Consider the following 139,437-nt stretch of genomic DNA (forward strand, 5'->3'; position numbering starts at 1 on the left):
AAGTGTGCACCACAATGCCTGGCTTATTTATTTATTTGTGGTACTGGAGATGGAATTCAGGGGCATTCTACCTCCCAGCTCCACCTCCATTCCTATTTTTTATTCTTTTTGTGTGTGTGTGTGGTAATAGGGATGGAACTCAGGAGCCTTCTACCTCTGGGCTACACCCCAGCCCTATTTTTTCTTCTTTATTTTGAAACAGGGTCTCACTAAGTTGTAAAGGGCCTCACTAAGTAGTAGCTGAGGCTGCCCTCGAACCACGATCCTCCCATCTTAGCCTCCCAAATGCTGGGATTACAAGTGTGCGCCACCACGCCCAGCTCTTATTCTTTATTTTGAAACAGGGTCTAAGTTTCGGAGGGCCTCACTAAGTAGCGGAGGCTGGCCACGAACCTCCAGTCCTCCTGTTTCAGCCTCCCAAGTATTTCAGCATCCCGAGTATTGGGATCACAGCGTGTACCGTGTACCACCAAGCCCAACTTTATTTATTTATTAGTATTTATTTATTTATATTAGGGATTGAACCCACTGGCATTCTACCTCCAGGCTACATCCTTTACCTTTTTTATTTTGAAACTGGGTCTCTGTAAGTTGTTGAGGTCTAAGTTATTGAGGCTGGCCTTAAACCTGGGATCCTCCTAACACAGCAGGTACTGGGATTCAGGAGTGTACCATCATGCCCAGCACACATTGTAATTTTTTTTTTTTTTTTGGCAGGCCTGGGAATGGAACCCAGGGGCTTTCGACCTCTAAGCTATACCCCCTGCCCTATTTTTTATTCTCTATTTTGAAACAGGGTCTCACTAAGTTGGAGAGGGCCTCACTATATAGCTGAGGTGTCCGTGAACTGCGAGCCTCTGGTCTCAGCCTTCTGAATGCTGGGATTAAAAGTGTGCACCACCATGTCCGGCTCACACATTATAATATTATTTATTTATTTATTTATTTATTTATTTATTGGTGATACTGGGGGTGCAACCCAGAGGCTTTCTATCTCCGGCTATACTCCCAGACCTATTTTATACTTTATTTGGAAACAGGGTCTCACTAAGTTGCTGAGAGCCTCCTGTCTCAGCCTCCCAAGCGCGGGGATTATAAGCATATGCCACCACGTCCGGCTCACACATTGTAATCTTATTTTATTTTATTGCAGGTCTGGAGACAGAACCCAGGGGCATTTGACCTCCGAACTACATCCCCTGCCCTATTTTAATTCTTTATTTTGAAACAGGGTCTCACTAAGTTGCAGAGGGCCTCACTTAGTAGCTAAGGTTGTCCGCAAACTGCGATCCTCCTATCTCAGCCTCCCAAATGCTGGGATTACAAGCGTGAGCCACCACGCCCAGCACACATTGTAATTTTAAAAGACCCTTCTAGACTAGATCTGGAGTTGAGAACCATCAGTTGTCAGTTCCTGGGCTGTGTGTGTGTGTGTGTGTGTGTGTGTGTGTGTGTGTGTGGTACTGGGGATGGAACCCAGAGGCTTTCTATCTCGGGCTACACTCCCAGACCTGTTTTCTATTTTATTTGGAAACAGGGTCTCACTAAGTTCCTGAGAGCCTCACTAAGTAGCTGAGGCTGGCTTCGAACCTGTGCGATCCTCCTGTCTCAGCCTCCCAAGCGCGGGGATTACAAGCATGTGCCACCATGCCCGGCTCCTGGGCTTTTCTTAGTCTGTTCTAAGAGCTCATGGGAGTCATGCTTCTCCTATCATCTTCAGTGTACACTCATGCTTTAAGGGAATCCTTGGGAACTGTCCAGCTGTGTCCTCCTTTCGCCATGCTCTGCATTCCAACCCTACTCTTCTCTTGCAGCCTGTCAGTTTTCTCCATCCAAGACAGTGTCTTTGGAGATAATCCCCTGGGTCAAAGCCACTATTGGCCACCCCCACGCCAGACCTGGCACACCAAGGTAAGGAGTCCCCACAGACCAGGAGGGTGTGGCCGAGGCAGGGAGGAAGGCTAGTGATGAGAGAGGGATGAGACAGTCCCTCCTCCCCTCCCCCAGGCTCTCTAGGTTGTCAACAGTGGTAACCATGTGGCACATGCTTCCTGCCCTCCAGACTGAGACTTCATGTGTGTCTTTGGTTCCTATAGGGAAGACCCTTCAGACTCACTTTTTCTTGTGTTCTCCTTCTGTGTAGACTCTGAGCTCATCCAGGTTCCAGAGATCCAGGCTTCAGCCAACTCCCCTGAGCTGTTGGAGGAGTCCTGGCCTTCCAGCTCAGAGACCCCTTCTCCACCCAGCACCACTGAGTTACAGATGGGAGTGTCCCCGCCACTTACCCTTATCGACAGTGGGGACTCTGTGGTAGCCAAGTAAGTACCAGAAGCCCAAGAGGAAAGGAGAGTTTGGGTTAGAGGGAGAGAAGAGGCATCCCATAATAAGCATCATAGAGCTGCTGATGTAGTACTATTTTAGGACCAGGCACTTCATGTGTGACATGAAGACCTCTGAAACTAGATTGCCTTGGGTCAAGGCCCAGGTCTGTCACTTGCTGTCTGTATGATCTCGGTCTCAGTTTCTTTTTATTCATTCGTTTATTTATGGAATTGGGGATCTACCTCCAAGCTATACTCCACGGATTTTTTTTTTTTTTCTGGTCCTGGAGATTGAACCCAGGAGCACTCTATGTCTGAGCTACAACCCCCAGCCCGATTTTTTATTTTGTAGATTCTTTTTTTGTGTGTGTGTGGGTCTGGGGATGAAACCCAGAGGCATTTGATCTCTGAACTACCCTCCCTCCCAATTTTTTATTCTTTATTTTGAAACAGGGTCTCACTGAGTTGCGGAGGGCCTCACTAAGTAGCTGAGGCTGTCTGCGAACCATGATCCTCCAGTCTCAGCCTCCCGGATGCTGGGATTACAAGCGTGTGCCACTACGCCTAACTTTTTTTTTTTTTTTTTTTGGTGGTACTGGGGTTCCTGGAAGCCCTTCTACCTCTGGGCTACACTCCCAGACCTATTTTATTTTTGGTGTGCCACCACACCCGGCTCCTATTTTTTATTCTTTATCTTTTTTTTTTTTTTTTTTTTTTGTGGTACTGGGGGTAGAACCCAGGGGCTTTTCTACCTCCAGGCTATACTCTCAGACCTATTTTATATTTTATTTGGAAACAGGGTCTCACTAAAAGTTGCTGAGAAGCCGGGCGTTGTGGCGCACGCTTGTAATCCCAGCATTCAGGAGGCTGAGACCAGAGGATAGCGGTTCGCGGACAGCCTCAGCTACTTAATGAGGCTCTCCGCAACTTAGTGAGACCCTGTTTCAAAATAAAAATTGAAGCCGGGCATGGTGGCACACGCTTGTAATCCTCGCGCTTGGAAGGTGGAGATAAGAGGATCATGCTGGTTCGAAGCCAACCTTGCTGGCTTAAGAGACCCTGTTTCCAAATAAAATATAAAACAGGTCTGGGAGTGTAACCCAGAGATAGAAGGGTTTCCAGGAACCCTAGTACCACCAAAAAATAAAAAATAAAAATAAAGAATGGAAAAATAGGGCAGGGGGTGTAGCTTGGAGGTTGAATGCCCCTGAGTTTCATCCCCAGACCCACACACACACGCAAAAAAAACACATAAATAAAAGTTGCTGAGAGCCTCACTAAGTAGCTGAGGCTGACTTCAAAACTATGTGATCCTCCTGTCTCAGCATCCCAAGCGCTGGGATTACAAGCATGTGCCACCACACCTGGCTTACTCTTTCTTTCTTTCTTTCTTTCTTTCTTTCTTTCTTTCTTTCTTTCTTTCTTTCTTTCATTTATTTTGGCGGTACTGGGGATGGAGCCCAGGGGCATTCTACCTCTGAGCTAAAATCCCAACCCTATTTTTTATTCTTTATTTTGAAGCAGGGTCTCACTGAGTTGTAAAGGGCCTCACTAATTAGCTGAAGCTTCCACCAACCGCAATCCACCTGTCTCAGCCTCCCAAATGCTGGGATTACAAGCGTGCGCCACTACGCCCGGCTCAGAAAGCAGTTTTTTTTTTGTCTGAGTTACCAAACATAGCTTTTCAGGGTGCTTGGTAAGCCTTGGCTGTTGTGACTAGTATTATTTGGCTCTCCTAATTTTCCCTACCTCTCATCCCCAATGAACACAGGTATATACACAGGTTCCGCCAAGCTCATCCAACGAGTCGAGAGGAACGCCAGCCTGCAGGCCCAACCTCAGCTGACTTTTGGTGGCTGCGGCCTGAGTCTGCAGAACCCAGCAGTAAATACACAGCAGGTACTCCTTTGGTCCCACCCTATTCTCAACCTAAAACCTTTCCTGATTAATGACCCCAGCAGTAACTACGCCTGGCCTCCCATTGAGGTTTCTTAGCAGGAGGCAATGAAACACAAAGAAGACCCAACATAGCGCTCTCAACGCCCTCCAAGGTGACCTATGCATCTCAGGTTGAGGCTCCTCTTCAAGAAATAAAGCAGGTGACATCTTTACCCTGCCCCTCTCCTCCTGTGACCTAGGACTAGCAGCACCACCCCTGCATAGAATTAAAGAATGAAAGCTAATTCTCAATTCAAGGAAGCTTAAAAAAGAAGAGGCTTTAAAGGATCCAAAAAGAGATACTTTGAGTAGCCAGATCCAGGTGTTTGGACAGTGTTGGGAGGAACCTGTCTTGTTTTTGTGTCCTCTTCGTTGGGCTCAATCTCAGGCAGGCTTTCCCCTCACTGTCATCAATATGGCCCCCAGTAGCTCTCGGCTTCTGTGGTAATAACTCAGCTACTCTAGTGGAAAGTGGGACCTTTTCCAACAGCTCCATCCCCAAACCCCAGGGCTTGCTCTCGTTTGCTCATCCTCAGGCCCATCACTGTGAAACTGAGCTAGAATGTTTATCTTAGTCAGCTGTGGTCAACCTGGAGGTGAAGGGTGTGGATCTGTAGAAGAAGCCTGGATCTGTGTACCCTGAGGGGAGGAGCAGACTAAGCTGCAGAGAGAGTACCAGGTTGGGCTAGAGACATGCACTTCAGGCCCTCTGTCCAGAGCCCCTTTCCAGGTGAACTTGGCGGTGGGGACTGGCCTCTGACCCCTCTGACCCCACAGAACCTCAACACGTGGAACTCATCCCTGCTGGACCTGGAGACACTAAGTCTACAAAGCAGAGCTGCCAGGCTGCTCAAGCGCAGGTGCTGCCCCCCCCCCCAATCCCGGCCTGCTTTCCACTCTTTTTTTTTTTTTTTGTGGTACTGGGGGTGGAACCCAGAGGCTTTCTACCTCCTGGCTATACTCCCAGACCAATTTTTACATTATACATTATCTGGAAGCAGGGTCTCACTAAGTTCCTGAGAGCCTCACTCGGTACCTGAGGCTGGTTTCAAACCTGTGCGATCCTCCTGTCTCAGCCTCCTAAGCACAGGGATTACAAGCGTTCGCGCCACCACGCCCGGGCTGCTTTCCACTCTTTTTTTTTTTTTTTTTTTTTTTAATGGTACTAGGGATAGAACCCAGGGGCTTTCTACCTCTGGGCTACACTCCTAGACCTATTTTATATTTTATATGGAAACAGGGTCTCACTAAGTTGCCGAGAGCCTCAGTAAGTAGCTGAGGCTGGCTTCGAACCTGTGCGATCCTCCTGTCTCAGTCTCCCAAGCTCGGGATTACAAACGTGGGCCACCACGCCCGGCTCTGCTTTCCACTCTTAAAGCTGCAGCTCAGCCACTCCCTCTGAGACTTCTATTGCTTCTCTTCTCTCTCTCTCTCCTACCCCCTCTCTCGCTCTCTCTTTCTCTCTCTCTTTTTTTTTTTCTGTACTGGGGATTGAACCCAGGGGCATTCTACCTCTGAGCTACACCCCCAGCCTTTTTTTTTTTTTTTTCTTTATTTTGAAACAGGATCTTACTGAGTTGTGAAGGACCTCACTAAGTAGCTGAGGCTGGCTGCAAACCTCAGTCCTGCTGTCTCAGCCTCCCAAATGTTGGGATTATAAGCGTGAGCCACCATACCCTGTACCTTTTACTTTTTTTTTTTTTTGCGGGCGGGTCTGGGGATGGAACCCAGAGGTATTTGACCTCTGAGCTACACCCCCTGCCCATTTTTTATTCTTAATTTTGAAACAGGGTCTCAGTTGCAGAGGGCCTCAGTAGCTGAGGCTGTCTGTGAACTGTGATCCTCCAATCTCAGCCTCCCAAATGCTGGGATTACAAACATGCGCCATCACACCTGGCTAACTTTTTTTTTTTTTTTTGAGACAGGGTCTTGCTAGGTTGCTGAGGCTGGCCTCCATCCTGTGATCCTCCTGCCTCACCCCCCCCTGAGTAGCTGGGGTAATAGGCCCACCCAACTGCTCCCTGCCTGAGGCCTCATTTCTGCCTTCTGCTTGCAGCAAGGCCTCCATCTCCTCCTCCTCCCTCAGTCCCAGCAATGCCAGCAGCTCCTCCTTCCCGGTCAGCTGTGAAGGCTTCTCTCCCCTCTCTGTGACCATCACCCCTGACTCTAGCAAGGACTCTGGCCCCAGAGCACCTGGTAAGTGGTGGAAGGCAAGGACTGAGGGCAGCCTGGGTTCAAATCTCATGTCGGCTGCTCACCAGCTGTGTGGCTTTGTCCTCTTTGGGCCGTGTTTCCTTGGCCTCAGAATAGGAATCATAATTAGATTCCTTTCCTACAGGTACCGTGAGGATGAAATGAATTTGCAAGTGTGTGGGAAGCACTTAGCACAACTCTATTACGAGTAGGCAGGCCTGGCACGCCCTCTGATTCTGAACTCACGCTCCAAAACAGAAAGCTTCTTGTGAATTTGGCACCTCTTTGATTGACAGCAGAATCTGACCTCTAAGGCTATTTGTCCTCTATATTGGTCTCATGTAGTGTGAATGGTCATACTTTGCTATGTATACGTCACACTGAACCATATGGAATTGGGGGGTGGGTACTGGGGATTGAGCCCACAAGGGCATTCTGCCTCTGAGCCATACCCCCAGCCCTATTTATTATTTTTATTTTGCAGTACTGGGGTTGAACTCAGGGGCTTTCTACCTCCAGGCTACACCCCCAACTCTTTTATTTTTTGTTGGGAAACAGGGTCTTCCTCGGTTGCTGACAGTCTCACTGCGTTGCTGAGGCTGATCTTGATCCTCCTGCCTCAGCCTCCCAAGCACTGGGATTACAGGCCTGCGTCACCATGCCCAGCTGCCCTAGCCCATCCTATTTTGTTTTTTACTTATTCATTTTATTCATCGTTTACATTTATTTATTTATTACAGTACTGGGGATTGAACCCAGGGGCATTCCACCTCTGAGCTACACCCAGCCCTATTTTTTATGCTTATTTTAGTTATCTTTTTTTTGTGTGTGTGGTACTGGGGATGGAACCCAGGGGCATTCTACCTCCGGGCTACACCCCCAGTCCTATTGTTTATTCTTTATTTTGAAACAGGGTCTCACTGAGTTGCAAAGGGCCTCACTAAGTAGCTGAGGCTGTCCATGAACTGTGATCCTCCATCTCAACCTCCCAAATGCTGGGATTACAAGCATGTGCCACCATGCCTGGCTCCTTATTTTTTATTCTTTATAAACAAGCTCTCACTAAGTTGCAGAGGGCCTTACAAATTACTGAGTCTGGCTGCAAACCTGCCATCTTCCAGTCTCAGCCTCCCAAGTTCTGGGATTACAAGCATGCGCCACTATGCCTGGTTCGTCTTTTATTTTGAAACAGGGTCTCACTAAATTGCTGAGGGTCTAACTAAGTTGCTGGCCTTGAACCTGCTATCCTCTTGTCTCAGCCTTCCAAGTAATAAGATTACAAGTGTGTATCACCACCCTGGGCTGAAGTGTGTGTGTGTGTGTGTGTGTGTGTGTGTGTGTGTGTGTGTGTGGTACTAGGGATTGAACTCAGTGGCATTCTGCCTCCAAGCTACATCCCAACCCTATCTTAATTTTTATTTAGAAACAGAGTCTCACTAGGTTGGTGAGAGTCTCACTACTTGCTGAGGCTGTCTTCAGACCTGCTGTCCTCCTGTCTCAGCCTCCCAAATACTGGGATTACAAACTGTTACCATCACGCCCAGCCTAGGCCTTGTTCTTGACAGAGGGCTTATAGTAGTGGACAGACAGACAAAAGTCACTGGCTGGCATTGCAGAGGGAGAGATGAACAATAAAAAGCCAAGAAGTATAATACTTAGTATGTTTGAAGACAGCAAATGCAAAGGAGACAAATAGAAGATGGGACGGTAAGGCTGTGAGTGCCACATTTTTGGGGGAGGGGAAACTAAAGATTGAACCCAGGAACATTTTACCTCTAAGCTCCAGCTCCAGCCCCCTTTATAAAATTGTCATTATTACTTGGTGTGTGTGTGTGTGTGTGTGTGTGTGTGTGTGTGTGTTTGTGTGTTGCTGGGAATTGAACCCAGGGTCATTCTACCTCCAAGCTACACCCGAGCCCTATTTTATTTTTATCTCAAAACAGTGTCTTGCTAAGTTGATGAGAGCCTCACTACTTGCTAAGGCTGTCCTCAAACTTGGGCTACTCCTGTCTCAGCCTCCAAAGGACCAGGATCACAGACATGTGCCACCATGCATGGCCTTTTTTTTTTTTTTTTTAGGTACTGGAGAAGGAACACAGGGGCATTGTACCTCCAAGCTACATCCCCAGCCCTATTTTTTATTCTTTTTATTCTTGGAACAGGATCTCACTGAGTTGTGAAGGGCCTCACTAAATAGCTGAGGCTGTCCACGATCCGCAATCCTCCAGTCTCCGCCTCCCGAATGTTACGATTACAAGCATGCACCACCACACCTGGCTCTTATTTTTTGTTTTAAAACAGGGTCTTGCTAGGTTTCTGAGTCTCACTAAGTTGCTAAGGCTGGCCTCAAATCTGTGATCTTCCTGTCTTGGCCTCCCAGGTACTGAGATTATAGGTATGCACCACCATACCGTACCATACCTGCCTTGCAATTTTGAATAGGGCAGTCAGGGAAGGCCTTAGTAAGAAGGTAATATTTGAGCAAGCACCTGCAGTAAGTTCAGGAATGGAGTGTATGATTCCTGAGAGAAGAGCAATCCAGATAGGGGGAACTGCAGTGAAAAAGCCTTTGCCCTCTATCAGGAGGGGAGGTGCAGCCAGGGGAGGGGTCTTAACTAGGAGAGCTCCAGTGCTCAGGTGGTCAGGGAACAGATGAGGACGATGGGCGAGTAGGAAGGCAGCTGATATGATAGTCCAGGTGGGGAAGAAGGGCTGGACCAGGGTGAGGGCAGTGCAGTTGGGGTGAGTAAGCAGATAGGTTCAGTAGATGTCCTCTTCACTGCTGTAACCCCTGTGTCCAGAATACATAGTTCCTGGCACATAGTAAGAGCTCGGTAAATACTCCTTGGAGCCAGGTGTGGTAGCGCACGCTTGTAATTCCAGCATTTGGGAGGCTGAGACAGGTTTGTGGACAGCCTCAGCTACTTAGGCCCTTTGCAACTCAGTGAGACCCTGTTTCCAAATAAAGAATAAAAAACAGGGCTGGGGGTGAAGTTTGGAGGTAGAATGCCCCTGGGTTCCAGACCCAGTACCGAAAACAAACAAACAAAAAACCTCGTTGAACTGAAGGGTTACAGGTTGCAAAGTGCAGGTGTGCGTGATCCTCTAACATGGCGTGTCCCCACCTCCCAATCCAGAGAGGAGTTGGGTATCACTGCACCACCCTTCTGAATGGCCATCCTGCACAGCCCAAGAGTTCCCTGCCCATACAGGCTCTGGTGGCTGATCACCCCGCCCCTACTGCCTTCATAGCCGCTCCTGAAGCAGCCCCCGCCCCCACCCCGGCTCCAGTCCTGGCCTCCTCGCGGGCACCCCTTCGGCCAGAGGATGACATTTTGTACCAGTGGCGGCAGCGGCGGAAGCTTGAGCAGGCTCGAGGAGGCGAGGGTGACGGAACCTGGGTGCCACCCCAGACCCCTACCCTTACCACTCTGGTGAGTTGGGGAGGAAAAAGCATGAGGGGAGCTGGAGGAGGAGGAGTCTGTGGGGGACTGGACCTCTGCCCTCTTCCTCCTGCTCTCATTCCTCTTCCTTCTGTCTACAGACCTCTGCTGCCCCTGCCATGAGCCTTGGTTCCCTAGGGACCCAGCCTAACTGTGTCCCACCATGGGGCAGTGTGACCCAGCCTGGCACCCCTGAGGCCTTCTATGTGGAGAGGCCTCTGGTTCCCCCAGGATCCTCTCCACAAATCTTCTGGGTTCCCAACTCCCACGGCTTCTTTTGGGCCCCACAGCCCAGTCCCTCTGTATCTTTTGGGACCCTTCCCCCTATGCTGCTGGCTCCTGCCCCCGCTCCCCTGGCCTCTACCCTGGCACCCTCAGCCTCCACCCCAGCGCCCCCATCCTCTACCCCTGAGCCCCCTGCTACCCTCCAGGGCCCATCTATCCCTGAGCCAAGCAGCTCCACCCAGCCAAAGAAGCTGGGCCCCAAAGCCCGCAGGGCCAGAGCTTCCAGCCGGAATGATGCTGGACGAGTCAAGGCAGCCAACGAAGAGGGGCCTGACTCACAGCTCAGGGGAGCCCTGGGCCAGGTAGTAACAGCTCGGCTGTTTCCGGACTGCCTGAACGATACGCCCCTTCACCTTAAGAGTCCACCTCTCTTTGAGGCTGAGTCTCCCACCCAAGCCACGGTTATGACCCCTCACCTTGAGGCCACAACCCCTCCACTTGAATCGCAGCTTAGTGATAGGCCTAGGGCCCTTTCCCGCCAAGCTATGGCCACACCAGCAGCTTCGGTGCTTTCGAAAGTTAAAGCCACTCCTTCAGCTGAGGTAGGGTATAAGCAGCCCAAGGCCCCAGCCCCTCCAGCTGAGGAGGCAACCGCACTCTGCAAGGGCCCTCAGCCAGCGGTCCAGGCTGGGTCTCTGGGGGCTGTAACCACGCCCTCGCCAGCGGCTGACCACGCCCCCTCTGAGGACCTGTTCTCCCAGGCCATGCGACTTCTGGAGGCTGCAGAAGGTGAGCTGGTTGCTTGCACCCTCTAGGGTTGGCCCAGTCTCCCAAGAGTAATCCCCTGGAGCTTATTTTTTTCCATACAGACTCCGATGGCAACGAGTTTCAGGATGACCCTGTGCTGCGGGTGCTAAGAGCTCAGAGAGCAGAACTGCAGCAGCAGAAAAGGTGACCATCAATCACCAGGAACTTAGATACTGGGTCCCTGGATCATCAGAGACGCCCTCTGGGTATCCCCCCACCCCTTTCCTAGAACCCTCCACAGCCCATGACCCTGATCCCCCCTCTACTACCTGGCTTTTCTCTAGGAAGGTGGACTCCCGATTATCCCTCCTGTTGGGTCACACCGAACACCCAGAATCTTGGCGCCCTCCGGCCAGTTCACCCCCCGGATCCCCAAAGAGGCAGCTGCGGAGGGAAGGAGCCTCTTTCGAAGCCAGACGATTCTGAAGTGTATAAATTCTGCTTTTGCTGGAGAACTAGTTTTTTTCAGGTTATTATTTATGTCTGAGAAATGAGTCGTGGAAAGGCTAGAAGTTGTGCTAATGTAAGGAAATGCTCCACATTCTCTTTCCTGACTACTGAAGCAGAATTTCTTTTCTGGTTTCACTTCCCTTGAGGAGGAGTCTAGCCAAGACTAGGACCCACCTTATCTCACTCTCAGGAGTGACTCTTTCCATCGCAGATGGGCACAAAGGAATGAGCTGCTAGGGTGGTCGGAGGTTTGGACAGCAGTCCATGTCCTGCATGTGCTGGCTGCCATATTGGTGCAGCGGATCCCTGACTCCTTAAAGCACTTTCTCTATTTCCAGAACTCCCTCTCTCTGTTCTTGTCTCTTCATCATCCAACGTGTCAACTTTGGTGTGTCCCACAGCCATGGCTTCGACTTCTCTATGTTCTCTCCCAGCCTCTCTCTTTCTTTTTTTGTGGTACTGGGAATGAACCCAGAGGCTTTCTACCTTCAAGCTACGCTCTCGGTTCTTTTTGTTTTTTGAAACAGGGTTTCCCTACAATGCTGAGGCTGGCCTTGAACCTGTGATCTTCTTATGTCAACCTCCCAAGTACTAAGATTATAGGCATTGCACCACTACGACCAACTACTCAGGCATTCTGGTCTAGGTTAATAGCCACAAACCCCACTTTTATTCTAATACTCCAGATTTCTACCTTTAGCCTAGACCTAGCCACTGAACTTTGGGCTTCTATATCTATTTCCACCCAAAGGTCTAAGAGACTTCTCAAACTCCATAGCTCTTTGAATTTCTGACTCCCAATCTTCTCCCTAAATTCGTTTCTCCCGCACATTCCCATCCTTCTGGCTATTCAGGCCAAAAGCCATATAGTTGTCTTGACCACTCTCCCTCCAATCCATAGTCAATCATCCAGCAAATTCTGTCATTTTCACCTTTAAAATCTACCCAAAAGTCAACCTCTCTCCCCCTTTGACTGCCCTCACCTCAGTCTAGTCTGTCATCAGCTAGCTCCAACTGGATGATCAAAAAGTTACTAGTGTAGCCGGGCGTGGTGGCGCACGCTTGTAATCCCACACTTGGGAGGCTGAGACAGGAGGATCACACAGGTTCAAAGCCAGCCTCAGCTACTTAGTGAGACCCTGTTTCCAAATAAAAGTATAAAATAGGTCTGGGAGTGTAGCCTGGAGGTGGAAAAGCCCCTGGGTTCCACCCCCAGTACCACACACACAAAAAAGTTACTACCATGTCTGTACACGTACACTATCTTCTTTTTTCTTTTTCTTTTTGTGGTGCTGAGAATGGAACCCTTCCACCTCTTGGCTCTATTCCTAGACCTATTTTATTTTATTTTATATGGAAGTAGGCTCTCACTAAGTTGCTGAGAGCCTTACTAAGTTACTACAGCTGGCTTCAAACCTGTAATCTCAACCTCCCAAGTACTGGGATTACAGGTTTGTGCCACCACTCCTGGCTCTGTACACTCTTGGATAACTTTTGTCAAGAGGTAGAAGTCTGTAGTCTGTGTCCCTCTTTGTGTGTATGGTATGCTAGGGACTAAACCCAGGGTCGTTCTACCTCCGAGCTACACCCCAGACCTATTTTATGTTTTATATTTTGAGACAAGAGTCTCACTAAGTTGTGGAAGGCCTCTCAAGTTTCTGAGGCTGTTCACAAACCTGCAATCCTCTTGTCTCTGCCTCTTAAGTACTACAATTACAGGTATTTGTTGCCTTGATTAGATGTACCTTGCCTTGATTAGAGGCAAGTTCATGTTTATGAGTATTTTGTCTTTTTTCCCCCTCCATGAAGCATATGCAAGTTCACTTACCTAGGAGGTGAGTCTTTATTCTTTAAGAAGAGGCACTTTCCGACTGGCGTGGTGGCGCACGCTTGTAATCCCTGTGCTTAGGTGGCTGAGACAGGAGGATCGTGTGGGTTCGAAGCCAGCCTCAGCTACTTAGACCCTTTTTCCAAATAAAATATAAAATAGGTCTGAGAGTATAGCCCGGAGGTAGAAAGCCCCTGGATTCCACCCTTAGTACCACCTTAAAAAAAAAAAAAAGAGGCGCTTTCCAATTGGAGATGACTGATAGAGGGAAATATTTATACGACATATCATCCATATATTTGGCTGCAGGTTACAAAATTTAAGAAAATAACGGTCGATCTCTAATATATTTGGAACTGATAGGAAAAATTATTAAAATTTTCTTTGAAAGGCGGGCCTGGTGGCGCACGCTTGTAATCCCAGCATTCGGGAGGCTGAAACCGAAGGATCGCAGCTCACGGACAGCCTCAGCTACTTAGGCCCCCACAACTTAGTGAGACCCTGTTTTAAAATAAAGAATAAAAATAGGGCAGGGGATGTGGCTTGGCGGTCACATGCCCCTGGGTTCTATCCCCAGACCCCCCCCTCACACAAAAATTATCTTTGAAAAAAACATGTATGCTGGAATATTTAGGGGACAGTAGACCAATATCTGTAATTTATTATGCAATACATCCAAAGATTAATGATGAGTGAATAAATGGGTAAATGTAAGATAAGGCAAATATAGTAAAATGTGTATATTTGGATGACCACGAAAACTTTTCAACTTACTGTATGTTATAAACTTTTCATAATAAAATAGTGGATAATATATATGATCAGTATTGTTTTGATATCTGTATTTATTTTTAAAAGGATAGGATGGATTTCTTTCTTTTTTTTTTTCGGTACTGGGGTGGAACCCAGGGGCATTCTACCTTTGAGTGACACCCCCAGCCCTATTTTTTATTCTTTATTTTGAAACAGGGTCTCACTGAGTTGCAAAGGGCCTCACTAAGTAGCTGAGGCTGTCCGTGAACCAAAGCACGGCTGCCTCCTCATAATCACACTTCTCACATGACACCTCATGGTTCTTTGTGTGCTCATCTATGTGTAACATTGGGGCCTGAGCCCATGACCTTATGCCTAAGCATGCTCTACCACTGAGCTATATCACCCATCCTTTTCAATCTTGAGACAGGTTTCACTAAGTTGCTGAGGCTGGCCTACAACTTGTAATCCTCTTGCCTCCATAATCCCCAGATACACACACATACACACACACACACACACACACACACACACAAGAGCTGAGTACTTTTTTTTTTTTTTTTTTTTTTTGCGGTACTGGGGATTGAACTCAGGTATGTTCTACCTCTGAGTTACATCCCCAGGACTATTTTTTTATTTTTTGTGGGTCTGGGGATGGAACCCAGGGGCATTCAACCTCTGAGCTACACCCCCCTACCCTAATCTTATTCTTTATTTTGAAACAGAGTCTCATAAGTTGCAGAGGGCCTAAGTAACTGAGGCTGTCCGCGAACCATGATCCTCTGGTCTCAGCCTTCTGAATGTTGAGATTACAAAGCGTGTGCCACCACACCCGGCCCCAGCACTATTTTTTATTCTTTATTTTGAAACAGGTCTCACTAACTTGTGGAGGGCCTCACTAAATAACTGAGGCTGGTCGTAAATCAAGATCCTCTTGTTTCAGCCTCCCAAGTACTGGGATTACAAACGTGTGCCACCATGCCCTGCCTTATATTTTTAATTATTCTAAAACAGGGTCACTAGGTTGCTGAGAGTCTTGCTATGTTGCTGGAACTCCTGTTTCAGCCTCCCAAGTACTGTGATTACAGGCCTGTGCCACTATGCCCAGCTGAGAGCATCTTCTTGGAAAGGGCGGTGTTAATGTTTTCCCTGCATGGCTCAACTCAATCAGATGGAGAAACAACGGGAGGGTGGCTTTATGGGAGGCACGACCATGTCCTGGTGTTTAAGGTGAAATGTTTTCCCAAGGAAAAGGAGGCAAGGCTAGAGCCCAGCCAGAAACAAGGAATATGAGAGGAACCAAGTAGGGTGTGGCCAGTGACTGAGAGCCTAGGATTATATCCCAGAAAGGATGGGAGATGCAATGAAAAATGAAAGCAGGTGTTTCCTGATTCTGTGGGCGGGGGCAGGGCCAGAGCCAGGACTGACAAGGTGGGACTGGAGGACTGGGACTTTGGAAATCTGCTTGAGGAGCAAAGCCCTGAGGCTGTGAGAGAATCCTGTTAATGTCAGAGGAAAGCAGGTGTGGTGGCACACACTTGTAATCCCAGTACTTGGGAGGCTGAGACTGGAGGATCGCAGGTTCAAGGCCAGCCTCAGCTACTTAGGCCCTCAGCAACTTAGTGAGACCCTGTTTCAAAATAAAGAATAAAAAATGGGCCGGGTGTGGTGGCACACCCGCGTGTAATCCCCGCACTTGGGAGGCGGAGACAGGAAGATCGCACAGGTTCCAAGCCAGCCTCGCCTATTTCCAAATAAAAATATAAAATAGGTCTCGGAATGTAGCCCGGAGGTAGAAGGGTTTCCAGGAACCCTAGTACCACCACCAAAAAATAAAAATAAAATAAACAAAAACAAAAAAAAAATGGGGCTGGGAGGAGTGTAGCTCAGAGGTAGAATGAGGTTCCATCCCCAGTGCCCCCCACACACACACAAAGTCAGAGGAGTGGTCACTGACAGCAGACTGAGAGGATGGTCTATTTCTTGAAGCGCTGGAAACAGGCAGGCGTGGTAGCCCACGCTTGTAATATCAGCACTTGGGAGGCTGAGACAAGAGGATCGCAGGTTTGAAAACAGCCTCAGCAAGTAGTGAGACTCATCAACCTAGCGGGACTGTTTCCAAATAAAAATAAAATTAGGGCTGTGAATGAGGTAGAATGCCCCTGGGTTCAATCCCTAGTGCCACACACACAAAAAAATAGGGGGTGTGCCTCGGGAGGGGGATGACAGCCAATGAGAAGCGGTCATGGGCGTGGCACTGTCAAACTTCGGGGGCGGGACTGAGGAGACAGAGCCAAGGGTGGAGCCCAAAACGCAGCCAATGAAAAACCTGCAGGTGGGCGGGGTGTCTCGCACGGCCAAGCGTGCGGCCAATGAGGAGCGCGCCCCGCCCCCTCGCCCTGGGGGGCGCGCAGGAGCGCGGCGGCCGTTAGGGGCGGGGCCTGCAGCCGCCCGCGCCGCCCGCGCCCACCCCTTTGTGTCGCCATGGCGGCGGCGGCGGCGAGGGCTGCGGACGAGCGGTCGAGCGCAACCGGGGCCTGAGGAGGCTGCACGACCATGGTGGTGAGGGCCCGCGCGGCCGGCGTGTGTCCCTCCGCGCGTCGGTCCGTCCGCGCCCCGCCCTGCGCGCCCCGCCCCCGGCCCCGCCCGAGCCCCCGGCCTGCCCGCCCTCCTCGCGCCCCGGGCCCGCGGGCCAGCCTCGACCCCGCCCTCGGCGCGCGGGGCTGGGGCAGTGGTCGGCGCCCGCGGCCCGCTGGGGCTCCCGGAGGCTGCCTCCCGCCACGCCCTCCGCGGCGCCCTGGGCCGGCCGGGACCCTCCTCCGCCCCACAGCCTCGATCCCACGCGCAGCCGGCCCTTTTCTTCTTTCTCCCTCGTGTTCACGCCGCCCGGTCCCTCTCAACCCCTCGCCCCACCCGTCCGGACCTTGACCCCTGACTTTCCAGCCTCTGTCCTCCCTGCTCCGCCCGACACACGCGCACTCTCGCTCTTCTCCATCGTTGAGTCCTCTCCATCTTCTTGTCCTCGGCGCCCCTCCTCCACCATCTCCCTCTCCCACCATACTGCTCCCGCTCATTCATTCTGCCGCTTCCCCCTCACGGACATTCACTGAGCCCTCCTCTGTGCAGGCCCCATGCTCCAGGCACAGAGAGAGTCAGAGCCCATCCTGCCTTGGGGAGCTCCGTGGGCTGGCGGGGGACGGACTCTGAGGGTGAGACCCAGGGATGAACTTCGGGTTGCAGGGCCATGGAGGAGGGAGAAGCTGGAGCCAGGCTGGTGATTCCCTGAATTCCCTCCTGGCTGGTTGATTCCTTCATCAGATTCCGGCACTGGGCTTTGGGGACACAGAGAGGAATACGGTATAATGCTCCTTGTGAAGAGTAGCAACTCTGTGCCCAACTCTGTGCTGGGCATGCTGGGGGCCTGAGGCCCCGCTTCAGGGGAGATAAAATTCCAGTGGGAGAGATGGGCTTGCCACCAGATAGTGATGTCTCAGAGTGCTCAAGGCTGCGATGGGGCAATTCAGGTTGGGTTGTGGAGCTTAAGATGGGGGAAACTCAGTGAATGCAGAGACTTCAGAAGAGATGCCTGACACAGCCTTCGGGGTTGAGAGGGCTTTCTGAGGAGCACACATGTGAGTTGAGACCTGAGGGATGAGGAGGAGGTAAACGTGACAAGTTGGGGACAAGAGTCCCAGGCTAAAGGAATAGCATTTGCAGAGGCATAGAAGGAAATGAGAAGATGGTACTTTTGCTGGACCCTAAGAAGTTCAAGAGCTCTGAGAATGGAGACAATGGGGAGAGGTAAACAGAAATCAGTTTAGGAAAGCTTAACTATCAGACCAGAGATTTCTGACGTCATCTTGAAGATAGCAGAGAGCATTGAAGGTCCAAGATCTATGGAGAGACAGGGCCAGATTTGTGTTTTGTGAAAATAATCCTGACACGAAGAAGCTGGCAGAGAGGGAGCGGTTGGAAGCAGAAGACTGGCATGATGTAAGCTGTGATTGTCCAGTGGCAGGAAGTGACTGTAGGAGCTACAGAAGAGTGTTAAGCAGGGAGAAATGAGACTAGCACACACACTCTCTCTCTCTCCTGTTGGCCTGCTTCACCCTTGGTCTCTGTTCTTTCAGTCCTGCCCTCCAGACCACACACAAAGAAGCAGGCCTGTCATCAGCTCAGTCCTCACCTCCTGCTGACCTGCCCTCTAGCCCACACTTAGGACTTGTGTCCTAAGGCCCAGAGTCGCCTGGGATGACAATGCTACCTTTGTCTCTTTACTCCCATCTCTGGCAGCCTCTGATTCTCCTTTCTGCTCTACAGGCCCGCAGCACTGACAGCTTGGATGGCCCAGGGGAAGGCTCAGTGCAGCCCCTACCCCCCACTGGGGGGGCCAGTGTGAAGGGGAAGCCTGGGAAGAGGTGAGGGGGGAGGGAGGGAAAGGCTTAGCTTAGGATAGAGGGAGGCTCAAGGAGGGAGCAACTGATGATGTGTCATCTATCTCCCAGGCTCTCTGCTCCTCGAGGTCCCTTTCCCCGGCTGGCTGATTGTGCCCATTTCCACTATGAGAATGTTGACTTTGGCCACATTCAGGTATGGGGGGCTTTGCACCTGGGATGGAAGGTGAGACCCTACCAAACTTTGAACCACTATTAGAAAGCTATCTCTGAGACTGGCTGTTCCACCTGTCTGAGCAGTCAGTAGCAGGGGTTGCAGGGGCTAGGGCAGATGGGGAGAGAGCTGCTCGTTTATTCATCCATTGGTTCTTTGACTTATTCATTCAACAAAATTGTTTCTTACATATTTGTTCTCTGTCAGGCCCATGTACTCTGACCAAAACATCCCTAGGTCCTATGCTTGGGAAAATCTAAGAGGGGAACATAGACCCATCCCTAGATAATGCCAGCCTAGAGAGGTCAGGACTGGGATGAAAGGGAAGCCCTCACTGGGCCTGTTTCCTCTGCAGCTCCTCCTGTCTCCAGAGCGTGAAGGCCCCAACCTCTCTGGAGAGAATGAGCTGGTGTTTGGGGTGCAGGTGACTTGTCAGGTGAGGCTACCCCTGCCGCTCGCTCAGCCTAAAGGACTGGCCACCATGCTCCTCCGCTCAGTGTGATGGGGACACTGTTCACTTCTGTCCCTTTTGCTCCTGCAGGGCCGTTCTTGGCCAGTTCTCCGTAGTTACGATGACTTCCGTTCCTTGGATGCCCATCTTCACCGGTGCATATTTGACCGGAGGTTTTCCTGTCTCCCAGAGCTCCCTCCACCCCCAGAGGGTGCCAGGGCTGCCCAGGTAATCTATGTTGTCTCAGCCCCTGCCTCAGCCATGAGTGTGTCCTCATCAGCCATGTACGAAACCATCAAGGCAAGGGGGACAGATAAATATTTAAAGATTTGTATGGTCTGAGCCGTAACCAATCAGAATGGAGAAGCTTTAGAAATATATCAGAGTTCTGGAGGCTCCCTTGAGTTTGGGGATCATAGGGTGGTCCAGGAGGTTCCATGGGATGGTCAGCATAGCTGCATCAGTTGCTGAGCTTGGCACAGCCTGTTTACCAAGTGATAGGATGATGTTTCAGTACCTACAGCTGAGCAACACCCATGCATCCAGGTTGAATGTTGGTGCTATCCAGAGATGAGCTAGAGCAGTGCGGGAAGGTAGTGGGCTCCTCATCACCTTCCCACAAGAGCCAATCTTGACAACCTGCCCCCAGATGCTGGTACCACTGCTGCTGCAGTACCTGGAGACCCTGTCAGGACTGGTGGACAGTAATCTCAACTGTGGGCCTGTGCTCACCTGGATGGAGGTGGGCCTGGGCAGGGGGGTGAGTGAGGGTAGTGGGTAGTCTGCAGTGCAAGAATCAGCCTGGAGTGTGTGTGGGCACAGAAAAGAAAGGACCCAGAGTGGAGGAAGCATTGGTATTTTAGTGCCTGTGTGGGCGTCTGCGTGTGTGTGTGTGTGTGTGTGTGTGTGTGTGTGTGTGTGTGAGAGAGAGAGAGAGAGAGAGAGAGAGAGAGAGAGAGAGAGAGAGAGTGAGTGTGAGAGAGTGAGTTATCAGATGTTTGCCTGGGGGGACCTGAAGATTTAAAGGTATACCAGCTAGAAATTAATTGGGCTGTAACTCAATACCCAATACCTAGCTAAGAATAACTTAAACTGGAGGGTTTTTAGATAGAAAATGTTCAGTGTCTGTGATGGAAGATGAATTTGCTGGGGAGGTCTTGGGAACAGAAGAGTCCTGGGTCATATTGAGGAGGTGAAGGGGGTTCATTTAGAGGGTTCAACTTAGATGATTGACTAATAGCTCTATGAAGCTCTTAGGTTGGAGATGGGCAGTGGCCTCACTGGGCATGGAGGAACCCTTGTCTGCCTGTATTAATGCCTTCTTCTGACTTTTCTTTGCCATGTCTCACTTCCATCTCAGCTGGACAATCATGGCCGGAGACTGCTCCTCAGTGAGGAAGCCTCGCTCAATATCCCTGCCGTGGCTGCCGCCCATGTGGTCAAACGGTATACAGCCCAGGCACCAGATGAGCTGTCCTTTGAGGTGAGGCTGTGGGGAGCAGACGGCAGTTGGGCTCCCCACTGCCCCTGCCTCTTCTGATCCCCTTCCTTACACCCCCATTCCCAGGTGGGAGACATTGTCTCTGTGATTGACATGCCACCCACGGAAGATCGGAGCTGGTGGCGGGGCAAGCGAGGCTTCCAGGTAAGCCTGGCTTGGGGTGGGCATGTGGGCCAGGGCACCATGTCAACTAAGGCAGTCCAGCCACTGACCCTGACCTTTCCTCAGGTCGGTTTCTTCCCCAGTGAGTGTGTAGAACTCTTCACAGAGCGGCCAGGCCCAGGCCTAAAGGCAGGTGAGTGCCATGGACAGAGTGGAAGGCCCTCCTGCACCCTGTGCCTACCATCCATCCTTTCTACCTGTTGTCTACTCTGCAGATGCTGATGGTCCCCTGTGTGGTATTCCAGCTCCCCAGGGTATCTCCTCTCTGACCTCAGGTAATGGCAGCAAGAGGTCAGTTCTCTTCCCCTGCCCCATCAGGCCCTTGGCTGTGCTGACCCTACGTGGTCTGCCTTTGCCCTTACAGCTGTACCCAGGCCTCGTGGGAAGCTGGCTGGTCTCCTCCGCACCTTCATGCGTTCCCGCCCTTCTCGGCAGCGGCTGCGACAGCGGGGGATCCTGCGGCAGAGGGTATTTGGCTGTGACCTTGGAGAGCACCTCAGCAACTCAGGCCAGGAAGGTGAGGCCTGGCCCCCTGCCCACTCCACCCCACCCCTCCTGTCTAGGATCCGACCCGCCCAGCCCTGACCCTGCTGCTGTCTCCCAGTGCCCCAGGTGCTGCGTTGCTGCTCCGAGTTTATTGAGGCCCATGGGGTGGTAGATGGAATCTATCGGCTCTCAGGCGTGTCCTCCAACATCCAGAGGCTGCGGTGAGGGTGCTCTGTCAACCCCTTCCTCTTACAAGCATTCACTGATCTCTCTATTCCAGTCTGTGCTTTGTGCTAGGTTCATACTCATTGGGATTATGAAGACATAGAGCAGGAGTGGGCCAAGGAAGCAGGGAGGGCTTCCTTGAGGAGATGACACCCTAGCAAAGGCCTGAAAACTGAGAGTAGAATTAGCATCCTAAGCAGAGGGATCCACCTTCACTGAGCACCTGCCAAATTCCAAGCACCATTCTAGCACTGAGGACACAGCAGTGAGACAACTGGAAACCCCTACCTTCATGGGGCTAACACGCTAGAGAGAAAGACGAACAAGAAAATGATAGCGTCCACTAGAAGGTGACAAGTGCTATGGAGAAAATCTATTAGGGTAAGGAAGATGATAGTCACAAGCCTGGAAGGAGCGCCGCAGTTCTAAGTAGCAGGGGCAGAGCAGTGTCATGGGGAAGAGCTGTGGGGCAGTGAGGAAGCCAACTGCAGATCTCCTGGGAAAGTGCTCACAGTGGGCGGCCAATGTGATGGCAAAAGCAGCAGGCAGTGATGCAGAGAGTCACTAGGGCAGCGTGTGTGGTGCCTTTTAATTGTTAGGATTTGGGTTTTTACTCAGAATGAGGGAGAACCACAGGAGGGTCTGGACCAAGGAGGGACAGCATATACCACAGTTTAGAGGTGAGAAGTAATGGGGCAAGAGAAAAGGACTGGCTGGGCACAGTGGCCACTCCTGTAATCCCAGCTACTCAGGAGGCTGAGGCAAGGGAAATGTAAGTTCAAGGCCAGCCTGGGCAACTTAGCAAGAACTATCAAAAAAAAAAAAAAAAAAAAAGAAGGGGGGACTGGAGTTGTAAGGGTAGATTAGCCCCAGGTTTTTGACCTCCACAAAACAAAACACAAGGGCTGACAGAGGTCTTGAGGCGAAAGCACAAGGCTGGAGGAGTGGAGGGATCAGGAATGAGGCTGTTGTGAGCAGTGGGGCCCCACCAGGGAGTTAGGAGCATGAGGGTACTGGGATCAAGTTTTCCAGTTACTGCTTAAAGCCAGAAGAATGACACAGCTCCATGGTAGGAGTGCGGTCATATTCTGGAGTCAGCCTTGGTAGCTACAGGCAGAGGCATCACCCACTGGAGCCTTCGTATCCTCTGTGAAGTGGGGTACCCTGGACTTTGCCAAACAGTACATTTGGGGTTTAATAAGTTTCTCCCTCTGGATAGCCCAGGATAAGGCCTGGAGAAGAAGGTTACATCCAAATGTGGGAATTTGGTGCCAGGGTAGGGGAATGTAGCCAGATGAGCCAGTCTGACCTTTCTCTTCCTTACCTGATGGTCTTAGGCATGAGTTTGACAGTGAGAGGATCCCTGAACTGTCCGGCCCCGCCTTCCTGCAGGACATTCACAGTGTATCTTCCCTCTGCAAGCTCTACTTCCGAGAACTGCCAAATCCCTTGCTCACATACCAGCTGTATGGGAAGTTCAGTGTGAGTAAGAGAACTGGCGAGGTTGGAGGGTGAGGGTGCTGGGATTCATCTGATCTGCCTCATCATGTCTGTCCACAATCTCAGGAGGCCATGTCAGTGCCTGGGGAGGAGGAGCGCCTGGTACGAGTCCATGATGTCATCCAGCAACTGCCCCCACCACACTACAGGTAATCCAGGAGGGGCAGGGAAGGGCAGCAGTGAGGTTCCAAGGGCACCAAGGCTTAGCACTCCCCCTCTCCTCCTGTCCCCAGGACCCTGGAGTACCTGCTAAGGCACTTGGCCCGCATGGCCCGACACAGTGCCAATACCAGCATGCATGCTCGCAACCTAGCCATTGTCTGGGCGCCCAACCTGCTACGGTAAGCTAGAGGCTCATCAGCTTGCCTGCTCATCTCACCTAACCACCTTGTATGCCCGCATATCCTCAATCCCTAGTATTGGGGATTGAACCCAGGGGCATTCTACTTTTGAGCTATACCCCCAGGTTTTTTTTTTTGTTTTTTTTGTTTTTTTTGCGGGTCTGGGGATGGAACTCAGGGGCATTCGACCTCCAAACTATACCCCCTCCCCTATTTTTTATTCTTTATTTTGAAACAGGGTCTCACTAAGTTGTGGAGGGCCTCATTAAAAAGCTGAGGCTACACATGAACCACGATACTCCAGTTTTAGCCTCCCAAATGCTGGGATTACAAACATGCGCCACCACGCTCAGCTACCCCTAGCCCTTTTTTAATTTTTATTTTGAAATAGCGTCTTCTAAGTTTCTGAGGCTGGCCTTGAACCTGTGATCTTCCTTTCTCAGCCTTCCAAGTACTAGGATTACAGGCATGCACCACCATACTCAGCCTTGTTCATTTTTTTAATACTTATTTTCAAGTACCTTCCATATACTAGTGCCTGAGCTCAGCACTGGAGACAGTAGTGAGCCAGGAAGGCCCTGTCCTCATTGAGGAAATGGACAAAGAACCATCAACAAGAAAAAGAGAGTAATATCTGATGCCAAGATGCCAAGAAGGAAAATATAAAGCAGGGAAATAGGTGTACTGGGTCATGACAGTTTTTAGAAAGAATGGTAGGGAAGGCCATCAGGTGGGTAAGCCATGGCAGACTTGATGCTGACCAAGAGAGGCAAGATTATCCTGGAGGAACTCATATTCTTCTGAGGAAACAACATAAATAAGTAAATTAGGGTACATCAGATGGTGCATATAAGTATGGGAAATGAAACAGACCAAAGGAACAGAGAAGGTCTCCAATTTTAAATGAGGTGGATGAGGAAGACTCCATTGAGAAGGTAACATCTAAGTCGACCTGCATGGGGTGAAGGAGGGGCCCATGTGGATATATGGGAGAGCACCCCAGGCAGGCAGAGTGAGTGCAGATAGGAGACTGAGGTGGTACCTGGTGTGATGGAGTAGCAAGGCCAGGGTGGCAATGAATGGTGAGTAGGTGAGGGAAGGCGATGACGAGGTCAGAGGGGTGATCTGATTTGAGTGTTCACAGGCTCCCTCTGACTCTAAGGACAGGAGCAGGAGGCCAGGGAGGAGGCTGCTGTGACATCACACGGAAGGAAATGGAGGCTGGCCATTAGTCTGTTAGTCAGCTTTCCATCACTTAATAAAATAACCGATATCGTTAACTTATTAAAGAAAAAGGCTTATTTTGGTCCCCAGTTTTAGAGGTTTTGGTTCATGATCAGTTGGCTCTGTTGTTTTGGGTCTCTGGCAAGAGCACAAGATGAAGTAAAACTGCTCTCCTCATGGCCAGGACACAAAAAAGAGAGGAGGGGGCCAGGGTTCTGCAGTTCCCTTTGAGGATACCCCCCCCATGACCTAAAGACCTCCCATTAGGTCCACCTCTTAAAGACTTCACCATCTCCCAATAGCACCAACCTAGCCAAGCCTTTCATATATGGGCTTTTGGGGGACATCTAAGATCCAAACTGTAGCAGCCAGGGTGGGGGCAGTAAAGGAGAAGAAAAGTTAGATTCTGGATAGATTTTAAAGTGCATGATTTACTGATGGACTGAATGTGGGTGTGGAGGAAAAGAGGTCAAGGACAACCCTGGTGTTTAGCTTGAGTCACTAGAACTACATTACTGAGATGGGGAAGGAGAGGTTTGGGGGAGACTGAGAATCCATTTTTAGATGTGATTCGTTCAGGGTCAAAGGTATTGAATTGAGACAGTGATTCCATTGGTACCCAGCATTGCCCACCCAGAACTTGCCAGCCCAGGCTCAAGGTACCTTGCCTCCTCCCTATCCATTCCAGGTCCATGGAGCTGGAGTCGGTGGGACTGGGAGGGGCAGCAGCCTTCCGGGAGGTTCGGGTGCAGTCGGTGGTGGTGGAATTCTTGCTTACCCACGTGGAGGTTCTGTTCAGTGACACCTTCACCTCTGCTGGCCTTGACCCCGCAGGTATGCCTGTCCCACTCCTTGATGTCCTGGCCACTGTCCCCTCACTATCATGTCGCAGTGGGAGGGCAGATGGGTGCCCCAGCACTATCCCTACCCCCTGAAGCCAGACCGACCTCCCAGCTCCTTGAGGACCCCGCCCCGGCCCATCCCTCCCCCGCCCCCTCCTTCTCATTTCAGCTCCTACGCTCAAGATCCCCACTTCTTGGCCAGGACGCCGTTCTTCCTTCACCCCTTATAGGTCCTGGGGGTGCTTGGGGCCATGGGGCCACCTGGGAGGAGGTGGGAGGTCCCCAGACTTGACCCCACCCTGGCCCTGCCCAGACTCCCTGCCCTGCCCCGGACCCCAGCCCAGTCAGGATTCAGCTCGTCGGAGGGCCCTCTGGCCCGAGGTAACTGACCAGAGCCGCTGCCCTCACTGGCTGCTGGGAGCTGCTTCCTCATCAGCTCGTTCTGCCTCACCCTTCCTTCTCACCTGCCTGCTGCCCGCCCATTCCCTCCTGATCTACCCTGGCCCCCTGCCTTGCCAGCCCGGGTGGGCACGCTGTGGGGCCGGGGCTTGGGCTGTGGCGCTTGGCTTTGCCTGTGGGCTCAAACAGCCCCAGAGCTGACAGCTGTTCCTTTTCCAAATTCCCCAGGCCGCTGCCTCCTCCCCAGGCCCAAGTCCCTTGCGGGCAGTGGCCCCTCCACACGCCTGCTGACGCTGGAGGAAGCCCAGGCTCGCACCCAGGGTCGGCTGGGAACACCCACTGAGCCCCCAGCTCCCAAGGCCCCAGCCTCACCTGTGGAGAGGTGAGTGGGATGCTGGGGGAGAAGGGGGAGCGAGGCAGCCTGGAGGCCCCGATTACTCAGACTGCCTCCTGTTTCTCACCCAAACCCCAGGAAGAAGAGGGAGAGAGGAGAGAAACAGCGGAAGCCAGGGGGTAGCAGCTGGAAGACATTCTTTGCTTTGGGCCGGGGCCCCAGCATCCCCCGAAAGAAGCCCCTGCCCTGGCTAGGGGGCACCCGAGCCCCACCACAGCCTTCAGGTCAGAAGCTGTGTGGTTGGCATGGTGGGGTATGGTCTCCGGTGGGCGCTCCAGTGGGCCTACGTCTCCTACCTCTTCTCACAGGCAGCCGACCTGACACGGTCACACTGAGATCTGCCAAAAGTGAGGAGTCTCTATCATCGCAGGCCAGCGGGGCTGGTGAGCACAGAGTGGGCCCTACATATGCCCAAAGCTGGGAGGAACTGGGGCGCTAGTTTTGCTTCCAAATGTATTTCAGATTTGGAGGGTCTGGGTGATTTAAAGTTTTGAAATCTGGACTGTAGTACAATGAAGTGGATAAAGTCCACTACACACTGTACTCACTGGTTCATACAGGGCCCTTTATAACAGTCAAGTTAATTCATTCCTTTTGAAGAAATTTAAGTAATACAAACACCCCCCTAGGCACAGCCAGAAGAGCACCAATATCTTACCCGAGGCATGTTCAAAATTTGATGATCATTATTTCCTTGCTTTATCATACACAGCATATGTGTTAATAACATGTTTCTCTAGTTGCTTCTGAAACTATGGAGCATGTTAAGAAGGGAGGTACAAGCTACCATCTGTGTCGCTGAGCGTAGCTGCTCTCTAGGCTTCTGTGTGGCTATCCTGTCCTAACCCTGCTGTACTGGGGGCTCTTATGAGCAATCCATAGACTGCCACATTCTCAGGAGCAGAGGTGCTGTCCTGTAGGGTGTGCCACATTCAGCTTACAGGACAAGGCTCATTGCTTTCCAAGAAGGGTTGGGCCATCTGGACCCCAGCAGCCATGCATGAGATCCTGCTGGTCTCATGCTTGCAGCCCATAGGCTTGTCAGACTTACCTTGCTTTGGGTCTAGAATGGTTCTTTTCATGGTCTTGCCTGAACAACTTCCTGGATTCACAGCCTTCATAGCCCTCTCCAGGGAAGTGCCTCTTCATGTTATTTTCCCACATTTCTATTGAGCTGTGTCCCATTCTCAATGATGTGTGAGTATGTAAAGTTCTGACCCCTGACCTCTAACTGCTCCCCATTCCCCCGACTCCCACTTCCAGGCCTCCAGAGGCTGCACAGGCTACGGAGACCTCACTCCAGCAGCGATGCTTTCCCTGTGGGCCCAGCACCTGCTGGCTCCTGTGAGAGCCTGTCCTCGTCCTCTTCTTCTTCCTCCTCTTCGTCTTCCTCCTCCTCCTCCTCTGAGTCCTCAGCAGCTGGCCTGGGGCCACTCTCTGGGTCTCCCTCACACCGCACCTCAGCCTGGCTAGATGATGGTGATGAACTAGACTTCAGCCCACCCCGCTGCCTGGAGGGACTCCGGGGGCTTGACTTTGATCCCCTTACATTTCGCTGCAGCAGCCCCACCCCAGGGGACCCAGCACCTCCTGCCAGCCCAGCACCCCCAGCCCCTGCCTCTGCCTTCCCACCTAGGGCAACCCCTCAGGCCCTCTCGCCACGTGGGCCCACAAGCCCTGCTTCGCCCACTGCTCTGGACATCTCAGAGCCCCTGGCCGTATCAGTGCCACCTGCTGTCCTAGAACTGCTGGGGGCTGGGGGAACCCCTGCCTCAGCCACCCCAAAACCAGCTCCCAGCCCTGCCCCAGGGCTGCGCCCCCATCTCGTCCCCCTGCTGTTGCGTGGAACTGAGGCCCAGCTGAGTGACACCTGCCAACAGGAGACCAGCAGCAAGCTGGTACCGCCTGGAACACAGGGCCAGCTTGGTGAGTGAATCCTGCTCAGCCCGCCCACCCTCTCAGACTGATGGGGTGTCCCAGGACTCAGCTGACCCCCTTTCCATTCCTTTCTATTATAATAGGTCCTGGTGTGGATTCGCCACTGCTGCCCCCACCCCTGTCCCTCCTGCGCCCTGGGGGTGCCCCACCCCCACCTCCCAAGAACCCAGCACGCCTCATGGCCCTGGCCCTGGCTGAGCGGGCTCAGCAGGTGGCCGAGCAACAGAGCCAGCAGGAGCAAGGGGGCACTCCACCTGCTCCCCACTCCCCTTTCCGCCGCTCAATGTCTCTGGAGGTGGGTGGGGAGCCTGTGGGGACCTCAGGGAGTGGGCCAGCCCCTCACTCCCTAGCCTGCCTGGGTGCCTGGGCCCCAGGACCCCCATCCTACCTACCAAGGCAACAAAGTGATGGGAGCCTGATGAGGAGCCAGCGGCCTGTGGGGACCTCAAGGAGGGGACTCAGAGGCCCTGCCCAGGTCGGTGCCCAGCTCAGGGCAAGTGGGACGTGTAGGGATGCTCCAGAGATGGCAGCACAGTCCCCATGTTCTGTCCCCTCGCAGGTTCCCACCCCTGGCTTTTTTTCCCCAGCCCCCCGGGAGTGCCTGCCACCCTTTCTTGGGGTCTCCAAACCTGGCTTATACCCTCTTGGTCCCCCATCCTTTCAGCCCAGCTCCCCAACTCCAGTCTGGAGGAACTCCCTGGGCCCCCCTGCACCACTCGACAGGGGAGAGAACCTGTACTATGAGATTGGGGCAGGTGAGGGGTCCCCCTACTCTGGCCCCACCCGGTCTTGGAGTCCCTTTCGCTCGATGCCCCCCGATAGGCTCAATGCCTCATATGGCATGCTTGGCCAATCGCCACCACTCCACAGGTCCCCTGATTTCATGGTCAGCTACCCACCACCCCCTTCCTGCCTTCCTCTTGACCATCTTGGCTACTCAGCCCCACAGCACTCTGCCCGACGCCCTACCCAGCCCGAGCCTCTCTATGTCAACCTAGCCCTAGGGCCCAGGGGTCCCTCGCCTGCCTCTTCTTGCTCCTCTTCCCCTCCTGCCCACCCCCGAAGCCAATCAGATCCTGGCCTCCCAGCCCCCCGTCTTCCCCAGAAGCAGCGGGCACCCTGGGGTCCCCGTACCCCTCATAGGGTACCTGGGCCCTGGGGCCCTCCTGAGCCTCTTCTGCTCTACAGGGCAGCCCCGCCAGCTTATGGGAGGGGGGGTGAGCACCACCGAGGGTCTCTGTATAGAAATGGGGGACAAAGAGGGGAGGGGGCTGGTCCCCCGCCCCCTTATCCCACTCCAAGCTGGTCCCTCCATTCTGAGGGCCAGACCCGAAGCTACTGCTGAGCTGGAGCCAAGAAGGAACTTCTTCCTTTCCCTTCCCCCTCACTGGCTCTAGGCCCAACCCAGTTCCTTGTTTTGTATTTTCTTGAGCTTCTGACCCCTACCCCAGGTTTCTAACTTTGTAACTTGCTTCTGATGTTGGTCTCTAACCTAAAACCATCGTGTCCCCACCCTGGGCTGAGATCCCCATCTCCCCATGATCCCCCCTCCTGGGGCCCTTGCACAAATCTGAGGGAGGACTAGGCTGACACCCTATCCTCACTCTCCCTCCGGGAGCCCCAGCCTGTCCTGACCTGTGCCCAGGGGTGGGGGGAAAGCTTCTGCCCCATCTTTCCCCATGTGCCCTACTAAACCATTTGACAAAATTAATGAATAAAAATGGTGAAAATGTGGCTGCTGGTGTCGGTGAATGAAGAAACAGACAAGTTGCTTTACCATTTTCTTTCCTTATGACGGGCACTGAGTGGGAAATCAGGCCCTCTTGGAAGGCTCCGAGGTGATCTCTGCAGGGAGGGCTCCATGGGCATCCTAGCAATCTGTGCCAGGAGTGGGGCTGAGGCTGGGCTTGTCTCCAAGTTGGCATCCACTTTGTAGCTCTGCCATGATCTCCTCCAGCAGATCCATCCTAGGGAGCAGTGGGACAGGGGTAGACCTAGGGTTACCTCAGGGATGAGGGAGGGGCCCAGGGTCCCCCCACACCATTTCTCACTTCTGCAGGCTGGAGAAGAGACCTCCAATCACCTCAGTGCTGGGTGCCTGCAAAAGAAGAAGGCTTAAACTGCCACTGGCTGGCTGTGGAGTTCCAGTGGGCTTGGGAGAATGGGAGAGGGTACGTATGGGCTCTGGGTCCTCAGCTTTGCTTGCCCTTCTGGCCTTCCCTGCCAGCAGCCTCCCAGGTTGTGGGAAGCCTCCCTGTGGGTCAGCAGGCAGGGTGGGCTCACAGGGCTGGGGGTCCAGCAGGGCAGCCCTTTGTGAGTGCTGCAGCAGCCCCTGCAGGGCTTGGATCTTGACTGAGAACTTCCTTTCAAACTGCTCCACAGAGCTCAGGGTCCCCAGCAGGGAGGCCGATTCCTGAAGGCTGGAGTGCAGGGCGGGGCCCTGGGGGAAGTAGGGTTGTTCAGGGGTCACAGGTCAGTGAGGGGGTAGTTGATGAGAGCCCCTGGGGGTCACTGGCAGAGGAGAGGGAGCCAGGAGACTGCAGTGTGGGGTGGGGGTATCCATACTGTTGAGCTAGGCTCCAGGCAGCAGTGCTGGCTGACCCTGGCTGTGGGGCTGTGGCTGTGGCCGGGACTGGGGCTGCTGCCTAGAGTCAAGCTGCTGCCTGAGTCCCAGGCTGCGCCCCTCTGGACCCTACTGTGGCCTGTGACCTCAGGAGTCTCCAGGGCCTGCAGAGAACAACAGTAAAGCTGGCATGGGTTGCCTGTGTGCCCCATACTTCCCCCACCCCATTCCTCCCCGGCTCCTACCTGGGATGGGGTGGGGTCTGGGGGCACAGGCCTGGGTGTGGTCTTGTCACTAGAAGCCAGCTCATAGCACAGCTTCTCTGGGGAGACAAAGCAGTTGGTAGGAATTGGGAAGCACAGCACAGCTATACCCAGCACTCACCGTCACCCTTCCTTACCCTCTAACCTGGTGGGGAACCTCGGAATATGGGGGACAGTGTGGTCCACTCCACTGGAGAACTGACCTGAGGAGCTGAGTCCTACAGAAAGGAGGTGGGGTGTGGGGACACAGGCCCTGCCTGGGGTTCCATGGCTACTCCCATCCCTGCTGTCCTTCCTGTACCTGGGCTATGGCCTCCCGCAGCAGGTATCGGGTACTCTGCAAGCTGTTCCAGCGGTCATCAGGCCTGAGGGCCAGCCCAGCCTGAACCAGGGCCTGGTAGGGGGCTGGCACCATGGGATCCAGGGCTGGGCTCTCACCTGCCTCCAGCTTAGCCTTCACCTCCGGCCCCTCTTTCCCAGCCCAGGGCAGCTTTCCTGTGAGGAAGCACAGTCAGGGGACCCAACGGGTAGGATGCCTCAGTGGAGCAGGGCACAGGGTCACTCACTGACCAGTGAAAACCTCCTGAGCCAGGATGCAGAAGCTATAGAGGTCTGAGGTGGTGGTGGGCATGTCACCGTGGATCAGCTCAAGTGGCAGCCATGGATACAGTTCAGGGGGTGGTGGCAGCTCTGGGCTTCTCGAGGGGTAGTTCTGCTGTGGCCTGTGGAGCCCAAGGCGCCTGGTGAGCCAGAGGCTGCTGGAAGAGACACGGGGCAGGCAGGTGGGGCAAGCACTCACCTGGGCCGCAGCCAGCACCGGGGCAGTGGGCGCCCGTGTTCCAGGTTGCCCACCTTAACCAGGCCTGGCCGCACCAGCTGCACGGCATGGGAGCTGAGGCCGCCATGGGCCTGCCAGCGGGCCTGCAGGAAGAGCAGGGCCTCCAATACCTGCAGCAGCAGGTGGCCAGGCAGCAGGCCTGGCACAGCTCGGGGCCCCTCTTCACTCAGTCTCGGTGGGTGCAGTACCACGTGCAGAGAGCCCAGCCACACGGGCTCAAAGAGGAGGCGTAGCCCCGACAGGTCCGCCGAGGGGCTCAGTGCCATCAGCAGCAGCAGGTTGGGGTGGTGCAGGGTGCTGGGTGGGAGGAGAGCAGGCCACTCACACATGGGCCCTAACTGCATGGGGTGGGGGCAACTCCTGAGCACAGATGCCCACCACGTGCCAGAGACAGACAATCTGCACCAGCCACCAAACAGAATGGAAAGCGGAGACCTGCTCACATAGGCCTACAGTGGCAGGGCCCGCACAGAGCCCAAACCCTGCCCATTGCACCCCTCCCTGCTCCACCTCCTCTGGGGCTCCAGGACGCAGCACACAGGACTGGGTTCCTACTTTTCAGTGGAAGGGGGACCACTCCAGCTGCAGGGGTGAAAACTAGTTACTGCCATGGCTACTGCCATACTCCCTGGCTCGGGGAGGACAGGCTGCGTGGGGAGGTGGGACAGGGCACCTGCAGTGCTGAAGGTCAGCCAACAACACATCTGGAGGAGCGCCAGGGGCCTTCAGCTGCCGCACGGTCACAGGGTGGCCCCTCCACAGGAGGCTGCAGCGTGGGGAATGGGAAAGGGCAGGTCTGAGATGTGGGAGCAGGGGGTAGGGGCCTCTGCAAGGGCATGGGGGGGGGTGTCTCACTTGGCCATGAGGGTGTGGGAGCTGTTCTCGTAGGTGCGGTCAGGTTCGCCCTGGGCTGGCAGCAGCTCCTTGGAGTCCACCAGGGGTATGCCTGTTACCAGCCCCAATGGCTTCATGCTGCTCAGCTGGGGATGGAGAACAAGCCCATGAGGCATGAAGAGGACAGGGGTGCTCCCTGTTCCCCCAGCCTCTCCCACCTACCTGGCCAAACCCCAAGGCTGGCATTTGGGGAGATCTGATCTGCTCTGGTCTCAGTGCCCTGCAGTAAAGGGCAGGCTGAGGGTAAGTCTAGGGTAGCTGGGCATGGTGGCTGGGTTGGCTCCAGGCTGTGAACCATTACCTGTCTGCCTGTACCAGCCGCAGAGAGGGCAGGGAGCCACACAGGCTCTGCCTAGAGCTGGCCTGTAACCAGCCCAGGGATGCAGTGGGTGCCAACTCACTGCCATGCACTAGTGCTGACATATGGGCACGGCACAGCTGTAACAGCTCCAGCACCTGGAGGGGGGTGAATGGGTGGGGCTGGTCATGGATACTGGCCCTGATGCCCCCACCCACACCCGGCCAGTGCTTACCTCCCTGCTCTGCTTGGCACCACCCTGCTCAGCCCAGTCTTGCGGTGTGCGACCCTGCTGGTCACGCAGACGTAGGTCACCCCCTGCCCGCAGCAGGTGCAGCATCACTAGGCTGCAGCCCGAAAAGGCTCCTGCGTGTACTGGTGTGCTGCCATCCAGAGAGCGGCTAGGGCAGAACAAGGGTGGGAATGGGATAGGAAAGGGATGCAACAGGGACCAGAAGTGGAGGGATGGAGGCATGGGGGTTGGGAGGAGTCACTGTGAACAAGGGAGGTGGGTAGGAGGATGGGGGCCCTTAAAGAGGCAATGGGCTCTTGAGAGTATGAGAGAATCACTCTGAGCACAGGAGGCACCGGGAGAATGGGAGTAATCACTGGGGAATGAGAAGGGGTTCCCCAGAGAACAAGAGAATCACTAAGGGATGGAATCCTGAAGGGGAGAGGACTCTGGCTCTCAGGCTCAGAGCCCTGGGAGTGCAGGGGCATCTCAGCCTGTCTACTCACTGGTTGGGGTTGGCACCAAAGGCCAGCAGGAGCCGCACAGCAGAGCTATGGCCCAGCAGCGCCGAGAGGAAGAGCCCCGTCTGCCCAGCAGAGTTCTCACCATCTACCTGGACAACTGAGGGGCAGCGAGGTTTAAGACTGGCCTGTCCCAGCCGGGCGTGGTGGCGTACGCTTGTAATCCCCGCCCTTGGGAGTCTGAGCCAGGAGGATCGCACAGGTTCGAAGCCAGCCTCAGCTACTTAGTGAGGCTCTCAGCAACTTAGTGAGACCCTGTTTCCAAATAAAGTATAAAAAAAGGTCTGGGAGTACAGCCCGGAGGTAGAAAGCCTCTGGGTTCCACCCCCAGTACCACCAAAATAAATAAATAAGTAAATAAATAAATAAATAAATAAATAAAAAGACTGGCCTGTCCCATCGGCCTGGGGGCTATGAGGCAAACACTTGCGATTCCGAGCCTCCACATTCCCCCCTTGACTGGGTGCCCCTTGACCCCAGGTTCCATCTCTGTGTCCTGGACCCCCTCTCTCCAGCTGCAGTGTGCCAGAGATCATCAAGAGTTAGAGTGAGTTGTGACATTGACATTTGCCTGCCATGCAAGTATCCTTCCCCCATCCAGAGGTGCCAAAGAAGATAGGAGCCAGAAGGAAGGGGACTTCATGGAGTCTCCTGCACTATCCACTGTCTGGGACAAGCAGCTACCACTAAGCTCTAACTCAGTGTTGTATGAACAGGTCCCACGTGGATTATTATTTAGTGGTACTGGGTATTGAGCTCAGGGGCATTCTACATCTGAGCCACACCCTTAGACTATTTTATTTTGAAACAGGATCTCATTAACTTGTGGAAAGCCTTGCTTAGTTGCTTAGGCAGACCCTAAACATGTGATCCTCCTGTCTCAGCCTTTCAAGTCCTGAGAGTACATGCGTGTACCATCACATCCAGCTTCTCACTTATTTTTGGACACTGCATCTAAGGACTAAATCCAGAGAGCAATCTCCTCTGCAACACCACTTCCATGCCTGTGCCAGCTCCCTGCTCCCCTCAACATCTGCCTAGCCCCTGTCCCCACCAATCATCCTCTGCTGAAGCCGCCCTGTATCTCTACTTCCATCAAGTTCTTCTTCCAGCCCCTATTCCAGGGAGGGCAAATGCATGGTATCCTTGCACTCTTAAGCTCTTGACAGACATTGTTAACCACCGATCATGCACTTGGTCAAATCCAGTTTGATCACTGCCACAGAATCCCTCCAAATGTAGACCTTCCAGGACCTCTCAATATCTCACTCACTGCACCACATTTCACTCTGCAGCTCACCATCTTTTTCTTTTTTTCTTTTTTTTTTTTTTTTTTTTTGGTGGTACTGGGAGTGGAACTCAGGGGCTTTCTACCTCTGGGCTATACTCCCAGACCTATTTTATACTTTATTTGGAAACAGGGCCTCACTAAGTTTCTGAGAGCCTCACTAAGTAACTGAGGCTGGCTTCGAACCTGTGCGATCCTCCTGTCTCAGCCTCCCCAGCACTGGGATTACAAGTGTGCGCCACCACGCCCGGCTCTGCTCATCGTCTTTTTCAATGGCAACTGGTTTACCACGCAAATCTTGTACACAAAGGCATCTTCCTAAAACACAAATCATTCAAGGACTACCTAATCCTATACAAGTTGTTCCAAAACAAGAAAAAAAGAAAAGGAGAGTGAGGCTAATTTTATGAGGTCACTCTGACCTTAATTCCAAAACAGGATGAGAGTTTCCAGAACGAAAAATAAAATTATATTAGTGAATCCATTTATGATCAAATATGTAAAAACTCTAAAGGAAGTAAAATTGATTTACCCCTAAAAAGCAATGATTATTCAACATAGGAAAATCAAGATAATAAATCACATTTATAGATTAAAGGACAAATATATGTTTAACTCAGTAGATATAGACAAAGCAGTTACAATGTTAACATTTACTTATAATTAGGGAAAGAAAAAATACCTCAGAAAACTTAGATAGGAACTCCCTTACTTGATAAAAATTGTAAGCCAAAACCCAACAGCAAACATGATACTTAATATGCCGGGCGTGGTGGCCCACTCTTGTTATCCCCGCGCTTGGGAGGCGGAGACAGGAGGATCGCGCTGGTTCAGAGCCAGCAGCGCTGGCTTAAGAGACCCTGTTTCCACATAAAAAAGTTAAAAAATAGGTCTGGGAGTGTAGACCGTGGGAGTGTATCCCGGAGGTAGAAGGGCTTCCAGGAACCCCAGTACCACCAAAAAACAAAACAAAACAAAACAAAAAACTTGATACTTAATGCAAAAACAAGGAAGATATACACCAACAACAGGGTAGGAAGTTCTGGCCAATACTTTAAAAGGAAAAAAAAAAAAGAAATTAGAGTCTAAATATGGAAGAGCTGAGACCAAATCATCATCTTCAGATAACAAAACTAAAAGAATCAACAATCAAGCTCAGAAAGTTAGCCAAATACAGAATTAACTTACAAAATATCACTGAAAATGGAAAATGTAAATGTCCATTGTAATGTCCTTCCTGCTTACAATTCTAATGTTTTCTCATCACATACAGAATGAACAAAATCCAGCAGAGTTCATTCACCTCTGAGGCCCTTTACAGCCTCAGTCCTCTCTGAGTCCTGCAGATGCACACACGCACAGTTCATTTTGACTTACGGGCCTTTGCTCCAAGAGGCTCCTCTCTTAGCTTTTTGCAAGACTGGCTCTTATTCTGCAGGACTTAAATATTATTCAACCAGAAAAGCTATCTTGCCCAGTATATCTCATCCATATTCCTTTTACACCTCTACATTTAATTCCCAGGTTAGATTGACCTGTGTGTGTGTGTGTGTGTGTGTGTGTGTGTGTGTGTGTGTGTTAGTGGGGATGGAGCCCAGGGGCAGTCTACCTCCAAACTATACTCCCAGTCCTATTTTATTTTTTAGTTTGAAACTGGGTCTCACTAAATTGCGGAGGGCTCACTACTTAGCTGAGGCTAGCCGCTGATCTATCATCCTCCAATCTCAGCCTCCCAAGTATTGATGCCACCACACTTGGCCTTATCTTTATTTTGAAACAGATCTAAGTTTGCTGAGGTTGACCCTGAACCTGATATCCTTTCTTCCTGCCTCAGCCTCCCACTTACTAGGATTACAGGCATGTGCCACCACGCCAGGTTTAGATTCACTCTTAAATCTCCAACTGGGGAGCCTGGAGTGGTGAGCATGCTTGTAATCCCAGCACTGGGGAGGCTGAGACCAGAGGATTGCAGTTCGCTGACAGCCTCAGTTACTTAGTAAGGCCCTCTGCAACTTAGTGAGACCCTGTATCAAAATAAAGAATAAAGCCGGGCAGGTGGCACACGCTTGTAATTCCCGAGTTTGGGAGGCAGAGACAGGAGGATCGTGCAGGTTCGAAGCCAGCCTCGCGTGCTTGGCTTAGGAGACCCTGTTTCCAAATAAAAATGTAAAAATAGGTCTGGGAGTGTAGCCCGGAGGTAGAAGGGCTTCCAGGAACCCCAGTACCACCAAATAAATAAATAAATAATAAACAAATAAATAATAAAAAATAGGGCAGGGGGTGTAGCTCAGAGGTTGAATGCCCCTAGGTTCCATCCCCAGACACCCCCCCCCCCACACACACACAGTCTCCATCTGGGGCCACTGCTTCTGGTGCAGAGGTAGCAGTGCACCATCGCAGACCTGCCAATGAAGCTGCGCCTTACACTGCCCCTCGGTCCTCCCCGCAGGCGTCCCAGAAGCCAGGCCCTCACCTCTCCGCAGGAGCCTACCCAGACTCCAGCTTGGGCCCCGGGCCACAGCCAGGCGATGCAGACGGCCCACCTGGGCATCTGGATCTCGCACGGAGCCCAGCTCCACCTGGACGCGTGAGGGTTGCGAGGGCATCGGCAGGCTGAGGGCTGAGGGCTGAGCTCCTGGGCGGGGGTCAGCTGGGGGGTCTCATGGGGGCAGGAGGAGGTGAAGGACCACACCTCTGGGGGCAATAAAGAAGAACGTCAGCGCTGGGAGGGGTAGACAGTCTAGGTGGGAAGGGGACTTCAGCCGGGCTGATAGGAAGGTGGGCGTATCATGAAAAAAAGAGGTGGGCGGGGCTCCATGCCAGAAGGCCTGGGGAACCTGAAGGGAACCTGGGGGAGCAGGCGGGGTTTAGCAAGGATAGGAACAGGGCTTCACCGGCAAATGGGAGCCTGGGGAGGCGCTGCGGGCTTAGGAGGCTCTGGAAGTTACTGTGCGGTCTGTGAGAGGGTCCTGAGCACGGTCAGCAGGCAGCTGGGGCCAGCGGGGTGGGGTCTGCGGGCTGGGGCGCCGCCCAGGGGTCAGAGATGGCTGCGGGGCAGGCTGTGGCTGTGGCTGTGGCTGTGGCTGTGGCTGGCTGAGCGCGGGTCTGCGGGCGGCAGACTCGGTGGGGAGGGGTCCACAGCTGGCAAAGGGCGTAGGGCCCGGGTGTGTAGGAGCAGTCCAAGCCGTGCGGAGTTCAGGTGGGGTTCCCAGGATGTGGGGTCCCAGGCTGCAGGAGCATGGGAAGCAGGGAGGAGAGGCCCGGGGCAGGGGAAGGGGTGTTGAGAGCCCAGCAAGCCGCCTGGAAGCTCTAAGAAGTTCTAGGCCCCGACCCCAACCCAGACGACTGCACCTACCGTTGGGCTCCCTAGAGGTCACCACGTGAGTCGCCCCGCCAGTGTTTGAGCGGGAACCTGGGCGCATGCGCACCAGCGGCCTCCTGCTTCTTGCACGGTAGCTTCGTTCTCCTGAGAGTTGCCATGGCCCTCGGGTGACCCGGCGAAGAGACCGTGATGTCTTCGCTTGTGCTCTGCACGGTCCTCCCTTCTTGCCTACATCGCAGGGCTTCTTTGGGGTGCAGGCCCCTCCAGACCTCTGTACAGCTGCCCCCCCAGCCTGAATCCTGTCACTGCCCAGCCCTTCCCCTGAGCTCTAGAATCTCACCCCAACGGCCCACATCTCAGGGCTGGCCCCATTGTCCTTTCCAAGCCAGGGCCCTGGGCCTCACCCCTCCCATTGCCCCCCCCCCCCAGCCTCCAGGCCCTACCCTCAGGCCTTTTCGGCCTTTTCTGAACTCCCAGCCTGTCTCCCTTCTCCGGCCCACCCTCCACATGGTGGCTGGGGGAGGGCATCTTCTTTTTTTGTTTTTGGTGGTACTGGGGATGGAACCCAGAGGCTTTCTACTTCCGGGCTACACTCCCAGACCTATTTTATACTTTATTTGGAAACAGGGTCTCACAAAGTTGCTGAGAGCCTCACTAAGTAGCTGAGGCTGGCTTCGAACCCGTGTGATCCTCCTGTCTCAGCCTCCCAAGCGCGGGGATTACAAGAGTGCGCCACTACGCCCAGCGGAGGGCATCTTCTAACACAAAACCTGACTATTCCTTCCCTGTTGGGACTCTGGAGATTCCCCAGTGTCTCTGGGGCAGAGACCAGCCCAGCAGCCTGTACCTGAGGCTGTATCATCCAACCTGTGAGTTCTCCACCCCCAGCTCCCCTGCCCCAGTCTGTGCCCCACTCCTCTGTTTGGCACGTGCCCTTGGGTTTGAATATTCCTCTCAATCTTCCCCATCTCAGGGACCATTCCCAGTGTGGCCAGGTGCCTCCTCTGGCCTCCCACAGCCCCCTCCGTTTTCTCAGCATAGCTCTGATCCCTCTGGACAGTCACTGTTTGAAGATGGGCCTGTCTGCATCCCTGCCCCCGACTCCGAGCCCTGTGTGTGAGGCAGGGCCCAGGGCTGTCTTTGTTGTTGTTGTGGCCCCTGGCCTCATTCACATTAGGAGAACTTTGCTCAGAGGAGGTCTTGTTTAATACTCATTAGCAGAGAGAATCGCTTGTCTTTTCCCTGTGTCCCTCCCTGGATATGTGGCCTTGACACAGCCTGTCTTCAGTGCCTCAGTGTCTGCTCTGAGTGCCCACTGAGATGAAATTCCTGCACCAGTCACTGCCCAGCCCCAGCCCCAGCCCCAGCCCCTGTGGGCTGCCTCAGGGTTGGGGAGGCTTTGTTAGTGTTCCTCAATGCCTTTGCTGTATGCTAAGGTTTTTTTTTTTTTTTTCTTGCAGGTCTGGGGATGGAACCCAGGGGCATTCTATCTCTGAGCTACACCCCCTACCCTATTTTTATTCTTTATTTTGAAACAGGGTCTCACTAACTTGCAGAGGGCCTCACTAAGTAGCTGAGGCTGCCCACGAACCGCGATCCTCTGATCTCAGCCTCCCAAATGCTGGGATTACAAACGTGCGCCACAACGCCGGGCTTACGCCAATGTATTTAAAGCTCTCTCTCTGCGGGGCGTGGTGGCGCACGCTTGTAATCCCCGCGCTTGGGAGGCAGAAACAGGAGGATCGCGCAGGTTCGAAGCCAGCCGCGTGCTGGCTTAGGAGACCCTGTTTCCAAATAAAAATGTAAAAATAGGTCTGGGAGTGTAGCCCGGAGATAGAAGGGCTTCCAGGAACCCCAGTACCACCAATAAAAAAAAAAAAAAAAAATAAAGCTCTCTCTCTAGCCACAGGGCCCCCTTCTTTGGGCTGGCTAAGGTCGAGATGAACCCTTGCCTAAGGAGAAATCAGTGCAGGACAGCAGCCTGGGCAGTAACTTGGAGCCTTTATTGACCACACGTCCCCTGGGGGTGCTAACCAGGCATCTTAGCCTTTCCCCAGAAGCCTTCTCCACAGTTCTTGGCTGAGCAGTGCCTGTTCCCTGCGAGCGCCCTGCAACACACTCCGGTTCTCCTGGGCCCTCCGGATCAGGTAGGGGATCACCTCCTCCAGGGAGCCATAGGGGATGGACTTATACACTGCATATCCAGCCTGCCCTGGAGAGGAGAGGGTTGGTGGGGTTTGAGCTCAGGTTTGGGGAGAGGCATATCCAGGTTCCATCTGCAACAGAGACTTCCATTTCTAAGAACATGGATGATTCAGTGAGCTGAAAAAATGAACAAACCTGGAGTGAACATTTAAAAGAAATCTTCTTAAAGTTACTAAAATGCTGCCAAGAGAACAGAGAATTTACTAATCCAAGAATTAAGAGGAAGTGACCGCCCAGAAGGAGAAAAGACACACAAGGAGCCCCTTCTACCCTGAAGGGAGAATGGAGCTGCCACCGAAGGCTTTACCGTGTTACCAGAGCACAGGATCCTGACTAGGGTGAGGGTTGTGACTGCCCCAAATTAAGCCGTAAACCAGAGAGGTCTCAGAATGAGAGGAAAAGCAAACTCTCTTCCCTTCCCCCCACTCCCAGGAAATGGCCTCGGCCACAGCAGAGCAGGGAAGAAAAGAGAAAAGCCTGTGTCTGAGAGGGTGTGGCCATGGGCCAGTCTCCTTATATATTTGCCGTGCAAATATATGTAAGTCACCTCACACATTTGTCTCACTGGATGTCTCAAGAAACCTCAGGCTGTGAATTTAGGGTAAAGTGGTTTTAGATCCCTTAATATCTGGCAGAAAAAAAACACATGAATTTTTTGGTCTCAGTTCCTGGGAGCAGCACAAAGCAGACAAGAAACATGATAACATGACTGAGAATCAGCAAAGATGGACAGCAGACACGGCTGCAAGGGCTCTCACATATTGACACAACACATCTGTCTGGAAAGGGCTGCAGGACGAGCCAGCTGCACACTCCGGGTGGAAACCTGGCCAGGAGCTGGCGGGAATTGAAGGGATTTGGCTGGGAGGGAATGGGGCTGGGACAAGGGGCGGGGGTTTCCATGGGGGGGGGGTTGGCCATTCACCTACCCAGTGCTAGAGAGACGTGATCACACATGCCCAGAAGTTGTCCAAAACAGACCGGCCCATCCAGAGGAATGCCCAGCTCCCACATGCTACAGAAAAGGCACATCATCAACGGGACCGTGGCTGCATCTAGAGCCACAAGTCAGCCATCACACATCCATACAGCTGATCCGTGGTATCTATGAGTTCCACGTTCACAGATTCAACCAATCAAGGACCAAAAATATTCTTTTAGAAATTTGTGTCTGTCATGCCGGGCGTGGTGGCGCACGCTTGTAATCCCCGCGCTTGGGAGGCTGAGACAGGAGGAGATCGCAAGGGTTTGAAGCCAGCCTCAACTGCTTAGTGAGGCTCTCAGCAACTTAGTGAGACCCTGTCCCAAATAAAATATAAAAAAGGTCTGGGAGGATAGCCCAGAGGTAGAAAGCTTCTGGGTGCCACCCCCAGTACCACCAAAAAAAAAAAAAAAAAAAAAAAAATTGTGTCTGTACTGAACATGCATATTTTTTCTTGTCATTATTCCCTAAACAGTACAGCATAACAACTACTTAAATAGCATTTATGTGGGTTTTTTTTTTTTGGCGGGTCTGGGGATGAAACCCAGGGGAATTCGATCTCTGACCTACACCCCCCTGCCTTATTTTTAAACTTTATTTTGAAACAGGGTCTCACTAAGTTGCAGAGGGCCTCACTAAGTAGCTGAGGCTGTCCGCGAACCGCGATCCTCTGGTCTCAGCCTCCTTGTAATGCTGGGATTACAAGCGTGCGCCACCACGCCCGGCTTTAAATAGCATGTACATTTTATACGGTATTATAAGTAATCTAGCGATATTTAAAGTATAGGGGAGGATGCACCTAGGGGTTATATATACCTAGGGGTAAGTTATATGCCTTATTTTTTTGGTGGTACTGGGGTTCCTGGAAACCCTTCTACCTCTGGGCTACACTCCCAGACCTATTTTTTTATATTTTTTTATTTGGAAACAGGGTGTCCTAAGCCAGCGAGGCTGGCTCCAAACCTGCGCGATCCTCCTGTCTTCACTTCCCAAGTGCTGGGATTACAAGCGTGCGCCACCACGCCCCACCTCTTTTTTTTTTTTTAGGTACTGAGGGTTGAACTCAGGGGCATTCGACCTCCAAGCTACATCCCCAGTCCTTTTCTCATATTTTACTTTAAAACAGGGTCTCACTAGGTTGCTGTGAGTCTTCGCTACTTGCTGAAGCTGTCCTCAAATTGTAATCCTACTGTCTCAACCTTCTAAATACTGGTGTGTGCCACCATGCCCAGCTATTATGCCATTTTATGTAATGAACTTGAGCATCCGAGGATTTGGGTATTCATTTATTTTTTAAGTACTGGGGATGGAACCCAGGGGCATTTTACTTTTGAGCTACACCCCCAGTCCTATTTTTTAGTCTTCTCAAAAAAAAATTTTTTTTTTTTTTGAAATTCTGGGGATGGAACTCAGAGGCATTCTACCTCTGAGCTACACCCCTAGCCCTATTTTTTCTTCTTTATTTTGAAATAGGGTCTCACTGAGTTGTAAAAAGCCTCACTAAGTAGTAGCTGAGGCTGTCCTTGAACTGTGATCCTCCCGTCTCAGCCTCCCAAATGCTGGGATTACAAGCGTGCCACCATGCCCAGCTAGTCTTTTCATTTTTTTTTTTTCTTGGTGGTACTGGGGGTGGAACCGAGAGGCTTTCTACCTCCAGGCTATACTCCCAGACCTATTTTATACTTTATTTGGAGACAGGGTCTCACTAAGTTGCTGAGAGCCTCACTAAGTACCTGAGGCTGGCTTCGAACCTGTGCGATCCTCCTGTCTCAGCCTCCCAAGCGTGGGGATTACAAGCGTGCGCCACCATGCCCGGCTAGTCTTTTCATTTTTGAAACAGGGTCTCACTGAGTTGTGAAGGGCCTCAGCTAAGTAGCTGAGGCTGTCCTCTAACTGCGAACCTCCAGTCTCTGCTTCCTAAATGTTGGGATTACAAGAGTGCACCACCCTACCCGGCTTATCCATGGGTTTTGGTCTTCATTGGGAAAGAGAATGTTTCCTGGAACCAATCTCCATAAATACTGAGGGATGACTGGATTTCCAAACTCTGTGATAAGTGAGCCCCTGAAGAATCTCCATGCGCTTTTCCCGTGTCCCACTAAATAAGGGTCAGTGCCTCGCCCAGCCAAGGCCTATAGTTATACAGGCATAGCAAGAGTTAATTTTGTTTATTTTTTCAGTAACTGGGGATGAAACCCAGGAGCATTCTACCTCTGAGCTGCACCTCCAGCCCTATTTTTTATTCTTTATTTTGAAACAGGATCTCACTGAGTTGCAAAGGACCTAAGTAGCTGAGGCTGTCCTCGAACTGTGATCCTCCTGTCTCAGCCTCCTGAATGCTGGGATTGCAAGCATGTGTCACCATGCTGGGCAGGAGTTAAATACTTTTTACTATCCTTCCAAAAACACCTCATGGAACTTAGTTTGGTTCTACGTCCATTCCTCTGCCCATCCCTGGAAGGGAACAAAGGGGAAGGCAAAAGGGGCCTTTGTGGATATCAGCCCACTGCCCCACCTCATACCGCTTAGTTGCCTGGCGAACAGATTCCTCATTGTGGGAAGCCACCATGACATGGCATGCGGGCCCACTGTGGGACACGTGGCTCAGCATCAGTTCCAGACAGCGGCTGTAACTGAAGGGAGATGCCGCTGTTCAGTCCACCTGCTGAATGAGGGCTGAGCCCCAGGGACTGGTGAAACCTGTCCTGGGGGAGATGCCCCCAAAGGTAGAGTCTCTGAAGTCACAAATACCTCATGCTCCTTTCTGCACTAGCTCCGAGGGACAGCCCTTCTCTGAGTCATTTTCCTTTTTTGTTGATTTTTTTTTTTTTTAGCATTCTACATCTGAGCTTAGACTCTCAGCTAGATGTTATTTTGAAACAGGGTCTAAGTTGCTGAGGGCCTAAGTTGCTAAGGTTGTCCTCGAACCCGCTCTCCTCTTGTCTCAGTCTTCCAAGTACTGGGATCACAGGCATGTGCCACCGTGCCTGGCTCATTTTTCTCTTTCGAAACCATGTGAGTTCACCAAATAGTGCTGCCGTGAGGATGGGGTGAGTTAATACAGTGGCAGTCTCATGACATTTACCCAAGGCCAGTCCCTGCAGCATTGTCTGCGGAACCCGGTCAGCCACGACCCATGCCCATAGGTGGGAAGCTGGCTCCTTGAGCTGTGGCACCCAGAGAAGCCTGGGGGAGGTGTTGGGACAAAAGGGGCCCAGGGAGCCCCAGGAGGAGGCTGCTGTTCATGTGGGAAGTGACGTCTCTTGGACCAGGAGAGGGAGCAATCTGTGGACAGGCACAGGGTGCTGAGCACAGACCTGGCGGCAAGCAGGGGCGCTAATGAGGAGGACTACACGGCCGGCCTTGCCAGTCCTACCTCCGACTGGTGGCCTCATAGTCGGTGTGAGTAGGATCCGCTGTGCCTTGCAGCCCGGCCACCGCTCTCTCCTTGTCCAGGTAAGCACCTCGGACCAACTTCACTCCAAAGGCCAGGCCTGCCCTGCGTGCGACCTCGGCGTCGCGCTTCAGCCGCTCGTGTGTGTCCTGCACGGTACGCAGGGCAGGTCTGGAGGGTCAGGGCATGGGGTTCCTGCCCACAGTCCTCCAGAGCACAGGACCCACCTTCAGATAGGCCTGGTAAGTGTTCCACACCCAGGGCCCGCCTTCCCTGGGGCTGTTCCAGCGCACGGCCAGGGCAGCCACCAGCAGAGAGAGCGCGGGGTTGATGAAGGTGTACTCGGCATCCACCAGCAGCCTCACGTGCTGGGCCCGAGCGTGCTGGGGCAGAAGGACGGTGGTGAGGGCCCAGGGGCGGCCCATGGGGCGGGTACCAACGGCAGCAGGTGTTACCTGTGCCACCCGGTGCAAGCGGCTCAGGGAAGCCTGAAGGTGCTGGTTCTGTTGGGCATTGAGGCAGGACACCTGGAGGTTCTGGGAAGATGAGAGGGATCAGAACTACTGGACCTTCCAGAGCCTCAGGCTCCTCTTCCCCACCACAAGGAAAGGGAAAAAGCTTAAAAATTGTTAGAATACAGAAAAATAACAATATCATATAGACACTGTTTTTAAGAATGGTATCATACAATAGTCAAGAGACCAGACTCTGGGTTTGAATCCTGAGTCCACCAATGGCTATGTGACCTTGACCAATGACTCTGTGACCTTGAGCAAGTCACACAACTCTGGGGCCTCAGTTTCCTCCCCTGTAAAATGAAGGCGACGAGCCGGGCGTGGTGGCGCACGCTTATAATCCCCGCTCTCAGGAGGCAGAGACAGAAGGATCATGCAGGTTCGTAGCCAGCTGCACTGGCTTAAGAGATCCTGTTTCCAAATAAAAATATAAAATAGGTCTGGGAGTGTAGCCTGGAGGTAGAGGGTTTCCAGGAACCCCAGTTCCTGGAAAAAAAGACAACAATCATATGAACCCCCTGGAGTTGCTGTGTGTGCATGACGTGGGTTCCTATGTTACTGGATATCATCAAGATGGTACAGTGCCAGTACATACTTGATGGTACTGGGGATGGAACCCAGGGGCATTCTACCTCTGAGCTACACCCCTGGCCTTATTTTTTTTCTTTATTTTGAAACAGGGTCTCACTGAGTTGCAAAGGCCTAAGTAGCTAAGGTTGTCCTCGAACCGCGATCCTCCTGTCTCAGCCTCCCAAATGTTGGGATTACAAGCGTGCACCACCATGCTCGGCCACAATATATATACATATACATATATGCATATATACATTATATATATATATATATATATATATATATATATATATATATATAGTATGTGTGTGAGGGAACCCAGGAGTGTTTATCTCCCAAGTACTGGGATTATAGATGTGCGCCACCATGTCCAGCAATCTTAATCTTCACTGTGATCCTAGTAGACAGGTATTATTCCAAGCTCCATCTTTTTTTTTTTTTTTTTTTTTTTTTCAGTACTGGGGATGGAACCCAGGGGCATTCTACCTCTGAGCTATACCTGAAGCCTATTTTTTATTCTTTATTTTGAAACAGGGGCTCACTGAGTTGCAAAGGGCCTTACCAAGTAGCTGAGGCTCATTGCAAACCCTGATCCTCGTGTCTCAGCCTCCCAAATGCTAGGATTACAAGTGTGCGCCACCACGCCCGGCTCCAAGCTCCATCTCGCAATGAGGAGACTGAAGCTTGGAGAGGTGCAGCCACTCAGAATGACATGGAACGTGCTTAGCACCATCGCTCGCTCGTAATAAGTGTCATCTCATATTAGTCTCTTGGGACCTGGCTCTCTCATCAGATGCTGAGGGCCTCCCTGAGGTGCCACCCGGTCCAGCCCTTCATGAATTCTCTGCTTCCTCCCTTCTCCTTGCTCTGCCCACTACACTGGCTTCCCTGCCAGGTACCTCTCCACCTCAGGAAGACACCGAGGCCAGAGCGGGGTCCGGGTTCAAGGGGATGTGTCCAGGAGGCTTGGGGGAAAGGCTGGGGCTGGGACAGAAATGTGGGCATCATTATGCACAGTAAGAAAACGGAGGCTGCAGCAGTGAGTGTGCACGCCTTCCAGGGGAGTAAGAGGAGGCGGCCAGGGCCTAGCCCTGGGGAACCTTCACGTATGGGGAAAAGAATGGTGCTGGGCATTGAACCGGGAGTACCTTCAAGCTACACTCCAGCCCTGTTCTTTAAAATTTGAAAACAGGGTCTCACAAAGTTTTTGAGAGCCTTGCTAAATTGCCAGTTGAACCTGGGCTGCTCCTGCCTCCGCCTCTCAAGTACTGGGATTACAGGTATATGCCACCATGCCAGCTGGGAACCTTCATCTTTAAGAAACAGGGAAGGATAGCCAGGTGTGGTGGTGGTGCACACCTGCACTCGGAAGGCTGGGACAGGAGAGTCAGGTTCAAGGCCAGCCTCGGCAGAGTCAGGTTCAAGGCCAGCCTCGGCAATTTGGCAAGACTGTTCCAAAAATAAAATATAAAATAAGGCTTGGGGGCCGGGTATGGTGCCACACGCTTGTAATCCCCGCGTTTGGGAGGTGGAGACAGGAGGATCGTGCAGGTTCAAAGCCAGCCTTTCTGGCTTAAGAGACCCTGCTTCCAAATAAAAATATAAAATAGGTCTGGGAGTGTAGCCCGGATGTAGAGGGGTTCCATCCCCAGTACCGCCACCACCAAAAAAAAAAAAAAAAAAAAAAAAAAAAAAAAAGGGTTTGGGATATAGCTTAGAGGTAGAATGACTCTGGTTTCCATCCTAATACCTCCACCTGGAAAAAGAGAGAGGGGGACAGGCAAAGAAAAACCTAACAAAGATAACAAAGGTTGGGAATGAGCAGGCAGAGATGAAAAAGAAACCCAGGTGATGCCATGTTGGGGAGCAAGTGGGCTCATGAGGGAGGTGCCTCTGTTCAGTGAGAAGTCACAGGTCACCTGCAGTGGCTTTACAGGCCCGGCTGCTTTGGTCCCCAAAACCACCCTGGGAAGAGGTTGCATCCTTTGTGTTTAGGAAAAGCTCATAAAGAGACTCATTGCATTCCAAAGCAGAGCCTCTGAAGCACTGCACCCTGCATCTATGAGTTCTGTGAAGATTACAAATTAAAACAGTAAAGATTAGCAAAAGGGCCAAACGTGGTAGTATATGTAATCCCGGTACTTGGGAAGCTGAGACAAGAGAATTGGAGGTTTGAGGACGGCTTCAGCAAGTAGTGAGACTCTCATCAACCCAGCAAGACCCTGTTTCAAAAAAATAATAATTTTGAAAAAGGGTTTCAAGCCAGGTGTGGTAATGCATGCTTGTAATCCCAGTATTTGGAAGGCTGAGACAGGAGGATTACAGATTCAAAGCCAGCTGTAGCAATTTAGTGAGGCTCTCTGCAACCTAGTGAGACTGTTTCCAAATAAGAAATAAAATCAGGCTAGGGTGCTGGGCGTGGTGGCACATGCTTGTAATCCCAGCATTCGGGAGGCTGAGACAGGAGGATCGCGGTTCGCTGACAGCCTCAGCTACTTAGTGAGGCCCTATGCAACTCAGTGAGACCCTGTTTCAAAATAGAGAATAAAAAATAGGGCAGGGCAAGCCGGGCGTGGTGGCGCACGCTTGTAATCCCCGCGCTTGGGAGGCTGAGACAGGAGGATCGAGCAAGTTCAAAGCCAGCCTCAGCTACTTAGTGAGGCTCTCAGCAACTTAGTGAGACCCTGTTTCCAAATAAAATATAAAATAGGTCTGGAAGTATAGCCCGGAGGTAGAAAGCCTCTGGGTTCCACCCCTAGTACCACCAAAAAAAAAAAAAAAAAAAAAAAAAAAGGACAGTGGGTGTAGCTCAGAGGTCAAATGCCTCTGGGTTTCATCCCCACAGCCGCAAAAAAAAAAAAAAAAAAAAAAAAAAAAAAAAATCAGCTGGGGCTGTAGCCTGGAGGTATAATGCCTCTGTATTCAATCCCCAGTACCACAAAAAGGTGGGGAGCTTCAGATGACTCTGCTGTGCTCATTTGTCAAAGTTCATCCAAGGGTACATTTGCAATTTGTTTGTTTCATTATATGTGAACTGTACCTCAAAAGAAAAAAGTACTGTAAATGATTATTGAACTTTTGACTAATGATTGACATCTTGAAGCATTTATGCGTGTGGAGGAAATTTGCTGACATATGTAGCTTTGAAATGCAATCACAAGACTATTGCAAGCCCGCCATGGTGGCGCATGCTCATAATCCCAGCATTGGGGAGGCTGAGACTGGAGGATCGCGGTTCTCAGACAGCCTCAGCTACTTAGTGAGGCCCTCTGCAACTCAGTGAGACCCTGTTTCAAAATAAAGAATAAAAAATTGGGCAGAGGGTGTAGCTCGGAGAACAAATGCCTCTGGGTTCCATGCCAGACCCGCAAAAAATAAAATTAAATAAAATTAAATAAAATAAAATGGGCTGGGGTGTAGCTTTGAGGTCGGAGGTAGAATTCCCTTGGGTTCAATATTCAGTAACACACACACACACACACACACACACACACACACACACACACTGTTCAAAATAAAGAGTTTAGGGTTGGAGGTGCAACTCAGAGGTAAACCGGATTCAATCCTCAATCCAAAAAAAAAAGAAAAAAGAAAAAAGAGCTGGGCATGGTGATGCACGCTTGTAATCCCAGTCCTTGGGAGGCTGAGACAGGAGGATCACAGGTCAAAACCAGCCTTAGCAATTTAGTGAGACTGTCAGCAACTTAGTGAGAGCCTACTTCCAAAAATAAATAAATAAATAAATAAGCCGGGCGTGGTGGCGCACGCTTGTAATCCCCGTGCTTGGGAGGCAGAGACAGGAGGATCACGCAGGTTCGAAACCAGCTGCGTGTGCTGGCTTAGGAGACCCTTTTTCCAAAAATAAAAATAAAAATAAAAATAGGTCTGGGAGTGTAGCCCGGAGGTAGAAGGGCTTCCAGGAGCCCCAGTACTACGAAAAATAAATAAATTAATAAATTAATTAATTCATGAAAAGGGCTGGAGATATAGTTTGGAAGTAGAATACCCCTGGGTTCAATCCCTAGTGCCACACACACACAAAATATACAATATAGAAAACACATAAACTGATAACATAGTTATTTGTTATCATTACCAATTAGATTCTGTATATAATTGCATGTGTTATGCTTTTATTTATTTACTGCAGTACTGGGGATAGAACCCAGGGCCTCACACATACCAGGCAAGTGCTTTACCACTGGGCTACATCCCAGCCCTTTTTTTTTTTTTTTTTTTTTTTTGAGGCAGGGTCTTGATAAATTACCCAGGCTGGCCTCAAATTTGAAGTCCTTCTGCCTCAGTCTCCTGCAGAGCTGGGGTTATAGGCATGCCTTAGCCTTAAACCCCTAGCCCTTTAATTTTTTTTTCTTCTTGGTACTGGAAATTGAACTCCGGGGCATTCTACCTTCAAGCTACACTTCCAGTCCCAGTTTTACTCTTTTTTTTTTTTTTTTTTCCAGATCTGGGGATGGAACCCAGTGGCATCTGACCTTCAAGCTACACCCCCCTGCCCTATATTTTATTATTTTGAAACTGGGTCTCACTGAGTTGCAGAGGGCCCCACTAAAGTAGCTGAGGCTATCTGTGAACTGCAATCCTCTGGTCTCAGCCTCCTGAATGCTGGGATTACAAGCGTGCGCCACCATGCCAGGCCCATTTTTTATTCTTTTATTTGAAACGGGGTCTCACTAAATTACAGAGGACCTCACAAATAGCTGAGGCTGGCCACAAACCTGCAATCCTCATATCTCAATCTCCCAAATACTGGGTACAAACATGCCCCATTATGCCTGGCTTAAAAAAAATTATATATATATATATATATATATATATATATATATATATATATATATATAAATTTTTTTTTCTTCGGATCTGGGGATGGAACCCAGGGGCATTCAACCTCTGGGCTACTCCCCCTGCCCTATTTTTTATTCTTTATTTTGAAACCGGGTCTCACTGAGTTGCAGAGGGCCTCACTAAGTAGCTGAGGCTGTCTGTGAACCATGATCCTCTAGTCTCAGCCTCCCGAATGCTGGGATTACAAGCGTGTACCACCATGCCTGGCTTAAAATTATTTTTTGAAACAGGGTACTGCTAAAATTGCTGAGGCTGGACTTCAACCTGAGATCCTCTTGTTTCAACCTCTCAAGTACTGGGATTACAGGTGTGCCACCACACCGGGCTGTGGTGTACTTTTATGTGGCCAGTGTGCAGGAGGTGTGTTTACACCAACAATATCACAAGTACACGAATAATGTGTTGCACTAGGCCTTCACGCCGTCTATGACTGCACTAGGTGGTCTAGGAAGTTTTCAGCTCTGTTATAATCTTTTGGGTCTGCCATCACCTACATGGTGTATCTCTGATGGGAACACTACCTGCAGCTCATGGCTGTACCCGAGCGCCAGTCGCGGGTGCCTGATACACCCGGGTCCAGGGCTCTCTACTTCCCGCCCTGGTCCTTACCTGCCCCGAGTCCATGGCTTCTGCCAGCCTCTCGGGGCTCAGCTCCAAGGAGGCTCCTGGCCTTCGGATCCACGAGGTGAGCTCCTTCTGGAACGCGGAGGTGGGCGCTGGTGAGGGAGCGTGCGGGCAGCGTGCGGCAGCGCCCCTCGCCCGGGTCGGCTGGTCTCTTACGCAGAGTGGAGTGCCGGTCAGCGCCGTCACCTTGAGCTGCATGAGGTGGTTCGCAGGCGAGTCGGGGGTCTCCGTGAGGTCTCGGGACAGGTCCACGCACTGCAGCATGGCGCTGAGGTTCCCCTCGTACCAGGCCTCGCTGCCCAGCTCATAGGTCAGGGCCCGGCCTGCACCCTCCTGCCCCACCTGGCTCCGGCCGGCCCGCTCACCTGGTCCTGCCCCACCCCCCCCACCCCCCCCACCCCCGCTGCCCGCTCACCTGGTCCTGCCCCCAACCCCACCGGCCCCGCTCACCTGGTCTTGGCCCCAGCCGGCCGCTCACCTGGTTCGTGCCCCAGCCGGCCCCACTCACCTGGTCCTGACCCCCCAAACCCAACCCGCCCGCTCACCTGGTCCTGCCCCCCCCCCCCGCGCTCACCTGGTCCTGCCCCCCCACCCCCGCCTGCTCCGCTCACCTGGTCCTGGTCCCCCCCTCACCTGGTCCTGCCCCCCCAACCCCAACCCGCCCGCTCACCTGGTCCTGCCCCCCCAACCCGCCCGCTCACCTGGTCCTGGCCCCCCACCCCACCGGCCCGCTCACCTGGTCCTGGCCCCCCCCTTACCTGGTCCTGCCCCACCCCCGCCGGCCCCGCTCACCTGGTCCTGGCCCCCCCCTCACCTGGTCCTGGCCCCCCACCCCGCCTGCTCCGCTCACCTGGTCCTGGCCCCCCACCCCCGTCGGCCCCGCTCACCTGGTCCTGGCCCCCCCCCTCACCTGGTCCTGCCCCCCCCCGCCGGCCCCGCTCACCTGGTCCTGCCCCCCCCCACCTGGTCCTGGCCCCCCACCCACGCCGGCCCCGCTCACCTGGTCCTGGCCCCCCCCTCACCTGGTCCTGGCCCCCCACCCCGCCTGCTCCGCTCACCTGGTCCTGGCCCCCCACCCCCGCCGGCCCCGCTCACCTGGTCCTGGCCCCCCCCTCACCTGGTCCTGCCCCCCCCCCGCCGGCCCCGCTCACCTGGTCCTGCCCCCCCTCACCTGGTCCTGTCCCCCCACCCCGCCGGCCCGCTCACCTGGTCCTGCCCCCCTCACCTGGTCCTGGCCGCCGAGTCCGGCTCCTCCTCCGTGGGCACGGCCAACAGGGGCCGGAGGCCGAGCGCCCGGAGCTGCCGCACGCAGCCCCTCACCTCCTCCGCGCTCTCGCCCGCCACGAACTGCCGGTAGATGGACGCCCGCAGCAGCGCGCCCGACAGCCGCGGGCCCAGGAGCCGCCGCGCCCAGCCCTGCAGCTGAGACACGGCGCTCAGAGCCGGCCCGCGCGCCCCGCCCGCCCCCGGGGCCGCCGCTCACCGCCAGCGCGTGCGTGGCCGCCGGGGCCCAGGCGCACAGCCGCAGCACCAGCCAGGCCCGCGCCAGCTCCGCGGGGCGCCGGCGGCGGAAGGCCTCGCCGTCGAAGCGCAGCGGCTGCCAGCCCGCGGGGGGCCCGGCGCGGGCGCGGAGCGCGCGGGCGCGGAGCATCGCGTCCTCCGGGGAAGGCCGCCTCGGGGGCCAGGGGCACCGCTGCCCCTTGCCCGGCCGGGGGCAGTGACCCGCTAACTGGGCAGATCTTTGGGGTCACGGGCTCCTCGGGGGTAGTTAATTATTACCTAGTGGGGACAGAGGTCAGCACCGGGAGAGGCACCCCCAGTAACAGCCCGCGACCTCCGCGGTGCCCGGGGCTGCTGAGTGAGCGCCCGGGTCAAGGCAGCTGAGTGTTTCATCTCCGAGAATCCGCCTCACCTCTCCTGTTGCAACCGCTTCATCTCGCTGTGAGCAAAACATACATAACCTGTAACCCAGCTCTTCCACGCTAAGTATGTATCCCAGAGAATGTGAACATGGGTTTCAGAAAAATACACAGGAAGCACGCGAATTTGTAATAGTCCCAATGGGAACCACTCAAACTTCACCAAGGAAGAATGGTTAATTACATTGCAGTGTATTCACACGGTGGTATACTACGCAGTAGCGAAGAGAATAAGCTCCTGACACACAATGCTGAGAGAAGCTAGACACCAAGCAAGCTGTGGTGTTTCCGCTCAATAGATAGGCGAGTAGGAAAAATGAAACTGTGATCAAGTTTTGGAGACTCATACAAGGTGGTCAAACTAAAAATATATATTAAAAAAACAAGAAAGCCAGTGTGATGGCACACACCTGTAATCCAGGTACGTGTGAGGCGGAAACAGGAAGGATGGATCACAGGTTCAAGGCCAGCCTTGTTGCAAGATCTTGTTTCAAAAAATTAAAAATAACAAGGACTGGGCTGTAGCTCAGAGGTAGGATGTCCCTGGATTCCAGAGAGAGAAAGAGACAGAGAGACAGAGGGAGAAGGAGGAGGAGGAGGAGGAGGAGGAGGAGGAGGAGGAGGAGGAGGAGGAAAGAAAGAAGAGAAATGAAGAAACAAAAGGAAAATGGTTGGCCCAGAAGTCAGAGAGGTGGCTACCTCTGTGGAATGGGAGGAGTTGTAATGGGGTGGAGACATGTAGGGGGTTCTATGTTCTATTTTCTTTTTGGGGGGTGGGGGTGGTACTGGGGATTGAACCCAGGGGCATTCTACCTCCAAGCTACACCCCCAGCCCTTTTTATGTGTTTATTTAATTTTTGTAGTACTGGGGATTGTACTCAGGGGAGTTCTACCTCTGAGCTGCACACACCCCCCCCCCCCCGCTTTGTAGTACTGGGGATTGAACCCAGGTGCTTTCTACCTTGATCCCAGCCCTATGTATGTACCTATGCATCTATCTATCTAGTTATCTATTTACCTACCTACCTCTGAGCTATACCCACAACCCTATTTTTATTTTTGAAATGGTCTCACTAAGTTGTGGAGGGCCTCACTAAGTAGCTGAGGTAGGCTGTGAACCTGTGATCCGCCTGTCTCAGCCTCCCAAGTACTGGGATTACAAGCCAGTAGAGTCACAGTTATGGTTTATTTCAGTGATGGGTTAAAATTAGCAAAGAGTTACAGAGAATTTAAGAGACATTAGAGCAAGCTTCTAGTTGTCCTCTCCCAGTGAAGTCAAGAGAACAACACACATGGAGTACTGCAACCAGGAAGGCACACCCAAGCCTGGGATCCAGGTGGTTTTTTTTTTTTTTTTTTTTTTTTTTTTTTTTTTTTTTTTGAGTACTGGGGATGGAACCCAAGGGGCTTTCTACCTCCAGGCTATACTCTCAGACCTATTTTATACTTTATTTGGAAACAGGGTCTCACTAAGTTGCTGAAAGCCTCACTAAGTAGCTGAGGCTGGCTTCGAACCCGTGCGATCCTCCTGTCTCAGCCTCCCAAGCGCGGGGATTACGAGCATGTGCCACCACACCACCACACTCAGCCAGGGTTTTTTTTTTGGAGGTCATCGCACAGACATGGTTGACCATCTGCATAATTGACCTCGGTCTCCAGCTGTTCCAGCGATCAAGCTGATACCCTGGGGTTCCAGGTCCCCAGTATCAAATACCAAGTAGGATGTTCTGAAGGCTTCAAGGTTACCACCCAGGAACTGAGCAAGGTTAATCCTTTATTGCACAACTACCAGTTCACAGATGTTAAAAGCAGAGGCCCAGAGAGATGGAAGTTTCTGCCAGAAGTCACACAGCCATTTGGTGGCCAAGTGCAGATTGAATATCCTTATTGTCTGGACTCCAGGCCGCAAAGCTTTAAGTACCACTTTCTGCTATCTTTATTCAGTACATAATACCCAGAGCTGATGACAAAAGCCAGATCAGAAATTCAGCAAAAAGGAAGGAAGGAAGGAAGGAAGGAAGGAACTATTATTGCCTTTATTTGTTATATAAGTGAGAGAATACTGCTTCTTCTTTTGTTTTTGTGGTACTGGGGATTGAATCTTGGGGCATTCTACCTCTGAACCACACTCCAACCCTATTTTTATTCTTAATTTTGGAACAGAGTCTCACTAAGCTGCAGAGGGCCTCACTAAGTAGCTGAGGCTGGCCAAGAACCTGTGATCCTCCTGTCTCATCCTCCCAAGTACTGAGATTACAGGTTTCAGTCTCCCAAGTACTAGGATTATATGTGTGTGCCACCTTGCCTGGTGAATGAGTGATTTAATAGATGTCTTTGGCATCTGCTGGACAAGTGTCTTGCAAGTTCCTTTTTGCTTCACTATAAGTAGATTCAGGAGAGGATTGATTTTTTGAGTCATAGCTGATCTTGCAAGAGGTAGAAGAGACCTCCAAGAAACATCCACTCAAAAATTCCTAAGCCGGGCGTGGTGGTGCACGCTTGTAAACCCAATATTCCGGAGACTGAGACCTGAGGATCCTGGTTCGCAGACAGCCTCAGCTACTTAGTGAGACCCTCTGCAACTTAGTGAGACCCTGTTTTAAAATAAAAATACAAAATAGGGCAGAGGGTGTAGCTCAGAGTTCAAATGCCCCTGGGTTCCACCCCCAGACACCCACATACACACACACAAAATTCCTGAGTGGACAGTGGACAGAGAAGAGAACAGCTGTGAGGGACAGTGCTGCACTAAGAGGTTGCAAACAGCAGCATTGTTACTAAGATACTAAAAATGGGAGCTCTTGGGGAGCCAGGGGATCTGATCTCATACTTCTGAGGTGAGCAAAAACCCTGAGAGGCTGAAGTAGACCCAGAACCAGAAGCAAGTTCTCTCTGCAGGAAGCCTTCTCCAACTTGAGTTTGAAACACTAAGACCAATAAGCTCACACTTGAAAATCACTAAGTACACAAGAGAGTAAGCCACTATGAGTGAGAGCCAGCAGAAGCAACTGCTCCAGTTATCTAGTGCTGCAAAATAAACTAGCCCAGAGCTGTGTGTGGTGGCACCCTCCTGTAATCCTAGTGCTTGGGAGGGTGAGACAGGAGGAATGCAGGTTTGAGGCTAATCTCGGCAATTTAGCCAACCTCTCAGCAACTTAGTGAGACCCTGTTTCAGCCTTCTAAGTACTGGGATTACACACATGCACCACCACATCCAGGGAGAGGCAATCTTTGAAGAAATGATGGATGAGAATTTTTTCCAGAACTGATTAAAAACACACACACAAATCTACGGTTCAAGAAGCAAGCATGCCTTAAAGGCTATGTAAAACAGGCATGGTGGTGCACGCTTGTAATCCCAGCATTTGGGAGGCTGAGACAGGAGGATCGCGGTTGGAGGACAGACTCAGCTACTTGGTGAGGTCCTTTGCAACTCAATGAGACCCTGTTTCAAAATAAAGAATAGGGCTATGAGTATAGCTTGGAGGTAGAATGCCCCTGGATTCCATCCCCAATACTGAAAAAAAAAATCCCTGCCTACACATGTCATACTGAAATTGCAGAACACCGAAGACAGCACAGGCACATTAAAGGAAAGGAGGTAGAAGCAAATGTGTGTGTGTGTGTGTGTGTGTGTGTGTGTGTGTGTGTGTGTGTGAGAGAGAGAGAGAGAGAGAGAGAGAGAGAGAGACAGCATTCTTCTCACCTACTGACCAGTCTTTTGACTTTTTTTTTTTTGGTGGTAGTGGGGATTGAACCCAGGGCATTCTACCTCAGAGCTACTCCCCCAGCCCTTTAAAAAAGGTTTTCTGCCGGGCGTGGTGACGCACGCTTGTAATCCCTGCGCTTGGGAGGCGGAGACAGGAGGATCGCGCAGGTTCGAAGCCAGCCGCGCTGGCGTAAGAGACCCTGTTTCAAAAAAATATATATAAAATTGGTCTGGGAGCGTAGCCCGGAGGTAGAAGGGCTTCCAGGAACCCCAGTACCACCAAAAAAAAAAAAAAAAAAAAAAAAAAGGTTTTCTTTTCAAACAGGGTCTTGCTGGATTGCCAAGCGTCTCACTACTTACTGATACTGGTCTCCAACCGTGACCCTCTTGTCTCAGCTTCCCAAGTACTGGGATTACAAGTGTGTGCCATCATACCCGGCTGGGAAGGGGTCTTAATAGTAGACAGAGACACCCAGCATGGTGGCACACACTTGTAATCCCAGCGTTTCGGAGGCTGGAGGCTGAGACAGGAGGATCATGGTTTGTAGACAGCCCCAGCTACTTAGTGAGGCCCTTTGCAATTCAGTGAGACCCTGTTTCAAAATAAAGAATAAAAGCCGGGCGTGGTGGCGCACGCTTGTAATCCCCGCGCTTGGGAGGCGGAGACAGGAGGATCGCGCAGGTTCGAAGCCAGCCACGCGGGCTGGCTTAGGAGACCCTGTTTCCAAATGAAAATGTAAAAATAGGTCTGGGAGTGTAGCCCGGAGGTAGAAGGGCTTCCAGGAACCCCAGTACCACACAAAAAAAAAACCCCAAAAAAACAAAATAAAGAATAAAAAATAGGGCTGGGGGTTGTAGCTTGAAGGTAGAATGCCCCTGGGTTCTACCCCCAGTACTGATATATATATATTAGACAGAGGCACCTAGTCTCCTAAGTGAGAGGCCTGGAATCACAGAGTCCTTTCTTCATTGCACAGGGATGGATCACATGACACCCGTTGTACCCATGAGCCTCTAAATCCAGTGAGAAGCCTACTCCTGGAGTTCGGGTAGAGTTTGCTCCCAACGTGCAGAGCTACCTGCAGCAGGGCTCCAAGGCAAGACCTCAGCGTCACAGCAAGAGGGGGGCAAAGGACACCGAATCACTGAGTGACAAAACCTCTGGACTCACGAGTGATTCTGATGGTTCCAGGAGGAAAAAAAAATTAAAAAATTAAAAAATATATATATACACACACATATATATGTATATATATAGAATATATGTGTATATATGTATATATGTATATATGTGTGTGTATATATATATATAGAATACGTGTATATAATCTTAGAATATGGTCAGGGTGGGGAGGAACAGACCATAAGTGCTGTTATTGTCACAAAATGGCTTCTAGGATAAAGCACAATCTCATAAGATAACTTTCATAATTTAGCTTCCCTCATCTCATCAGCCTCAATTCCTACCACTTCATGCCTCGATCCTTTATTTCTCAGCAATTTTAGGAAAATCTCTTTCTGCACAATGCTCCAGGAGTTCCCCTGCCTCGGCGCCGGCACAACTACTTGTTCTTTACTATTGGGGTTCAGTAACCACTTACATGCAGAAGACCCTTCTGTCTAATTTTAATCTCTGGTGCACATCTCCCACCTTGAGCTCCACAAACCTAATAGCAACGCCCACGCTGATTTCAGTCACCTGCTAAATAAGGTCTTCTTTAATGGGGCAGTATCGCCCCCTAGTGGCATCTTTAGAAATGTGCACAATTTTTTGTGGTTGCTACAGACTAAAGAATTCTCTGGGGAAGAAAGCAGGGCACTGAGTCCACATCTCAAACAACTTGAAAATGTCCTTAACCATTGGCATGGTTACTAATAATGCTGAAAGTTGGATGTGGCGCCACACACCTGTAATCCTAGTACTTGGGAGCCGAGACAGGAGGATCTTCCTCAGCCAGCTTCAGCAACTTAGTGAGACCCTGTTTCAAAATAAAAATAAAAGGGGGTAGTGGGGCGTAGGTGGCACACGCTTGTAATCCCAGTATTTGGGAGACTGAGACAGGACGATCCGGGTTCTCAGACAGCCTCAGCTACTTAGTTAGGCCCTCTGAAACTTAGTGAAACCCTGTTTCAAAATAAAGAATAAGCCAGGCGTGGTGGAGCACGCTTGTAATCCCAGCATTTGGGAGGCTGAGACTGGAGGATCACGGTTCGTGGACAGCCTCAGCTACTTAGTGAGGCCCTTTGCAACACAATGAGACCCTGTTTCAAAATAAAGAATAAAAAAAATAGGACTGGGGGTATCGTTCAGAGGTAGAATGCACCTGGGTTCCATTCCTAGTACTGAAAAAAAAAAAAAAGAAAAAGACAGGGTATATAGTTTGGAGGGAGAATGCCCTGGGGTCCAGGCTCCAGTACCACAAAAACAAAACAAAACAAAATGTTTTATCTTGCAAAAATGAACTCTATAAGCATTAGACAATACCTCCCTGTCGCTCTCTTCCCCCAGCCTCTGGCAGCCACCATTCTGCTGTCTTTATAACTTTGACTATGGTAAGTACCTGATATAAGTGTAACCTGCAGTATTTTTTCTTTTCTTGGTAGTTGGGATTGAGCCCAAGGGTATTCTATCTCCAAGCTACACCCCCAGCCCTTTTTCTTTTTAATTTTAAAACAGGTCTCACTCGCCGGGCGTGGTGGCGCACGCTTGTAATCCCCGCGCTTGGGAGGCAGAGACAGGAGGATCGTGCAGGTTCAAAGCCAGCTGCGCGCGCTGGCTTATGAGACCCTGTTTCCAAATAAAAAAGTATAAAAAATAGGTCTGGGAGTGTAGCCCGGAGGTAGAAGGGCTTCCAGGAACCCCAGTACCACCAAAAAAAAACAAAACAAAAACAAAACAAAAAAAAAACAGGTCTCACTAAGTTGCTGAGGGCCTACATTCCTGAAACTGTCCTTGAACCTGTGATCTTCTTGTCTCAATCTCTCAGGTACTGGACTATCAGGCATTTATATTTTTGTGATTGCCTTATTTCTTCTTTCTTTCTTTCTTTCTTTCTTTCTTTCTTTCTTTCTTTCTTTCTTTCTTTGGTGGTACTGGGGATGGAACCAAGGGGCATTCTACCTCCCAGCTTCACCCTCAGCCCTATTTTTTATTCTTTATCTTTTTGTGTGTGTGTGGTACTGGGGGTGGAACCCAGAGGCTTCCTACCTCCAGGCTATACTCCCAGACCTTTTTTATATTTTATTTGGAAACAGGGTCTCACTAAGTTGCTGAGAGCCTCACTAAGTAGCTGAGGCTGGCTTCGAACCCGTGTGATCCTCCTGTCTCAGCCTCCCAAGAGCGGGGATTACAAGCGTGCGCCACCACGCCTGGCTATTCTTTTGTTTTAAAGCAAGGTATTTCTTGTTTTTTGAGAGTCTCACTACATTGCCGAGGCTGTCCTTGAACCTGCAATTCTCCAGTCTCAGCCTCCCAAATACTGGGATTACAGACATATGCCCCCACGCCTAACTTTCACTTATTCTTATTAGCTGTTTCAGATGTAATCAAACTCAAAATGAACTGAAGTTTGTTTTTTGTTTTTGGTGATACTGGGGTTCCTGGAAACCCTTCTACCTCTGGGCTCCACTCCCAGACCTATTTTTATACTTTTTTATTTGGAAACAGGGTCTCTTACAACAGGCTTTGAACCTGCGCGATCCTCCTGTCTCCACCTCCCAAGTACGGGGATTACAAGCGTGCGCCACCACGCCCAGCTTGAAGTTTTGTTTGTTTGTTGCCTTTTGTGGTTCTGAGGATGGAACCCAGGTCCTCACATATGCTAGACAGGTGCTCTACCACTGAACTACACCCCTAGGCTGGAACTGAATTTGTGTGTGTGTGTGTGTGTGTGTGTGTGTGTGTGTGTGTGTGTGTGTGTTACTGGGGATTGAATTCAGAGGCATTCTTCCTCTAAGCTACACTACCAGCCTGATTTTATTTCTTATTTGGAAGCAAAATCTTGCTAGGTTGCTGAGAGCCTTGCTAAATTGCCAAAGCTGGCTTCAAACCTGTCATCCTCCTGTTTCCGTCTTCCAAGTACTGGGATTACAGGTGTGTGCCACCATGCTTGGCTATGAATTGAATTTTTAATGTGTCTTTCCCATCGCTGAAATTTTTACTTCAAAAAGCCTAACAACTCTTAGAATAGCTGTTTATTGTCGGGATGTCATTTGCAGATCATTTGATCTCATCAGAGAAGCTTAGTTTCTAAAGCCAACCCAGGGAGGAGCCTTACTCCTATTTTGACGCCAGGTGGAACCATCTGTCATTTGTACACACACCTATGTGTCCTGTCTTGAAAAAGCCCATGCCTTGGTGTGTAATGGAGCTCACTCTGCAACAAGCCCAGCCAGGCTGGCAGGAAAAGGACCACTGGAGCATGCTGCCTGTGGGTTAGGAGAGGGCCTTGGACACGGCCATCACACCAGATGTCCTCTCAGCTCAAAGGGTAGAGAATCCGAGTCCACAGCCTCCGAGTCTCCCGCCACCTGATCATAGATTCCTCTTGGGTCTTCATACTTGTCCTCTTGCCAGCGGAGGTCATAAGGGCCCTGACAAGCAAGAAGGGGAGTTAGAACTGTGGAGAGACGCCCTTGGGGGTCATCAGCACAGCTCTGGAAGATACATATCCCGACTCAACTCCCTGGGGTGGGGGAGGTCTCTGCAGGTTTTATTATTTTAGTATTGAAGGTTAAACCTAGATGTATTTTACTTCTGAGCTCTACCCCAACCCTGTTTTACTTTCTATTTTGAAACAGGGTCTTGCTAAGTTGCTGAAGAAGGCTGTGGTGTGTGTGTATGTGTGTGTGTGTGTGTGTGTGTGTGTGTGTGTGTGTGTGTGTGTGTGGTACTGGGGATGGAACCCAGGGGCCTTCTACCTCTGGGCTACACTCCCAGACCTATTTTATATTTTACTTGGAAACAGGGTCCCACTAAGTTGCTGAGAGCCTCACTAAGTTGCTGAGACTGGCTTCAAACTTGCACGATCCTCCTGTCTCAGCCTCCCAAGTCCTGGGATTACAAGTGTGCGCCACCACACCCGACCTGAAGCAGGCTTTGAATCTGTGTTCCTCCTGTCTTAGCCTCCCAAGCACTGGGATTACAGACATTTATCACCACACTCAACTAAGAATGGTTTGATATTTATAAATTGTTAGGAAATCAGCCAGGCGTGGTGGCACACATTTGTAATCCCAGCATTTGGGAGGCTGAGACAGGAGGATCGTGGTTCGCGGACAGCCTCAGCTACTTAATGAGGCCCTTGCAACTCAGTGAGACCCTGTTTAAGAATAAAGAATAAAAAATAGGTCTGGGAGTGTCACTCACAGGTAGAATGCCTCTGGGTTCCATCCCCAGTACAGCAAAAAAAAAAATTGTTGGGAAATCAAAAGAAGGATGATATTTATGGCATATAAAAATGATATGCGATTCCAATTTTAGGGTTCAAAAATAAACTCTTACATAGCTATACTCACTCAGTAATGTCTTAGCTATGACTGCTTTTATCCTACTATACTAGAGTGGAACAGTTTGGGGGGAAGACCACAAGTCCAAAATATTTACTCTCTGGCTGAACAGAAAGTTTGCAGACTTTCTCTGCTTTTGTAGGACTTAAGAGTCCAGCACCACGGACAGCGGTTTTTCTCGCGTTATTGTCTTGGTTAAGTGGAGATTCCATCTAAGAAGGTGCACTGGGTGGGACTGCGTTAGGGAGGGAATTCTTTGACCCAGATATGCTGGAGCATTAGCCAGGGCCACACAGAACCCAGTGGTCTGTTCACTTTCGTTCCTTTGGGTCAGTGGGTGGGTGGGCGGCCATGATGTCTGTCGTTTTTCATCTCCCAGACACCATCTTCACTTCCCGGAGTTCTCCACTCTCTCCCACTCTTCAGTGAATTGAGTACAGCTGGCTTCTGGATCGGTGTCCATATATGGGACATCCAGGCCTGTCCAATTGGTATAGTCCATCCCCTGCCTCTGTGATTGGTTCAGTGATGAGCATGTGACCCAAGCTAGACCAGGAAGTGTCAGTGTTGGGCACTGATGGAACCAGGGGCATTCTACCTTGAGTGACACTCCCAGACCTATTTTTTATTCTTTATTTTTAAACAGGGTCTCATTGAGTTGCAAGGGCCTCGTTAAGTGATTGGAAAATAGGCACTCTCTTTCTCTGAGTTCTAATCTAATAGGATACCAACCGGGATTACTAGGGAAAAAATTGTACTGGGATTGAACTCAGGGGCATTCTACCTCTGAGCTACGCCCTCAGCCGTATTTTATTTTTAATTTTGAGACAGAGTCTGACTAGATTACTGAGGGCCTTGCTAAATTTCTGAGGCTGGCCTCAAACCTGCAATCCTCCTGTCTCAGCCTCCCAAGTACTGGGATTACAAGTGTATGTTACCACACCCAGCCCTATTTTATGTTTTGTGATGCTGAACCTAGGGGCATTCTACCTATAAGCCACAACCCCAGACCTATTTTATTTTACTTTTTTGTGGTACTGGCTATTGAAACCAAGCTGAGGCTGGCCACGAACCCAGATCCTCCTGTCTCAGCCGCCTGAGTACTGGGATTACAAGAGTGGGTCACCATGCCCAGCTCCCCAGCATTATTTTTTTTTTACTCTGAAATTGGGTCTCACTAAGTTGTGGAGGACCTTGCTGAGATTGAGGCTGTCCATGAACCTGTGATCCTCCCATTTTAGCCTCCCAAGTACCAGGATTACAGTCATGCCCACTGTGCCTGGCTCCTATTTTATTTATTTATTTATTTTTTCAGTATTGGGGATGGAACCCAGGTGTATCTACCTATGAGCTACACCCCAGCCCTATTATTTATTTGGAAACAGGGTCTCACTGAGTTGCAAAGGACCTCACTAAGTAGCTGAGGCTGTCTGTGAACTGTGATTCTCCTGTCTCAGCCTCCCAAATACTGGGATTATAAGCATCCGCCATCACGCCCGACTTCTTATTTTTTTATTTTAAAAGAAGATCTAAGTTGCTGAGGCCTCAAGGCTGCAATCCTCTTGTCTCAGCCTCCCAAGTACTAAGATTACAAGCTGTGACACCATGCCTGTCTTGTTCCTCCCTCCCTCCCTTCCTTCCTTCCTTCCTTCCTCCCTTCCTTCCTCCTTCCTTCCTTCCTTCTTTCTCTCTTTTCTTCTGCAGAACCCACAGCCTTGCACATGCTAGGCAAATGCTCTCACTGAGCTACATCTTTAGTCCTAGACTATCTTTCTAAGGCCATTGAATTCAGTCCAGGCCTCTTTGTCAAAACAGCTAGCTCACCCTAACTAATACTTGCAGCAGGAGGCAGGCTTCCAGCCTAGACAGGCTGGTGACACAAATATCCTCACCGTCTGAACTTCATCGTAGAGGGGTCCCCAGGCCCTGGGTGGTGAGTACATTCTTTCCACCACATCATACAGGTGTCCAGGAAAGGCCACATCCTCATCTTCAAGACCTGTGAAGCCTGGGGTTGGAGTGGAAGGCAGAATGATCAGGGCAGCCAGTGTCAGGGTGCCATGGAATGGTGGGGGTTGATGTGCTCATGGCTCACCTTGGGGATAGGGTGCCTCCTCCAGGGTGGGGGACAGCCGAGGGCCGAAGTCCTTCATGGAGTGATAATAAGGCTCTGCTTCTGCTGTGCTAACCTGCAGCGCACACACACACACACACACACACACACACACACACACACACACAGAACAGATAAGGCCTTTCCACCCTCCACTCCTGAGTTCCAGGAAAGGGCAACAGGGACCCAGAGCTGAAGGTGGAGTGTGGCGCCCACTCACCATGGAACTTCCTGTGTCCCGGTCCCCAGTCCACTGGCTCTCTTCATACTCATTCCTGACTCGGTCTTCCTCAGACCTTCCGGGATGGAGGGTGAACGCACCTGCCACTTCCCAAACCTCCCCCCTCAAAGTGGTCGCCTCCTCCTCCTCCTTTCTTTTTTCTTTTCCTTTTTTAATTGTCCTTTTCCATACTAAGAATCGAATTCAGGGGAATTTTGCCACTGAGGTATACCCCTAACCCCTCTTTTTTGTCTTTTTTGGTACTGAGGATTAAACTCAAGGAATTGAACTTGCAAAATAAGCTCTTTATCACTGAGCTACATCCCAACCTCCCAGCCCTTAAAACAAAAACCCAAAACCTGAAACAGGGTCTTGCTAAGTTTCTGAGGCTGGCCTCAAACTTTGATCCTCCTATCTTAACCTCCCAAGTACTGGTATTATAGGATTACAGCATCATGCCCGGCCACCCCCAGGCACATATATATGGTACTGGGGATCTGGGGATTGAACACAGGGGCATTCTACCTCCAAGTTACACCCCAGCCCTACTATTTATTTACTTATTTATTTATTTATATTTCTTTCAGTACTGGGGATGAAACCCAGAGGCATTCTACCTACGAGTTACACCCCCTGCCCTAATTTTTATTCTTTATTTTGAAACAGGGTCTCACTAAGTTGCAGAGGCCTCACTGAGTAGCTGAGACTAGCTATGAACCTGCGATCCTCCTGTCTCAGCCTCCCAAGCACTGGTATTACAAGTGTGGACTACCATGCCCGGCTTAAATTTTTTATTTTGAAAAAGAGTCTTGCTAATTTGCTGAGAACCTTGCTAAGTTGCAGAGACTGGCCTCAGATCTGCAATCCACCTGTCTCAGCTTCCCAAGCAGCAAAGCCTTCTTAGGAGAAAAATGCCCCACTTACCCTGCCTCGGTCTTCTCTGAGATGCCTGAGGGGAGTGGGGAAAAAGGGGTCAGAGACTCCCACTCGAGTCCACCTGGTCCTGGGGAGATCTTCAATATGAGCCCCCCCGAGAGTCCCCGGGGGGTACTCACCCTCAGCAAGACGCCTCAGTCTCCACCACCAGAGGAGTCCCCCGACGCAAGAGGCAGTGGAGAGCAGCAGGAGACCCCCAGCTGCAAGCAGCAGTGGTGGCAGGGGCAGCCCCGAGGGTCCTGCAGCGGAAGATACGCCTCTGTGAGCCCCAAACAACTGGCTCTAGTCCAAAGCGGGACTCTGAGGAAGCCTGCCTGGACTAAGCCAATCAGCCATTAGCATCGGGCCTGCCACTGCCTGAGTCCTGACTGTGGACTGAGGAGGGACCCTGAGCTCCTCGGCTGGGCATTCAAGACCTCCTGTAATGTAGTCCAGCCTCCACACACACAAACCACCATCTGTGTCCAGAGTCACCGAAGCAAATTCACCACTCTGAGCCTTGGAGTAATTGAGTGCCTGTCCTCAATCAATGTCCTTCCTTCTCAAACAAATTTCTTTTCATTTCTTTTTCTTTTCTCTTTCTTTCTTTCTTTCTTTCTTTCTTTCTTTCTTCTTTCTTTCTTTTTTTTTGGGGGGTACTGGGGGTGGAACCCAGAGGCATTCTACCTTCAAGGCCATAGTCCCCTTCCTTCCTGCCTTCCTTCCTTCCTTCCTTCCTTCCTTTCTCCCTACCTTTCTTTTTTGCGGGTCTGGGGATGGAACCCAGGGGCATTCTACCTCCGAGCTACACCCCCTGCCCTATTTTTTATTCTTTATTTTGAAATAGGGTCTCACTTAGTTGCAGAGGGCCTAAGTAGCTGAGGTTGTCTGCGAACCGGGATCCTCTGGTCTCAGCCTCCTGAATGCTGGGATTACAATCAGGGGCCACCACGCAGGGATCTTATTATTTTGAAACAGGGTATCACTAAATTGTGGAAGGCCTTACTAAGTAACTGAAAGTAGTTGAGGCTGGCTGCGAAGCTGGATCCTCCTGTCTCAGCCTCCTAAATGCTGGATGGAACCCAGGGGCATTCGACCTCAGAGCTACACCCCCTGCCCTATTATTTTTTTTATTCTTTATTTTGAAACAGAATCTCACTAAGTTGCAGAGGGCCTCACTAAGTAGTAGCTGAGGCGGTCTGCGAACCGTGATCCTCCAGTCTCAGCCTCCCGAATGTTGGGATTACAAGCGTGCGCCACCACGCCCAGCTCTCAAACAAATTTCTAATTGCTCTGAAAATTCCATCACAAATGATTCCTTCCCACTAGTCTCCATCCCAGCCAGCATCAAGCTGCCACGGTCACGAGGACACAGCTTAGTCGCTCTGAGGAGATATCTGCGTGGCCTCCTTTCTCCAGCTGCTGCTAACTGCACTTGTTTCCCATGGGGAACAGCCATTCCCCGAGTCCCATCTGATGGCTGAGGCAGAATTCCATGGGCACATGAAATGGCCTGGTGGGTAAATCACCCATTTTACTTTCCACAGTGATGGGCTGGGAGACTGACATTTGACCCAACGTGACTGTGTGTGTGTGTGTGTGTGTGTGTGTGTGTGTTACTAGGAATTGAACCCAGCGGCACTCTGCCTCTGAGCTACACCCCAGCCCTTTTTATTGTTTATTTGGAAGCGGTCTCACTAGGTTGGTGAGAGTCTTGCTACATTGCTGAGGTTGTCCTTGAACCTGTGATCCTCCTCAGCCTCCCAAGTACTAGGGTTACACAGGCATGCTCCACCACACCTGGCTTTGAGCAATTCTTTTTAGTGCCTACGACAGCTGAATTTCTGCCTCGCAGCCTTCCTGCCAAGCTCTGAGGTCATACTGAATCTCCCTCCTCAAGTGCACACGCCTGAGCACCCCCATTCTGCACTGACTCTCTGTCGAGCCCACGTGGCTTGCTTCGGCTGATGGGATGGGAGCAAATGGGACAGAATCAGAAACTTGGAAAGTGCGAGTGAGTTTGAGCTCATCCTCTCTCGCTATGGCCTTTATGGCCACTGTCCCCCAGATGACCATCGGGCGCGTGGGGAGGAGTCCGTTGTGTTTTGGTATAGAGTGTCCTCCCAAGGTTCCCGTGCGGAGGCTTGGTCCCCAGTGCAGCAGTGTTCCTGGTGCAGACGGCGGGTTTGGAAGGTGATTGGGTCACATGGGTGAATCCTCCGAGGGGTTCAGAGCTGAGCAGATGGTGGCAGCTGTGCGTGGTGGTGCACGACTGCAATCCCAGTACATGGGGAGGCTGATACAGGAGGACTGAAGGTTTGAGGACAGCCTCAGCAAATAATGATACTCTCAGCAATCTAGTGAGACTCCATTTCCAAATAAAGAAATGAAATAATATTGGGCTGAGGGTGTAGCTCAGGTAGAACACCCGTGGGTTCAATCCTTAGCACACAAGAAGAAGAAGCGGAGAAGGAGGAGGAGGAGGGGGAGGAGGAGGAGGAGAGAGGAGGAACCTGTGAGAGGTGGGACCCAGTTGAGGTGGGCCATGGGGCGAGGCCTTGGACTGCGTCTGGTCCCAGGCCCCTTCCTTGCTCTCTCTGCTCCCAGCTGCCATGCCATGAAGCTTTGCCCCATCCCGCCCTTCCTCCATAATGCTTTGCCTCACCTCAGGCCCAAAGCAACGGAGCCAGCCAACCAGGGGCTGAAACAATGAGCCAAAGTAAATCTTTCCTCCTTTAAGTGGTTTTCTTCAGGTATCTTGTCACAACAATGAAAAACTAGCACAGAGGCACCCTAGACCACCCAGTCCCAGCCCAGCTGCCAGCTGAATACAGAGATGATTCAAACCAGCCAGATAGGAACTGTTCCACCAGATGCGTAGGTCATGAGAAAGAATATATGCTGCTATAAGTGCCATATATGGGGTGGTTTGTTATGCAGCTAGAGCTAACTGATACAGCCTCCTTATAAGGCATGGGATAGCCTAATTCTTTTAGGAATTAAAAAACTCAATTAGGAAGAGAGAGAATTTGTCACTCCAAGCAAGAGGAAGAGCTATGGATGCAAGTGGAAGCCTGCTAGGACAGAGCTAAATCATGAGCTAAATCCCCTGTGACCACAGGGAGAGGATGGGATCAGACATCTGCAGGTTCCAGTCTCAGGGCTGAGGACTTGCCTGTGGGCCGCTCTGTGGGCAGCTGGAGGTCGGGTTCTCCAGAAGGCTGGTCCAGGCCTGGGGGTGGATATAGAGATAACATATTAATACCAAGGAACTGAAATGAGCCTTAAGCATTCCTCAGCCTAAGCTTTTCATCTCACTTTGAAACCCATGGGAACTGGCATATGACTTCTGGGGGATATTTCAACAGTAGCTGGAAATTGCTTATGATAGTGGCAATACATTAATAGTAATTTCAATGCCAGTAATAATAACAAATTATTAATGAGTGCTGTATGATATGCAAGGTCCCTTAACATCAGGCATCAACTTGCTGAATTAACTGAAAAAGATATCGGGCTCTCTCCCTTCACAGAGGCACAAGTTCAAGACTGGAATGAGAAAATAAGACAAAGAAAAAAACAGGGAACTGTAGGAATGTGAAAGAGTTCTTACATCCCATGAAGAAGAAGACTTCTGTGTCAGGAGAACAGAGAAAGAGGAGGTTTTGAGGGAGATTTCATAGGCAAAGTGAACAGAGGGTGGGCAAAAGGGTGGGCAAAAGGCATTTCTTTTTTTTCTTCTTTTCTTTTTCTCTTTTCTTTTCTTTTTTTTTTTTTTTTTTTTTTTTTTTTTTTGCTGGTACTGGGGTTCCTGGAAACCCTGCTACCTCCAGGCTACACTCGCAGACCTATCTTATATTATTTTCTTTTTTGGAAACAGGGTCTCTTAAGCCAGCAAGGCTGACTTCGAACCTGCGCGATCCTCCTGCTCTGCCTCGCAAGTGTGGGGATTACAAGCGTGCGCCACCACGCCCGGCCAAAAGGCATTACTTTAGACTAATGTTTGGTCATTTAAGTTACTGGCCCCATTCTAAAAGCACTCTGGATTCATTAACTCATTTAATCTTTATAGCTGTCTGAGATGAACCTTGCTTTCAGAAACTGAGACTCTAGAGAAACCTTGTTTTTAGAAACTGAGGCCCTTGCCTCAGGTCACAAAACCAGAGATTGGCAGAGGAGGTGGGCTTTGAACCAGGCTTCTCTGGGCCGGGGTCTGTGGGACTGACCACCGCGCTCAGGCCCTGCGAGCCACAGTACATGCTTAGTCATTTTCAAGGAATTGGTTCATTTCATCAAAGTTGCTGAATGTATTGGCCTCTGGTTATTAATAATATTCCTTATATCTATTCATGTCTGCAAACATGAAGTAATAATGTAATAATTGAAGAATGTTGGCTCTTCTCTCCCTTTTGTCTTGGTCAGATTTTTTTTTTTTTTTGTGGTACTGGGGGTGGAACCCAGGGGCCTACTACCTCCCAGACCTATTTTCTATTTTATTTGGAAACAGGGTCTCACTAAGTTGCTGAGGCTGGCTTCGAACCTGTGTGATCCTCCTGTCTCAGCCTCCCAAGCACGGGGATTACAAGCGTGCGCCACCACGCCCGGATCCAGCACTTTTATTTTTATTATTTTTAATATTCTTTTATTGGTGCGTTATAGTCTCACATCATAACGTAAATCATGTTGGGAGTACATATGTGCACACGGCACTTGATGCAGCACTTTCATTTTGAAACTGGGTCTTGATGAGTTGCTGAGGCTGGTCTCAAACCTCCAATCCACCTGTCTCAGCCTCCCAAGTACTGAGATACAGGCGTATACCATCGTGCTTGGATTTTCTTCTTTCTCTTTCTCTCTTTCTTTCCTTCTTTCTTTCATTTTTTTTTTTTTTTTTTTTGCAGTACTGGGGATTGAACCCAAGGGCATTCTACCTCCAAATCACACCCCCAGCCCAGCCCTATTTTTTTTTCTTTATTTTGAAATAGAGTCTAAGTTGTGGAGGCTTCACTAAGTGGCTGAGGCTGGCCTCGAATGTGCAAACCTCCTGTCTCAGCCTACCAAATACTGGGATTATAAGCATGCGCCACCACACGTACCTCTTCTAATTTCTTAAAATGGAAACTTAGAATATCCATTTGAAACCTTAATTTTTTTCTTATCTAATGTAAATGGTTGATGCCATAATCCCTGTAAGCATTGCTTTAGCTGAACCTCAAAATTTTTATGTTTTCATTTTTATTCAATTCAAACTCTCTGTGTGTGTGTGTGTGCGTGCGTGCATGCGTGCGTGCATGTGTGTGTGTGTGAGAGACTGGGGATTGAACCTGGGGGCCTTCTCTGAAGTCCCTCTGCCTGAGTTTCAGTCTCATCTCCCCTCTTCAGAGATGTGTGACCTCGGTCACTTTGCTCAACTCTTCTGGGCCTTAGCTGCTTCATCTGTAAAGGGGAAATGCTGCGCGTATCCATTTCACCATACCACCCACAGGTCCTCTGAGGAAGCTTCCAACCTGCCTAAGACTGCCCCTTCCCACCTGGGGTAGTGAAGGAGAGCTGGATCCCCTTGTCGGTCAGTCCACTGTCCCCCAAGGCGTTGCTGGCCAGCAGCCAGACCCGGTATCTTGTGGAAGGTCTCAGCCCAGTCAGGGTGAAGGTGGTGGCCTGGGGTGGTAGGACATCCACGTAGAGAAACCCTGGCGCCTCCAGGGCCTCGTACCTGCGTGACAGGGGACAGCCAGTTCAGGGGAGCGCCCAGCCCCACTGGTGCTGCCCCTTCTTTGCCTTGGCAGGGACCCACCTGATGTGGAACTTCTGAGGCAAGCCCCCATCGAAGCCCGGCTTCCACTCCAGCCCCACTGAGTGCGGGGTCACGCTCACGACCTTCAACCCCAGGGGGGGGTCAGGGCGGCCTTCGGAGAGGATGGGAGAAGCAAGAGACAGGACTCTAAAAGACGCCTTTCAGGTTTTCCCCAAGAATGATTTTAAATAGTCCGTCCCATCATTCGTGGTTACTGTGTGCAATAGAGGCACCGTGAACATCAAATCCCAAACCCCTGCCGCCAGGGGCAAGTCGGCCGGCTTCCTTCAAACTTCTCGTCACAGCCTTTTTGCCAACCAAACAATACATAATCTTGTTTTATGTGTTTCTGTTACAGACGCCTTATTTAATACTTTGTTCTTGGTACTGGAGATTGAACCCAGGGCCATTCTACCTCCAAGCTAAACCCGCAGTCTCACTTTATATCTTATTTATTTATTTTTGTTTTAGTGTGTGTGTGTGTGTGTGTGTGTGTGTGTGTGTGTGTATGTGTGTGTGTGTGAATACACATGTGTGGCACCTGGGATTGAACCCAGGGGTATTCTACCTCTGAGCTACACCCCCAGCTTATTTTATTTTGAAACAGGTTCTTGTTAAGTTGCAAAGAGTCTTGCTAAATTGCTTAGGCTGGCCTAAAACCACCTGCAATCCTTCTGTCTTAGCCTCCCAAGAACTGAGATTATAGGGATGTGTCCCCATGCCTGGCTTAATGCATATGTTGATTGGCTAACATCAAACACATGGTTAACAGCACTGTAGCCCATGCCTGAGGGACACTTACCCTGCACAGGTATCTTTCCCATAGGGCACATCACAGCCTTCTTACACATGGGAACTCTAGACAGCTTTTTGCTTGGGGGGCATTTTAAGAGACAAGATAACCAACAAGAAAGCACAAAAATGCAAAAAACATGGTACTAAGTAAACCACCAAGCCAGGCACAATGGTGCTGCCTGTAATCCCAGCACTTGGGAGGCTGAAGGAGACAGAAGGATCATAGGTCTACAGCCAGCCTCAGCAACTCAGTGAGACCTTGTTTCAAAATAGAAAGTAAAAAGGGCTGGGGGTGTAGAATGTAGAATGCCCCTGGGTTCAATCCCCAGAACCAAAACAAAAGAAACCAACAAACTAACAACAACAACAACAACAACAACAAAAGGCCACTTATCTACAGTATGAGAGCTGGACAAGCAGCCTTTTCACCTGGTTCTGTCCCAGCTAGAAGCATGCACACAGGCGAATCAAGTGACCATTGTTTTGTAAGTGTCCTTGAGTGACCACAGAAGCACCATGAATACTGATTTGAGGATTACAAATACATTTTCCTGAGCAAGTTAGTTGCGTGAGGTAACATATGATATATAGAAACATAATATGTTCCTTTTGCTGGGCGTGGTGGCACACGCTCGTAATCCCAGCATTCGGGACTCTGAGACAGGAGGATCATGGTTCGAGGACAGGCTCAGCTACTTAGTGAGGCCCTTTGCAACTCAGTCAGACCCTGTTTCAAAATAAAGAATAAAATATAGGGCTGAGCCGGGCATGGAAGCGCACGCATGTAATCCCAGTACTTGGGAGGATGAGACAGGAGGATCACACAGGTTCGAAGCCAGCCTCAGCTACTTAGTGAGGCTCTCAACAACTTGGTGAGACCCTGTTTCCAAATAAAATATAAAATAGTTCTGGGAGTGTAGCCTGAAGGTAGAAAGCCTCCGGGTTCCATTCCCAGTACCATAAAAATAAATAAATAAATAAATAAATAAATAAATAAAATAGGGCTGAGGGTGTAGCTCAGAGGTAGAATGCCCCTGGGTTCCATCCCAAGTACTACAATAACAACAACAACAACAACAACATGTTCCTTTTGTGTGTGTGGGTGGAACCGGGGATTGAACTCATGGGCATCCTACCTCGGAGCTACACCCCCAGTCTTATTTATTTTTTAATTTTGAAATTGGGTCTCACTAAGTTGTGGAGAGTCTAAGTTGCTGAGGCTGGCCACGAACCCACAACCCTCCTGCCTCAGCCTCCTGACTCACATATGTTTCTTCTAGTGGATTTTGTGGTGCAGATCTCACATTCATTCTCCTCATTTCTTCTAGTGCATCTGGAGAACCACCCTCCCACATTATCAGGCCACATTCTTTAGGTGGAAGGGACTCCACCCCACCAGGGCAGGCACGTGACCAGGCCTGGCCAATTAGAGTGCTGCTTTCCCCTGACCACATGATTGGTTCAGGGATGAGCTGCAATCCAAGTGGAGCCAATGAAATTTAATTCTGGTATTTCCATATGACTGTTTTATTTTCCCTGGGAATTCTTTTTTTTTTTTTTTTTTTTTTTTGGTGGTACTGGGGTTCCTGGAAGCCCTTCTATCTCCGGACTACACTCCCAGACCTATTTTTACATTTTTATTTGGAAACAGGGTCTCTTAAGCCAGCCCGCGAGGCTGGCTTCGAACCTGCGCGATCCTCCTGTCTCTGCCTCCCAAGCGCGGGGATTACAAGCGTGCGCCACCACGCCCGGCTTTTCCCTGGGAATTCTAACACACCACTATGAGAAGCTTCAGAATAAAGCCAACACAGAGAAAAGCAGACATAAGAGACAGCAAGAAGTCCTGGATGACCGCTGAACTAGATCCAGCCACTCCTGAAAATCCACTTTTCAGTTATTTGAGCCAATAGGCTCCCCCCCACCAACACCTCCTTTTCTTTTTGTTTTTGTCTTTGTTGTGTTTCCCCGCAGTTTAGTCTCCCATTCTCCCATTAAAATTTCCAGGGCCAGTAAACACCTCACTCATAAACACCCCTCAGGTGTCAGAGACATCATCAGGCTGGGACCAACCAGGGGCTTGGAAGTTGACCCAAGGGGCACCCATCAGTACCCTCCCAGCCCCCTCTGGCCATACTGATGCTGACGAGTTGAATCTTGGTATGGTCTGAGCCGAGGGCATTGGTGGCAGTGCATGTGAACAGGGCGTAGTCCTGGGCAGCAGACACATTGGCGATGGTCAGGAGGCTGCTGTGCACCCCACCCTGGTGGTATGTGTGCTCCGTGTACCTGCAGGGAAGGTGGGGCAGGCACTCAGGGACCAGAGTTTGGGCTGGAGTGCCGCCTGGCTGGGCCTGGGCTCACCTGGGGTCCTGGAGATCTAGAGGGACTCCATTTTTGGACCAAGTGAAGACAATGTCGGGGACGCCTCGGGCCCGGCAGTGGAGGGTGGCCGAGCTGGTGCTGTCTCCAGCTGCAGCCACTTTAGTGAGGGGAGTAGGATGTTCCACCTGGGGGGCAACTAGGACAGGTTGGGGAGTCAACGTGAGGTACGTGGGAGGACATGAGGACCGTGAATGTAGGGACAGGCCCTTGAAGGCAAGGCTTTGGGTGTTACCCACATCTGACAACCAGACGAACCAGCCCTCTGGCTGGAGGTGCCACCCCATTGTCCACAATGCACTGATAAGCTCCGGCCTGTGACAGTTTGGCATGGTAAATCCGCAGTCGCCCGGTGGATCCCTTTGATATCTTTTCCATGTCATCCAAGCTCTGGTCCTCTTCTTCTTCCCCCTGGAGACCCAAGACTCAGGAGTTGGCCCCAGTCTGGCCCTAGATCGACCATCACCAAAACTGTGTTCCTTCTGTAGCCTCATCGTCTCACCCACACTCCCCTCCACAGAGGACAGAAGTGAAATTTCTAACATCTATCCAACCATCTATCCAATCCACTCACTCATCTTCCAATCCAGCTGGCCACTCATCTATCCACTTACCTGACTACTCATGCCTGCCAGCCTCTATCCATCCACCCACTGTCCGTCCATCCGTTCACTTAGCCATCTAACTATCCACTTATCTATTTATCTTTCTATCTGTTCATCGACTCATTCATCTAACCATCTGTCTTCCATCTATGTACCATCTATCCGCTCTTGCCCTTCTCTACCCACTCATCCTGTCTATACACACAGGCATGCACACACTCATAAACACATGCATCTGTTCATCCATTTATCCAGCTTTCTACCTATCCATCTCTCCATTGATCTATCCACCCATCAGTCCATCCACCATCGTTCCACTGACCTCTTTCCACTAATGCTATCTCCATCTGCTCATCTACCCTTGAATCTACCTACCCATCCCCATCTCTCACACTCAATCATCTATTCACCCATCCACACTTCCAACTATCCATCCTTTCACTTGTCCATCCATTCTTCCTTCCACTCATGCATCTGCCCAGCTATCCATCCAGCTGCCCACTCCCCTAGCTTTTTGTCTGTTTGTCTACCCATTCATTTACCATTCAACAGTGATCAGTTCCTGGAGCACGCCCTGACAAGTCCAGAATTATACACGGTCACACAGATGTGGCCTTCACTCTTAAGGGTATCCAAGTCAAGAACCCACATTCCTGTGGCCCCACCTCATTCACTAAAGCCTGGCTCCTCACCAGCCTCTCCCAGCTGAACATCTCCGGGAGGATGGGGTTGGCATCCACGGTGCAGACTATGTCCACAGAGCCCCCGACATTCACCTCAGTGGGGTCCTGGAGGACACGGATGGTGGGCGCATCTGGGGGAGACAGGGCTCATGGAGGCACCTGGGGGAGGGCTCTGGGTGGGAGGGTGTCTTAGAGGTGTCCGGGAAAGTTATAGGTATAAAGGCAGTTTGCCATCTCTGCGGTGCACTTGAGAGCATTCTCAGGGTGAGGTCGTCCCCACCCTCTCTGGTGCCTCTGATTAGAATAGTTGGGACTGCCTTCAAGGATGGTGTTGGGGAGAAGCCCCCTGGAACGGGTAGCTCCTGTGTAGGTGGCCGCCTTCCCTGGGCAGATTCCACACTGGGTCTCCTTAGTGGGCAGGAGGCCTTGAGGGTAGGGGCTTCCCAAATGGGTGGTTATTCCAGGGTGGGTGGGGCTTCCACAGGCTTCACTTGGGCAAGCTCCTTGGGTCGGCGAGCCTTGCAGGGGAGGCGGGGCTCCCAGAGACTCTCGTTTCCTCGAGGGAGGGGCTCACAGTGCACGTCCAGGCGCACGAGCGTCTCAGCGGTTCCCTCCGAGTTCTGGCAATGCAGCTGATAGAAGCCGTCGTCGGCTCGGGTCACATTCCAGAGCTGCAGCGCTCCCCCCGAGAGGATGCGATGCCGAGGGCCGCCAGCTGGGGAAGGCCAGAGAAAGGAGTCCGACAGGCCCTCCCATCCTCGGGGACCTGCACCCCTCTCCGTGTCCACTTCCCACACCTGGGCTGAGGCGGTAACCGCGGAAGGTCCAGTTGAAGGCCTCGGGGGCGGGGTTAGCAGAGACGGACACCGGCAGCAGCGCCTGACCCTGCTCCACCGCGGTCGCCACCAGCACCTGCTCCCCCAGGAACTCTGGGCGGTCTTCAGAGAGGGTGCGGCAGGGAGCCGAGCGTTAAGGGTGGGGCCAGAGAGAGAGCTGAGATCAGGCACAGGTTTTTTTTTTTTTTTTTTTTGGTGGTACTGGGGGTGGAACCCAGAGGCTTTCTACCTCCGGGCTATACTCCCAGACAGACCTATTTTCTATTTTATTTGGAAACAGGGTCTCACTAAGTAGCTGAGGCTGGCTTCGAACCTGTGCGATCCTCCTGTCTCAGCCTCCCAAGGGCAGGGATTACAAGCGCGCCCCATCACGCCCGGCTCGATCAGGCACAGGTTTAAAGAGGAAAGTTGAGGTCGAGACTAGGAGGAGGTTGTGGGATAAGGTGATAAGGCCCAGGATAGAAGTTAAGCAGTGTGGGAAAAGGGCAGACTTAAAGATGGGTCAGGCTTAAGGATGGAGAGAGGGTGAGGGTAGAGGTCAGGGGTCGGGCAGGGTAGGAGTTGGTGCAGGGCCAGGGGTCGGGATAAAGGTTAGGGAAGGCGCACGGTTCCTGATCGGGTTCAAGGGCGGTGTCAGGGTGAAGACAGGTGCAGTTTGGGGTCAGGGCCGCACACGTACAGAGCACGTTGAGGCGGTGGAAGGAGCTCACGGTTTCCCGGAGCCCCGCACTGTGGGCGCGGCAGGTCACGCGGTGGCCGTGATCGCGGGATGACACCCGAAGGAAAACGCTCCTGGAAGCAGCGGAGCCTTTGAACGGGGCGCTCTGCGGCGGGGCTGCCACGTCCTCCAGCCTGTGCACCGGCAGGTCGTAGGGTGAGGCGGGGGCGGGGGCGGGGGCGGGGCCAGAGCCTGCAGGGGCGGGGCCTCGCTCTCCCACCTCTCCCCCTCCTTGTCCCAGGACAAGTTGACGGGCGGGTTGCTGCTGATGCTGATGCAGGTCAAATTTAAGACGTCCCCTGGGCGCGCCGCCGACAAGTTGGCCAGGATCGTCAAGTTGGTTGGAGGAACTTAGCAGATGGAGGGGCGAGACTCAGAGGAGAGGAGGCGGCCTGGCCTATTTCCGCCGCATCCTGAGCCCAGGCCCGCCCGCCTCTGCTCAGCGGCCCCTGCCCGGGCTCCGGGCACCCACAGCACCCGGCCCCTGCCCGGGCTCCGGGCACCCACGGCACCTGGCCCCTGCCCGGGCTCCGGGCACCCACGGCACCTGGCCCCTGCCCGGGCTCCGGGCACCCACGGCACCTGGCCCCTGCCCGGGCTCCGGGCACCCACGGCACCTGGCCCCTGCCCGGGCTCCGGGCACCCACGGCACCTGGCCCCTGCCCGGGCTCCGGGCACCCACAGCACCCGGCCCAGGCCCGCGCCCTCCCGCGGCCCGCGCCCGCGGCATCCTCACACTGCACCTCGAGCTGCGTGGACGCTGCGAGCTGGCCCGCCTTGCAGGAGAACTTGGCCTGGTTGTCCGACGGACCTGCGACCAGCACCAGCTCGCGGGTGAAGATGCTTCCCGACTTCTCCAAATTTCCCAGCTGCACCCGCCGTGACTCCTGGGGCAGCCGCGGCTCGGTCACCGTGCGCGAGTTCTGAGGACCCCGACTGGCTGTGGCTGCGGTTAGCCCTGCCCTCCCTCCCCGCCCGCAGACGCCCCTGGAAGGCCTTTGCGGGATACCAAAGGGTAGGGGAGTGGGCCCTCCTCCAGGATCCAGCCTCCTCTGTCCACATCCCGGCCCTCCACCCCACCTCCAGTCCCACTCCTCAAAGTCCATTCCTGAGATACCTACCCCACTTCGTATCAGAAACTCCCTTAAAATTTCAAACCATATGCAGAATTCCTTTCTAGCCTCAGTGGGGTGTGTGTGTGTGTGTGTGTGTGTGTGTGTGTGTGTGTGTGTGTGTGTTTTGTTTTGAAACAGGGTTGCCAAGAGGCTCCTTAAATTCCTGAGGCTGTCCTTGAACCTATGATCCTCCTGTCTCAGCCTCCCAAGTAGAGATTACATGTGTGGGACACCACACTGAGCTTATCATCTTTTATTAGAATCCTTTGTATTATACAAATTCTTGTCAATTCTCTAGAATTGCATCCAATTAAAACAGAATAATATTGTGATTCCTACAATTCCTAGTCTTTTCAACCCGAATTTCCAGTGGCTCCCTAACTTCCTAAGATCCTCCCAGAATTTCCTTTAATTTTTGTGAAATTTCATTTTCTTACCTAGAAATCTCAAGAATATAATTTAATGTTAATGGAGTTTCAATGTTATGTAGAAAAAAGCTAGTCCTTCCCCCAGATATCTGGCCTCTGCCCAAAATGTCACCCCCTACCCTGGGATTTCTAGTATTTCCTTAAAACTCCTGACAGTTCCTCAGAAATTTGAGATCTTCACCAGAATGCCTTTAATTTTAATGAAATTGCCTCATCTCTAGAATCCTCAATCTTGGTCCAGAATTCCCTCTTTTATCCTGAAATTGTTTCCCTAGAATTTTCTAGGACTCCACTTAATTTTCATGGCCTTTGTGTCTCTTCCAATTTCCTGCCAAAATTCAGAATCTCCAGTATTTTTCTGTTTTCTTTTTTGCGTATGTGCGTGTGTGTATGTGTGTGTGTGTGTGTGTGTGTGTGTGTGTGTGTGTGATTGCGTATTTGTATGTGAGTGGTACTGGGGTTTAAACCCAAGGGCTCCAGCGGGGCATGGTGGCACACACCTGTAATCCCAGTACTTGGGATCAAGGATGGCCTCAGCAAGTAGTGAGACTCAGCAACCTAGCAAGATCATATTTCAAAAAAATAAAAATAAGCCAGGCATGGTGACGCACACTTGTAATCCCAGCATTTGGGAGGCTGAGACAGGGGGATCCAGGTTCATGAACAGCCTCAGGTACTTAGTGAGGCCCTTTGCAACTCAGTGAGACCCTGTTTCAAAATAAAGAATAAAGCTGGGCATGGTGGCACATGCTTGTAATCCCAGCATTTGGGAGGCTGAGACAGGAGGATCACAGTTCCCGTACAGCCTCAGCTACTTAGTGAGGTCCTTTGCAACTCAGTGAGACCCTGTTTTAAAATAAAGAATAAGCCTGGTGTGGTGGCGCATGCTTGTAATCCCCGTGCTTGGGAGACAGAGACAGGAGGATCACTCAGGTTCGAAGCCAGCCTCGCTGGTTTAAGAGACCCTGTTTCCAAATAAAAAAATATAAAATAGGTCTGGGAGTGTAGCCTGGAGGCAGAAGGGTTCCATCCCCAGTACCACCAAAATAAATAAATAATATAATAGCCGGGCGTGGTGGCGCACGCTTGTAATCCCCGCGCTTGGGAGGCGGAGACAGGAGGATCGCGCAGGTTCGAAGCCAGCCGTGTGCGCTGGCTTAGGAGACCCTGTTTCTAAATAAAAAATATAAAAATAGGTCTGGGAGTGTAGCCCAGAGGTAGAAGGGCTTCCAGGAACCCCAGTACCACCAAATAATAATAATAATAATAATAATAATAATAATAATAATAATATAATAATAAAGAATAAAAAAGTAGGGCTGGGAGTGTAGCTTAGAGGTAGAATGCTCCTGGGTTCCATCCCCAGTACTGCAATAAATAAATAAATAGAATAAAGAATAAAAAAAATAGAGTTGGGGTGTAACTTGGAGGTAGAATGCCCCTGGGTTCCATCCCCAGTACCACTAAATAAATAAATACATAAATAATAAAATAAATAAAAAATAGGAGCTGGGAGTGGTGGTGCAGGCTTGTAATCCCAGCATTTGGGAGGCTAAAACAGGAGGATTGTGGTTCACAGACAGCCTCAGCTACTTAGCAAGGCCCTTTGCAACTCAGTGAGACCCTGTTTCAAAATAAAGAATAGAATATAGGGCTGAGGGTGTCACTTGGAGGTAGAATACCCCTGGATTCCATCCTCAGTACTGCCAAAAAAACAAACAAATAGGGATGGGTGTGTATTTCAGAGGTAGAATGCCCCTACTTCAATCCCCAGTACCATAAAGGGGAAAAAATCCAAGGGCATTTTACCTCCAAGTTTCATTCCCAGCTCTTTTTATATTTTGCTTTGAAATTGGGTCTTGCTAGGTTTCTGAGAGACTTGCTTAGGCCAAGGCTGGCCTCTGAACCTGTGATCCTACTTCTACCCTCGGCCTTGGCCGCCCCACAGCCCTCTCTTGGCACCAACCTTATACCAGGTGAGGGCGGGGTCTGGGTTCCCCCCGATGGCCAAGCACACCAGCCTCACCCGGGTCCCAGTCCGGAGGTGCTGCCCCTCCGGGGGTCCCTCGATCCATAGCTTCTGGGCAGGATCTGTGGGGATAGGGAGAGCTGGTAGCAAGGTGACTTTTTCTGTGGGCTGGGGCCTGAGGGTGGGGTCTGTGAGGCCTGGGGCATTCCTGGGTCAGGGTGGGGGCTCACATTTCACGTTCAGGACCAGTGACTTCTTGAAGGTCTCCTTTGTGAAGGCCTCGCTGAAGGCCTCGCAGGTGAGGGTCAGGCCGTTGTCTTCCCGACGCACCAGTAACGTGAGGTTGGACATGGAGATACGGCCACCGTGCAGGCCCTAGCAGCGAGTGAGCTTCGCTGGGGACCCAGGCACCCCACCCCTGGTACCAGAGGCCTGGGTCAGCCCCAGCAGGGACATGGGAGGCATCTCCACCCCTCCTCTGTCAGACTCAGGATTCAGGGCCCCAGGTCTCGCTCCTCAAGTACCAGTGCCTCCATGCTGCCAGACCCCTCCTCTCCCAGCTCCAGGAGCTGTGCCCTCAGCCCCCTTCCAGCTCAGAGCTGGGCCCCTCCTCACATCCATGACTGTCTCCTCTGTAGGCGGTAGCTGCCGCCCACCCAGCCACCATCGCAGCAGGACCCTAGGACGACTGGACTTGGTGACACAGCACAGCGTCACATTCTTGTTCTCAGACTGCGATGCAGATCCCAGGATGGTGATGGCACTGGGGGGAACTGCAGGACAGATGGACAGAGGAGGGACACTAGGCTGGGTGGGCTCCTCACTGGCAGCCCGACAGACAGGGGACAGGAGACAGGTGATGAGGTCTTTCGATCATATAGGTGGATTTGGGGATACAACCAAATGGTTCTTTGGGGCCTGGGTTGACTGGGGCCGTGGGCACCAGACTCACAGATGACCTGCAGCGTGATGCTCCTTCCCTGGATCCCCGTAGATACACTGTTGTAGGCCTCACAGCTGAGCTGCGCCCCGTGGTCTTCTGGCCGCACGGTCATCACCAGCACGCTGCGGGCCACCACCTGGGCATGCTCTGTGCCCCATGCCGTGGACACAGGCTGGCCGTTCTGGAGACAGGTTCAAGCCTAGGCCAGCTCAGAGCCAGCTCCTGCTCCCCCCCCAACCCAACCCACTGGCTCTGCCCTCACCTTCAGCCACTGTAGTGTGGCGGGTGGATTTCCTCCTCGGGACACGCATGGCAGCTCCAAACTCTGCCCTGCCCGCACGTGCCCCTCATCCAGGCCTGGCCACTCAATGACAGGTGGGCCTGGGGGGACTGGGGCAAAGTGGGCACTCAGTGGATCTCGAGATCCCATCCATCATCCATCCATCCATCCATCCATCCACCCATCCATCATCCATTCATCCATCCATCATCCATCCATCCATCCATCCTTTCTCTTTTCTTTCTTTCTTTCTCTTTCTTTCTTTTCTTTCTTTCTTTCTTTCTTCCTTCCTTTTTTTCTTCTTTCTCTTTTTGTGGTACTGAGGAGTGAACACTGAGACATTCTGTTTCCGACCTACACGCCCAGCTCTGTTTTTATTCTTGTGTGTGTGTGTGTGTGTGTGTGTGTGTGTGTGTGTGTGTTACTGGAGATGGAACCCAGAGGCATTTAGGTTTTTTGTTTTTGTTTTGTTTTGTTTTTGCAGCACTGGGGATGGAACCCAGGGACATTCTACCTCCAAGCTACACCTCAGCCCTATTTTTTATTCTTTATTTCTGAAACAGGGTCTCATTGAGTTGCAAAGGGCCTAAGTAGCTGAGGCTGTCTGCGAACCGTGCTCCTCCTGTCTCAGTGACCCGAATGCTGAGATAACAAGCGTGCGCCACCACGCCAGGCTTATCTTAGTGTTATACCTCCACCCCGATTTTATTTCTTATTTGGAAACAAAGTCTCACTAGTTTGATGAGGGTCTCACTACTTACTGAGGCTGTCCTCAAACCTGCAGTCCTCCTGTCTCAGCCTCCCAAGTACTGGGATTACAGGCCCGCACGGCTACACTGGCTTTTATTCTTTATTTTGAAACAGAGTCTCACTAAGTAGCTGAGGCTGGCTATGAACCTGTGATCCTCCTGTCTCAGCCTCCCAAGTACTGGGATTACAAGCATGTGTCACCATGCCTGGTTCTCCATCTGTTCTTTCTAGGCCCCATAAGATCTCTCTGAATTCCCATGCTTCTCTCTCTTTTCTTCTCCTCCTCCTCCTCCTCCTCCTCCTCCTCCTCCTCCTCCTCCTCCTCCTCCTCCTCCTCCTCCTTTGTGCTAGGGATTGAACCCAAGGGCACTCTACCTCTGAACTACTATCCTCCCCAGACCCTTTTATTTTCTTTCTTTTTTTTGGGGGGGTGTGGTACTGGGGATGGAACCCTTCTACCTCCGTGCTATACTCCCAGACCTATTTTTTATATTTTATTTGGAAACAGGGTCTCTTAAGCCAGCGAGGCTGGATCGAACCTGTCTCCGCCTCCCAAGTGCGGGGATTACAAGCGTGCGCCACCACGCCCGGCTTTTTTTTTTTTTCTTTTTTCATTTTGAAACAGGGTCTTGCTAGCTTCCTGAGAGTCTCTCTAAACTGCTGAGGCTGGTCTCAAACCTGAGATCCTCCTGCTTCAGCCTCCCAAGTACTGAGATCACAGGCATCCACCACACCTAGCTTATGTCTGTCTGTCTGTCTGTCTCCATATATATATATATATATATATTGCACATACATACATACATACATACATACACACACATACTGGGGATGGAACCCAGGGGCAGTCTACCTCGAGCTATACCCCCAGCCCTTTTTATTTTTTGTTTTGAAACAGGACCTCACTACTTGCTAAGGCTGGCTTTGAACCTGCCAACCTCTCCTGTCTCATCAAGTATTTCAAGTACTGGAATCAAAGGTGTGCACCACTATGCTCAATTATGCTTCTGTTTTGAGTTCCTGGGTTTCTCTCAATCCTGCGATCCCCAGGGGATCCACCTCAATCCTGCTTCCCATCCTCAGTGCCCACGGTAGTTTCAGTTCTCCACTTACACAGAACATTCATGGTGATTGAGGCCTTGATGGGGGTGTCCAAAGCTGGGCTGGATCCTTCACACACCAGTAACTGTCCATTATCTGAACTTTGGGGTGTCACCCTGGGATGGGAAGTTGGGGTTCCAGACTCAGAATCATCATTTTAAAATTTAGGGAGTCAGGGAGAGGAGGTGAGGATCCCAGGTTCTCCCACTTGGCCTAAACCTCTACACCAATTTCCTCTAAGACCTGGAGGTCTAGGGGGAAAATTGGGGGCTTCAGCTGTAAGACTTGGGGCCTCAGAGGGCCGTATCTGGCCAAAATCTTTGTGACTGATACTCTGGAACTGGGGTTCCCATGAAGAAGTTTTGAGGATCTGGGTGAAAAATTGAGTGTCAGATGTTCATAACCAAATCAAGTTTCTGTATTTGAATCCCTATGATACGAGCCTCTCATGGGGAGATCCGGGTGGGGATCCAGAGAGGAGGGAGGACTCCCCAACTTGCATACCTGGCTGTGGCCTCTGTGATGAAGAGTTTCTCTTGGGACCCCTCGTTCACGTTAGCAGAGACATCAGATACTGTTTGTCCACCTTAGGGCAACAAGAGGGATGGAGAGGTGCCAGGCACTCCCCAAAGAACATTTTGGGGAGCTTGGCTTGGAAGTTCTCACAGTGAACATGATGCCCCCTTCCTCTTGGTTCTGGAGGAGAAGAACATGGGGTACCAGCTCCATCCCCTCCATACATCTGGGACTCCCGAAATACTGGGGTTCTCGGGGCTAAGGTCTGGGCCTGTCCCTTCTATCTGCTTGATGGGTTGTATCCCATACCCCCATCACCACAGTTTCTCATTTATTTTCTGTTATTTTCTTCTTATACTTTTGATACTGAAGATTGAACCCAGGAACAGTCTACCTCTGAGCTACATCCCAGCCCTTTTAAATTAATTCATTCATTTTGGTAGTACTAGGGATTGAACCCAGGCGCATTCTGCTTCCAAGCTACATCCCCAGCCATTTACATTTTATGCTTTGAAACAGGTCTCACTAGGTTGCTGACAGCCCCTGGACATTACTGACACTGTCTTTGGACCTGTAATCCTCCTGTCTTGGCCTCCAGAGAACTGGGATTACAGGCGTGCGCTACTGCAGCCAGTGTCAGCCTCTCATTTTTTTGCACAGCCATCGCTACTCAGATCTTTCTCTTTTTTTGGTGGTGGTGTTGTTCCTGGGAGATGAACGCAGAGGCGTTCTACCTCTGAGCCACTCCCCTAGCCTTATTTATTTATTTATTTATTTATTTACTTATTGCAGTACTGGGATGGAACCCAGGTGCATTCTACCTCTGAGCTACACCCCCAGCCCTAGGTGGGTTTTTTTTTTTTTTTTTTGGTGGTACTGGGGTTCCTGAAAACCCTTCTACCTCCGGGCTACACTCCCAGACCCATTTTTATACTTTTTTTATTTGGAGACAAGGGTCTCTTAAACCAGTGCGGCTGGCTTCGAACCTGCGCGAGATCCTCCTATCTCTGCCTCCCAAGCACGGGGATTACAAGCCTGCGCCACCACGCCCGGCTCCAGCCCTAGTTTTTATTCTTTGTTTTGAAACAGGGTCTCACTGAGTTGCAAAGGGCCTTACTAACTAGCCGAGGCTGTCTGGAAACAATGATCCTCTTGTCTCATCTTCCTGAATGCTGGGATTACAACCATGCACCACCATGCCCGGCTCTATTTTTAATTTTTAATTTTGAAACAGGGTCTAAGCTGCTGAGAATCTCACTAAGTTGCCAAGGCTGTCTTTGAATCTGGGGTTCTCCCATCTCAGCCTCCCAAGTACTAGGATTGCAGCCAAGGGCTACCACGACTGGCTGCCACTCCTACCTTGTCTAAGCCTCAGACTTTTCCTGGCACTAGACCAGTAGTCCTGCAGCCTCCTGGATTCCTCCCCCTGTGTGTCCCCTCCCACCTCACAGTCCTGTTTCCCCACACCTGCTCCTGCATCCTAGCTCAGAGATGACATATTTTCTGGGCCCCTAAAAGGGCACTGGGCAGGAAGCACCCCCTCCCCACTGCAGAGGCATCATAATGGTCCCCACCAGTTCATCCATACTCACTCTGGAGGAAGGTGATATCCGGCGCTGGCTTTGCGTCCCCAGACACACAGCTGACCACGTACTCCTGCCCAGCTACCCAGGTGACTGTGCTCCCTGCCTCAGGGGTCAGCTGAAGCAGCTTCGGGGGGACTGGTGAGAAAGGGGCGAGCCTCCACCACTGAGGACCGGAGGATTGGGCCCAAGTCTTTTTGCTCACGAAACGAGTCCTGTTTCCAGGCTCCGAGGGAGGAGAGGCAGGGAGTTTGGACTCTTGAGTCCTGGGGGAGGAGTGGGTTGGAAGCCCAGACCTGTGGGTCCTGGGGGTCGCTCACCCATACCGAGGATGGAGAGGATTACTCTGGGAGACACAAGCTCAGGGCCGGTTTCCGAGCGGCCGACCTGGCACTCATACTCGGCGTCGTCGCTGAGGTCGCAGGCTTCAATGTGCAGGTGGAATTCCCCTGTGGGTGGGGTCCGCAAGGTCAGGGCTGCAGCCTCTGCTGGCGGCTCAGGAGCCCAGGCTCTGACTCCTCACCTCGAGCGGGATCTCCTCCCAGGCGGTACCTCGGGAAGCCTGGGATTGCAGGGTTGGGGCCAAGGAGCAGCCCGTCCTTGGCCCACTGTACAGCACTGCCCGGGGCTCTGACCCCACAGCGCAGTTCCACCGTGGTCCCCTCCACGGCTGTCAGGTTTTCAGGAAGAGCCCAGAAGCCACGAGGGGCTGAGGCAGGGATTGGCAACTGTGCCAGGCCTGGGATACAGAGGGCAGCAGGAAAGAACGGGCAGGTTCAGCCTTGGAATAAAGGAGGGAAATGAGGGCCGCTGGGCGCAGGATCAGGGTCCCACTCACCTGTGGTCAGCAGCCCCATGAGCAGCAGGGCAGCCCTGATGGGGGTCCTCTGGGCTGTCCCAGGCCTTCTGACTATGGCTCCCACAGTACCCATAGCCCACCACCCGTGTCAGCCACAACCTTTCTCTGGGCCCTTCTCTCTGTGTCTCTGTCCCCGGCTTTTCACTTGTCCTTTTCCAACTCTTTCTCTGTTATCCTCTCTCTCCAGAAATGTCTCTTTGTCTCTGTCTCACTCTCCTCCTGTTTCTCCCGGTATCTGAGTGCCCCCTGATGCCTCCTCTCTCCTTTTCTCCTATAGCTCTTTCTGTCGCAGCATCCCTCTGAGTCACCCACCTGCCTCTTGCTCTGCCTCTCAGTCTCCCCTACCTCGACAGTCTCTGTCTCCCTTTCTTCTCTCCTGCCCCCCTTGCTGCTGATCTCCTTCTGCACCACTCACAGCCTCCCAAAGAGGACTTGTTGCTCAGAATCCAGCAGGTCCTATGGGCCCAGAACAGCAGAGAGGCTGACACGGTCAGTGGCAGAGCAGACCCAGTTTGAGCTCACCCTCGCACCACACTGCCTCCCCCAGGCCCCTCCCCAGAGTCTCCAACTCCAGCTTCTGCCCAGAAGGTGCCTCCAGGCCCCACTGAGCATGAACTCCCCTGTCAGCACATGCCAGACATATTCCACGGTACCTCCCCAGGCCCCATGACCCCAAGAGCCTGGGAGAGTAGTCCAGATGTGGACAGCTCCTGTCCCCAGAGCCTGAGGCAGAGGCAGACAGCTGGGCATGCAGGGGCGGAAAGGACTTCCCAGCTTTCCCCTGCATGGGTGCGTGACCTCGGCAAGTCCCTTCCTTCCCAGAAGTGATGTCAGGGTTCTCTGCTGGGGAGTGTACAAGTGTGGGAGGCAGGAAGGGGGTGGGAGAGAGTGAAGCCAGCGTGTGTGTGTGTGTGTGTGTGTGTGTGTGTGTGTGCGCGCGCTCACGCGCGGGTGTGCCCAGGTATGTGAACATGCATGTGAGGGGGGAGATAAGCATGAATAGTGATTCATGAAAGCATGTGGACAGCATATGAGTGTGTAAGTGTCTGGTGTGAGTGTGCATAGCACTGGGAATGAAAGACAGACTTCAAGACAGACAGCCCTCTATGGGCATCATTTGACAAGAGCCCTGTGAGATTCCTGGATCTCTTTTTTCTCCTTTTTTTTTTTTTTTGGTATGGGGGATTGAATTCAGGGACACTATCAGTGACTACACCCCTAGCTCTTTTTAATTTTTAAAATTTTTTTATTTTTGTGGTCCTGAGGATGGGACCCAGGGGCCTCTACCTCCGGGCTACATCGTGACCTATCTTATATTTTATTTTGAAACAGGGTCTCACTAAATTGCTGAGAACCTCACTATGTAGCTGAGGCTGGCTTTGAACCTGTGTGATCCTCCTGTCTCAGCCTCCCAAGTACTGGGATTACAAGTGTGCACCACCACGCCTGGCTAGCCCTTTTTATTTTGAGATGTACTTACTAAGTTGCCCAGGCTGGCCTCATATGCTCAGTCCTCCTGCCTCAGCACCCCAAGTAGCTGGGATTACAGAAATGCACAGCCCGTTCTATTTCTCACCGTCTCTGCCATCTCCTTCTCCCTTCTCTGGTCTCCTCTTTATCCATCCTGATTTATCTTCTTTTTCCATCTCTTTGAGACTCTTCTCTCTTTCTCTCTCACTCTCTGCATTACATGGTTAAATCTCAGTCACCCTTTAACTGTTTCACTCTAAGCCTCTGCATGCATCTGTTTTCCGCCTGTCTCTGCTCTTCTCTCCATCGCGGCTGCTGTTCCATGCTCTCTCTCATATACCGGGAGCCCAGTAAGTATTTGTTCTCAGTCAGCCTCTGCTGTACCTCTTTCCTTTATTAGTTTCTCTAGCTCTAAGTCCTGATCCTCACATCCCTGAGTTTTATAACCATATGCTGCTGACTGGCCTACCCTCTCCACCCCAGAGTGTGGGCGCTCTCTCCCTCTCACAGGATAAGCTCCTTGGTCTGCTGATCTCCTGCAGGAATTGCAACTGTCTGCCCCCCCCCTTCCTATTTGATTCTCCTCCAGAAACAAGACAAGGCATCTGGCCTGAGCCCTGGAAGTGCCACCCTTGGTGGGCCCTGTGGTCTCCACCCTGCCCCCCCTATCCACTCCTTGTCCTCCCCTCACATTCTCTTTCCCTGGCTGCTCTCCACACCTCCTGGAAAATAAGCTGTAAACAGACCTAGGAGGGTCTATCCTGGGCCTCTGCCAGATGGTGAGGGAGTAGGGCTGTTGGTTGCTTGGACCTTTAATTAGACAGCCTACCCTCCACCTACCTCGGCTGTTTTCCTTTTCTGCATGCTCCTGGGACCTCAGCCTCTCCATTTTTCCATGCCCATGGTCCCAGAGAGCCAGGAAGGGGAAGTGATGGCAGGTGTCTGGAAAAACAGCTTCATCCCCTGACTTCCTCCCAAGACTCAGGAGTCCAGGATCCTCAACTCTGAAGCTGGGGGTTCAGGACCCCAGAACTAGGAATCTGGGCCTACAGGACCCTCCTCTATGAGACCCAGCTGTCCAGACTCCCAGCGCTTTTCTCTAGGGACCCAGGGGTTCATGTCCCCAGCTTCTCCCCTTCCCCCCAGGACTTAGGACAGATGTTCACTGTTGATTTTCAAATCCTCCTGGGCCTGTGTGGGGGTGGGAGAGAGATTGGTGGTTAAATCCACTGACTCTAAGACTTAAGACCAGACATTCTGACTCTTGTCCAACTGCACCACGCTGCAGGCCTCAAGGCACCCAGAGTTCAGGCCATCAAGCTGCTCAGCCCGCAGACGTCTGAAGCACCACAAGTCCCGTAAAATCTCGGAAGTCAAGCCTCCTGCCACTTAGAGACACAGGAGTCTGAGTCCAGGCACGCCTGAGAATGTGAAAGTGGACCCTCAATTCCTGCAGGTCCACAAATGGCAAGCCTGGGGCCCCAGCCCCTGCAGTGAGCTCAGGGTCCCACCCACCTGCCCCGCCAGCTGCGCGGCGTGGGAACGCCCCAGCTGGGCTGCTGGAGCCGTCAGGACAAGCTGCTCTGTTCCCAGCCCTGCTGCCCGCCCCCGCCTCCCAGCCGTCGCCTGGCAACCGCTGCCTCCGCCGCGGGGTCGCGCGGCCGAGGGGGAGAGGGGCTGGGCGGGGACTGCGGGGTCCTGGGAAAGGAGGACCGCAGGACCTGGATTCCCGGGTCTTAGGTTGTGCTCTGGATTGCAGCGATCACAAGGTAGCAGAGGCAAACCGGGCGTGGTGGCGCACGCTTGTAATCCCAGAATTCGGGAGGCTGAAACCGAGAATCGTGGTTCGCGGACAGCCTCAGCTACTTAGTGAGGCCCTCTGCAACTCAGTGAGACCCTGTTTCAAATTAAAGAATAAAAAATAGGGCAGAGGGTGTAGCTCGGAGGTCGAATGCCCCTGGGTCCCATCCTCAGACCCGCAAAAAAAAAAAAAAAAAAAAAGAAAGAAAAGAAAAGAAAGAAAAAACAAGGTAGCAGAGGGATATTTTGAGGAGTTGTGAGATGCAGGAAGCTGAGCTCCCCTTTCTCTGGCGTCCTAACCCGCCCTATGACACCCCGTCGCCCTCTCCTCGACCCGCAGACCCACGGGAGCTTGGGCCCCGCCTCCCCAGGGCGCGGAAACTGGCGAGGCCCCAGGGGCTCCCATTTATAGCTCGGTTTCCACTCAGCGCAGTCCCTCCAGGACCCGGGCTGAGCGACTTTCTTCCACTCATCCCTCTCCCTCCTCCTCCCCTTGCCCCCAGGCCTCTCTCCCAAACCCGGCAGGGCGCAGGTGGCCACCCAGACGGGGGGCCCCTCCTTGGACCCAGGTGCTCCGGCTCCCAGAGCCGGGTTGGGCTGGGGCTCCCGCCCGCCGCGCGCCCGGCCCGGCCCGAGCGCTCCCATTCATCCGCGCTCGGCCGCGGGAGTTTCTTAATGGGAAGAGGGCGGGTCTCCCAGGGGCGGGGCGAGCGCGATCCTGCACCCCCGGGGCTCTCCGACACCCAGCCCCGAACTGGCCGGTGTTTCAGAGCACTGGAGGCTGCGGAGGAGCAGACTTGGGGGGCTCCAGGCCAGAAACAGGGGTCTCCATCCCGGGACGAAAAGTGGGATGCCAGGGGGCTCAGGTCCGGGGTGGTGAGAGGTGAGCGGCTGAGGAAGAAGTTGGGGAGAAGCCCGTGCAGCCGAGTGCCGCGGACCCAGCATGCTGGCCCCCGCCCTCCTCGTCCTCGTCTTCTGCTTCCGAGGGCGTGCAGGTACTCGGGCGGCGAGCGGACCCAGATGGGGAGGATTTTTGCCGTTTGCAATTTTTTTAGGGAAAAGCCGGCTGGGAGGCTCGGACTCCTGGGTCTGAGGGAGGAGAGCAAGCGAGGGTCTGGATTTCTGAGTACGAGAAAGAGGGAGTTCGGGGCTGGGCTCCGGGTCCCGAGTGCGGGAGCTCTTCGCTGTGCTGAGTTCAGCTCTGCTGCCCCTCCCCATTCTCCTAGGTGCGTCGCCCCATTTCCTGCAACAGCCGGAGGACCTGGTTGTGCTGCTGGGAGAGGAAGCTCGGCTGCCCTGTGTTCTGGGCGCGTACAAGGGGCTCGTTCAATGGACTAAGGATGGGCTGGCTCTAGGGGGCGAAAGAGACCTGCCCGGTGAGGGACTTGATACTATAGTTCTTGGGGAGGGACTTGGTACTATACTGGGGCTGCTGGGCTTCGGCTCTTTCTGAAGTTTCTATTGTGACACTTTCAATTTGAGGAATTGATGGGTTTAGGTAAACATTGGGAGTCTTGGTTTTTGAGTCCTGGTTTTTCTTTGGGGAGGGGATGACCCATAGAGTTCTGAGGTTGTTATATAGAGTTCTGAGGTTGTTATTTTTATTGTAAAATATATGTGCAGAAAAGTGCAGTAAATATAAGTGAACAAATTGCCAAATAATTATAGATAGCCAGGTAACCAATACTTGAATCATTGTCAGCGCTCTAGAAGTCCCCATATTTCTTTCCCCTATCATAGCCCTGAGGCAATATCTGATGTAATGTTAATGGCAATTATTTTCTTGTTTTGCTCTGACTTTATTCCCCATCCCATCCCCAAGTTTTTAGCGGCTTTACATTGGGGAGGGGGGTAGACTCTCTCTGGGCTTAGTTAGCACACACTGGTTTTTCTGTTTTTGTTTTGGTGTGTGTGTGTGTGTGTGTGTGTGTGTGTGTGTGTGTGTGTGTTGGATTAAACCCAGGGACATGACATTCTCCATTTGAGTTACACCCATAGCCCTGTTTTATCTTTTATTTTGAAAAGGGAGCTCGCTAAATTGTGGAGGGCTTTGCTAAGTGGCTGAGGCTGGCCATGAACCAGCAACCCTCCTTTCTCAGCCTCTCAAGTACTGGGATTACAGGCATGTGCATCAGGACTAAGTCCAGCATACATTTTTTGTGTGTGCATATGTGGTACCAGGGATGGAACCCAGGGACATTCTACCTCTGAGCTACATCTCAGCCCTATTTTTTTTTTTTTTTTTTTTTTTTTTTGCGGGTCTGGGGATGGAACCCAGGGGCATTTGACCTCCGAGCTACACGCCCTGCCCTGTTTTTTATTCTTTATTTTGAAACCGGGTCTCACTGAGTTGCAGAGGGCCTCACTAAGTAGCTGAGGCTGTCTGCGAACCATGATCCTCCAGGTCTCAGCCTCCCAAATGCTGCGATTACAAGCGTGCGCCACCACGCCCGGCTTTCAGCCTTATTTTTTATTTTGAAAAAGGGTCTCACTAAGTTGCAGAGGGCCTCACTAAGTAGCTGAGGCTGGCTGTGAACTTGGAATCCTCCTGTCTCAGCCTCCCAAGTACTAGGATTACAAGTGTGCACCACCATGCTCAGCTCCAGAACATGCTTTTTTAATTAATTAATTAAGCAATTAATTTTTTGTGGTATTGGGCTTGAAACCCAGGGGCATTCTACCTCCAAGCTATACCCGCAGCCCTATTTTTTATTCTTTATTTTGAAACAGGGGCTCTCTGAGTTGCAAAGGGCCTCGCTAAGTAGCCGAGGCTGTCTGTGAACCGTGATCCTCCTGTCTCAGCCTCCCGAATGCTGCGATCACAAACGTGGGCCACCACACCTGGCTCCAGCACACACTTTTTAATAATGTCTTGCCATGGAATGTGTGGCCAGTGTTCTGTTTGGGATGTCTGGGGATGGAGGCCTGAGGCCGGGAGCTCAGAACCATGGTGTGGCTGCCCCTCCCTGGTTCCAGGGTGGTCCCGGTACTGGATATCAGGGAATGCAGCCAGTGGCCAGCATGACCTGCACATTAGGCCGGTGGAGCTGGAGGATGAAGCATCATATGAATGCCAGGCTACTCAAGCTGGCCTCCGATCGCGACCAGCCCAACTGCACATTCTGGGTGAGGATCCAGCCCACTTCTCCCTTGGGAGCCTTGGGGTGGGAGGCAGTCAGTACTAGCTGGGAGTATCAGAGTCCAGGAAGCCCAGGGGAGTGGTTGGAGCCGAGAGGATGAGGGTCTCTGGGCCCAGGATCCAGTTCTGACCCAAGATCTACCATGCAGTACCCCCCGAGGCCCCCCATGTGCTGGGTGGCCCCTCCGTGTCTCTGGTTGCTGGAGTTCCTGCAAATCTGACCTGTCGGAGCCGTGGGGATGCCCGCCCCATCCCTGAGTTGCTGTGGTTCCGAGATGGTGTCCGACTGGATGGGACCACCTTCCACCAGGTTGGGTCCAAATACTTTTGCGCTTGCCCATTCCGTGAAATTTGGGGTCCACTCTGAGCATAGACTTATTCAAAAAAGAGGGCAGAGTTAAAGGGTTGGGACCCTTGGAGTGTAATTCAGCATAAGAACTCTAGGGCTGGACTATCCTGACTCAGTCACTTGGTAATTTATTGGTTTTGAGTATGTTGTTGAACGTTTCTGTCTCTCCATTTCCTTATCTGTAACAGTAGCCTGTCCCACATAGGGTAATTGTGAATGCCTGTAGATGCATAGAAGAGTGTTTGACACATCGTAAGTACTACCATATATAAAAGGTAGATGAAATTATCATTATACAAAACCCTCCAGACCCTGTTGAAGGGAGGGACCACTGGGCCAGTGGAGAGCACCATATTCCTGACCCCATCCAGCCATGACGATGGAGCCACCTTGGTGTGCAGAGCCTGGAGCCCAGCCCTGCCGGCCGGAAGGGACACAGCTATCACGCTGAGCCTGCAGTGTGAGTGCAGTGACCCTGGGGAGCAGGGCGTGGGTGGGCCTGGACTCCTGGGCCTAACAGAGCTGGCGATAGAAGATGGTGCACTAAGGGGCGGGGGACTGGCAGCCCCGGCCGCTGGTTCAAAGGGAGGAGGAAACTAGAGATCCAGATTAGGACTGGACTCCTAGGCCAGCCATGCAGGTGTCCCAGGTCCTTGACCACACTGACCATTGCCCCCACCCAGACCCCCCCGTGGTGACTCTGTCTGCTGAGCCACAGACTGTGCAGGAGGGAGAGAAGGTCACTTTCCTGTGTCAGGCCACAGCCCAGCCTCCCATCACCGGCTACAGGTGAGGACCAAGACTACATCTCTCCAGCTGGGTGCTGGCCTTGGGGAGGGGGAGACTTTCACAGTACTGCCGTCCTGCAGGTGGGCAAAGGGTGGCTCTCCTGTGCTTGGGGCCCGTGGGCCAAAGTTGGAGGTCGTGGCGGATGCCTCGTTCCTGACCGAGCCAGTGTCCTGTGAGGTCAGCAACGCTGTGGGTAGCGCCAACCGCAGCACCGCCCTGGACGTACTATGTGAGCAGGGTGGGGCAGTGGGTGTGGGCAATGCGGGCGTGGCTGTGGCTGGTGGTGCGGAGGCTTGGGTCAGGGTTGGGCTGTGCCAAGGTGGGGCAGGGAGGCGCGTAAACATGGGCAAGTAATGGGCATGGGGTGTGGACTGAGCACCTATACTTGGGCCCTTTGTATAGTCCCGCCCGCCATGTGACCACTTTTCTTCCTCCTTCAGTTGGGCCAGTTCTGCAGGCACAGCCAGAGCCCCTGGCCGTGGACGTGGGGGAAGATGCCTCTTTCAGCTGTGCCTGGCGCGGGAACCCGCTCCCACGGATAACGTGGACCCGCCACGGTAGCACGCAGGTGAGGTTTGACCCGGGGCGGGCGGAGACAGCTGGCGGGGGACCGGTGTCTCCTAAGTATTGCCCCTGATTCCCCTTCCCTGTCCCAGGTGTTGAGCTCCGGGCCCACACTGCGACTTCCATCTGTGGGGCCAGAGGACGCAGGCGACTATGTATGCAGGGCTGAGCCAGGGCTCTCTGGCCTGGGGGGCGGTGCAGCAGAGGCTAAGTTGACCGTGAACGGTGAGAAAGCGGGACTTTCTAGAAGACAGGAGGAGGGTCCGGAATAAGGAGTGGGCAAAGGTGGTGAGGGCTAATGGGGTGGGCATGGCCCTGAAAGAGCTTTATAAATGGTGGGGCCTGGTGATTGGAGCCAAACCAATCACCAATCAAACCAATCAAAGTGAGACTGGGGGGGGGGGCAGAGTTGGTTGAGGGCTGCACGGTTGGTTGAGGTTAGCTAAGCGTGCTCAAGGCTGAGTGGCTTTATTCTTTGGAAGCCCGGCATAGGGACACAGGTCTGTAATCCCAGTACTTGGAAGGCTGAGACAGGAGGAGTCCAGGTTGGAGGACAGGCCCAGCAACCTAGCAAGACCCTGTTTTAAAAACAATTGGGCTGGGGATGTAGCTTGAAGGGAGAATACCCCTACGTTCAATCCCCAGTAACCAGTAAAACACACACACACACACACACACACACACACACACACACCTTTGGAAGGTAGGCATGGTGGCACACACCTCCTAGTACTTGAGAGACAGAGACAGGAAGATCGTAGGTTTGTGGCCAGCCTCAGCAAGCCAACGAGGCCCTCTGCAACTTGGTAAGACCACCCTGTTTCAAAGTAGGCCTGGGAGTGTAGCTTGGAGGTAAAACACCTTTTGGTTCAGTCCCTAGTAACACACACACACACACACACACACACACACACACACACACACAAGCACATGTCTTTGGGGAAAATGTACCCTCTCCTGAGTAATCCACAATCTCCATTTCAGCACCCCCAGTAGTGACGGCCCTGCACTCTGCACCCGCCTTCCTGAGGGGCCCCGCTCGCCTCCAGTGCCTAGTGTTTGCCTCCCCTGCCCCAGAAGCTGTGGTAAGTACCTCAGCCCTACTATGACCCACCCAGCCATGATCCCTGTGACTTTCTCTGACTTTCCAGGCACTCCACTGGCTTTTTCCTCCCTCCTCCCCTCCTCACACTCCTCAGTGACCTCCTTCTTCCCTTCCAGGTCTGGTCGTGGGATGAGGGCTTCCTCGAGGCAGGGTCAAGAGGCAGGTTCTTGGTAGAGACGTTCCCAGCCCCAGAGGGCCATGGAATACTGGGTCCAGGCCTGATCTCTGTGCTACACATCTCGGGGACCCAGGAGTCTGACTTTAGCAGGAGCTTCAACTGCAGCGCCCGGAACCGGCTGGGTGAGGGAAGTACCCGGATCCACCTGGGCCGGAGAGGTGAGACACTGGTCCAAGGACCCCAAATCTGATTATTTCAAATCTTATGATGGCAGGGACCCTCAGTTGAGACTGCCAAACTATGAGGTCTTCAAAGGCAGAAATCCAAACCTTGAAACTATGGTTCCTCAAATCCCAAGACCCTAAAACAATAAATTCCCTCAAATACAGCATCCTAAACTAAATGACCCCTTGTACTTAGGAACCCCAAAGATAGGAACCTACAAATATGGGAAACTGTAAAATAAAAGATCCCTCAATTTCTAAGACTGCCTAAAGCCACAGATGTTTAAACTTACATACTCTTAAATGTGTGGAACCCCACATTTGTGGGCCCTTAAAACCCAAATCAGCAGGCATGGTGGTACACACCTGTAATCCCAGCACTTGGAAGCTGAGACAGGAGGACAGCAGGTTCGAGAACAGCCTTAATAAGTAGGGAGACTCTCGGCAACCTAGTGAGACCCTGTTTCAAAACAAAAAATAAGAAAAGGAGCCGGGCATGGTGGTGCACGCTTGTAATCCCAGCATTTGGGAGGCTGAGGCAGGAGGATCACGGTTCACGGTTCAACTGCTTAGTGAGGCCTTTTGCAACTCAGTGAGACCCTGTTTCAAAACAAAGAATAAAAGATCGGGCTGGGACATAGCTTGGAGGTAGAATGCCCCTGGGTTCCATCTCCGTACCATAAAAAACAAAACAAAACCAGGGGACTGTAAAACCTTGGGAATCTCCAATCTTGGTGCCTTTCTGAATCCAGGAATCTCAAACCCAAGCCCTGAGGCCTGGTTTTCCAGTGTTCTGCTGAGCCTTCTCAGGACATCCCTTTCCTTCCTGCAGACTTGCTGCCGACTGTGCGGATTGTGGCTGGAGTAGCTGCCGCGGCAACAACTCTTCTCACGGTCATCATTGGGCTGGCCCTGTGCTGCTGCCACCATGGCAAGGGTCAGTGCCTGAACCCTGCTGCGTTTCCCCAAGCCCCCAACCCCAGCCTCACGCACGCCCAGCCCACTGATTTGGGGGCCTTGGAATCTAGCCCCAGTCATGGTCTCTACCTGCACTGGGCTTGGGACTCGTGTTCTCAACCTCCCCACCAGTCAGCCCAGTCCTCTCTTCCACCCCACAAACCTTGACCCCACTGATCCCTTACCTTGGCCTCTCATTGTTCCAGCTTCAGCCTCTTTCTCCAAGCAAAAGAACCTGGTGCGAATCCCAGGAAGCAGCGATGGCTCTAGTTCACGGGGCCCTGAGGAGGAGGAGACTGGCAGTGGTGAGGACCGGGTAAGTTGCCAGGGTCCCCAGACCCAGCTGTGCTTCCGGACCCAAATAATAACCTAGTCCAAGCCAGGCGTGGTGGCACACACCTGTAATCTCAGTATTTGAGAGGCTGAGACAGGAGGATCACAGGTTCAAAGCCAACCTCAGCAACTAGGGCTGAAAGTGTAACTCAGAGATAGAACACCCCTGGGTTCAATCCCCAGAACCAAATACAAACCTGAGCCCCCCAAATCAAGTGACCCCAGTCCTAACAGTGACCCCAGATCCAATGTCCCCGAAGCACACATGTGCCCCTGACCAAATCATACCCTAGGCCCAGTTTGTCCACTTGGTTCTCCTGTCTTGAGTCAGGGCCCTGCTCCCAGGGGGCCTCCCGCCTGGCCTCTCCACAGGTCGGCTGCAGGAGGATCCTCTGACTATTCCTCTCTTTGCCCTACCCCAGTGTCCCGCCATGCACACCGACCACAGTGACCTGGTTCTGGAAGAGGAAGGGACTTTGGAGACCAAGGTAAGTGTTGGGCAGATCTCTCTCACTGTGTCTCCAACTCCGTCCCTGCTTATCTCCCCCACTTACGTCGCTTCCCCTACTGGTGAGACCTACTCCCCATACACACACACACCCTGGGTCATCTCCATCAGCCCCGTGGCCTCAGCTGGCCTCAGCTGTCAGTTATACCCACAGATTGGCCCCAGCCTCTGTCTCCAGCTTAAACCCTGACCAGGTGTTCTTTCCCCATCACAGTCACTTCAGGTCCCCAGTGCCCTGCTTGCCCCAGGTTCCTTCTACCCACTAGCGCCCACACTGCATTCACATCTCCCCAAACCTTTCTCTCATTTGTGGTCTCATCAGGGGACAACCCTGTTGGTTCTAGCCCCAGTCCCTGCTGTCCCCATCTAGAATCCTTCTTCCTCTGCACTTTAGCACATGCTATTCTCTTGGCTGGAAAGCCTCTCGCCTTCCTATAGCTAATTCTTTCTTTTATTTTTCCCAGTCTCAACCCAGACATTGTTTATGCTAAGACAGTGGGGATCCCCTCACCACAGCCTGATTATTCTGCCTATGTGGGTTTGTTTGTTTGTTTGTTTGTTTGGCACAAGGCATTGAACCTAGGGGCTTTCTACCTCCCAGCCACACCCCAGCCCTTTTTGTATTTTATGCTGAAACAGGATCTTGCTAGGTTGCTGAGGCTGGTCTCAAATCTGCAATCCTCCTGTCTCCGCCTCCTAAGTACTGGGATGGCAGGTGTGCACCACCACACCTGGCTCTGCCTGGGTTTTGTCCGTCACAACCATAACCACTCTGGCCTGGCTTAACCATCACAGCACGGCCACTGTGCTGAAGCCGCCCTGTCACAGCCCCAGTCACTGCCTGTGCATTCCCCAGCCATAGCCCTGACCCCTCTCGGCTCTGTCTGGGAATATGTCATATCCTTCTTGCCTGGGATCTCCATGAAGATGGGGTCCACGTCTGGCCAGGGACCTGTCTCCAGCAGTAGCACAGGCTGTGACATGGAATCGAAGCCTGGGGGCCACTAGGAGGATGACTGGCCCTCTGTTTCCCTCTGCATCTGCCTGTACCTGCTTCCACACATCACCCTCCCCTCAAGCAGACCTGTATTCCTCTGTCTCTGTCTCTGCCTCATTCTCTGTCCTTGTGTCTTTTTGTTTGTTTTATTCTTGGCACAGGAGTTTGAATTCAGGGATATTTTACCTCTGAGCTACACCCCAGCCCTATTTTAGTTTTTATTTTGAAACGGTCTAAGTTGCTGAGGCTGGCCTCAAACCTGCACTCCTCCTGTCTCAGCCCCCCACGTACTGGGATTACAGGTGTGCACCACCGTGTCCAGCTCTGTGTCTCTTGTTGCCGTTTTTCTAGACAGATAACGTTGTCTCTCTGCTAGTCCATGTGTCTCTGCCTGCTCCTGTTTTTGTCTTTTTTCTTTTCTTTTCTTTCTCTAGGTCTGGCTCTATCTCGGGGTATCTGTCCATTCCTGATCCTCACCTCCCTGTCCCCTCACATGGCTTACCAAGCCAAATATCATTTCCCCCCTCAGGACCCAACCAACGGTTACTACAAGGTGCGAGGGGTCAGTGTGAGCCTGAGCCTTGGAGAAGCTCCAGGAGGAGGCCTTTTCCTACCGCCTCCCTCCCCGCTTGGACTTCCAGGAACCCCGACCCTCTATGACTTCAACCCACATCTGGACATGGTCCCGCCCTGCAGACTGTACAGAGCCCGGGCAGGTTACCTCACCACACCACACCCTCGAGCCTTCACTAACTACATCAAACCCACAGCCTTTGGCCCCCCAGATCTGGCCTCTGGGACTCCCCCTTTTCCATACGCTGCCTTCCCCACACCCAGCCACCAACGTCTCCAGACTCATGTGTGACATCTCTGCAAACGAAGAGTCCTGGGGTCTTCAGCTTGCCATAATGGGTTGTCCCGATTTCTAAGGAACTAGAAAAAGTTGACAACCTTATCCCTCCAAAATCAAAATTGAGGGAGGGAAGAATCATTACCATTGCCAGGATCATTGATATATGGTCGACTCAGCCAAAGGGGATGCCCAAGTGAGAGTAATATGGCCACTATGCACATCTATTCTCCTGTATAAAAGACATTCAGAGGGCTGGGGATGGAGCTCGTTGGTAGAGCACCTGCCTAGCATGTATAAGACCTGGGTTCAATCCACAGTATCATTTAAAAATAAAAATAGGCAGGTGTGGTTGTGCACACTTGTAATCCCAGTACTTGGGCAGCTGAGACAAGAGGATCACAGGTTCACGGCTAGCCTCAGCTACTTAGTGAGGCCCTCCACAACTTAGTGAGATCCTGTTTTAAAATAAAAAATAAAACAGGGCTGGGGATGTATCTTGGAGGTAGAATGCCCCTGGGTTCAATCCTCAGTACTGCAAAAAATAAAAAGAATGGGGGAGCCTGAGAATGGTGGTGCACACCTGTAATCCCAGTACTTGGTAGGCTGAGACAGGAGGATTGCAGGTTCAAAGCCAGCCTGAGCAATTTAGTGAGGTTCCCAACAACCTAGCAAGACTGTGTTTCTAAGTAAGGAATAAAATTGGGCTGGGAATGCCGGGCGTGATGGCGCACGCTTGTAATCCCTGCGCTTGGGAGGCAGAGACAGGAGGATCGCACAGGTTCAAAGCCAGCCCCGCGCGCTGGTTTAGGAGACCCTGTTTCCAAATAAAAATGTAAAAATAGGTCTGGGAGTGTAACCCAGAGGTAGAAGGGCTTCCAGGAACCCCAGTACCACAAAAAAAAAAAAAAAAAAAAAAAAAGGGCTGGGAGCATAGTTTGGAAGTAGAGTGCTTCTGGGTTCAGTCCCCATTAAAAAAATATTCAAGATGCAAGAACCTTGTAGAAGGATGAGGACAGGGGTCGTTAGGGGCAGGGATGAAAGTCATTTCTAGCAACTGAGAGAAAATATTTCAAGATGACTGCATTGAGAAGAAAGGTATCATAAAGCAATCGACATGGGGGGGCTTAATCCAGGCACAGTGGTGCACACCTGTAATCCCAGCAATTCGGGAGGTTGAGGAACTTGAGGAACCCAAGTTGGAGGCCAACTCTAGAAATTCTAGAAAATAGAAAGAGCTGGGAGTATAGCTCGGTGGTAGCACATCCCTAGGTTTGATCCCTACTACCACAAGGGAAAAGAAAAGAAAAACAGAGCCATCCTGTTCTGGCTCTCCCTGAGAATACTTTGTTTAGTCAGTGGAAATACAGGCATCTTGATTCCTTCCGCCTTTGAGACTCAAAGAAATGGACCTAAGGTGTGGAGATGGGGTGAGAACTGTTATTGTGGGGGTGAGAGGAAATCTGGGGAGAAGAATATTTATGTTTAATTAAAAAAAGCCAAAGAAGCAAATGTGTCTTGGGAGCTCTAATATTATTACTTTTCATCAAGGAAAATGTCCTTCCTCTACTCTAGCTTATGAAGTAGCTGTAATAGCAAAACCCTGAACCATTTCTCAGCCCCTTGCTACTTATTTAGCACCCTAGACTTTTAAAAATATTCAGCTATGGCCTGGCGAGGTGGTGCACGCTTGTAATCCCCGCGCTTGGGAGGCGGAAACAGGAGGATCACGCAGGTTCGAAGCCAGTCTTGTTGGCTTAAGAGACCCTGTTTTCAAATAAAATATAAAATAGGTCTGGGAGTGTAGCCTGAGAAGGGTTCCATCCCCAGTATCACACAAAAAATCAGCTACGCCCCGTGGTGGCACATGCTTGTAATCCCAGCATTTGGGAGGCTGAGACAGGAGGATCTCAGGTTCACAGCCAGCCTCGCTATTTAGTGAGATCCTGTTTCAGAATAAGAATAAAATATAGCTCAGGGTATATATAGCTCAAAGGTAGAATGCCCCTGGGTTCAGTCTCCCCACCCCAATTTAGCTGCAAAAAAATACATACACACACACACACACACACACACACACACACACACAGTTGCAGAGACAGACATAGACACACATATACCCACAAAACACATACACAGAAGTCCACACAGATTGCACCCACATGAAAACAACTCTAAGCTCTTCTTTGAGTGGACAAAGCAGTGCGCCTTGAAAAGGAGGTGGGGAAAAGACTAGGGGTGGCAAAATGGCAATCCCTTGGTCTTTACAGGGAAGCCTTTAGAGTGAGAGGTCCAGACCTTTGTTCCCAGAGGCGGAGCCCTTGATGGGTGTCTGACTTGGTCATCCTCAAAGAAAGGTCCCCGGGGTCTTTGGTTCATGAGTCCTTGTTCTAGGAATGAAAAGCGCAGACGCCAGGGACCCTTAGGGAGCCGGACAGGAAGCCTGCGCTGCTGGGTCTGAAGGCGCGAAGGCGCCTGGACACTGAGCCCGAACCCGGCACTTCTGGAGGCCGCATTCCCGGGCTTTGTGGCAGGGCGTCGCTGGAGCAGCACGCCGCGGGCGGGCGCCGTCCCGAGGCGCGGGCCGCCATTGTCCGGGCGGGGGCGGGGCGGCGGCGCGGGGCGGGGCGGCGCGGGGCGGGCGGGGCGGCGGCCGCGCCGGGAGCTCCTGTCACCGCCGGGCGGGCGGGCGCGCGGGCGAGGGCCGCCGGGCGGACATGGGGCCGCCGCCGCTGTGGCTGCCGCTGGGGCTGCTGCTTCTGCGCGCGCAGCTCGCCGTCGGGAGCCCGGCCGGGGCCGAGGTGAGGCGGGCCGGGCCGGGGCGGGCGGCGGGCCGGGCGGGCGGCGGCCCCACGCCCCCTCGCAGCGCCGGGCCCGCGTGCCCTCTTCCGCGGCCCCTGGTGGGGGCCAGGAAGCCACCCCACCGCCTCAGCCGCTCGGCCCGACCCCTCCCCACCCGAGCCAGCGCCCCTCGAACCCTCTGGGCCCCCAGGAGGGCCCCGCAGGCGCCCAGCACCCACGAGCCCAGGCCTCGGGTCACCACCCCAGCCAGGATGCAGCTCCCGGGTCCTCACGGACCTGAGGTCCAGCCTGCGGGAACGCCGGGCCTTGTCGTCTTTGCACCCCCGCCATGGGAGCCTGAACTAGGGATGGAGGGAGGAGGGGCGAGAACGCCTGGGTTCTGGCCTCCTCCCCCACGATTTAGGTTTAACCCCTTCGGGCTCCAGCGCGGCGGCTCTGGGGTGGGGGCGGAGCCTGTTTCCGCAGCAACAAGGCTGCAAGAACCCCGGGGGGACTTGGGTCGCCATAGCAACGGGAGAGCTGGGGAGACCCCGCCCTGTGGGAGCTGTTTCCCCAGAAACTGTACCTCCGCCTAAGCGGGTGCGCAGTGCCGGGGGAGGGGGCTGGGGCTGGGGATTTGAATGTCTTAGGGCATCCCCTATGCCAACGCCCCCTATACCGTCAAAGCCCCCTCTGTCTCCACCCCTAGGCTCCGGGGTCAGCCCAGGTGGCCGGACTATGTGGGCGCCTGACCCTTCACCGGGACCTGCGTACAGGCCGCTGGGAGCCAGACCCACAGCGCTCGCGGCGCTGTCTCCGGGACCCGCAGCGCGTACTGGAGTACTGCAGACAGGTGGGCGGGACCGGCGGGAGGGGCGTGGTCAGCGGGAACGGGGGGTCCAAGATGGGGCTAGACTTGCAGAAGACCGGATCCAGTGAGATGCGGGATCTAAGAAGGCAAGGGAAGCGAGGAAGAGGAAGCGTGGCCAACGAGGAGGTGAGGCTAGGCTAGGGCAGGGCCTGTTTTGAGAAACAAAATCTGTGAGTGGGAAGATGCCGGCTAACGAAGATAGACAGTGAATAGACGAGGTTTAGAAACCTGTAGTGGGCTTTGCAATGAGTATAGGTATAGGTAGGAGTACCCAGCAAGACGGTGCAGGGCGGTGGAGCCCAATAGGAGAGAAGGGAGCTAGGAGGCGTGGCTCCGAAAGAAAAAGTGGGACTAACATTAGTGGTACTTACAGAGAGGCTAGAGAAAGAGGCGGGGTTTAACGAGGGTGAGAGCGATCTAAAAAGAATCCTGACTTTGGAGGTATGACCAGAGAAATGGGCTTAGAGAGGCTGAGTTTATAGGCAGGTAGAAGGACAGTCATAAAGTCAAGAAAAGCCAGGAGTGGTGGCGCACCTTGTAATCCCAGTACTTGGGAGGCCGAGACAGGAGGGTCCGGATTTGCAGCCAGTCTCAGTTACTTAGTGAGGCCCTCCGCAACTTAGTGAGATCCTGTTTCAAAATAAAGAAAAAAAAAAGGTGGGGGGGCGGGGGTGTAGCTCAGAGGTAGAATATCCCTGGGTTCCATCCCCAGTACCGCAAAAAAAAAAAAAAAAGAAAAAGAAAAAGAAAAAGCCAGGAATGTTGCCTAAGGACGGCACTAGGGAGGGTCCTGGGGGTGTGGCCAGTGGGTACGAAGGACTTAGCTAGCCAAGGCCTGTCCTGTTGAGGAGAGGGACTAGGGAGGAGATGCCCTTACGAATACTAGAGCCTTGAGAAGGGACTTGGCCAGTGGAGAGGGTTGGATGGCAGGGGTGGAGCAGCAGGTTTATCACCCTTCTTGGTGTCCCCAGATGTATCCGGAGCTGCACATTGCCCGTGTGGAGCAGGCTGCACAGGCCATCCCCATGGAGCGGTGGTGTGGGGGTGCCCAGGGTGGCCGCTGTGCCCACCCCCACCATCAGGTCGTGCCCTTCCACTGCCTGCGTGAGTCACAGGCGAGGGGAGGGGACTGAGGTGGGGATCTCCCAGAGGCCAGGCTCCAAGTCCCTGTCTCTGGACCACATTAGGGAACCCGGTGCTTGGGTCCCAAGCGGGGCAGAGAAGCCCCCGAGGGTAAGATATGTGGGTTCTGATGGGGGGGCTGTGGGAGCGGCTCACCCTTGTGGTCCCTTTCCCCAGCTGGTGAATTTGTGAGCGAGGCCCTGCTCGTGCCAGAAGGCTGCCGGTTTTTGCACCAGGAGCGCATGGACCAGTGTGAGAGTTCAACCCGGAGGCATCAGGAGGCTCAAGAGGTCAGGACCCTGGCACACCCATCCCCAAGAACCCAGAAGTCCAAGCCCCTAATCACCTGAACCCAGGAGTCTGGGCTGACAGCCTCATTTTCCCACTGGGATCTAGAGGCTCTATCTCCCAACCCTTCCTCCAGAACCAGAATTCCAGGCTCCCAGCCTCATCAGCCCCTAAGACCCAGCGATTCCCCTCTACATCCCCCATTCAACAATCCTGGCATCCGGGCCCTCTCCCCACAGGCCTGCAGCTCCCAGGGCTTCCTCTTGCACGGCTCGGGCATGCTTTTGCCCTGTGGTGCGGATCGGTTCCGAGGTGTGGAATACGTGTGCTGCCCCCCTCCCGTGACCCCTGACCCATCTGGGACAGCAGTTGGGTGAGTGGAAGGGCGTCTTTAATGCCCATCCCAAGGCTCCTGAGGTAGGAGATGGAGACCTGGAGGCCTAGACCCAGAATCTGACTGCCTGAGTCTTCTGCTTCCTCAGTGACCCCTCCACCCGGTCCTGGCCCCTCCGGGACAGAGCAGATGGGGGTGAGGATGAGGAAGAGGAGGAATCCTTCCTACAGCCAGTAGACGATTACTTCGTGGAGCCTCCTCGGGCTGAAGAAGAAGAAGAGGAGGAAAGAGCCGTGCTCCCAAGCTCCCATACCCCTGCAGTGGTCAGCAAAGGTGAAACAATCCCCCTGCCCTCTCCACCATTGGGAAAGGGTGATTTTTTGGGGGGCGGAGCTTTGGGAGGGCGGTGTAAGAGAGAGGCCCAATAAGATGGTAGAGAAGGAAATAGCTTTGGATCAAGTAGAGGGAGAAGGGCTAGCCTGTGAAGAATGCAAAGGGTTTACTTGGAAATGAAGGGGCCATTTGGTCCTAAGGGTCATTTTGCATAAGGTCAGAAGATGGTATAATAGGTTACCAAACTTCGCAAAAATAGGCCCAGTCCAGAATTACATCACTTATGGTGCCAGGCGGCAGCTATGGCTAAGCTGGATGCCTGATGGTTTCCAGTACCTTCTGGGAAATGTAGTTCTTCAGGAAGGAAAGGTGGCCTGGAGGTGGGCTGCAGGCTGACCTCCTGATCCTCGGTCTTGCAGTCACTCCGACCCCAAGGCCCACCGATGGTGTGGATGTTTACTTTGGCATGCCTGGAGAAATCAGCGAGCATGAAGGGTTCCTGAGGGCCAAGATGGACCTGGAGGAGCGTAGGATGCGCCAGATTAATGAGGTGATGATAGTGGAGACCCCAGGACTCCACCACCACAAAGCTCCCTAAACGCCAGGAAACTCCTTAGAAACACATTGATACTGATACTAACCCTGAAGGCTGCCCATGCCCCCCTCAACTCTGAGCCCTCAACACCACCCCCTACGATGACCAGGAGCACCCCTAGAATCCCACTGAGATACCACCAGATTCCATGAAAACTGGTTCATGGCACCACTTCTGCTTTAAACTCCTTCTGGGTCTTTGCTCTCATGATCCCAAGAGCCAGTGGGACTTAAGGGATCTGGATCCTCTAAAGTCTGGAGGAGGGTTTGGGAGGCTCACCAGGTGAGTCAGAGTGGTCTTTGTGATCCTGAAGCTCTTCCCCCTCCAGGTGATGCGTGAATGGGCCATGGCAGACAACCAGTCCAAGAACCTGCCTAAAGCTGACAGACAGGCCCTGAATGAGGTAGGACAACCTGAGCATCCTGCTCAGGCCTGACTACGGCCAGGGCATGTCCTGCTCCATCCATTTCAACCCCTTCTACTTACCCTGGCCTCTCTCTGCCCACCCTGACATTGGTGCTGCCCCTCTCAACCAGACATCGCTCTTGTCCCTCGGAGGGCCAGCTCTGGAGTCCTCTCCCAAGCCCAGCCCCTGAAGTTATAGCAGCCTCTCAGCCTCTCCTGGAAGGATTCCTGTCCCTGTGAAGCCCTGAGCCTTAACTGGCCTTGCCCCTCACTTCTCAGTTTTACTCAGTCCCTCCCCAGTAAGCCCTGCCTCCTAACTCTGGACCCCACCTCCCTCAACCCCATCTTGCTCATACAGCCCTGCCCCTGCAGACCCCACTCAGGTTAGCCCCCATTCCAACTCTTGGTCCCACCCCTGTCAACTTCATGGAGGTGCAGCAACTGCAGCTCAGTGTTGCCTGGGCCTGGAGCCCTGTCTTCCCTACAAGACCCTTGTCCCTCAACACTGACCAGTTCTATTCCTAGATGGTTCCTACCTGATCTTACAATTTATGCCCTCAGGCTGGCCCCCACTCCACCTGGCCCTGCCCTCTCAGTTCATCTCTTTTGGCCTAAATGCCAGGAAAAGGCCCGCCCTCAGTTGTGTCTGTCCAGGCTGAGACCCACCCATCCCCACACTGCTTGCCCCCATAGTCCCATGTTTCCAGACTTCCTTCAACCCAGGCTTCCAGCCATCTTCATCTCTGCTGACCCTGTGTCCACACCCTCACCAGCACTTCCAGTCCATTCTACAGACCCTGGAGGAGCAGGTGTCTGGTGAGCGACAGCGCCTGGTGGAGACCCACGCCACCCGAGTCATCGCCTTAATCAACGACCAGCGCCGGGCTGCCCTGGAGGGCTTCCTGGCAGCACTGCAGGGGGACCCGCCTCAGGTATGGAGGTCCTGGGGACGGAGGGCAGACGTTGAGAAGTGTTCGGGCGGGCCTGGGCAGCTTTCCTCCTCCCCACAGGCAGAGCGGGTCCTGCTGGCTCTGCGGCGCTACCTGCGTGCAGAGCAGAAGGAGCGAAGACACACGCTGCGACACTACCAGCACGTGGCTGCGGTGGACCCTGAGAAGGCCCAGCAGATGCGCTTCCAGGTGCTCGCATTCTTATAGCTCCCAAAGGCCTTGCTGGCCCTCAGGCCCATCCTGCTTGTCCCTCACCCCTTGTTCTGCCCCTTCGTATGCCTGGAGCCCTCTGCCCCTTCCGTGCCTCAGGACCCACTCCAGGCTCTCAACTGCACTTCCTGTACCTTGGGCCCCTACTTCTAACTCTGGAACACTGCCCCCTCACTCTGGACCTTTGACCCCCTTCTTTTTTGTGTGGTAGTAGGGATTAAACGCAGGGCATCCTATTTTTTATTTTATCTTATTTTATTTATTTATTTATTTGTCTGTTTGGGGATGGAACCCAGGGGCATTTGACCTCCGAGATACACCCCCTGCCCTATTTTTTTATTATTTATTTTTTTTTATTCTTTATTTTGAAACCGGGTCTCACTGAGTTGCAGAGGGCCTCACTAAGTAGCTGAGGCTGTCCGTGAACCGCGATCCTCCGGTCTCAGCCTCCCGAATGCTGGGATTACAAGCGGGCGCCACCACACTCGGCTTTATTTTTTATTTTTGAAATAGGGTCTCACTAGGTTGCAGAGAGCCTCACTAAGTAGCTGAGGCTGTCCGTGAACCGCGATCCTCCGGTCTCAGCCTCACGAATGCTGGGATTACAAGCGGGCGCCACCACACTCGGCTTTATTTTTTATTTTTGAAATAGGGTCTCACTAAGTTGCAGAGGGCCTCACTAAATTGCTGCAGCTGGCCACAAACCTGCACTCCTCCTGTCTCAGCCTCCCAAGTACTGGGATAATAAGCATGTGCCACCACGCCCGGCTCACCTCCTTCTTGACTATTGAATTCCTACTTCCTGTCCATTGATCCTACCTCCTGTCCTTGACATTTCTACTTCTTTTCCCAGATCCTCTTCCTGTGCCTTGAACCCTGTTTCTATCCCGCACCCCACCTCCCTAGCCCCACTTGTTTTCCCTGGGACCCCTGTCCTGTGCCCTTAGATTCTAATTCCTGTTTCTTGAAGATTCTCTTCCTGTCCATGAATACTCTGTTCTCTGCTCTTGAACTTCAAGTATTGACTTTGAACCATTGTCATTTCTGTATAATTCCCCAATCTCGCTTCAGTGTCTGGAACCCCCCTCAAGCCTTGATCTCTGTTGTTCAGACCCAGTTCTGCCCCTGCCCCACTTACCTCACTTCTGGTCTTCCCACGCCGTGTTCCTCGTATCCTCCACTTTGTCTTCCGTGCCTCCCTGCTCTGGGGACCGCTTCTTTCTCTTGTGCCTTACTTCCTTTCCCAAGCATCTCACTTACTATCTTCTGTACATCTCTTCCTTCTCTTTTGTATCCTGCTTCTCCTCCTTCAATGTCCTTCCTGTGACCGAATTCCTGACCCTCTTGTATGTGCTACTATTCCATGGATCCTTTTGAAATCCTCCTTTGTCCTGCCTTAATTTCCTCTTCTCCAGGCTGCATTTCCAGTTCATTCCTCATACCCACTCCCCACAGGTGCAGACCCACCTGCAGGTGATCGAGGAAAGGATGAATCAGAGCCTGGGGCTGCTTGACCAGAACCCCCACCTGGCACAGGAGCTGCGCCCCCAGATCCGTGAGTGTCCGTTACCTCTGGCCCTCATTCCAGATCTCCAAGAGCAGACTTTGATCCTCAGTCTCCCCTCATTTCAGTTATCTATGCTTGTGTAACACACCTCCCCAAAATTTAGTGGTTCAAGTCAACAACCCTTTTCCTTTGTTCATGATTCTGCCATCTGATCTGGGCTCAGCTGGGTGGTGGTTGCGGTGGTTTTGCCAGCTGTCAGGTGTGCAGCTGTACTGAGCTAGCAGACCATTTGGGGCCTGGCTGCTACCCTGTAAACAAGCCTCTTCCTGAGGAGCCACGCCTGCGTTCTCTCCAGCAGGGCAGCTGGACATCCTACACAATGGCTCAGGCCTTGAAAAGCACAAAAATGGAAGCTCCCAGATTTTTTATTTATTTTCTTCTTGGGCAGTGCTGAGGATCAAATGCAGGGTCTCGTGCATGTTGGACAAGCGCCGTACCACTGAGCTATACCCCAGCCCTCATCATTGTCGTCATCATCGTCCTCCTCCTCCACTTCCTCCTCCTTTCTTCATTCTTCTTCTTTGTACTGAGGATAAAACCAGGAGCATTCTACCTCTGAGCTAGAGCTCCAGCACTATTTTATTTTTCATTTTGAATCATGGGTCTCATTAAGTTGTAAAGGCTGCCCTCAAACCTGCAATCCTCCTGTTGCAGCCACCTAAGTAATGGGATTATAGGTGTGCACCACCACACCTGACTCCTCCTGGTTTGAAGACTTGGACCTGCATTCCATTGGCTAGAACAAGTTAAAAACCAAGTCGAGGTTCAAGGGGAGGGGCTGCATAAGAGCACGAATACCTGAAAGCATGACTTCACACAGCTTCCAGATTTAATAATAAATATATTTATTTATTCCTCCTGGTTGTCCCATGTGTAGACCTAAACATCATGATATTTAAGGACGCCACACTTTCTGGGAATAGTGGTACATGTCTATAATTTTAGTACCTGGGGGGCTGAGACAGGAGGATGGCATGTTCGAAACTAGCCTCAGCAATTTAAGAACACCAGACTCTTAAAATCTCAGCCTCCTTCCTCCCTTCCAGGAGTGCCTCCAGCCAGCTCCCCACTTTGCCAGATCACACATAGTGCTAGCCCACACAGGGGGCTGCCTCTGCTGTCTGCATGAGCTCCCAGCCGCTCTACTACGGGGGTGTCTTCACCCGCCTGGTTTTGTTTGTTGAGTCCCTGCGGTCACCAGTGCAGTCATCTTTCTCTTCCTCCCAGAGGAACTCCTCCGCTCAGAACACCTGGGTCCCAATGACTTGCAAGTCCCTGCTCCTGGGAGCAGCAGTGAGGACAAAGGTGGGCTGCAGTCACCCGATTCCAAAGACGGTGAGTGAGCCCGAATATTGATAACCCCAGATTTGGGAGTAACGAGACTCCAACCTTATTTCTAATCTCCTAAAGTCTGGGGGTGTTGGCGGCACCGCAGTAAGTGCGAAAGGAATGTCCATGCTGCAGAGGCCTCTGCTGGGTCCTTGGCCTCTTTCTGTCCTTGGGAGGGTGTCTCTCTGCTTTCTTTGATTATGTCCTTCTCTCTTCACTGTTTTCCCCGCCTTGCCCCCTGTGGTGATCAGAAGACACCTCCGTGACCCTCCCAAAAGGTAAGCACCACAGAGTAGACCCAAGCCAGCAAGTCCCATTGAATCTTAATCTCAAGTGGAAAAGCGCCCATCCTCTGGGAATCTCAGACTTCCCGGGGTGGAATTTGTTACCATTTCTGAACCTCCTCATCAGGCAGGGGCAGCACCCCTGGACCTTCAAGAATGAGATGGGCCAGAGCTGGGTATAGTGGTACTTGGGAGGCCAAGACAGGAGGATTACAGATTTGAAGCTAACCTCAGCAATTTCGTGAGGCTCTCAAGAACTTAGTGAGATTCTGTTTCCAAATAAAAAAATAAAAAGGGCTGGGGGTGTAGCTCAGAGGCAGAATGCCTCTGAGTTCAAACCCAGGTACCAAAAAAGGAATGAGATGGGACTTGGGGGATAGGGCCCACAGGACAAGATGTGGCATCATCTGGGAAAGAGAAGCCGTCCCCTCCAGAGCAGCATGAGCAAAAGGTGAGTGTTGGGGCCTGTGCCTCCTGAGGGAGGATGAGAGAGGGGACCTGGCTCCTTGGCCTGAAGGAAGAAGGGGCTGAGGACATGGGCTTTGAGGTCTGGGGAGTGAAGAGGGTTGGGAGATGCCCTCATGGGCCCCTGGGGAGGAAGACGCGGGGGTCCATGACACCTTCTGCTCCCCCAGGTGAATGCTTCTGTTCCAAGGGGTTTTCCTTTCCACTCATCAGAGATTCAGAGAGATGAGCTGGTAAGAAGAGGCATATCCCCAGTCACTAGAGGGAGAAGAGGTCAGAGATGGTGGCTTCTAAAGCCACCTGGGACCCTGGTGAGCCTCAGAGATGCCCTCCACCCCATCTGCTCTCCCCGCAGGCACCAGCTGGGGCAGGCGTGTCCCGCAAAGCCGTGTCTGGTCTGCTGATCCTGGGAGCAGGTGGGGGCTCCCTGATCATCCTCTCCATGCTGCTCCTGCGCAGGAAGAAGCCCTATGGGGCCATCAGCCATGGAGTAGTGGAGGTGAGGGCACTGAGGCCTGGTGTGGAGCTGGAGGGACCATTTCCTGTGACCAGGTCTCTAGCCCCACCCGCCCCGTTGCAGGTGGACCCCACACTGACCCTGGAGGAGCAGCAGCTCCGTGAACTGCAGCGGCATGGCTATGAGAACCCCACCTACCGCTTCCTGGAGGACCGTCCCTGAACCCGCCCCGCGATGCCTTCAGCTGAGCCCAGACCTCCTCTCTTCCTGGAGCCCCAGAACCCCAAATTCCAGCCTTGGGTTGGGGAGGGAGGTCTTGACAAGTTCTTTCTATCTCCTCATTCCCAAAGCAAATTCCACCCCTAAGAAATCCCCACGTACTCCCAACTGTTGCCCCCACTTAGGACCTCCTCACCTTAATTTATTTTATAAGTTAATTTATTGCTCCTTAAGGTGACCACCACCTTGGTCCCAGTGTATGTTGTTCCCTGGAATTCACCTGCTTACATTTCCCCACTAACATCCCAATAAAGTCCTCTTCCTGTGGACTCTGTGGCTGTCCTGTGTCTCTGTGGAAGATTCATCAGTGTGTAAACAAACCCGGAGGAAGGTGTCCTCCTGTCTGGGCCTCCTTCACACCTATCAACTGGAGGAGGGAGCTTTAAACCCCGGCAGGGCCTGCGGGAAGGGCTGGCCGACTAGGGGAAGGAGCAGAGACCTAGGTTGGGCTTTCTGCGCCTGCCTGGGAGCTTTCCGTGGTGCTGAATGGTCCTCCATGTCTAGACCTCTATTTCCTGGTGGTCAAGGAGATCCCAAGGATGGTGAGCTCCAGCAGGTTTCTCTAGCCTCCTCTTTACCCACACACAGGATCATACACAGCAGCCACAGTAACCTCCTGTCCCTATAAGGCCTGGGAATCTTGGACCACCCTTCCCATTCCTAAAAGCCTTCATCATTTCTTGATAAATTGATAGGAATCCTCTCTACATGGGAATCACAGTCACGTGTCCCCCTCAAGGTACAGGTGATATCTGCGAGCATCTATTGGAATGGATACCTTCTTGTGTCCCATTGAGTGACATGTTGGGGTTAACCCACCACATGTGCTTTTACCTGTCCCAAGACAGTTATGATAAGATTGATATTTGTGGATATTAAATTGGTGCCTGCCACTTCACAAGTGTTAAATTTTAGAACATTATGGAGGTAAATGCTCACATGGTGCTCACCCTGTGCCAGGCATTGCCCTGAGGGCTTTACATTCATTGGTGCAGTTAATCACTACTTCCATTCTATGGGAATGAAACTAACCTAGCTCCATATATAGATTAGGAAATGCAGGCAGAGAAAGGTTACATTGTGCATCAAGGTAAACATCTAGGAAGAGTCAGAGTGAGGAATTCAATCCAGGCAGCCTGACTCTATTCCAGCACATATACTCTGGATCACTTTGCTAACCTAATTCAAAACTGTCCTGTGCGGTGTTCAAATTGATACCTTTCGTTTATACCTAGGCTTTGTAGATTTGCCATTTTACCACAAGGCCCAGCAGATGGCAGTAATGCACCGTGCTTGCATGTCAGCATTTCACAGGATTACCTGACAGATGGCTGGGGCAGGGAGCACCAGTTCTAACTGTCCCAAAGGGCTCATGAGCTAGCAGTGGCTCTTCATAACATCCATGTAAATACAGGTCGTATATGTTAACTGGTAGGTGGAAGGAGGAAAATGCGTTTAAGATTTAAGATGCAAGTTGGATAACATGCCACAACTTCATTAGAGAATTCAGCTTGCTGTCAGCATTCTGACAGTGGTATACCTTGAGTCTAAACCTATCACCAACACTGCAGGCAGGGGGAAGCTACCTTGGTGTTTTCACAACCGTGAGCGATCAACAGCTAACAACAGGTAAGGAGCTTCAAGCACATGAGACTGGAAATAAAAGGCTTTTTTTTTTTTAACTGGGAATTGAACCCAGGAGCATTCTACCTCCAAACTACAACCCCAGCTGTTTTATTTGTATTAGCCATTGAACTGGGGCCATTCTACCTCTGAGTTACACTCTCAGCCCTGTTTAATTTAATTTAATTTACTGTGATAATAGGGGTTGAACCAGAGGATTCTACCTCCAAGCTACACCTCCAGCCCTATTTTGTTTTTATTTTGTGGGCACTGTGAGGTCTTTGAGGCCTGGACAGAGAAGGCCAAGAACAAAGGAATGTTGGGAATGCCTATAACCACCCCCTGCCCCTGGCCCCATGAACTCACCTGTCCTAGCCCAGTGTCAAGTCCACCAATCAGAAATGCACAACTGCTTTGCTCTCCTTCCCTCCTAACACCCCATAAAAAGGCCCCGGTCTGTAAGGAAGGAGGCTTCTGACTCTCGTGGACTATCTTTCCAGATCAGTCCTCCCTCCCAGGACTTATTCCAATTAAAGAGCCTATTCTGGTCTGTTGAGATGTGTTTTTATTCTCATCTTTCCTGGAAGTCTTGTTAGGTTTCACTACTTGATGAGGCTGTCCTCAAGCCTGCGATCCTCCTGTTTCAGCCTCCCAAGTACTGGGATTACAGATGTGTGCCACCACGCCTGGCTTATTTTTTATTTTGAAACATGGTCTAAGTTGTTGAGGGTCTCACTAAGTTGCTAAGACTGGCCTTGAACCTACAATCTTCCTGTCTCAGCCTCTCAAGTACTAGGATTACAGGTGTGCACCACAGCCTAGCTTGTGAAAATGTTATTTTTGTTTGTTTGTTTGTTTTTGGTGGTACTGGGGTTCCTGGAAGCCCGTCTACCTCCGGGCTACACTCCCAGACCTATTTTTTATACTTTTTTTATTTGGAAACAGGGTCTCTTAAGCCAGCGTGGCTGGCTTCAAACCTGAGCGATCCTTCTGTCTCTGCGCTGGCTTAGGAGACCCTGTTTCCAAATAAAAATGTAAAAATAGGTCTGGGAGTGTAGCCCGGAGGTAGAAGGGCTTCCAGGAACCCCAGTACCACCAAAAAAAAAACAAAAAAAAAAAACAAAAAAAAAAAACCAGGATCTCTCGAGCCAGGTGTGGTGGCGCACGCTTGTAATCCCTGCGCTTGGGAGGCTGAGACAGGAGGATCGTGCCATTCGAAGCCAGCCTCTGCTGACTTAAGAGACCCTGTTTTCAAATACAAAATATAAAATAGGTCTGGGAGTGTAGCTGGAGGTAGAAGACCCCTGGGTTCCATCCCCAGTATCACCAATAAATAAATAAATAATAAATAAATAAATAAAACAGGATCTCTCTAGGTTGATGAAAATCTCACTAAGTTGCCGAGGCTGGCCACAAACCTGCAATCCTCTTGTCTCAGCCTCCCAAGAATTACGAATGTACACCACCATGCCTGGCAGGTGTGTGTGTGTGTGTGTGTGTGTGTGTGTGTGTGTGCGTGTGTGTGTGTAGTTCAGGCTGTTAAAATGAATACCACTGACTGTGTGACTTAGACAATAAACATTTCTTTCTCACAGTTCTAAAGGGCTGAAAAGGGCAAGATCAAGGCGTCAGCAGATGCAGTGCCTGATGGCGCTCTTCCCAGGTTGCAGATGGTCATTCTCTTGCGGTGTCCTCACATGGTAGAGAGCAGACAGAGGGAAAGCAAGCTTTCTCCTGTCTCCTTATAAAGGCACTGATCTCACTGCTTCCCAATGGCTCCACTTGCAAAGACTATTCCACTGGGATTTATTGTTTCAGTACATGAAGGGGGGCAGGTAAACATCCAGTCTATAATAATACAAAGCGAGGTATAGATCTTACCTGTTAACCAACCTCAGATGTTAACAAGGATAAGAAATAGTATCACTGGGCTGGAGATGCAGCTCAGTGGTAAAGCGCTTGCCTGGCATACATGATGCTCTAGTACCAAAGTACCAAAAAAAGAAGCCGGGTGTGGTGCCACACACCTGTGATTCCATTACTTAGGAGGATCGCAAACTTGACACCAGCCTCAGCAGCTTAGTGAGACCTTGTTTCAAAATAAATAAGCCGGGAGTGGTGGTGCAAACTTGTAATCCCAGCATTTGGGAGGCTGAGACAGGAGGGTGGATCATGGTTCGTGGCCAGCCTCAGCTACTTAGTGAGGCCCTCTGCAACTCAGTGAGACCCTGTTTCAAAATAAATAATAGGGCTGGGGATATAGCTCGGAGGTAGAATGCCTCTGGGTTCCATTCCCAGTACCTCAAAAAAAATAGGACTGGGGGAGTAGCTGAGCGGTAGAATGCCTCTGGGTTTAATCCTCGGTATCAGAGAAGGAAGAGAAGGAGGAGGAGGAGAAGGAGGAGAAAGAGGAGGAAAAAAGGAGGAAGAAGAGGGTGTCTTTTATATACAAAAAAAGAAAGAAAAAGAAAAAGAAAAAAAGAGCAAGGATTAAATTATTTAACTAAGTTACACAATTGACCATAAGATGAATTCCAATTCCAGTGGAGTACTCAGAATCAACAAAATACAGAATATTCATATGAATTATTTTATTATTTTATTTATTTTTTTGTGGTACCAGGGGTGGAACCCAGAGGTTTTTCTACCTCCAGGCTATACTCCCAGACCTATTTTATACTTTATTTGGAAACAGGGTCTCACTAAGTTGCTGAGAGCCTCACTCTGAGGCTGGCTTCGAACCTGTGCGATCCTCCTGTCTCAGCCTCCCAAGCACAGGGATTATAAGCGTGCGCCACCACGGTGGTTTGGTTTTTTTTTTTTTTTTTTTTTTTGGTGGTTCTGGGGTTCCTGGAATCCCTTCTACCTCCGGGATACACTCCCATGGGCTACACTCCCAGACCTATATTTACTTTTTATGTGGAAACAGGGTCTCTTAAGCCAGCGCAGCTGGCTTCGGACCTGCGCGATCCTCCTGTCTCCGCCTCCCAAGCGCAGGGATTACAAGCGTGCACCACCACGCCTGGCTGGTCTGGCTATTTTTTAAATTTTTTAAATTTTTACATGGATCATATTGAAATTGGCGTACATTCAGACTGTGCCCAGGTTAACTATGCTACATTCATACTTTTACACATATTCAGATGTAGCTCCTCCATTAATGAACCTCAGCCTTCTTCCTCTCCTACACTTCCATTCTAGCTTTGCTGAGGTTTTGTTTTTTGTTTTTTGTTTTTCTGGCACTGGGGATGGAACCCAGGGACATTCGACCTCCAAGCTACACCCCCTAGCCCTATTTTTTCTTCTTTATTTTGAAACAGGGTCTCACTGAGTTGCAAAAGGCCACACTAAGTAGCTGAGGCTGTCCTCGAACTGTGATCCTCCTGTCTCAGCCTCCTGAGTGCTGAGATTACAAGTGTGCGCTGCCATGCCTGGCTTAGTCTATTTATTTATTTACTTTTTTTGGTGGTACTGAGGGTGGAACCCAGAGGCTTTCTACCTCCGGGCTATACTCCCAGACCTTTTTTTTTTTTTAAATATATTTTATCTGGAAACAGAGTCTCACTAAGTTGCTGAGAGCCGCACTAAGTAGCTGAGGCTGGCTTCGAACCTGCACAATCCTCCTGTCTCAGCCTCCCAAGTGCGGGGATTACAAGCATGCACCACCACGCCCGGCCTAGTCTATTTATTTATTTTTAATTTTTTTAGTGGTACTGGGGTTCCTGGAAGCCCTTCTACCTCCGGGCTACACTCCCAGACCTATTTTTACATTTTATATTTGGAAACAGGGTCTCCTAAGCCAGCGCACGTGGCTAGCTTCGAACCTGTGCGATCCTCCTGTCTCTGCCTCCCAAGCGCGGGGATTACAAGCGTGCGCCACCACACCCGGCTAGTCTATTTATTTTTGAAACAGGGTCTTACTGAATTGCGAAGGGCCTAAGTAGCTGAGGCTGTCCGTGAACTGCGATCCTACAGTCTCTGCCTCCCAAATGCTGGGATTAAAGCATGCGCCACCACGTCCAACTCTTCATTTGAATTCTTCATGAGCCAGCTGCTGCTATGTTGGTACGTGCAAGAGCACTCGTGTGCCGGCCCAGGGCAGCTGATGGAGATTTAACCAATGGTCCTTCATAACTCTGCCTCCCACTTTTCATGCCTTAGAACAATGCCCCCATATGCTGATTCTGGGTGTGGCCACTTGGCTGATTTTGGCCAATGGGGTACCAGCCAGCACTGGCCAGTCCTTCACCAGGTGAAGGGTCCACCTGCCCTCCTGGACCGCGTGATTCTTGGTCCACTTCCAGCTTCTCACAGAGCTCTCACATGAGAGTGAAGTTGTCTAGATTTCAGCCCAGTGGAGATATGACAAAAGCAAGATGGCTGAAGTACCAACTAAACCCCACCTAGACTGCAGAATCATGGGCAACCAGGAACCTGGTACAGTGGCGCGGGCCTATAACCCCAGGACTTAGGTTGAAACAGGAGGATTGCAGACTTGAGGCCAGCCTCAACAGCTTAGCAAGAACCTCAGCAACTTAGACTCTGTTTCAAAATAAAAACCAAAATAGGGCTGGGAATGTAGTTTGGAAGTAGAACACCCCTGGGTTCAATCCCTAGGACAACATACACACGCAAAGAAGTGTTTCAAGTTTTAAGTGTTGGGTATTATGTGGGGTGGGGGGGCACTGGGAATGAAACCTAGGGGCTTTCTACCTCCAGGCTACACTCCCAGCCCCATTTTATATTTTATTTGGAAACAGGGTCTCACTAAGTTGCTGAGAGCCTCACTAAGTAGCTGAGGCTGGTTTCAAACCTGTGTGATCCTCGTCTCAGCCTCCCAAGCGCGGGGATTACAAGCGTGCGCCACCACGCCCAGCAGGTGTTGGGTTTTAGACACTGGCACCTGCTTGACATGTGCTCATATATCCTTGGTTTATTGCCCATAAGAGGCTCTGAGCTAGGGAACTCTGGAGGGCCGGGGGCTTCTTGGGGTGGGGCTCTAACTGTCAGGGCCAGCGCAGAGGCTGTGGGGCAAGTCTGAGAAGCAAGCCTGGTAGAAGCCTCTTTCTTAGTCTGGGTTTCTCTGTAAGCAGACACTGAGGCAAGTACTTAAGACCACGGTTATTAGAAAGGGATGGAGAAGAGTGCATAGGAGGCAGGAAGAAACACAGAGAAGGAAAAACAGCCAAGCAAGATCTTATCAAACCCTGAGCACTGTGGGACCTGGAGCTTGCATTGTGCAGGGGAACTCCGGAAGCCAGAGAAGCAAATGTACTTCCGAGTTACTCACTAGGGAGGCAAGGGCCCTGGAGCAGGTGCTTTTAAGATTTGCCAGGTGTAGCCAGGTATGATAGTGGATGCTTGTGATCCCAGCACTTGGGAGGCTGAGACAAGAGGATTGCAGGTTCAAGGCCAGCCTCAGCTACTTAGTGAGGCTCTTCACAACGTAGTGAGACCCCGTTTCAAAATAAAGAATAAAAAATCGGGCTGGGAGTATAGCTCAGAGGCAGAATGCCCCTGGGTTCAATCCCCAGTACCACCAAAAAAAATATTTGCCAGGTGTTTTTCAGGGCAGATTGGGCACCAGTGGTCTGACAATGCCTACAGTATAAAAATGCTATCTGCAGACCAGAAAAAGTGCTCTCATCAGCCCTCACACTTGCTGGCACCTTGATCTTGGACTTTTCCACTTCTAAATGGTACGAACTAATGACCCTCAGGTGCTAAAACTGGTGTTTGGGCAGCTGTGTCTGGACTGCGTGAGGGTGATGGTGCTTAGTTACAGGCCCCACCCAGGCACATTCATTCAAGTGCGACCCCTCAGTGGGCATCACGGCCTCTTCCTCACCTCAGTGCCCCAGAGATAACAGCGACAGTGCTAGTCCAAATTAGGTTTAATAGGGAGCGTCAAGGACACGCAGATCAGGGAAGGGCTCACCGGAAATGCTGAGGTCTGGGACAGGGACTCCACTGAGTGCTATCAAAAGCAGCAGGACCCAGGGAACAGGAATCCCAGAGGGCCCTGTCTATGCTGGAGGGCTCGGGGCCATTGGAGCCCTGTGGGATGGCAGGGATACTCCAAGTCTCATGAAGGGGCTAACGGATGGGCTTCTGGATGTGCAGGGCTGAGGTAGGGGAGAGGATTCTAAAAGACCCTGGTAGAAGACTAGAGGGACTCAGGGAGTTTCACAGAAACAATCAAGGGGCCTTGATTTCACAGAAATCACCTAGAAGGCCCCTTGAGGTGGGGGAGGGGCGTCACACCACCCCAAATATTGGGGACTGTTCACCCCCCTCCACAGCCATTTTGGGGTTTTAACATAAGACCCCAATGGCGGGACATCCCACATACATTATCATCGATTTGCAACATTCGCATACGCTGGTTGTCCCACAGGACGGCGGGGACTGGAAAATCAGTCCAGGTTCTGGGTTTGAGTCCTAAGAGGACAAGCCTGGGGGTGCCACACGGCTCCTCTTCAACAGCTGCCGGAGCTGTGGACAGAACAAGACACAGTGTGGGAGCTTGAAGGAGAGTGGGGAGTCGTGTGCACTGCGTGTAGCTAGGGACTAGAGAAGAGAAACGGAATGGGGCCAGTCAGGGTCGAGGGTCAGACCAGGAGCCAGAGCACAGAATGGGCGTCCCACCTTCCCGTTAGCACTGAATGGAAGTCAAAGGTCAGAAGTCATGTTTGAAATCAGGACCCAGCATTAGGGACAGGAGTTTAGAGGTCCCACTGGTGGACGAAGGTCACATCTAGAGGTCAAGATTCAGGGTTGGGAGGTCAGGGCTAGGGTCAAGCTCAGGAGCTGTCAATGTGTTGAGGGAAAAGACCAGATGTTGAGGTCAGAGGTCACGTGTTGAACTCAGGGTTGGATAAAGATCAAAGTCACCTCCTGAGACCAGAAGTTGCCCTCAAAAGCCAGGACTGGGGGTACGGGGTCCTCCGCCCCCAGCTCTGCAGTCAGGCTCACCCCCTCGGGGCCCGGCCCGGGCCGCAGCAGGTGGACCGGCTGCTCATTCTCCAGGTTGCGCAGCGTTGGGTCAGCCCCGGCCGCCAACAGGTGCCGCACAATCTCCTCTTGAGGTGGTCCAGGGGGCAGGGCAGCCGCCATGTGGAGGGCTGTGTTCCCGTGGGCCTGACAGTGAAGGAGGGCTGATGAGGAGCCAGGCTCGGCCCCGGGGCCCTCTATCCATACTCCTTGTTCGGCCACACTGGCATCCCAGAGGCCCTGTACATGCCCCTCCATGCCTACGTCCCACCTGTTTCCCCTCACACCCCACACATCCCTTCTGGCGTCCACAGCTCATAAGATTCCCAGGCCCCAGTGCCCTTCTTGATCCTGTCTCATGCAATCTCTGTAGCCCAGCCTAGGCCCCCACCTTCATGTTGACAAAGGCTCGCAGGTCTCCCCGCGGCAGCTCCAGCAGCAACTGAACCAGGGCGAGGTTGGCAGCCTGCACGGCCAAGTGCAGAACTGTCTTGTTACTCTTGATCTCCTGTGTGGGACGAACGGCAGAGGTCATGCTGTTCCCTCCCACGAAACCCAGGAGCCTTAGGAGATTCTGGCCCTCCTTTGTAAGCACCACCCAGGGGTGCCTTAAACAGTTGTACGTGTTGTATACTACGCAAGTGTACCACATCTAAGGAGGGGTACAATACAAACCAAATGCATCATAGAACTGTACATTTGTTATGTTCTTTTCTGCTCAGGTGTCTTTGAGAAACAGGCTCCTTTTCCATGGTCTCGTTCTCGGGGCCTGCAGTTATACTGGCCCTCTGCATTCTAAATAACACATTAAAATGCACCCCATCCCATAAGGACTCTATCTATAAGGACAGGAGTAGGGCAGCACTGATCAGTTGACTAAGCCTGTATTCACTGCAATATTGAGCTGTTCTGCTCATATTTTGGAAAAAATAAGACACAGAATTTCCTAAAAAGAAACTTTTTTGCAAGCCTGGAATGGTAGTGCTTGCCTGGCGGCTCATGCTTGTAAACCCAGTAATCCCAGTACTTGGGAGGCTGAGACAGGAGGCTTGCAGGTTTGAGAACAGCCTGAACAAGTAGGGAGACTCTCGGCAACCTAGTAAGACCCTGTTTCAAAATAAAAATAAAATAGGGCTAGGGGTGTAGCTCTGAGGTTAAATACCCGGGTTCAATCCCAAGTACCACAGGAAAAAAAACACAAAACTTTATATTATATGTGTTACATGCCTTTCAGGAATTGTTGTTGTTGTTGTTGTTTGTGGTGCTGAGGATTGACCCAGGGCCAAGTGACCCAGGGGCTACTTAGTGAGGCCCTCTGCAACTCAGTGAGACCCTGTTCCAAAATAAAGAATAAAAAATAGAACTGGAGGTATAACTTGGAGTTACAATGCCCCTGGGTCCCATCCCCAGTACTACCAAAACAAACAAATAAACAAACAAACAAAAAAAACCTTTATATGCTTGTGCAGGAAACACAACCTAGTGTTTCAAACAAATTATGAAGAGAAAGAAAACAAAGAGAGGGAAGGGGGAATTCTAGATTAAAAGTAGCTCAAAAAGACATAATACGTGAGCTTTATTTGGATCCTAAAATCTTTAAATAAAATATTAAAAGTTGCTTTAGAGCCAAAGGGAAATGGTGTTGTAGTAAGAGTTATCTTTTAAAGATGCAAATAGGCAGGGTGTGTAGCTTAGTGGTAACCTGTGCGCTTAGCATTCAAGGCCCTGGGTTCCATCCCTAGCACAGCCACAATAAAAATAACACAGGAAACAGGGAGAGTAGGTGGGGCAGCACTGGAGTGAGTTACTGGTTATTGATCTTGAGTATGTGGAATTCATTCTAACATTTCTGTATTTTATCTGTGCTCAAAATTCTTTAATATTGTTGTTGTTATTTAGTACTAGGGATTAAAACCAGGAGCATTCTACCTTTGAGCTACATCCTCATCCCTTTTTATTTTGAAACAAGATCTCACTAAGCTGCGGAGGCTGGCCTCAAATCTGAAATCTCCCCTGTCTCAGCTTCCCAAGTACTGGGATTGCAGGTGTGCCCCTGGATATCCAGGTGGCCCTGTTCTGCACACCCTCCCATGCTACCCAAGCCCAGCTCACCTGGCTGGTATGATCGGCACCCATGTGAAGCAGCATCTGGATGCAAGCCAACCTGTCACGAGCCGGAGTACTCAGCATCCGAGGAGAGAGGCCAGGTGGACGCACAGCGACGTTGAGGGCCAGGGTGGCTGTGTGGAGGGGGGTGAGGCCTGCAGAATGGAAGCGGTGAGGGACCTGCGCCTGGGACACTCACCTTGCCCAGCCTCACCTCCGTGCTAATGCTGCCCGCACCCAGCTTACCCTCAAAGTCTCTGGCTTCTAGATCCACCCGAACGCTGGAACTAAACACAGCCTGGGGAAGGAGGAGGAAGAAGTAAATGCAGCCTAGGAGGAGGAAGAGTGCTGTGGACGCTCTCCCCTGGCCTCCAGCCCTGAGCCAGCAGCCCACCCCAGACACCCGCCCGCCAGCTGGGCATACCGAAAGAACTTCTGGGAGCCCGTAGGTAGCCGCCATGTGCAAGACAGAACGTCCTTGATGGTCAGTAGCATTAGGCTCTGCTCCCAGGTTCAACAGATCCTCCACAATCAGTGGCTGGTTGGCAGCAGCGGCCACCAGGAGAGGGGTCTACGGGTCACAAGAAAAGTCAGTCTGGCCCCGCAGCAACTTCCCCTCTGAAAACTAGCAGGCCCCCACCCCACCCTACCCTCTGACGCAGGAGTGCAGGCCCCCATCACCTTCTTCTCCAGGATCCAGGAGTCCTACCCAGTCCCAGATCTGTCTTTCTGAGCCCAGGAGTCCAGGCCCCCAGTCCTCACCTTGCCCTTATGCTCCCGAATGTCCAGATGGCCGTACACCTGGAGCACCTCCGCCGCGGCGTACGCCGCCCAGCGCAGCCCCCGAGCGGCAAACAGATGCAGGAGCCTGAGGAAGGATTGAGAATGGCAGTGAGGCTGTCCCAGCTGAGCCAGCAGTCTGCAGACGGCCCCACCCACCCCTATACTTACGTGTCCCCCTCCTCATCCTGGGCTAAAAGCTGTTGTGGCCCCAGAGCCAGCATGTGAGCTCGAGCTGTGTCCAAGGACGGTCCAGTGGATAGGGGCACCTGTGGAGGCCCTGAAGGGAGCCCAGAAACTCTCCAGGATTCAGCCTGTGGCAGGGGAAGTTCTGCATAGAGCCGAGTGTCCAGGGGGTCCTAAGGGTGCAGTGGTAGAGACAGCTAGTCAACTGAGAATTCCCCCTTCCTACCCCATCACACACACATGTACACAGCCTCTGGTCAACTGGCTGGGGTTGGGGATCCTATCTGGGCAAAGACACCTTGAACCTCTGGGTCTCAGTGTCATCCATCTGGGGAATGAAACATATATATGTGTACATATATATACATACACACATAGATAGACATTAGTATATAATATATAGTTATATGTTATATATCAGTAATATAATACACTGGCATGATATATTAATATACTAATAATAAACAGCAACATAATATATTACATATTATATATATATATATATATATATATATATATATATATATATAATATTGGGGGGTAGTACTAGGGATTGGACTCAGTAGAGGTGCTCTACCACTGAGCTATACCCCCAGACCTTTTTTTTTCCCGGGTCTGAGGATGGAATCCAGGGGTGGTTGACCTCCGAGTGACACCCCCTGCCCTATTTTTTATTCTTTATTTTGAAACAGGGTGTCACTAAGTTGCAGAGGGCCTCACTAAGTAGCTGAGGCTGGCCGCAGATCCTCCAGTCTCAGCCTCCTGAATGTTGGGATTACAAGCATGCACCACCATGCCTGGCCCCCAGGCCTTTTTATTTTTGTATTTTGAGACAGGGTCTAGCTAAATCGCTCAGGCTGGCTTTGAGCCTATGATCCTCCTGTCTCAGCCTCCCAAGTACTGGGATTACAAGCGTGTATTGGGATTTTAACCCAACCCCTGATGTCTCAGATTACTGCATGAGGACAACTGTAAAGCTTTAGGGGCCCTTCAGCATCCTTCCCCCTTCTGTAGCTCACCTCCATCCCCAGGGGATATGGGCACGGCCGCCCTGGGTCCGATGGTGGGTGGAAGTCAGGAGTCAGGAAACCTTCGGCAGCCGAAGCAGGGTAAGAGCAGGGGCTGTCTGTGTAGGCAGCGTGTGTATTGGGGTCCCAGTCTGGAAAGCCCGTGTGGGGTACCAGGCTGCTAAGCCCAGAACCCACAGTCTCCTGGAGTGCTGGGAAGTGAGTATGGCCTGCGTGTGAGAGGAGGGCAGGGCAGGCCTGGTTACCAGAGCTGGGGAGTCAAATCCAGGGTGGGAGGCCCCAAGTCTCCCAGAGTGCTGAGTGCTAGGATTCTGGGACATTGAGTGGCTGCTGTCTAGGATCCTGGAACTGTCAGGGGCTGGACGCCTGGGCTTCTGGGATGCAAAGGAACTGGGAAATCTTTACTCCTGGGGCCCCCAAAAGCTGGGCTACTGGGTTCCAGACAATCTAGATTAAATTTCCACCAAGTCCCAGCAAGATTGAGGGCCTGGTTCCCCAACGTTCTCAGAGTCGGGATGTCTGAGTGCCTGAGGGAATCAGGTGCATGTCTAGACTTACCAGCCTCTGTCTCATTCACAGAAGGGGTCAGGGGCTGCGCCAGAGGAGGAGAGAACTGACCCTAGAGAGACATAAGCAAAGAGGAACAAGGGAGAATTTACTTATCGGGTGGATTCTTCAGCATCTGTTTCCAACCTATAGGCATCCAAGTCAGGGCTACAAAACCCATCAGTGCTGAGAGCCTAGCCACCCGCGAAGCCTCTACCGCACCGGCTTCAAGAGTGGGGCCTTTATAGGGCTTCCTGGGCCTCACCATTACCCCACCAGCGTCGGGATCAGGCTGCTGCTGGCGGCGTCTCTGTTCTTCCAGGAGCTTCTTCACTGTCTGAGTTGGGCAGTGGCTGCGCTCATTCCGGCTCACTAGTGGGGAGGGAGGAAGGAAGTCGTCAGAGGTCTTTAAGTCACTCCAGTGCACCCAGGGTGGGGAGGGGTGAATGTGGGCGCCCTCTCGCCCTCCCGCGCGGAAAAAACTGGCACACTGATACCATCCGAGAACGCCAAAGTCAAAAAGATTTTGAGTGAGGTGCCCGCCTCCTCCGTTTCCTTCCCTTTGCCCCACACTTTCCCTCTGACCCAACTTTCCACCAGCGTCGTGGAAACTGAGGAAGGAGAGAGGTGTGCCCCTTTGCAGCACCCCTCTACTTCCGTGAAAAATCCCAGGCCCAGATTTCCCAGTCCTGAGGCCGGGGTAGGGGGATGGGACTCGCAGGCACCGTTCCCTGGAGATGCACTGGCTTCCCATTATCTTTCTGCTCTAAAAGTCGGCTGCAGCCGGACGTGGTGGGCTTGTAATCCCAGCATTCACTTGTAATCCCAGCATTCGGGAGGCTGAGACCTGAGCATCGCGGTTCGCAGACAACCTCAGCCACTTAGTGAGGCCCTCTGCAATTCAGTGAGACCCGCTTTCAAAATAAAGAATAAAAAATAGGGCAGGGGGTGTAGCTCGGAGGTAGAATGCCCCTGGGTTCCACCCCCAGACCCGCAAAAAAAAAAAAAAAAAGTTGGCCAGCTACCCTTTCTCCTGGAAACCAGGCGTCTGAGTCACCAAACCCCCTCCCCGAAGAGGAAACACGGGTCAATACCCCCAGCTCATCGGAGATCCAGAAGTCAGGGGACTGTCCCCTCCTCCGCCTCACCTCCTTAGACTCGAGGCCGGGGCCCATCTCGCAGACGCAGCTGTCGTGTGCCCGGCACCCCTTTCTCCAGGACCCAGGAGTCCCGGCCCTCAGCCACCTCCTCTCTAGGCCTGGGAGTCCGGGTTCCCAAACTCCGTTCCACGACCCAGGAAAAGCAGACCCACCACCCCCAGCCTTCCAGGCCCGGGCTCCAGCCAGCGACAAAAGGGTTAAACCCGGGCGGCGCTGACGTCACGGCGCTGGCGCAGGGGGGAGCCCGGGGCGGCCGCGCCCACCCGCCCCCGGCTTCGCGACGCCGGCCAGGCTCGCCCGAAGGGTGCCCAGCGGCTCGGAGGAGCCGGGCCCGGGCGCGCCCCCACCCGGCAGCCCCCCACCCAGCAGGGCCCCGGCCCCGCCCTGCCTCGAGGGCCCCCAGCCCGCGGCCCTCACCTCGGGGAGTCCGCGGCGCGGATGGCGGGCCCCCAGGGCCGCGGCCTCGGCGCTGCGCCAGCCTCGCTGTCTCCCGCGGAGCCGCCGCCGGGTCCCGGTCTCGGGTCGGGTCCCCCGCGAGTTTTTAAATTAAGGTCCTGGCACCGCCCAGTCCCGGGCAGGGCCCGCCCACGGCCCGGGAGTCCCCGCGGCGCGGGGGTGGGCGGCCGGCCGAGGCCCCCGGCCCCGAAAGAGGAAGCGGGGCTCCAGGTCTGTGGTCCGAGGCGCCTAGGGTAGCCGAGAGCGACACTGGGGCTGGACTTCTGAGCCCACGCGGTGGGGAGCAGTGTGGCGGGGCCCAGGGGAAGAGGAGGCCTGGGGAATGGATGCCCTGGTCTCGAGGAAGGAAAAGCCCGTAGGTGTGGCTCAGACCTCCCTCTTTCCCACATGGCCTCAGAGGTCAGGTTTCATCACGAAAAATGATTCCTTAGCACAAGGGAGGCGCTTTGCTGGGCAGAAATCTCCAGCCTCCAGCCCGCTGACTTCCAAAGAGAGGCAGTTCTCTGCCCACAAGGTGGCCATCTTCAGTATTGACCATGGTGACCAAATTTCTCCCCTGTCCTGGGTCTTCGCCAACTCTCCTCCTCAGCTTCCGGCTGGTTCCTCCTCGCCTCCCATTCTCTGTGTGCGTGGGGCTGTCCTCTGTTGGTACTTACTTTCTTGATGATCTCATCCATTCTCATGGTTAAATACCATCCTAAGCCATCAACCCCCAAATTTACATTTGCAGACCAGACTTGTCCTCTGAACCCGTAAATGCTTGCCACTGTGGGCATTCAACAGCTCTACTACAAGAATGGTGTGATATTTTCAACTTGATGTCCCCGAACCTCAGCACTCCCCTCCCCCAAACCATCTCACAATTCTCTCCATCAATCCACATCTTTTCTTTTTTGTACTAGCGATTGAACCCAGGGATTTTCTACCTTCGAGTGACACTCTTAGCCCTTCTTATTTTTTTTACCTTGAACTAGGGTCTCACTAGGTTGCTTCCTCTCTCACTAAATTGCAGAGACTGGCCTCGAACCTGTGATCATCCTGGCTCAGCCTCCAGATTACTGGGTTTATAGTCATGAGCCACCACAATAGGCTAATCCACATCTTTTCTCCCTTCCTCTTTCTTTCTTTCTTTCTTTCTTTCTTTCTTCCTTTCTTTCTTTTTCTTTTTGTACTGGATTGAACCCAGGGGCATTCTATCTCCAAGTTACACTGCCAGCCCTATTTTTTATTCTTTATTTTGAAACAGGGCCTCACTAAATTTCAGAGGGCCTCACTAAGTAATTGAGGCTGGCCAGGAACCTGCGATCCTCCTGTCTCAGCCTTCCAATTACTGGGATTACAAACTCTCATCACCACACCAGGAAATCCACCTTTCAGTTGCTCTGGCCAGAAGCCTTGGTCTCACTGGATCTGGCTGTCATCTCTCCTGCATACCCACATCCACTCCATCAGCAAACATTGGCTCTGCCTTCAAAATAATTCCAGAATCTTCCTAGTACCCATATCTCAGTCTACCTGTCACTGCTACCTGGACAAATCATTTCAGCTTCCCTGAGCTCTCTGTCTCCCCAGTTTGTTCCCCAATAACACCTCTTATACACACACACACACACACACACACACACACACAGGAAGTTGATGGCCTTGCCACCGGCGGGGTGACATCCGCTATTGCTGCTCTTCCCTTCTCCCACTGTGCTCAGGACTTCTCTGAACCACAGCCCTCAGCTGGATCCCTTCAGCTCCCAGCCCGTCATGGCCCCACTGGGCCACATCCTGCTCCTGCTTCTGCTCCCAGGTGAAGCCAGGAGTTATGGGGGGGTGGTAGGCAGAGTACTTGTGGGAAGGGTGATGTCTAGAGGCAAGGGTGCTAAGAACAGGCCCTGCTGCCTGTGCCCCTTCTCATCTTGGGGATCCATTCGGCCTCAAGGTGTGGTCCTGGGGGGCAGGGAAGGGAAGGGAGGTTCTGGGCTGGCCCATGGCCCTCCTCATGGCTAGGTCACTGTGTCCCTGAGACCTCCCCCTCCCTTCAGCCCCTCTTTCCCATTCCATCTCTGGAGGGTGGAGGCCACGTCTCAGGACGGGAGCCCCTCCCCTGCCTCATCTGCCTTCTCTGCCTTTCACAGCCGCAGCAGCCCAGACTTCCCCAGGTGAGTGATGGCTCCCTCGCCCCGACCCTGACACTTCAGGGACTGCTCCCATCCCCAAAGCTTGGCCCAAGCATCCTAGAATGTGCCTAGGGCATCTTTGGGTCACCAGGTCACTTCCTATTCTCAAATCTGAGCCTCCGGAGGGATCTGCAACCTGTCCCAGCTACCATCTTGCCCTCGTGTTTGTTCGTTTGTTTATGGTACTGGGTGTCGAACCCTGGGGCATTCTACTTATGAGCTACAACCCCAGCTCTTTTTTTTTTTTTTTTTGAAACGGTCTCACTACATTGCTGAGGCTGTCCTCAAACCCACAATCCTCCTATTTTAGCCTCCCAAGTCCTGGGATTAGAGATGTGCAGTCCTTTAACCACCATTCCTTGAGCCCCAGGGAATCCCAGAACCCTAGCCTCCCTCTGGTGGTATTAACACAGCCCCCTGGCGTCCTGGGGCACTGCAGCCTCTCTCGATCTCCATCTCTCCTTTCATTTGCCAAGCACGACCCCAAGGAATCTGGGCTCCACCCTCCGCACAGGGGCCTCCTCTTTTCCCTGTGGCCCAAGCACAGCCCTGAGAATCCAGAACCCTCCTCAGTGGCCTTCTGGTCTGGGCCCCACCCCCAGGTTCCTGTTCCGGATGTGGGCCCCTGTCTCTGCCACTCCTCGCTGGCCTGGTGGCTGCTGATGCGGTCATGTCACTGCTGATCGTGGGTGTGGTGTTCGCCTGTGCCCGCCCCCGCCGCCATAGGCCTGCCCAAGGTGAGGGTGGAGAGGGGCTGGCCTGGAGGGCAGATGGTGTCCCCAGAGAGGGATCTGTGGAGGGGACCTGGGGAAGCCCTGGAGGAGGTGCTGGGGAAGCCCTGGGGGAGAAGATTGGGGGAATCCCTGCGGAAACCCCTGAGGCAGGGGTCCCCATGGCGGGCGGTCAGGCTTCATGCTTTCTCTCCCCCGCCCCCGCCAGATGGCAAAATTTACATCAACATGCCTGGCCGAGGCTGACCTCCTGCACCATCAATTCTTGACTGCTGACCCTCTCATCCCGGACCCTGTGTTGCGGCAAAGGACCATGTGCACCCCACTCTTTGAGATTGAAATAAAACATTTAAAATCCCTCTTGTTTTATTCTTCCTCAGAGAACCTCAGGATTCTCAAAGCCTCCCTCCTCTGTAGCCATTTCTATGTTCAAACCCATCTGAGGATCCCACATATCCTCAGCTTCCCAGCCCGGGAGTTATAACTTTACTCTGTTTTTGAGCTCTAATGTTTATTTGAGACAGTAGTGAAGGGAGATCTGATATCTGTGCTGGGTGGGCTTCAGGAATGACTGGATCCAGGCCTTGGGTTGTCGACTGTGGAGGACTGGGCTCACTTGTAATACTGCCTCTGTGTCTGGAGGTCGCTGTAGACATCTGACCTCTGGCCCTGGAGCTCCTAAAGGAACGGAGGACATTAGTGAAAGGGGTGCACCAGATAAACCTAAAACAAATCCCAGTTTCCAAGCCAGGCATGGTGGCACACGCTTGTAATCCCCGCGCTTGGGAGGCTGAGACAGGAGGATCGCACAGGTTCGAAGCCAGCCTCAGCTACTCAGGCTCTCAGCAACTTAGTGAGACCCTGTTTTCAAATAAAATATTTTAAAAAAGGTCTGGGAATATAGCCTGGAGGTAGAAAGCCTCTGGGTTCCACCCCCAGTACCACCAAGAAACCAAAAAAACAACAACAAAAAAACAAATCCCAGTCTCCTCCTAAAGGCTGCAAGGCCCTGGGCAGCTCTGTTAAGCCTATAGCCATGGAGGAGATCTGAATTTTATTCAAGTGCATTCAGTGTTCCCCATTCCCCTCTGTCTCGGCGTTATGCCCCACCCGCCGCCAGACCCCTGGATCTTCAGTTTCCTTCTCCTCCCTCAAGTCTCAGCTCATGTCACCTACTTAGAGGGACATTTCTCAATGTCCTCATCTACAGTTTATTCCCCCAACACCCCTATCACCATCACATCAGCCTGCCTCCCCAAAATAACTTTGTTAATTTGGTTCAACTGCGTCTCCCCAACCAGGATGTACATTCTGCTGCCGCAGCCTCAGCACATCGCACATCCAGTGCCCAGCAAGTCCACTGGAGGAATGAGCGGATGGGAGCAACGCTTTGCCCTGAACTTCACTGGTCTCACAGCTGGATGTTCTCTCAGTCTTTAGGAACTCAGGGTCCAACTCAAGATTCTTAGACTTTGCAAAGAAACTTTTTATCCACAAATGAGGCAAACTGGCCACACTGGTTGAAGACAATAAATGAGACTTCACAGAGCAGGGCACACAGACGAGGGGCTGCAGTTCCAAGGAGTAGGCCTCCGGCAGACCCTCTGAAGTCCTGTGCCAATGGCTTGTCTTTGGGGTGCATTTCTCTGCAGAGGGATCTCAGGGGATCTCACGGATATCCTAATGGGTTTAGAAGGAGCCTTGGGAGAGTTGGGTGAGCTGGGACGATGTCTCTGTCTATATCATGGTTTGGGGGAGGGGTTTTGGGGACACTTGCATTGCCCCTAGACTATTTTTTGTGTGGGTTTTAGGGAGGCATTCCTAGCTTTTGTCAGCTTCTCAAAGGGATGCAGGGTTTCCCATACCCAAAAATTCTAGGATTCCTTTATTTTCAAATTTTCCTTATTTGTGGTGCTGGGCATTTAACCTGGGGCATTCTACCTCCAAGCCATACCCCCAGTCCTTTAAAAATATATATATATTCTTTTCTTTTAGCCAATTGGGTGGCACACACCTGCAATCTCAGTACTTGGGAGGCTGAGACTAGGGGATTACAGATTCAAGGCCAGCCTGGGCAACTTAACAAGCTCCTGTTTCAAAATTTAAAATAAAATAGGACTAGGAATGTGGCTCAGAGGTGGAATATCTCTGGGTTCAATTCTCATACCAAATATATGCATGCATGCATACATACATACATACATACATACATTTCTTTTTGCTGTACTTAGGATGAAACCCATGGGCATTCTACCTCTGACCTGCACCTCTAGCTCTATTTTATTCTTTATTTTGAAACAGGGTCCCACTAAATTGCGGAGGGCCTCAGTATTTGCTGAGGCTGTTCTCAAACCTGCGATCCTCCTGTCTCAGCCTCCCAGATACTGTACAAGCATGCACCATTATATTTGGCTAATATTTTTTATTTTGAAACAGGGTCTTGGTAAGTTGCTGAGGGTCTCAATAAATTGCTGAAGCTGGCTTTGAAGCTGCAATCTTCCTGTCTCAGCCTCCCAAGTACTAGGATCATAGGTGTATACTCTTTTTTTTTTTCCTGCGATACTGGGGATGAAACCCAGGAGCATGATACCTCCAAGCTACACCCCCAGCCTTATTTTTTATTCTTTATTTTGAAACAGGGTCTCACTGAGTTGCGAAGGGCCTTACTAAGTAGTTGAGGCTGGCCGTGATCTGTGATCCTCCTGTCTCAGCCTCCCAAATGCTGGGATTACAAGCGTGTGCCACCATGGCCGGCATCAGGTGTACACTCTTGTGCCTGGTGACTCTTCTCTTTAGTATCATCAGATTAGGACAGAATTCTATCCTGTACCTTATTAAGGGCTTTTCCCAAAAATGAACTGTTCTAGGCCTGGGATTTTTCCAGAACAACCTGGGACCTAGTTAAGCCTGTTTTTGTCCTTACAGAGGCAAGCTGCCCCCTCATTTCCCCTCCATGCATCTTAGGCTAGAGAGCACTGGGTCACAAGTTGTCACTGAATGTGGACAGAAGCCCCATTTGCCTTCCAGGTATCGGGTAGCTCATGGGAGAAGGAGCAAACTGTGAGGAAGAGTCCAGTTCTCTTACCTGATACGGTGACTCAGTCTCAGTGATGCGCTGCTTCTGGGTCACTGCGGGGGTGGAGGGGGACACAAGGTACAAAGATGGCATGGCCATGACTGGGACCCTTTGGTTGTTTAAAACCAGGCTCCCCATCACCATCCCTCCGGAAGTTTGTGACCTGGGAGTTTACAACCGCCACCACGCCGGCCCTCAGTGGGTCCCAGGGTGCCCTGCCAGATCCACTCACCCTGTGCAGTCCCTCGCCCCCGAGGGACCAGCCGGCCCAGGGAGTACACGGCCAGGGCGATGAGCAGGGTGAGCACCAGGTCCCCCAGCACGATCCCCGCCAGCACGCCCGCGCTCACCGAGGAGCAGTTGCATTCTGGGAATGTGGCAGGGGGTTAGGGGACTTCAGTGTAGGCTGGGAATTGGGGGCAGGTGTCAGCAGGGGAAGGAATGGGGAGGCCGGGAAGGGACTCTGGGAGGCAGGGAGAGGATCACAGGGTCTAAGCCTACCGCTCTGGGCCTGGACAGGACTGAGACCTGAGGAGGGAAAAAGAGGTAAGCCTGAGCGTAGAGCTGTGGCCAGGGAGGGTATGGAAGCAGGGGAGGTGGCAAGCAGTATCTGGAGGGGCTAGGGCTCGGCGCCAAGGCCTCTGGGTGGCTTGTGACTCCCGTTGCGACATCCGCAGACGTCCTCTCCCCTGCGCCTACCAGGCCGAAGCGTGGGGGCTCCAGCCCGGGGAGCGACCCCTAGGCTTTGGGGCGGGGCATATTCCCACCCAGCCCTCCCCTGTGGCTCTCTTGTCCCATCCTGCTCCCCACCCTGCCCCTAGCTGAGCCCGAGGTGCAGGGGGCAGCAGCTGAAGCCCCCAGACTCACCACTCATGCTCAGAAGGAGGAGGAGCAGAAGGCACCAGCAGGGTTCCAGGCCCCCCATGATGTCAGGACCCTCTGGACACCACAGTCCAGGGGCCAGTGAGATGTGGTGTAGTGTCCAAAGTGAAAAGGAGGAAGTCTGAGGTGGGTGGTGGCAGGAGGGGGAGGGGACAATAGAGGAGGAGGAAAGACAGACAAAGATAGCACCCCAAAGAATCAGGCCCCCCAGGGTCATGCTGCAGTCCCCAACATCTGGACCTGAAGGGCAAAGGGTACCAAAGGGTACATGTGTCAGCCCTTTTGTGTGTGTGTGTGTGGTACTGGGGATTGAACCCAGGGGCATTCTATCGCTGAGCTACAACCCTAGCCCTTTTTATTTTTTATTTTGAAACAGGGTCACACTAGGTTGCTGACGGTCTTGCTCAAGTTCCAAGGCTGGCTTCGAACCTGCCATCTCATGTCTCCTAAATACTGGGATCACAGAGACATACCACCAAACCTGGCTCTGTGTCTCAACTCTTGACCTCCACTCCCAATTGGGAGGGCCGGGACAGACGGTGATGGAAGCCAGCTCCGACTCTTCCTGTCTGGGCAGCCTTGAGCAAGTCATAGCCTCTCTGGGCCGCCAGCTCTTCATCTGTAAGATTGGGGGTAAAAGATAGTACCTACTTTGTGAGGTTGTTGTGGGGGCTTAGATGAACTAGTGCTCCTGAAACAGGGCCTGACACTTTGTCAGCTTTTTATAAGCACCTGCTTATTTACTTGGGAATCAGACCCTTGTGATGTTCATAGTTTAAGAGAGAGCCGTCAGCATGTGGTGCTCTGTCCCAGTGCTAAGTCATCGAATCCCCACGGCCTTCCTCTACCGTAGGTGCTATCATTCCCATTTTACAGAGTTAAAAAAACACTTATCCAGGGCCACACAGCAAATAAAGGTGGAAATGTCACATAGGACTCAAAGATAGCAAAGTCTGAGGAAGGAGGGAAGGAAGGAAGGAAGGAAGGAAGGAAGGAAGGGAGGGAGAGAGAAGGAAGGGAGGGAGGGAGGAATGAAGGGAGGGAGGGAGGGAAAGAAGGAAGGAAGGAAGGGAGGGAGGGAGGGAAAGAAGGAAGGAAGGGAGGGAGGGAGGGAGAGAAGGGAGGGAAGGAGGGAGGGAAGGAAGGGAGGAAGGGAGGAAGGAAGGAAAGGAGAGGAAAGAAGGAGAGAGAGAGAGAGAGAGAGAGAGGAGACAAGCACATTGGCACACACCTGCAAACCCACCACTTAGGAGGCTGAGACAGAAGGACGGTAGTTTCAAGGCTACCTTCAATAACTTTGTCAGACCCTAAGTAACTCAGTGAGACCGTTTAAAAATAAAAAAATAAAAATAAAAAAAGAGTGTTCTTCAAAGGTAAAAGTCTCCTGGTTTCAATTTCCAGTACAAAAGAAAAGAAAGAGAAACGAAGGAGAAAATGACAGAGGGTAAGAATTTGTGTCAGATACACACACCACAGAGACAGGACTAGGGCTTATGTGAGCCGGGTGGGGGTAGCGCGGTGAGGAGGGGGCAGGGCTGGCTGCCCTGCTGCATGAGGAAGTGGCTGGGAGCAAGGGCTGGGGAGGCCACCCAGGAGGAGACAGGGACTCCTAGCCCCAGTGGGTAGAAGGAGGAACCTGAGGTCAGAGCACTGGGGGCTGTGCCAGCTGCAGGAAGTCCCCTCCCCCACAGCACGTCACACCCCAGCGCTCCCAGGCCTGAGAGCTGGAGAAAAAAGAGGAAGCTGGATGCTGATCATGGGGCAGGCTCCAAATGCCACCTGATGGGGTGTGGGGGGTGTTGCTGGAGGTTCAGGGGCAGGCCACAGCCACGCTGGCTGTGCACAGCTGTCCCAGGCCTGGCCAAGTCCTGCCTCCAAAGAACCCTTAACCAGCAGGTGGGTAGCTCGTGGCTGTAATTCCAGTACTCAGGAGGCTGAGATAGGAGTTTCGTAGGTTGGAGGCCAGCCTCAGCAACTTAATGAGGCCCTGTTTCAAAATTTAAAAAAGAGGGCAGGTAGGTGCCGCTCAAAGGTAAAACACCCCTGGTTTCAATCCCCAGCACCAAAAAAAGGATGTAGCTCAGAGGTAGAATATCCCTGGCTGGGTTCAATCTCCAGTACAGTACAAAACAACAGCAACAAACAAACAAGCCAAACTGATGTAGGACAGAAGAAATAAGTAGGTAGAAAGGAGACAGACCGGAAAGAAAAGTAAAAATATACCTTTAATATAAGAACCTGGAGCTGAAATGCTTCACCCTCTAGTCCACAAACCAGTTCTCTTATCCAGGCCTGACTCTCCCAAAAAATTCCTGGGAAACCTATAGATCCTAGAGTTAACAATATTTCCGAGAAAACCTATAATTTAGGATATCCCAGCTTATCCGTCAATCAACTAATGAGGACCCCAATCAACCCAAGATCATCCACGCTAAGGCTGACCAGACCGCAGACCATCAGGAAGCGCCTCAGGACTACTGGACTGAGCTCATCCTCACATACCTTCTCTAGCCCACCCCTCACGAAAGTCCCCTGTAAGAAGAGAACCCTGAACTCCCCAAAATGCCTTCCTCATCTTGAGGGGCCGCATTCTCTCTTGAATGTGTATTTCCTCCCCTTTTCCCCAATAAACCTCTGTCCATGTCTCTAACTGGCGCGTGCTGAAATTCTTTTCCGTCACGTTAACCAAGGACCCTGCAGATCCCGAGTTTCTGAGCTGAGGACTCACCCCGACAAAACCCTTTCCATCTGGTGTAGAAGGAGCTTGGAGGAGCAGAGCCTGCAGGCCCTCCCTGGCGCAGCAGGCCTCTCAAGGGGGCTGAGGGGATAAAGCAGTGAGAAGGGGCTGGCAGAGCCCAGCCAGGGTTCTGAGTCCAGACTCAGGCTGGGATCTGTTCCCAGGCTCCCTCTGGCCTCGGCTGGGGAACAGGAGCAAGAGGCAGTGCGGGGTCAGTTTGCAGTGGGGTTTTTGTGAGGTCTATTAGAATAATGTCCAGCACCAAGCCTGTAATCCCAGCTACTCTAAGACAGGAGGATGGCAGGTTTGAGGCCAACCTGGTAATTTAGCAAGATTTTGTTTCAAAATAAAAAAAAATAGAGCCGGGCTTGGTGGCACACGCTTGTAATCCCCGCGCTTGGGAGGCGGAGACAGGAGGATCGCGCAGGTTTGAAGCCAGCCACGCTGGCTTAAGAGACCCTGTTTCCACATAAAAAAAAGTAAAAAATAGGTCTGGGAGTGTAGCCCGGAGGTAGAAGGGTTCCATCCCCAGTACCACCAAAATTAAATAAATAAATAATAAAAAAATAAAAAGCCTGCAGTATAGCACAGTGGTAGAGCACCCCTGTGTTCAGTCCTTAGCAACACACACATATCACACAGCACACAGACAGACAGACAGACAGACAGACACATACACACACATACACACACACGCAAAGAATAATGTTTGGCACATTATATGTGTCCTTAAACATCCGGGCGTGGTGGTACACACCTATAATCCCAGTACTTGGGAAGCTGAGGCAGCAGGATTGCAGGTTCGAGGACAGCCTCAGCAAGTAGTGAGACTCCCAGCAACTTAATGAGACTCTGTTTCAATATAAAATTTAAAACAATAGGCCTGGGGGTATAGCTCAAAGGTTGAAAGACCCTGGATTCAATTTCCAGTACCATACCAAAAAGAAGAAAGAAAGAAAGAAAGAAAGAAAGAAAGAAAGAAAGAAAGAAAGAAAGAAAGAGAGAGAGAGAAATCTTAACCATCGTTATTGTGGTCAAGTCTTCAGTTCTGGGTTCCCCTTGATAAAAATGTTCCCTTGGCCCCTCATCAGCCTCCTGACTCCATCTTCCAACTCCAGACAATCCTGGGCTGTCTGCAGAAGACACCCAGTGTAATAGCTGGGACACGCAGGCACCATCCAGGCAGAGCAAATGTGGTGATGGGGTTGGGTTGTGACCCATCCCCTCCTTTAGCCGCTTAGATGTTGGAGGTTCAAGGGGTCCCAAGAGAAGGGATTGGGGTGGGAGCAGACATTGGTGGGATATAACCTAACAGGTTCTTGACCAGTGAGAGATGAAATATTTTCGTTTTTCTTTTCTCTCTCTTTCTTTCTTTCTTTCTTTCTTTCTTTCTTTCTTTCTTTCTTTCTTTCTTTCTTTCTTTTGGTGGTACTAGGGTTCCTGGTAACCCTTCTATCTCCAGTTTACACTCCCAAACACCTATTTTTTATATTTTTATTTGGAAACAGGGTCTCTTAAGCCAGCGCCGCTGGCTGCGAACCTGCGCGATCCTCCTGTCTCCGCCTCCAAGCACGGGGATTACAAGTGTGCGCCACCACGCTCGGCAATATTTCAGTTTTTCTGCAATTGATACAACGGTGCTAGTGCCAACCGCAGAACGCAGGCCTGGGCTGATCTCTGGGTCAGATGGACAGAGAAATTTCTCCCTGTGGGTGAAGGAAGAGGAAAGGGAGGGCGTCCCGCTAGGTGGTGGAGGTGGTGGGCTGCAGGGAACTGGGCCGAGGGCTTCCACACAGACCTGGAAAGTAGCTCAGTCTCTCCCGGCGGTAGGCCGAGTTGGGGAAGGTGAAAGCCAGCTTTCGCGAAAGCCAGGCAGTCGCTGAGCCCTGACAGCTGGCCCCCTTGCAAGCTGTAGCCTGCCTCCTGCAGCAGCCAAGCAGCAAAAAAGCTCTGAAATAATCAGACACAGAGGACTGCGAGTGTGGCTCAGCGAAGGAGCACTTGCCTAGTATTTGTGAGGCCCTGGGTTTCATCCCCAGCACTGTAATAAAATTTAAAAAAATCAGACAAATGGCCTAATTTTTTTATGGGGGGGTGGTACTGGGGGTGGAACCCAGAAGCTTTCTACCTCCGGGCTATACTCCCAGACCTTTTTTTTTAATATTTTATTTGGAAACAGGGTCTCACTAAATTGCTGAGAGCCTCACTAAGTAGCTGAGGCTGGCTTTGAACCCATGCGATCCTCCTGTCTCAGCCTCCCAAGCACGGGGATTACAGGCATGGGCCACCACGCCTGGCTCAAATGGCCTAATTTTTTTAAAGGCCCAAAGATTCTCAATCAGGCACTTTA

At 52.1% G+C, this 139,437-nt stretch overlaps 9 protein-coding genes across 11 annotated transcripts; 5 read left to right on the forward strand and 4 right to left on the reverse strand.

The window, feature by feature from the left end:
* Nucleotides 1-2,190: 2,190 nt before the first annotated feature.
* On the forward strand, nt 2,191-11,353 carry PROSER3 (proline and serine rich 3; the record flags this gene model as incomplete). Its single annotated transcript, XM_080703565.1, has 9 exons — nt 2,191-2,318; nt 4,093-4,220; nt 4,317-4,420; nt 5,037-5,119; nt 6,316-6,455; nt 9,720-9,886; nt 9,997-10,909; nt 10,990-11,071; nt 11,212-11,353. The coding sequence occupies exons 1-9, from the start codon at nt 2,263-2,265 to the stop codon at nt 11,351-11,353; spliced, it is 1,815 nt and encodes a 604-aa protein (XP_080559691.1). The 5' UTR covers nt 2,191-2,262.
* Nucleotides 11,354-17,089: 5,736 nt separating this feature from the next.
* On the forward strand, nt 17,090-29,374 carry ARHGAP33 (Rho GTPase activating protein 33; the record flags this gene model as incomplete). The annotated part of the gene is made up of 22 exons (XM_080703566.1): nt 17,090-17,167; nt 18,279-18,376; nt 18,464-18,548; nt 18,922-19,002; nt 19,108-19,245; nt 19,667-19,759; nt 20,378-20,500; nt 20,585-20,662; nt 20,747-20,813; nt 20,896-20,955; nt 21,045-21,197; nt 21,285-21,387; nt 22,729-22,873; nt 22,958-23,040; nt 23,125-23,232; nt 25,145-25,290; nt 25,926-26,079; nt 26,170-26,339; nt 26,400-26,474; nt 27,355-28,017; nt 28,113-28,504; nt 28,589-29,374. The coding sequence occupies 22 exons, from the start codon at nt 17,090-17,092 to the stop codon at nt 29,372-29,374; spliced, it is 3,879 nt and encodes a 1,292-aa protein (XP_080559692.1).
* Nucleotides 29,375-40,290: 10,916 nt separating this feature from the next.
* Nucleotides 40,291-53,055, reverse strand: PRODH2 (proline dehydrogenase 2; the record flags this gene model as incomplete). The annotated part of the gene is made up of 10 exons (XM_080703567.1): nt 40,291-40,460; nt 41,383-41,468; nt 43,958-44,068; nt 44,812-44,978; nt 45,057-45,212; nt 45,285-45,365; nt 51,390-51,476; nt 51,561-51,699; nt 52,630-52,826; nt 52,888-53,055. The coding sequence occupies 10 exons, from the start codon at nt 53,053-53,055 to the stop codon at nt 40,291-40,293; spliced, it is 1,362 nt and encodes a 453-aa protein (XP_080559693.1).
* An 8,438-nt stretch (nt 53,056-61,493) lies between these two features.
* NPHS1 (NPHS1 adhesion molecule, nephrin) lies at nt 61,494-87,215 on the reverse strand (the record flags this gene model as incomplete). Of its 2 annotated transcripts, none has more annotated exons than XM_080702621.1 (29): nt 61,494-61,625; nt 64,433-64,539; nt 64,636-64,729; nt 64,874-64,949; nt 65,798-65,822; nt 65,929-66,048; nt 68,964-69,020; nt 71,320-71,501; nt 71,583-71,694; nt 74,512-74,663; nt 74,739-74,895; nt 74,996-75,167; nt 76,054-76,175; nt 76,619-76,759; nt 76,842-76,982; nt 77,560-77,732; nt 77,819-77,948; nt 78,335-78,521; nt 81,108-81,232; nt 81,341-81,485; nt 81,726-81,883; nt 82,063-82,234; nt 82,316-82,443; nt 84,197-84,300; nt 84,689-84,770; nt 86,293-86,421; nt 86,610-86,732; nt 86,807-87,022; nt 87,122-87,215. In XM_080702621.1, the coding sequence occupies 29 exons, from the start codon at nt 87,213-87,215 to the stop codon at nt 61,494-61,496; spliced, it is 3,756 nt and encodes a 1,251-aa protein (XP_080558747.1). The 2 variants fall into 2 exon arrangements, with proteins under 2 accessions (XP_080558747.1, XP_080558746.1); XM_080702620.1 differs by having other exon boundaries at nt 64,433-64,548.
* Nucleotides 87,216-91,355: 4,140 nt separating this feature from the next.
* Nucleotides 91,356-100,360, forward strand: KIRREL2 (kirre like nephrin family adhesion molecule 2; the record flags this gene model as incomplete). Its single annotated transcript, XM_080702456.1, has 15 exons — nt 91,356-91,407; nt 91,639-91,788; nt 93,389-93,538; nt 93,701-93,861; nt 94,210-94,360; nt 94,584-94,689; nt 94,770-94,918; nt 95,130-95,257; nt 95,346-95,478; nt 96,238-96,338; nt 96,475-96,694; nt 97,533-97,637; nt 97,870-97,973; nt 98,413-98,478; nt 100,025-100,360. 15 exons carry the CDS (start codon nt 91,356-91,358, stop codon nt 100,358-100,360), a joined length of 2,112 nt encoding a protein of 703 aa, XP_080558582.1.
* Nucleotides 100,361-103,062: 2,702 nt separating this feature from the next.
* On the forward strand, nt 103,063-112,558 carry APLP1 (amyloid beta precursor like protein 1; the record flags this gene model as incomplete). Its single annotated transcript, XM_080703568.1, has 17 exons — nt 103,063-103,146; nt 103,836-103,979; nt 104,969-105,101; nt 105,297-105,409; nt 105,647-105,780; nt 105,890-106,074; nt 106,494-106,624; nt 106,998-107,072; nt 107,848-108,006; nt 108,085-108,213; nt 109,690-109,789; nt 111,029-111,136; nt 111,382-111,408; nt 111,795-111,865; nt 112,050-112,112; nt 112,235-112,378; nt 112,460-112,558. The coding sequence occupies 17 exons, from the start codon at nt 103,063-103,065 to the stop codon at nt 112,556-112,558; spliced, it is 1,899 nt and encodes a 632-aa protein (XP_080559694.1).
* Nucleotides 112,559-120,679: 8,121 nt separating this feature from the next.
* On the reverse strand, nt 120,680-128,031 carry NFKBID (NFKB inhibitor delta; the record flags this gene model as incomplete). The annotated part of the gene is made up of 14 exons (XM_080703570.1): nt 120,680-120,733; nt 121,214-121,378; nt 121,623-121,739; nt 123,344-123,492; nt 123,584-123,635; nt 123,762-123,908; nt 124,100-124,205; nt 124,289-124,431; nt 125,323-125,540; nt 125,890-125,950; nt 126,143-126,249; nt 127,455-127,553; nt 127,599-127,721; nt 127,977-128,031. The coding sequence occupies 14 exons, from the start codon at nt 128,029-128,031 to the stop codon at nt 120,680-120,682; spliced, it is 1,596 nt and encodes a 531-aa protein (XP_080559696.1).
* A 1,217-nt stretch (nt 128,032-129,248) lies between these two features.
* Nucleotides 129,249-130,638, forward strand: HCST (hematopoietic cell signal transducer; the record flags this gene model as incomplete). The annotated part of the gene is made up of 4 exons (XM_080704252.1): nt 129,249-129,291; nt 129,620-129,643; nt 130,264-130,398; nt 130,601-130,638. The coding sequence occupies 4 exons, from the start codon at nt 129,249-129,251 to the stop codon at nt 130,636-130,638; spliced, it is 240 nt and encodes a 79-aa protein (XP_080560378.1).
* Nucleotides 130,639-131,004: 366 nt separating this feature from the next.
* On the reverse strand, nt 131,005-134,393 carry TYROBP (transmembrane immune signaling adaptor TYROBP; the record flags this gene model as incomplete). 2 transcript variants are annotated; one of them, XM_080704390.1, is made up of 5 exons in its annotated part: nt 131,005-131,070; nt 133,478-133,521; nt 133,701-133,835; nt 133,970-133,996; nt 134,336-134,393. In XM_080704390.1, the coding sequence occupies 5 exons, from the start codon at nt 134,391-134,393 to the stop codon at nt 131,005-131,007; spliced, it is 330 nt and encodes a 109-aa protein (XP_080560516.1). The 2 variants fall into 2 exon arrangements, with proteins under 2 accessions (XP_080560516.1, XP_080560517.1); XM_080704391.1 differs by lacking the exon at nt 133,970-133,996.
* Nucleotides 134,394-139,437: the final 5,044 nt, after the last annotated feature.

Source organism: Muscardinus avellanarius, assembly GCF_963383645.1.
Source record: "Muscardinus avellanarius genome assembly, chromosome: 10".
Lineage (NCBI taxonomy): Eukaryota > Metazoa > Chordata > Mammalia > Rodentia > Gliridae > Muscardinus > Muscardinus avellanarius.